The following is a 107,314-nucleotide window of genomic DNA, read 5'->3' on the forward strand; positions in this document are numbered from 1 at the left end:
TCCTCTGCCCAGCCACATATGCTGGAAAAAAGGAGCAGGAGATAGATCAGCCAGGAAGCCCCCTGGAACAGAGGTGGTGGGACTCTGAGTGAGACAGGGCGAGTGAGAGGGCAGAGGTGGTGGGACTCTGAGAGAGGGCAGAGGTGGTGCAACTCTGAGTGAGACAGGGCAAGTGAGCAGGCACAGGTGGTGGGACTCTGATGACACAGGTGACGTGAGCAGGCAGAGGTGGTGGGACTCTGAGTGAGACAGGGCTAGTGAGAAGGCACAGGTGGTGGGACTCTAAGTAAGACAGGGCGAGTGAGAGGGCAGAGGTGGTGCGACTCTGAGACAGGGCAAGTGAGCAGGCAGAGGTGGTGGGAATCTGAGTGAGACAGGGGGAGTGAGAAGGCAGAGGTGGTGGGACTCTGATGACACAGGTCACGTGAGCAGTCAGAGGTGGTGGACTCTGATGACACAGGTCACATGAGCAGGCAGAGGTGGTGAGACTCTGGGTGAGACAGGGCAAGTGAGAGGGCAGAGGTGGTGGGACTCTGACTGAGACAGGGCAAGTGAGAGGGCAGAGGTGGTGGGACTCTGACTGAGACAGGGCGATTGTGAAGGCACAGGTGGTGTGACTCTGAGTGAGACAGGGTGAGTGAGAGGGCAGAGGTGGTGGGACGCTGGGTGAGACAGGGAAAGTGAGAAGGCACAGGTGGTGTAACTCTGATGACACAGGGCATGTGAGCAGGCAGGGGGTGAATGAGTACACCACCACCTCCTTTTGTTTCCCCTCCTTCTGGATGGCCCCGCTAAGCCCAAATCTTCCTGCTGCATCACCCAGAGAGTTCAGATCCACAAGCACAGGATGAGGGCCAGGTGAGCAATCCTGGTATGTGCCCCCCCCCCATATGCTTCACTGGACCCAATTCTCGTCTGAAACTGCATTTGCCATTTGGATGCCCATTCTCCCCGTTTGGAGAGATCCATTTGGAGCACCTCACAATCCCTTTTTGTTTTAATCACCCTAAATAATTTGGTGTCATTGGCAAACCTGGCCACTTCACTGCTCACTCCTAATTCCAGCTCATTTATGAACACACTGAAAAGCACTGGTCCCCATACAGATCCCTGTGGGACCCCACTCTTCACTTCCCTCCACTGGGAGAATTTACTGTTTATTCCTACTCTCTGCTTTCTGTTCTTTAACCAATTACTGATCCACAAGAGGACCTCTCCTCTTATTCCATCACTGCTAGGTTTGCTCAGGAGTCTTTGGTGAGGGACTTGGTCAAAAGCCTTTTGTAAATCTTTAAGCTTAGTGGCCTGGGATTCCCCGAATCCACCCTCGATCCCTTTTTAAAAATTGTTGTTGTATTGGCCATTCTCCAGTCCTCTGGTACAGAGGCTGATCTTAGGGATCTGCACATATTTTGTTAGAAGATCAGCACTTTCACAGTTGAGTTCTTTAAGAACTCTAGGATAGTTTAGGTATGGTGCTGGGGCCCAATTCAGTCTGGGAATCTGGTGGCCCCGCTCCTGCCTGGATTCCTGAGCCCCGCTCACTGAACCCCTGCCCCTGCTTGCCCCCTGTCCATGCTCAGTGAATGGCATTCACTCACCCTGGTGGCTTCATCGAGCTTCACGGTCACCATTTTTTGAGAAATAAAATGGCGATCGCAAAAATATGCACACTTGCATACACGCGAAAATGTGCATCTTTGCAAATGCGCATTTTTTGCGTACATGTGAAAACATGCATTTTCAATAATGCACATTTTCACACACACTAATGTGCGCCTTTGCAAAAATGCACATTTTGCACATGAGAGTATGAGCATTTGCAAAAATGCACATTTACACATGTACAAAAACATGAAAATTTTTGCAATTGCCGTTTTATTTTATTTTTAAATGGCGACCGTGGAGCTCGATGAGGCCGCTGGGGTGAATGAGGGCTGCTTGCTCAGCGTGGGAGGGACTCAAGCACAGCCAGGGGACCAGTGAGTGGGGGCAGGAGCTAGGTGAGCATCCAGAGAACTCGGACGGGGTGAGTTCGCACATCCCTAGGATTGCTACCATCTGGTGATTTATTAACTTCCCATTTGTCAATAAGGTTGAGAACTTCATCTTTTGTCACCACTATTTGCCTCAGTTGTTCAGACACCTTCCTGAAAACACCAGTTCAGGCACAGCTATCTGTCCTATATCTTCTTCAGTAAAAACAGATGAAAAGAATTCATGCAGCTTCTCCGTATCCTCCATAAGTACTTCTTTAACTCCGTTGATATCCAACAGTCCAACTGCCTCTCTAGCTGGTTTCCTGCTTCTGATATTTTTAAAGAATTCTTTATTGTTGGTGTTGATTGTGTTAGTGATATGCTCCTCAAAATGCTTGTTTGCATCTCTTCTTGTCTGCTTCCGTCTGCTTTGTGTATGTTTGTGCTCCCTCTTGTTCGCCTTGGTTTTGATTCTCTGAAGGAAGCTTCCTTATCTCTAATTGTTGTAAAGTTGCACCTTGTGAACCTGCATGCTATACTGGAGGGGAAACAAATCCTAATGAAGGGTTTAGGAGGACCAGCTTTTTCAGTGCCAGTGGCTAAGGTGTCCGTCCAGTATAAGAATTGGGCAGGTCGCTGGGAAGTGGGAGTCTTTGATGATATACCAGCAGCCCTGCTAATTGGGAATGATTTGGCTATGCATGTTGCAAGGGCCTGTGTAACCACAGTCCACCAGGCTAGGAACCAGCTAACCATAAATCCTTCAACAGAAAAGGATGATTCCCAGTTAGTTGATGTTCCACAAATGCCTGTGGAACAGGAAGAGGGAGAGCTAAAAGAAATGGGGTGGTTGAAAGAGACCAAGGTAATTCCTTCAGGAAGGGAAGGTTCCCCTGAATTCATTTGGGAATTCAGCAAGCAGACGAAAGTCTGAAACCACTTTGGGAATTGGCAGAAGCAAACCCTCCTACTTTAACTGTTGAGAACCCCACTAGGTATGTGTATCAGCAAGGGAGATTATACCAAGAGTCCCTCCAGAGGAAGAATAAAGGTGTTTGGGAAACACATTGACAGCTTGTGGCCCCAAATAAATAGAGAATGGCATTACTTAAGCTGGCACACTCAGGCCCTTTTGCTGGTCATCTGGGGGTAACTAGGACAACTTACAGGCTAACCTAGAGCTTCTGCTGGCCAACAGTTGGGCAAAATGTGGCACAATATTGCAGAACATGATGTGACATTTGCCAACAAATTGGAAGAGCCAGAGACAAGAAGACCAGGGCATCATTACATTAATTGTCTGTTACTGATGAGCCATTCAGAAGGGTGAGAATTGATATTGTGGGACCAATGCCACAAGCCATCCAGAGGGGAAATAAATGCTTGCTGACTTTAGCAGGCAATGCCACTAGATATTCAGAGGCTGTGGCATTGATCAACATGGAAGCCAGGGCTGTTTCAGATGCCTTAGTCAATTTGTTATGCAAACTGGAGTTCCCCAATGAAATTGTGTCAGATTTGGGGGATCTCTTATATCTGCTACTATGAAGAGACTGTTGAAGGTTTGTGGCATTAAACATCAGACCTCAACTCCATATCATCCTGAAATGAATGGATTGGTGGAGAAATTCAGTGTTAAATCTTATGTAGCAGACCTTCCTAATGATTGGGATGTAATGCTTCATCACTTCTTCTTAGCTTACTGAGAGGTCCCTCATGAAAACACAGGGTACAGCCTGTTTGAGCTCCTGTATGGCAGAAGAGTATGCAGCCCTATGGACGTTTTGAAGCAGGAGTGGAAAGGAGAGACTGCTAGATCACCAGAGACTGTCATCACCTATATCGAGAATCTACAGAACATATTAAGGGATGCTATGCAGCTTGATGGTGAAAATCTTTACCAGGCCCAAGCAAGTCAGAAGAAGTGGTATGACCAACCAGCCTGTAACCGAGTCTTTGAGGAAGGAGATGAAGTCTTCTTGCTATGTACTGTGAGGGGGAATAAACTCCAGGTTGTTTGGGAGGGGCCCATCAAGAGTCAGGACAGATTGAATGATGTGACCTATCTTGTAAATATAGGGGGTGAGGGAGATCACCTCAAGATGGTGCATGTAAGCTGTTGAAGCCTTACTATCAGTGGGAAAAAAGGTAGCATATGCATGTATTGAAAGGGTGGAAGAAGAACCTCATTGGCCTATGTGGGAAGGGTTGAGCCCACCGGGTAATGATGTAATAGAGGTGAAATTGGCTGAAAAATTAACTAGGGTTTAAGTAGAGCAAATCACAAGCATGTTGAATTCCTATAAGGAATTATTTTGGAACAATCCAGGCCTCCCCCATGTGACCAACCAACATATGAACATGGGAGAGGCCGCTCCCGTATCTATTTCCCCTTACAGAGTAATGGGCAAATATACAGGAAGTGTAGAGAAAGAAATAAAGGAAAAGAAGTGTTTGGCCATTGTGGGCTCTAGGCAAGTTTAAACCCTGTGTATGGAGAAGAAAATTCATATTAAGGATTAATTGCTCTCCATTGTGTTGGCTACACCACACAAAAGGAAGTAATGGGAAGTTGTTAAAGGGGAATCTTTTACTCCAAGACTATCATTTTGACATAGTCCACATAACAGGGCATGAAAACGTAGTAGCTGATGTACTGTCCAAGCCAATGGAGGCTTAGCCATCCAAGGGAAGGTCATGAGGTAAACGTGCGTCAGAAAAATGTATAGGGTTGCATTAATTGTATATGTTTAAGTTTGTTATGTATTCTGCAGGTAGATCGTATTATATGTAAGCAATGCTTGGTTAATGTGAAAGGTGTATTTTTAATTGTTACAGTAGAAGTGTAGGAATGGTAGTGTGCAAATTGTGCATAAGGATTCTGTATTAAGCAAGTGCAGGAAGGTGCTCACTGCTCAGCATTGAGACCTGTTTGAGATCTCAGACTGAGCAAACGGGAGAACGTGTGATAGACAGAGCTGGAGTCCGCCCTCTCCTGGGTCAACCAATCACAGCCCCTGGGATGTTGGGAAGGAGTAGAAGAAAAGGAAACTGTTTGAGGATGGGTCGGTTCAGGGGAGGCTGGGCCAGGGAGGGGAACCGGGGGGAGGTGGGGAGCGAGAGGCAGAGAGAGCTGCAGGAGCTCAGGAAAAGGTTAAGGACTGACTCAAATGTGACAAAGTTGGCTGGGAATGTGCGGCAGGCTGTTCTTGCTGTGGTAAAGGGAAGCCTGCAAATGAAACGTTTTTTTCCTTGTTCATTTTAACCCTTTGCCTGAGCCTAATCTGCCAGGGGACTTCCTGGGTCCCAGCCACACACCATCAGAGATATAGAGACACACCCGCTTGTCCATTCAAGTCAGCACTTTATTCCCTTTAAGGAAAGCCCTGGGAGTGGGTGAAGCAAAAGGGTAAGGTGGGTGACAGGAGTCTTGGGGTACTGGGAAGTAACCCAGGAGAAGGCTCAGTCACACCCCTCCCTGCAGAAGTCCCTGGTCAGGAAGCAGCGGCCTCCATCAAGATCAAGTCCCTGGCTGTGGAAGAGAGGCCGGATCAGTGTCCTGAGTCTCACCCTCTCCTGGCTCGTAACTCGGTGGAAGGCCTGGGAGCACTGAATTCTCAGCTCCCCGTGGCTGGGCCTGGCTCCCTAGCATCCTCTGCTGACTCAGAAGCAGTGTCACAGGTTGTAACTCCCCTCGGACCGGGACAAGCTCTGACAATAAGACAGATCTTTGCTCCCGAACTCTCGTAACCACAAAAGGGCAGCCACACGTATTGATGTGTCAGGATGTTAATATGCCAAGGAAGCAAATCACTCGTACGAGAACGTGAAAACAAAATATGCACAGGGCAATCCTAGCCATGTTAAGTCAGAAGCACCCCCCAGTGTGTTCAAGGGGCTTACTCCCCCGACAGTATGCATGCTTACAGCCTGAACATTTAAAAGCATATTGCAACGGGTGGAATCCAATGGGGCACTTATGTCTCTGCTGATTCCCTTACACCCCACCAATTCTGTCCACAAACAGGACCCACCACTTGCGGAGGAAAGATCGAGTGCTTCTGGGGCAACCAGAAATGAGCAAAAACTCTCATTTCTGGAACGGCGAAGGTTGGTGGAGCCTGCTTAAGGGCGCTCTGCCGACCTGTCCCAGTGGAGAAACGAGCGTTTCCGCTCATTGCAAGGCTTCCTCTGGGAAGCGCTAGATCGCTGTTGCGCGAGTGGCGGGTCCCGCCTGCGCAACGGAATAGGCAGGACCCACCGCTTGCACACTTCTAATCAGCGGGGCACAAGAGGATCGGCGGAGGCATAAGTGCCCCCTTGGATTCTGCCCAGGGTTTCTGAAATTACATCTCAACAAAGAACTTCATTTCTGCAAATAAGTGTTTTTATTTTATTTTTTAAATGAAAACAAAATCTGTACAGGGCAAAAATACAAATAACCCAATACACTTATACACAGTCACTGTATCATTATGGCTGCATGTTCACATCCAAAGCTCACATCGAAAGCTAGACTCAGAAATGTATATTGAAAATCTTGCATGCCTGATCCCAGAGTATTATGTTTCTTTCTACAAGGTCAGATTTATAATGTTTTTAACCGAGTTTTATTATTTGTGGGCTAGACCTATATTTATAGCCACTTTATAACTTTACCCATGACAAACGTTGGAGATGTGGCTTCTGTGAAGTAGGTATTCCACTTTACATTCATGATCCATTGTGGACAGCTGCATATCATCTATGAAAAAATATGTTTGCAAAACCCAGCTTGATTTGATAATATTAAATGAAGTGATCAATGATTATTGAAGATCCTATGCTGGTTAAAAATGTCTGCTGCAGGCTTAATCCCATTCATCATATGCCTGTTAAATACAAAGTCAACAAGGAAGAGATAAGGTTACATGGTTAGATTTTGTGTAAGTATCTTTTGTCTTTCTTGTAGTTATGATAGTAAACTGGTTCCATACAGAAGCATACCAAAAATTGTGTTGTTTTTACCTTTTGGGTGATGAGAGGGCTTCATCAGGGGGCTGCATGCAGTCCATGGTCTGCAAGTTGCCCACCCTAGAGTAGACCTATTAAAATCTATGGGACAAGGAAAGTTAGTCATGACTAACTTAAGTCCCATGGATTTTAATGGGTCTACTTTAAGCATGGCCAAGTGTGCATTCAATCCCATAACATCTTTTAAAAGTAATGGGCTGTATCTGGACTAAGTCCGTTGTACTTAGCCCCCACTGAAATCAATAGGAAATTTCAGTCATGACTAACTGAAAAGTAGGGCTGTGCATTGCTTTGGTGCTGAATCCGAATGTGAATCAGGGTGACTCAGTGTGAACTGAAGCAAATCAGACTGAAACCAAGGTGATCCAAAGCAAAGCAGGTCACTGACAAAGCGCCTCAGTCTGCCTTGGAGATTCGGAGCTCTTCTGATTAGGGATGGTGGAGAATTTCTCCCCGAATCTTTGGGGGGCTGAGTGCCAACGCATTTGGCCTCCCGAAATTGGCGGTGAAATTCTTACCTTTGGCGGATGTCCCTCCCGGTGGTGGGTCCCGGTGGCAGTTCATCGGGTTTTTGGCGGGGGCGGGGGTGGCAGCGGGTCTTTCGACCGGCTGCTGCCGCCGCCGTTACAAGTAAAGTAAAAAAAAAAAAAAACTGTGATAGGCTACGTAACAATTAACGTAGCCTATCATGGCTAGATTTCCAAAGTCAGCCGTGATAGGCTACGTAAATCGTTAGGTAGCCTATCACGGGTAACTTTGGAAAAAAAAAAGCATGTACGCAAATGGCGGCGCCCATGGGGCACTGCCATTTGCGTTCCTTATTTGGTCCCGGTAGTCTACGTAAAGATTTACGTAGACTATGGCGAAAATAAGGGCAACACTATTACATAAATCGTTACGTAGCCTATCACGGGTGACTTTGAGAAAAAAAAAGCGTGGCTATTTGCGTTGCCCTTATTTTCGCCATAGTCTACGTAAATCTTTACGTAGACTACCAGGACCAAATAAGGAACGCAAATGGCGGCGCCCATAGGCACCGCCATTTGCGTACGCGCTTTTTTTTTCCCCAAAAAATCAGCCATGATAGGCTATGTAAACATTTATGTATCCTATCACGGCTGACTGCAGGGACGCAAACGGCGGCGGCTACGGCTGTCGCCATTTGCATCCCGGCAGGACAGCAGGATTCGCGGCCGGAGGGACGGGGCGCCTCCCCCCCGGCCAGAATTTCGGCCAGAGGGATGGGGCGCCTCCCCCCCAGCCAGAATGTCAGCGGGGAGGGATGGGGCACCTCCCCCCACCAATAATTTCGGGGGGAGGAACGGAGCATCTCCCCCCCACCGTGAAGCAAGCTGCGGGACCAGGTAAGGGACTTTCGTCCATCCCTACTAAAATCCATGATGGCAAATGGGCAGTCCAAAGCCTAGATGCCAACTTTATCTGGCCCCAGATTACCAAATTTAGTAGTACTAGGAAAGAAGGGTTATTTGCACTTCAAAGAAACCTACAGCAGAGATTAGGGATAGTGACCTGCCCCTAATCACTGCTTAAATACCTAGCTTCTCTGATTATCCCTTTATGACCTTTTGTTTGAGCTTCTGGAAACAGCACATTTTATCTGTGCCTAGCACAAAAACTACTAGGCCAAACTGACCGACATTTGGCAGGTGGAATTCCCTCCATGGGGCTGAGAGGGCCCCAAATTTCATGCACTTTTATGGATAGAGTGAAAAGTTATAAAAAAAACAGCAGTTTAACAAATGATTTGCTTTAATTACAGGCAGTTGTTCTAAACTCATTTGGTGTTAAAAATTCACTGGAGTTATTTAGGGGTGCACGAAAGTCCCTTACCTGTCCTCGAAGCTTGTTCGCGGTGGGGGGGAGGAGCTTCGCTGCTCCCGCCGCGAAGTTCAGGCCGGGGGGGGAGGCTTCCCGCCTCGCCCGGCCGAAATTCAGGCTGAGGGGGAGGCTTCCCGCCTCGCCCGGCCGAAATTCAGGCCGGGGAGGAGGCGCCTCGCCTCGCCCGGCCGCGAACTAAAAAGTTAAAAAAAAAATGCCCCCGTGATAGGCTACGTGACGATTAACGTAGCCTATCACGGCTAGATCTGCAAAGTCAGCCGTGATAGGCTACGTTAATCATCACGTAGCCTATCACGGCTGAGTTAAAAAAAAAAACCGCGCATACGCAAATGGCGGTGCCCATGGGCGCCGCCATTTGCATTCCTTATTTTGGCACGTCTAGTCTATGTAACTAGACTCTACGCTATTTCCGTTCCCCTTATTTTCGCCGTAGTCTACGTAAAAGTTTACGTAGACTAGACGTGCCAAAATAAGGAACGCAAATGGCGGCGCCCATGGGCACCGCCATTTGCGTACACGCGGTGTTTTGTTTTGTTTTCTAACTCAGCCGTGATAGGCTACGTAAAGATTTACGTAGCCTATCACGGCTGACTGCAGGGACGGAAATGACGGCGGCTATGGCTGCCGCCATTTGCGTTCCCACCTGGCCAGGATTTGCGGCGGGAGGGACGGGGCGCCTCCCCCCCAGCCAGAATTTGGGGGGGAGGGATGGAGCATATCCCCCCCACCGCGAATCAAATTTCGTCACAGGTAAGTGACTTTCGTACATCCCTAACACCGAACATATCTGGCAACATTGAAAAATGGCTCCCAGGTTTTAGGCTTCGGTTTAAGTAATGTGCCAGGCCTGAGACATTCATGACACTGACTGTCATGCCCCTGCTGGAGGAATCCTCCTCTGAGAAGAAGCTAGAGTTCCCAGAAACAGACAATGCCAAGCAGCCACCCATGTCTGGAGATCTGGGGGAGCCTGGGCCCTCAGGGCAGATCACTACTAGGCTGCCCCCTGCAGGAGGAGGGGAGTTCCACCTCTGAGGTGGAGGCTGGGTGACCAGTTAGCACCCGAGAGTGTTGACACCTGAACAGGCAGGCCAATAGGGTTCCTTTGAGAAGGAGGGCTCAATTTCAAAGAGGACTCTTCAGGAAGAAAGGACTCCTCAGGATCACGGCCCTCCTCCTGAGTACAAATTTTACCAGAGGGCCTCAATGCACTGTAGCTGAGCTCTGGGTGGGGCTCAGGAAGCTCTGGCTATATAAGCTTTCAGTCTGAACCTAGCCAGTGCTGATCAACATTGTTCTGTCAACTCCAGTGTCTACGCAAATGGCGTAATGTCTACGCAAGTGTCTACGCAAATGGCGCAAATGGCGTGCCTACGCAAATGGCGGCGCCCATGGCCGCTGCCATTTGCATTCCTTATTTTGGCACGTCTTAGTCTACGTAAACATTTGCGTAGTCTAAGACGGCGAAAATAAGGGAAACGCAAATAGCGTAGCGTCTACGCTATTTGCATTCCCCTTATTTTCGCCGTCTTAGTCTACGTAAATGTTTACGTAAACTAAGACGTGCCAAAATAAGGGGAATGCAAATAGCGTAGCATCTATGCTATTCGCATTCCCCTTATTTTCGCCCAAGGGCGCCGCCATTTGCGTACACGCTTTTTTTTTCCTTTTAAATCAGCCGTGATAGGCTATTTAAACATTTACGTAGCCTATCACAGCTGACTGCAGGGACGCAAACGGCGGCAGCTATGGCCGCCACCATTTCCATCCCTGCTAGCCAGTGGCCAGATGTCTGGGCGCTGCGGAGCCGGCCGGCAGCTCCGCAGAATCCCTGCGGAGCGGAGCCGGCCGGCCAGAATTTCAGGGGGGAGGGACGGAGTGCCTCCCCCCCCCGGCCAGAATTTCAGGGGGAGGGACGGAGCACTTCCCCCCCCCACGAATATCACCCTTTGAAAAGGTAAGTGACTTTCGTACATCCCTACCCAGCACCAGTGAAATTGCTGCTGCCACACCACCAAACTGGCTGTTGAGATGTGGTGGCATGAGGGCAGAAAAAAAGCCACTGTTTTCTTTTCAGATAAGGTGTTTGGAGAGAGTGCACCTTGCTTTAAAGGAAAAATGCAGCTCTGAGGCTGCCCTATGAATTTCAGCAGCACATTTGGTGGCATGGGGGGGTTCATGGGGCCTACAGGTTGTGTGTTGCCCACCCCTGCTTTAGTCAGTTCTCTCAATAGATAGATAGATAGATAGATAGATAGATAGATAGATAGATAGATAGATAGACAGACACACACTTATAAGTTTAGCTACAATCATAATTCAGTAAGTCCTGGGACCTCACAGGTATTTGTCAGGCCATTGCTTGTTTTTTCTTAATGCTTTAATTTACAAGGATATACTCCTGCTTACCTAAAGTGTTCCCCAAGCACGGAGAAAACTCTCCCTTGTTTCTGGGTATGCCTCAATAGCATCCAAACAGATAGGCACTCAACACTCGAGTTTGCTAGTAGAGGAAATGCTGATGATTGCGCCCCTTGACTTGTGGCTTAGGCCATTTAGCAGTAAGAAGGGGAATCTGGGCTCCAGGACAGGGTCACTGATCTCAATTAAATTTAGCAAGATTGCTTTTTATATACTAGGCTGGAATGTGAACACTGAGAACCTCGGAGCTCCCTCTCCCTGCACTCATGTCCCTGAGGGAACCACTGACTGATGCCACAGGATGTTCAGCAACACTACCGCTGCTTACAGGAAGAGGAAATCCATGGAATGATCATTTGGTTGCTGTGATGAAGTGGAAAGTTGATTTGACTGGGGAAAAGGATTTGTGCAGGACAAGAGCTCTTGCACAGCTCTCCTGGGATTTGCCACAGGGCATGACCTTCAGTGGCAGCTGCCTCACCTTGCCCTGTGGTAGGGCAGCTTCTGGCTCCCCCAAAACGCAGGAATGAACAGTTCATAATGATCCAACACCATGTAAAATCATCTCAGCTGACATCACAACCATGACATACACTTCAACTTCATGCATTTCTAGATTTACAACATTCTTCAATAGAATACAAAGTGTTACAGCTGCTTCTTATACCTATGCATCTTGGTATATCTGTCCAATGACCATATTCACAATGTACTATTGCAGATCCTTCCAATCTGTAGAAACTTTGGCATTGATATTGCACTGATTCGCCAGGCATATATTCTGGTTTGGGGGTGTTCAAGATATCCCCATTTTCCATAGGAGGTGGCCGACCACATTTTCCTGTAGGATCTATAGCGATGCATTGAATTAGAGAAAGAAACGATTTGATGACACCTGGTATGATTTCAGTTATTATAGTGCTCACACATATGTCTGTAAGATAATTCAACTTCATACAATAGGAAGATAAGTTTCCAAAGTTTGAAAAATCTTTCTTTTATCAAACAAAAACAATTTGTTTGTTTAATGAGCTATGAGTAACTGATGGACTTTTGCATGGATGGGATCTCATGGAGGGGGTGGGAGTGGGGCAAACTTTTGCTCATCTGTTTACTATCAGTATTTTTGCTATTTTATTAGGGATGGGGGAGAATTTCTCCCTGAAACTTCGGGGGGCCGAGCGCCAATGCACTTTTGTGGGGACGATGGAAAAGGGTGGGGAAGGCAGTAATCTCAGCAGGGTGGAAAAATGCTCCAGTTCTTAAGGGCACTTTTGAGGGAGGGGGGCTTACGGTTTTAGCAGTTCAGGAGTCACGGATAGTGGCCTTGCTTTGCTTTTAAGACTGCTTTCCTGTTTGAACAGTTGTTCCAGCTGTGCAAAAATGGTACCAGTGATCTCAACCTGGTGGCATCTTGCCTGGAATGCATCTAAGAAAGGGTGCTACAACACAACACAACATCCTTTAAAATATTAAAAAATATGAACCTCAAATACCTATGCATCTTGGTACTTCTGACCATTGTTTGTTCCAACACATGACTGTAGAAGATCCATAATGTCTGTATGGATGGTGACAGGAATACGTCACCATATCAAGATGCAAATACCTCTCCTTTGTAAGACCAGAAATCTGACCATTAGGAACTTGAGGCGGAGGAGGACATGTTGCAACTGAAATAGTAGATCAAACGGCATTGGAAAGACATCCTGAAAATGCACTTCCCCCCCAAAGCAATATCCATCAATTTGGGTTGTGTGCAGAAAATAGATTTGCCTCAGAACCTGCCTCGTTCGGTTTGCACAGGCAGCTCCTTCAGCCTGAAACCTTAGTGCCACCCCACAACTACACTGAATATGCAGCATGCAGCTGATCCTCACTTTACTTTTTACCCCCAAGTAATCCAGATCAAGACTGCTGCGTGCCAATAGGAAGGGTTTACTTTCCCATCCAGCTGCTCCCCCCTCAATATCCCCCCCCCTCCACACACACACACATTGGCCAAAGATCAATGATCCCACTCTGCTTGCAGTTCATCTTAGATCCTAGGTACAGCTTCGCGGCATCTCATTTACTGAAGCCTTCAAAATCCTCCCCGTTGACTAGAGTGGAATCTCTACAACACCTATCATCTCCTGTGGGATCTCCAGGCCAACAACAGGCCCTCCCCCCCATCCTGCTGCTGCTGCCTCCTGTGCTTGCCTCCTTTTCCGAAGGGGTGTGATGTCCACTGGAAGCAAGCAGGGGACGCCACAGTGGCTCCTACTGGCGCCAGCAGACACGGGGGAAGGTGGCCCTGCTCTTCTGTCACCCCCCAGCAGTAATGGCAGCACTAGTCCAGCCTGCGGTGAGGGATGTGTGTTGGGTTCTGAGGGCAGGCGAACCAACGTTGCCCTCTCTGCTGCCTCTCCCACTTCCAGAAACTGCCGCGGGGACAACACGAGCTTCGCCATGCTCCTCCTTCATCCTTCAAAGGCTGGATGGACGACACTTCATCGAACTACGTGCAAGTAGGTCCAAGATGACAGTGACTGGTCCACACTGCAACACTGTGTGTGTGTTATGCAACTATATCTATATCTATCTCTATATGCATGTGTGTCACACAACACACACAGCAAAGAACACAGACACAGGCAGACACAGACTATACTATATCCGCAGACCTGAAATAGCAGTGAAATGATCCCAAATGTTACTAGGGCAGGGATGGGGAGGCTTGGGAATGAAGGGCAGCAACTTTGACCAGAGTCAGGGCAGCCACAAACAAGAGCAATGGTAAACACACACACACACACACACACACACACACACACGTTACAAGGGATTGGATTTTAGGAGAGGTTCAGTCTGGGCTGGAACAAGGAAAGGTCACACAAGCAAAACACAACCACCAGCTCCACTGATCTTTCTGACCCGCCACCCACAAGGTGGGGCCGTAGCACCCTTCCATGGTGCCTTCACTGCCCCTTTCTGCCTTCACTAAAGCCGTCACCCCGAGTGGTGCTTCCGAGTAGGAGCTGCTCGGCTCCCACCCTTAGCAGGTGTTGGCTCAACGTTGGGCGAGGCGCTCTGGGGGATCTAGAGGGGCACCTGCCTGCTGTGAATGCAGGGCTGCTCCAAGACAGTGTGCCACTGAGGTGAAGGACAAGACGGGGGCCCTCCCTCCACGCAACGGAAAGAATCTGACTGGGCGGGCAGCTGAATCTTTCTTCACACTGCTGATGAAACAATACCCTCCATCGTACATTTAGGGTTTAATTTGATGGTTTTGAGTGGAGCCCATGTAAGAAACCATGCAGCTCCATGATGAGCCTTTTTTTTTTTTTACTAGTGGCATTTACCTCTTTCATGTTTCGTAACTTGCCATACCACCATGACAGCCACTTTGAGGTGGCACTTGCAACCTTGGCTTGTAGGAGGCAAACTAGAATGTACACCAGCCTTCCCCAAACTGGCGCCTTCTAGATATGTTGAACTACAACTACAATTCCCATCACCACCACCCAGGCAACACTGGTTGGGAATGACAGGTGTTGTAGTCCAACACATCTGGAGGACATTGTTTGGGAAAGGTGGATGGACATATTTAAGTATTTCATGTTATGTAATCAACAGATATCTAGGTAAACCTGCATAATCCATTGTCTGTAACTGGGATTCCCAAATGGTGTCCAGTGGCACACCAGTATCCTGCAGGAAAACAGTTTTCATATTGCAGGAAATAAGTCAATTTAAAGATCAAAGCCCAAAATAGTACACACACACACACACACAGAGAGAGAGAGAGAGAGAGAGGGAGGGGAGGCTGCCAACTGCATAACAAATTGCTCTGACCTTCACCCCATCTACATGGCACCGCTTTGACCCCCCCACCCCATCGCAACTGCACAGCAGTGCGGCTTCAAAGCAGCATGCCCCGTGATACACTTGTGATGTACTGTGTGCTTCCCCAACAGACTTGCTGTGCCCCCTTTTTGCCATTATACTGAAATGCACAATTGTGCAGTCCTGTGAGCGTGGGGGTGCGACACTTCAGTGGCTGTTTTGTATCTCAGGGGCTCTGCTGTGTCCTTCCACCCTTTTTAAGGTAAAAAGTGGGTGTTTTGTACTCCTTCATGTCCGCACCATCAGTTTGTCAGTTCCCCAGTCTGAGACCCTTGCAAAGTTTCGCACTCACAAGCGTGAGTGCTACGTGCCTAGCCATCGCTCCAAAATGGTGGCTGGAGCGATATTGGTCCTCCCGCAAGACCCCACCCCCGGCCCTTGGGTACTGAGTCCACAACCATTGCGAATATACGAAGCTGCAAAACTGTGCAGAAGTGTGATTAAATAGATGAAAATGCCCCTCTGTGCCTCTGTAACTGTGCAGCTGTGAAGGGATGGGGGAGTAAAGTGGTGTCACAGAGTGAGGCAGGCACTATGCATGCCTACAACACGCCCACTGCAAAACGCGAAGTTGGTTCGGGGAAGGGACAGCTGGCCCACAAAACCCTCAGCAAACACAAAAAATCGCAGCAAAATGACACCTTGGAAATCCACATTTTATGGGCGAAAACCAGAGATGGCAGCAAAGTCGCAACTGTGTCATCTATCATGAGGGACCTCGACTTGCACCTGCCCTGGAGTAAAAGCCAGATGTAGATGGGGTCCTTAGAATCATAGAATAGATTCTCCTTCAAGTTAGCCTGTGCTGGAGGTAGGTATCTGAGCTATAGGTAGGGATGTACGAAGGTCACTTACCTTTCCACGGATTATGTTGATGGGGGGGGAGGCATTCCATCCCTCCCCCCGGAATCCTTGATGGGGGGGAGGCAATCCTTTCCTCCCCCCGGAATCCTCCATGGCCGGCTGTGCTCCGCGGCAGCTCTGCGGAGCAGCCGGCCAGGCCCAGCCAGCCCAGAGCCGTCCGCGGCCGCGGAGGGCTCTGGGGGGGGGGAACCGCGTACGCAAATGGTGGCGGCTATGGCCACCGCCATTTGCGTTCCTTATAATTGGTCGTCTTAATCTACGTAAATATTTATGTAGACTATGACAGAGAAAATAAAGGGGAATGCAAATAGCGTAGCAGGAGCTATTTGCGTCCCTTTTTGATTCACCGTTTTAGCCTACGTAAATATTTACGTAGGCTAAAACAGTGAATAAAAAAGGGACGCAAATAGCGCCCGCTACACTATTTGCATTCCCCTTTATTTTCACTGTCATAGTCTACGTAAATATTTATGTAGACTAAGATGGCCAAAAATAAGGAATGCAAATGGCGGCGGCCGTAGCCGCCGCCATTTCCATATGCGTTTTTGGTTTTTTTAAAACCCAGCCATGATAGGCTATGTAAATCTTTACGTAGCCTATCATGTCATGTGTTGTTTTTTTTAAACCCAGCCATGATAGGCTACGTAAATCTTTATGTAGCCTATCACGTCGGTGTTTGTTTGTTTTTTTACAAGACTGTAAATGGCAGCAGCGGCAGCCTGTTGGAAGACCAGCTGCCGCCGCCGCTGCAGCCGCCACTGGAGCCGCCACCACCCGGAAGATCCACTCCAGGTAAGTCTCGTCCTGGGGGGGATCCGTGGGGGGGGTGGAGGGGGCAGGCCGTTCCACCATGGAGTTCGGGGGGCCGAATGCACTGGCATTCGGCCTCACTGAGATCCGTGGCGGAATTCTCTGACATCCCTAGCTATAGGTGCAATTCAGTTATTCAGTTGCTTGCAACGCAGAGGCTCAGTGACTCAAGCAGGAACCCTGGGAATGGACCCCTCTCAGGGTGGATAAAGGCAGTTCTCATGCTCACTATTTTAAAAATCAAACTTTTGGGATGCGATATTGAAACATGCCTCCGGTTTTAAATCAGAAATTAACAGTGTGCCCAGCAACGTGCTGGCCTAGTTGTCTCCAATGCCTCTGACTTCTCTCTCTTGGTATTCTCCTGGCTTACCTTTGGCAGTGAGCAAGGGATCTGGATGGAATTCATCTTTGAAAGTACAAATTCCTACCTTGGCACCTTGGTGGTTCTGACCACTTCTTATTGTCACACGTTATAGTGTCTGGTCCCGGAATTTCAAAACCTTCACGACACTGATAACGCACTTGGTGGCCATGCGGATAGAAGTTTACTCGACTATGACCCACAATTTCAGCATTGGAAACTCTAGGAGGTGATCCACAGGTTCTATCTAAATGGGGAGAAGATGCAAACAAATAAGGGTTTTATCTAAATTATGCTTTCATTGGGTCTGGCAAAATAAATAATCGCTCATGTTTCATTTATTACCAGAGAGGGACAAAGATAACTGCACTAGAGCTTTTCAGACATTCAACTGAGGATGACAGAATGTCAGTGCATACAGAAGGATGGCACAGAGCAGGACCGGAGCAAAGGGATCTCTGCCTCTGTTCTATGTGCACTTAACTAAAGTTCAGAAAAGGGCCTCTGTGTATACAACTGTTATCCGCATTATCAGGATCACTGCTTTTTCAGAGAGCCTCATGCGTACTCAGCTGTATGCGCATGGGTTCTGCTCTGCTCTTTAATTGAACTAGATAGGGGGTTCAGACCACATGAATGATTCTGTTCTACCAACGTTCAAGGATAGTCCGAAAAAGGGCTTCTGCTGCAAGGTCACTATGGGCGTTGTCAGATATAGCACAACAAGGCATGTGCCCCAAATCGTCTGAGCAGTGCCCCAAAGCCTATGAGCTGCTCCAATGACATCATCTGCCTTAATACAAGTTTGCCTTCTTCTCCCAAGTTCAATAGTCTTCCAGTGATTAGGAAACCATAGGAATCACTCCCTTAGCAGGGCAACAGGGTGTGTAGAAGGCAGCAGCCTTTTAAACTATAGGAAACATCTGGCTTTACTGCCCCAAACTGGAACTTTTCACTTTGGCACAAATAAAGACTTCAGCACAACAAATGGTTTAATTAGTCTCCACAAACTTCTCTTTCCCCCACCCACCTTTAACTTCTCCTACATAGCAGCAGGGAGTAGATTATACCAAAAGGAGGGTTAGAACTATGTGATATCATGTTCCAGAAAGTGCTGGGAAAGTTGCATGCAGAGTGCCTTTTAGCAGTTCCAGCAGGCATCGGGCATTTAAATACGTTTTACAGTTTGAAAAAGCAAGAAAAAGCCTTCAGCCACCTCATAAAGTTAATTAAGATATGTACAACCCTCCCAATACCCCCTCCCAAATGTTACGCCTCTGAAAAAAGCCACTTGGCTTGGGAAATTTGCCCTCCCTCTCTCCTGCCCCCATCCATTTCCAATCACCATTCTTATTATCTTCTTCAGCATAGAATGCAAATAATCCTGATGATGATGATGTGCCCACCTCTGTCTTTCACAGCCAACCCTCCTCGTTGATGCAATACAAGTTAGTTGAGCTCCATATTCATGTAACTTGGCAAAACCAGTGCTGACATGCAGCATATTGAAAAGACCTGCTTCAGGAGACACCATGAGAGGGGATAAATAAAGGCAGGAATTGGTGTCTGAACAGTGCAGCCAGACTTGGTGAACTATTGGTGCTAGCAGGGGTGTGACATTTGTGTTTTGTGCAGATACACCTGTATACATATGCCAGGGATTGGGACAGAAAACTGGCACTGTGCCTGAGAGAGGCTGGATTATGCCTTACAGAGAGAACAGAAAGTATAAAACCTGCAAGCAAACGATGTCTGGATATAAATCAGCACAGATCACAGAGTACTGGCAGCATTAGCAGTAGGCTTTTCTGTGCCTTGTGGAAAACTGAAACAGAATTATTTTAACTCAGCTTTATTTAGGGCCACCCTAGACAAGGCTCCAATCATACAGTTAACAGCTGTGTGAGTGGCTTTTAAAAGTACGTTGTAGCTGCAGAAGGACCAATCCTGACTGGGACCTTGGGATGGGGATTAGAGGGGCTTTGACAAATTGGAGCTTGAACCCCCCACATACAAACTGCAGAAATGGGGACCCCAGCCTAGATCAGAACCACAGCAAGAGGCAAAGGGTGAAAGCTCCCACAGCAGGGTCCCCATCTGGAATGGACCCCCCCCAAAAACTGCACTTTTTTTAAGCCATTCAGACAATAGCATGGTTGATGTCTCATCTAGTTTAGCCCTTAGTTGACTGAAAATCAGTCTCTCTCTCTCACTTACTTGTATCATTCAGCTATAATATTCAACCCATAGTTTTGCTGAACCTTGGCTGGATTGCGCTGCTACTCTACATTTGAATTTATCTGGCAAAATTCTTACTTTTCAGCTGCAGCATTTGACTTTGATATTGGGAAAGGGAGGATACCATCATGAGAAAAACTGAGCCAGGACTCCCACATTAAACTCCAAAATACAGCTCCAGAATCTCCAAATTTTCATGTACCAATTTTATTGATTTACAAAGTGCATCGCCCTACAACAGTTTACCTAGCTGCAACACTCTTCTCTCCCCACATTCCACAAATATTTGGAATTCTGTCTTGTTTTGTCAGACCCTAGAGCAGCGATGCTCTGGCATGATGCAGACCACATATAAAGAACCACCTTGGCAAGTTTTTCATTTTTCTACCAATGACTGATATGAAGCTACAGATATGAGATGTGTGAAATAAACACAGGTAAAGTGCCACCCATGCGGGTGGCGATGATAGGAGCTGTAGTTGTAGTCCTACACATCTGGAGGCGTCAGGTTGGGGAAGGCTGCCCTAGAGGATGTGGGTGCAGTTGGTTCTATTGCTGTACATTTCTTCAAAGGACCTTGCAATGGAATGAGTTTCATCTCCTGTCAGCAATTAAGGGTGCAATCTTATGGATACAGCCAGCCACCTCTGAACTTGGAGGTGGACAACTATCTATTGCAGAACAGGCAGACTGCAAACCGGATTATCTCCTCCGTGCTCTGGCCAACCTGCATTTGTGGCTAGACAGCTGATTCCGGCTGTCTAGACAGGGCATGTTGCAGCTGGGGGGGAGGTTGGATGGCACATAGGAACCGTCATTACGGCTCTTCCACAGTCCCCTCCCCACCCCCAGGAGTGCCCCCTTTTCGGCTGCTCTGTGCTGCTCTTATGACTGCAGAGGAGGGGGCAAAGTGCGCTGCCTAAAAGGCAGCAGGGGAGCGGGGGAGTCGGGTTTCTGGGAATTGAAAATCCTATGGTTGTCTAGACAATGTCTAGTGGCCATAGGATTGCGCCCTAACACATATCACAGATGATAACCGCATTTGGAAATGGGACCTGCCATGGAACCTCTTGTAGCCAATACAATACAAATGTAGTAAATACTTATGTAGCCTATCACGGACTAATGCAAGGACGCAAATGGTGGCCGCTACAACAGCCGCCATTTGCGGCCATAGCAGCCTGGCAGTGGCCGGAAGACCAGCTGTGGCCAGCCTCGGCTAGCAGCTCTGCAGCCTTGCCACAGAGCGGAGCTGGCTGGGGCAGATTCTGGGGGGAGGGACAGATAGCCTCCCCACCCCCAGCAGACCCAGGCAGCAGACCGGTAAGTGGGATTCGTACATCCCTACTTACAATGGCAGAAAGTTTTCTTTCTTTCTTTTTTGCTACTCAGCTCAACTAAAGGGACTTTCCTGACTGTGCACTTTTAAATTCTAGTATATCTAGGTGCACTGCTGTCATGGCTTTGGTAGTGTTTAATCAAATTACATAGCTTATGTTACTGGAGCACTAAAATGATCGAAGGTGGAAAGCCACAGATGCATTTTGTTGATGCACCTGACAGTTTTATATGCATATATCAAAGTTTATTTATTTCTTTATTTTTATGCGCCCTTCCTCACAGGGAGCCCAGGGTGGCTAATAACCTATATAGAAAACAATACAACACATAAACTGTAAGTCCAAAATCACAAATGCATAATAAAATACAATAAAACGTGATCACATTAGAGCACCAGCCATCTTCGAAAGCTCCAATGTCAAAAGTTTCCTCTAATTATAATTTTCTATATTTTTGGTATGTTCAATATATTGCTTGTATGAATTAAGTACGACAGGTTTGGTTTCTATTGCAATTAGTCTGACATTAGATTAAACCACAGTATGACTGAAATAATGTTTCTGTCATCTTATGTCCTGTTTTCCTGCCCCAAGGTTGGGTTCATAGACTAAAGCCTATTTCAGACGTGTTCCTACTTCATTTTACTTTTAGAGGTATGTTGCCATTGTAGCATACATGCAAAGACCATTTCTTAGACACAAAATATGTCTCCTATCATTTGTTGATGTATCGCCTAGGGATGGCGGAGAATTTCTCCCCGAATCTTCGGGGGGCCGAGTGCCAACGCATTCGGCCCCCAAAATCGGCAGTGAAATTCTCCGCCACCCCCCCACCCCCCCGGGATAGGACTTACCTTTGGCGAATGTCCTTCCCGGCGGCGGGTCCCGGTGGCGGTTCATCGGCTTTTCGGCGGGGGCGGGGGAGGCAGCTGGTCTTCCGACTGGCTGCCGCTGCCGCCATTACAAAGTAAAGTTAAAAAAAAAAAAAAAACATGATAGGCTACGTAACGATTAACGCAGCCTATCACAGCTAGATTTCCAAAGTCAGTTGTGATAGGCTACGTAAATCATTACGTAGCCTATCATGGGTGACTTTGGGGGGGAAAAAAGCATGTATGCAAATGACGGCGCCCCATGGGTGCCGCCATTTGCGTTCCTTATATGGTCCCGATAGTCTACGTAAAGATTTACGTAGACTACGGCGAAAATAAGGGCAACGCTATTTGTGTTGCCCTTATTTTCGCCATAGTCTACGTAAATCTTTATGTAGACTAGACGTGCCAAACTAAGGAATGCAAATGGCGGCACCCCATGGGCACCGCCATTTGCGTACGTGCTTTTTTTTTTCAAAGTCACCCGTGATAGGCTACGTAACGATTTATGTAGCCTATCACGGCTGACTTTGGAAATCTAGCCGTGATAGGCTGCGTAAATCGTTACGTAGCCTATCACGGGTTGTTTTTTGTTTTGTTTTTTACTTTTCTATTTCGCAGCCGGGCAGACGGGGCACTTCTCCCCGACCTGAATTTCGGCCAAGCGAGGTGGGGCGCCTCCCTCCCCAGCCTGAATTTCGGGGGGAGAAGCGAAGCGCCTCCCCCCCACCGCGAAGCAAGCTGCAGGACCGGGTAAGTGACTCTCGTACATCCCTAGTATCGCCATTTGCTGCTCCCCCACCGCCACAGCCTGAGGCGGGGGATTCACCCCACCTCATGAGAGGGCCGGCCCTGCTACTGAGGGTCCACATCCCATCAGGGGCCCACCGACAAGAGCCCCCGGACTGGCGCCTTCTTTTCGCCATGGCAACTTGCTTGTCCACCTGCCTCTTGCTCTGGCCCGGAAAACAGTGGTGCGGAGAAAAGGGAGCAATCCGTGCCATGGCCTGCCTGCTCACTGGCTCTCTGCCTGTCCAACAAAGAAGTGGCAGCAGTGAGGAGTAGAGGAGGGCACCACATGCCTGTTATTCTGACCTGTGTGCTTCTATCATTTTATGTAACGCAGGCAAGCGAGTGTTAATAGGGTGCTAGGGAGCGAGCAAAAGGAGGGAGGGGCCTGTGTGTGTGTGTGAGGATACTGAGGTTATAAAAGCAATGAACTGACAGGTTGGCACACAGGGATTCAGGGATTGTGGAAGCAACATCCAGTAAGGGGGGTTGTGTGTAGGATTTTTGAAGAGGCAGAGTTGGTAGGGAAGGGACAAAGTTGGTAGGGAAGACCATGCATTAATGAATAATAATAACATATCATTCTTCATGTAATTCAGACTCCATGTGTTGGTTTGAATTGATGCTACCATTATTCAATCTGTTTCCTTATTACTTCTCCTGTAGTGGGTTGAGAGGAACAATTGGGCAAACTGAGCTTCTCTGGAACCCAGAGAGCGTAAAAGGGCTGAAGTTTGGGTGTCAGTGGGAACAACGGATCCAGGTGAAAGCCGGTGTTTCCTGAGGGGTTTGTTTCTCAGTTTCAGAGATGGAGGGTGGGGAAAAGGTGGGACTCAGGGAGTCACAAGGACCAATAGCAACCAGTGACAATGGTGGGGAGAAGGTAAATTCACTGCAGGAGGAGCCCCATTCAGGGGATCTTATCTATGAGGTCTCAAAAATCTAAAGCTGCTACTGCTTGCACTACAAAAGTATTTAAATCAAAGAACACTCTCTGCACATGTGCAGAAACTTGTTTTTCATTTGGAGCTGTTGAAGAACTGCGAAGAAAATAGTGTTGGTATTGTATTTATCATTATAATTTCTGTATTTAATTAATTTGTGTTATATCACCAAAGAATGGCACTCAAGGCGGCTAGCAATAAAATCTGGATTAAAAGCAAGGTCTTAATTAAAACATGATATAAAAACATATACACGGAAAACAAAATTACAAGCATAACAATAAAGGAAATAAGCAACTACAATCAATTAAAACAACAACAACCTTCAGCAACAGACCAGCTTAGGCCAAAGACCTGCCTGAATGAAAATGCCTGTGCCTGAAGGTGGACAGACAGCACAGAGGGGGCCAAATCAGCCTTTCTTGGCAGGGAATTGCAGAGCCTGGGAGTGGCCACCGGGAAGGCGCTCTTGCGCATCCCTACCAAATGTCCCTCCAAGGGCAGTGGTACCAGGAGGAGGGCCTCTCCCATGATTTTAAAACCGGGGCAGGCTCATGCGGGAGAAGGTGGTCTTTCAGGCAGCCAGGTCCGAAGCCATGTAGGGCTCCAGAGTTCATAACCAGCACTTGGAATTATGCCTGGAAACAGACTAGAAGCCAGTGAAGCTGTTGGAAGGAGGGAGTCAAGTGCTCCCTGCAACCCACCACGGTCCACAGTCTGGCTGCAGCAATCTGGACCAGCTGAAGCTTCTTAACAGTTTTCACAGGCAGACACACGTAGAGTCCATTACAGTAGTCCAAACAGGATGTAAGTAATGCATGCGTAAGCGTGGCCATGTCAGATATCTCCAGGAACAGGCACAGTTGGCACACTGGCCTCGCCTGTGCAAGCCGATTCCTTGGCACCACCAAAACCTGAGCATCCAGGTTCAGGGCCGAATCCAGGAGTATGTCCAAACATCAAGCCTGAATCTTCAAGGGGAGTATAACCTCATTTGGTAAGGCTGAATCCCTATTCCCTTATCTGCCTTTCCAGTTTCCACTAACTAACAGAAGCTCTGTCTTGTCAAGATTATGTTTCAGATTTATTTTAGTTGCCTCTTTTTGGGAGGAGGTCATTATACAGATAAATTTGTATTGGAACACCCCTTAATATGTACTGATGTACATGCGCTTTTAAATTACCTATCTGCTTCCTAAGAGATGATGCATGGTCAGTGCAAAAGGATTCTCCATGCCCTTCTGACAGCTTAAACACTGATACTACAATATTGGAAGGCTAAAACACTCACCTTATATAAGGCAATGGACTGAAGACCTTACAACACTTTGAACATTTGAATGGGTGGTGCATAGATGCCACCTGTGAATGGATACTTATTTGGACATTTGGTCTGCTTTGATTGAAGTCTATATATAGTTTTCAGAAACCTGTATTTTCATATATATGTATATGTGTATATAACATTTCTATACTGCCCAATAGCTGAAGCTCTCTGAGCAGTTCATAAAAATTAAAACCACAAAGTACAGAATAAAAACAGTATAAAAGATAAAAGCTTAAAACTACAGTATAAAAATACAACCAGAATAAAACCTAGCAGCAATGCAGAGATTTCAAATACAGGAAGGGAGCAATCCTGTGTCCCCTAGACAGTGTCTGGGGGACATAGAATTTTTCATTTCCTGGCTCTGCACTTGAAGACAGGGCTCCAAGCTCCTCTCCCTGCCCCCACCCCCTCCCCCTTATGGCCAACACATCTCTGTGCTTGGTAAATGTAGGGATGTACGAATCCCTTACCTGGCTCCGTGGTGGGGGATCTGCGGTGGGGGGGAGGCACTCCATCCCTCCCCCGGAATGCTCCCTGGCCGGCCCCACTCCACAGCAGCTCTGCAGAGCTGCCAGCCAGGGCCGTCCGCAGCCAGAGTTCTGACCGCAACTGGACTGCTGCAGCTGCCGTGATAGGCTACGTAAGTACTTACATAGCCTATCACGGCAAAGAGCAGGGATGCAAACGGCGGCTGCTACGCCATTTGCACTGCTGCTCTTTTCGTGATAGGCTACGTAAGTATTTACATAGCCTATCACAGTAAAGGCAGCCACGCAAATGGTGTAGTGGCTGCTGTTTGCATGGCTGCCTTTACCGTAATAGGCTACATAAATACTTACGTAGCCTATCACGAAAAGAGCAGCGCCGTAAATGGCATAGTGGCCGCCGTTTGCGTCCCTGCTCTTTGCCGTGACAGGCTACGTAAATACTTACGTAGCCTATCATGGCAGCCTGGCAGGACGCAAATGGTGGCCGCTACAATGGCTGCCATTTGCAGCTGCAGCAGCCAGCCAAGAGACCAGTCGCCACCGCTGGAGCCACCAGTGCACCGCTGGAGCACCGCCGCCTCTGCCTCCGCCCCAGGTAAGCTTTGTTCTGGGGGGATTCCACAGGGTGGTGGGGGGTGGGAGGCCGTTCCACCAGGGTTTGGGGGGGCAGTGCATTTGGCCTCATTGAAATACATGTATTTCACATGTATTTCAGTGAGGCCAGTGCATCTGGCCTCACTGAAATACATGGCGGAATTCTCCGCCATCCCTAGGTAAATGGAGTGTGTGGACAGGGGAAAGGAGGCATTCTGAGGCAGGGTAGGGAGGAGGCTGGGGTGGCTGGCTTATGCCTTTTCCTATCACCAGCCCGGCTTCCTTCCCTCCCACTCCCCGAAGCCTCTGCTAGACAGATGAAATCGCCCATCTAGCTAAAATGCAGCGCAGGAGGAACAAGGCACCTCCCTCTCTGCATAGGATACTCGGAAACCTCCGGGTTCAGGGGCTTACAAGTACCCAGGGCGCAAGCCATAGGATTGCACCCTAACAGATTTAAAACACCAAAGTTATCATGCTAAAATGCTAGGCAAATAAAAGGGTCTTCACCTGGAGCCTGAAAGATGACAACGCAGGTGCCAAGCAGACCTCATTCCACAGCCAGGGTTCCACAGCGGAAAAGTCCCTGGTAGGTAGCCACCCATCTCGCTTCCTTTGGCAGGGGCAGGGATGTTAGAGAATTCTGCCACAGAACCCAGGGAGGCTGAATTCCAGTGAATTCACACACACACACCCCAGAATCCATGGTGGAACAGAGCAACCCGCCCCACCACCCCGCAAAAGCCCTGCGAAACGGAGCCTACCTCGCTGCGGCTCCGGTGGTGGCGGTTCCAGCGGTGGCTCCGGCGGCAGTTGAAGCGGCGGTGGCAGCGATGGCAGTGGCTCTGGCCACTGCTGGGCTGCTGCAGCCTCAAATGGCGGCTGTCGCAGCAGCCACCATTTGCGTCCCTACACCAGCCTGTGATAGGCTATGTATATATTTACATAGCCTATCACGGCTAAAGCGGGGATGCAAATGGCATCCCCTACGCCATTTGCATTCCTGCTTTAGCTGTGGTAGGCTATGTAAATATATACGTGGCCTATCATGGGCCGGCGTAGGGACGCAAATGGTGTCCCCTATGCAGGATGCCATTTGCATCTGCAGCAGCCCGGCAGAGGCTGGAGGCCCCACTGCGGGTTGGTCCGGCCGGCGGCTCCATGGACTGGCCACGGAAGGGAGCTGGCCAGGCAGGATTCCATGGGGGGAGGAACAGATCGCCTTCCCCCCGCCCATCAAGGATTCCGGGGGGAGGAACGGATCACCTTCCCCCACCTGTGGACCCCAGCGGAGCCAGGTAAGCAGGGTTTCGTACACCCCTAAGCAGGGGCTCCCAGAGAAAGACCTCTGAAGATGATCTTAGGATCCGGCTGTCAGGGGGCCCTAGCCGGCCTCTTTCAGTCTACTCCAGTAGCCAACTCCAGACACAAACAAAGGATTCTTTTCAAGGCTTTATTCCTTTTACAACTTAATAACTCTATCACCAGCAACTAAGCTATGAACAGCAGAGTAACCTATGCCCCGGGTTGGAAACAGTTGGTCCCCATTTGAACGAGAATCACTTGCAGACCCTGAACTTATGGGCTAGGGAGAGTCCCTCCCCTTTTCCTTTGGGTCCTCTGGACGCGACTGTTGCTTGCGTGCCAAACGAGCGCTACGCCTCCTTTCCATGCCCTCCATAGCTTGTCACTCTTTGCGTCTGTGTCGAGCATCCAGCAAGCCCTCCTCCTGCACTCTTTCACTCCCAGGATCACTATCTATCTCTGGAATGCCGGCAGGAGGAATCTCTGCCAGCTGCAGGGCCTGGGAGTGATGAGCGCGCTCCTTTCCCACTGATGGCTGTTCCTCCTCAGAATCAGAACTACTCTGAGGTTCTATGGGCTCAGTGTCCACCCTGACACTGGGCAGGTACAGATGGGAGGAGACAATCCTTCAGATAACCTGGCCCCAAGCCGTTTAGGGCTCTGAATGTTCATACCATCAGGCCTCGACATGGACTGGCAGCCAGCGGAGCTGGGAAAGTCCTACCATGATAGGATCACGTTGGCCAGTCCCTGTGGAGAATCTCGTTGCCCTGTTTTGGATCAGCTGAAGTTTCTGGACCATATTCAAAGACAGCCCCATGTATAACACATTGCAGTAATCCAGACAAGAGGATATCAGACCATGGATAACTGTAGCTAGGCTATCTCTTTTCAGATAGGGGTGTAGTATATTCGCCTAAGCTGATAAAAGGGGCTCCATGCCACTGAGTCCGCCTGCCTCAAGCGACAATTCCGGGTCCAAGAGCAACCCCAGACTATGTACCCTGATCCTTTAGGGGGAGTGCAACCCCTTCCAGAACAGGTTGTACATCAGACGAACCGGGCAGACGAGCCACCCACTAACAGTACCTCCATCCTGTCTGGATTGAGTCTCTGTTTTTTGGCCCTCATCCAGTTCATTACCATGCCAGGCACTGATTCAGAACAGCCACTGCCTCACCTGGGTTTGATGAAAAACAGAGGTAGACCTGGTATCATCCACATACTGATGACACCTCAGCCCACACTTCCAAACATCCCGTGCCAGGGGTTTCATGTAGATGTTGAACAGCATAGGGATAAAATAGAGCCCTGGGGAACTCCATAGCATAGCTGCCAGGGCACAGAGCAATAATCCTACAGCACCACCTTCTGGAATCGGCCAACTAGATAGGAGCAGAACCACTGCAGTGCAGGACCTCCAGCTCTGAGCCCAGACAACCTATCCAGAAGGACACCATGGCTGATGGTATTGAAGCCACAGAGAGGCCCAAGGCAATCAACAGAGTCACATTCCCCCCACCCCTCTCCCGGCAAAGGTAATCCCACAGGGCAACCAAGGCAGTTTCCATTCCAGAACCAGGCCTGAAGCCTGACTGATAATCCATTTCATTCAAGAGTGCCTGGAACTTAGGGATGTATGAAAGACCCACCTTCCGTTCCGGGGGGGGTCCACGGGGGGGAGGCGATCTGTCCCTCCCCCCGGAATCCTCACCAGCTGTCTCTGCTCCACGGCGATTCTGCGGAGCCATCAGCCGTCTCCATAGCACCAGCAATACAGCTGCCATTGCCGTATTGCTGGCTGAGGCTGAATGACTCTGGCTGCAAATGGCATCCCCTACGCCATTTGTGGCTGTAAAGGTAGGCTAGCCTATCATGTGAAAAACCACAGATGCAAATAATGTAGCAAACGCCATTTGCGGCCATAAAGCCCTTAGTTTAAGCTAAATGCAGCCATTTATGGCCACATTTAGCTTAATCTAAGACCTTTACGGCTGCAAATGGCGTAGTGGACACCATTTGCAGCTGGAGTCACTCAGTCTCAGCCAGCGATATGGCAATGGCGGCCGTATCACTGGTGCTATGGAGCTGGGGGCAAGGAGGATCTGGCTGGGGAGGATTCCTCGGGGAGGTGGAGGGAAGTGCTCCATTCCTCCATGGACTCCAGAGGCCAGATTCTTTTGAATCCAGCCTCACTGGGGTCCGTGGAGGAATTCTCCACCAACCCTGCTGGAGCTGTCCTGCAAACACCCACTCAAGCACTTTGCCCAGGAAGGGGATGTTAGCTACCGGCCTACAGTTGTTAACATCCTCTGGGTCCAAGTTAGGTTTTTTCAGGAATGGTCTAATTACCACCTCTTTCACAGGTATGCATTGAAGAAACTGGCATATTCAAATTTATGTAGCCACATTTTCTTTCTTTCTTTTCCCCCTTTTTATTGAAATTTTACAATAAAAACTAAATTTAAATAAATAAGTACACTGTTTCAATTTTATTCGCCTTCAGTCCATTACTGACATTAAACAGTGACTTAGAACTAGAACAGCTTCCTTTGATTTCGATGGAAAGGACAGAGTTGGGTGTCATCAGCACACTAGTGGCACAGAACCCCAAAACTCTGGACACCCTGTCCTAGTGGTTTCATGTATATGTTAAGTAGCATGGAGGACAAGATGGAACTCCGAGGGACACCATACGTCAACGGCCACAGCATCGAACAGGAATCCCCTAGCAGCACTTTCTGAAATTGCCCCTCCAAGAAGGACCAGAACCACCATATAACAGTGCTTCCCAGTCCCATCTCAGACAGATGACTCTGCAGAAGACCATGGTCAATGGTATCGAAAGCTACCGATAACCAATAGGGACACACTCCCTCTGTCCAGTTGCTGGTAAAGATCATCTACCAAAGCTACCAAAGCAGTCTTTGTCCCACACCCAGAGCTAAAACCAGATTGAAATGGATCTAGAGAATTTACCTCATCCAGATAACCCTGGAGCTGAGAAGCCAGCACACGTCCCAGCACATTGTTCAAGAATGGAATACTGGAGACTGGCTGGAAATTATCAAGTACAGTTGGATTCAGAAAGGGGCTATTTTTTATTTATTTTTTTAGCAGAGGTCTTACCATCACCTCTTTAAGGATGTTGGAGGAATCCAAGGGCGGTGGGGGGGGGAGGGAGTTGAAGCTCAGCAAGACCTCACTGGTTCAGTCCCAGGAGTCTGGTCTGACATTTGCCAGCTGGCCTGACTCGGTCCACAGAGGGTTGAGCCAGCTGACAGATTTTCCACCTTTGCACGGCAGCAGCAGGGAATGAGGGGAGAACCATGGCGCTCCCCTCCCACTCTACTGCTGCCGCTGTGCTGCTGCGCCCACCAGTTTCTCTCTCCCTGGTGGTGATGGCACCAGTAGGGAGAGAGGAAGAGTTGCACCATGGCAGCAATGCAGTGGTGGCAACAGGATGGCCACCCTATCCCACCCTATTGCCACTGCCTCACTGCCACTGCACAACCATCCCTCTCTCCCTGCTCATGTTGGCACTGACAGGGAGAGAGGGAGGGTTGTGTGTGCAGAGGTGGGAACTTGGGTTTTTTTCCCCCTAACCCGGAATGCGTGCAAATTATGGCTGTAATTTGTGCACATTCTGAACTGGGGGGGGGGACACCTACCCAGGTCCCTGGATTTCAGGAGTGGACTCCCAACTTGGATTGTAAAACCTTGCCGAGCTGGGGGCAGCGCAGGAATAAGATGGGCCCTAACAGTGTTGGATTCCCACACGACAAACATCCCTACTTTTAGGCAGCATATAATCACACTTGCCATAAAGACACCTTGTATTGCTTCTGAGCATTACGAGCCAGGCAAATTCACATTCTGGACCATACCATGACAGGTTTGGGCAACAAAAGCAAACAAAACAGGGCAGGTTTTGGATTCCCTAAGGAGGATTTCGCCTCCTCCTCAGCCCTTGACGTTGCGCTGCTCACTGGGAAAGCAGGGGCAGCTCCTCCTCCCCCATCCGCACAACCCCCAAACATAAGGAGGGCAGAGTGCTATGGCCACTCCTCCTGCTGCCAGTGATTCACCCTCCCACCAGAATGGTGGGCAAGCAGGGGGGGCACCTCATGGCATTCATAGCAACATGAACCTGACTTATGCTGTTGCAGATCATTCATAGCGATATGAAGCTGACTTATATGGATGCAGATCATTGGCCCTTCTAGCACAGAGTTGTCAAGTCTGACTGGCCGAAGCTCTCCACAGTCTCACCAGAGCTCGTTCCCAGCCCTGCTGCCCCAGATCCTTTGAACCGGAGGTGTCAAGGATTTAACTGCAACCATGCCTGCACTTTAGGATTGAGCTACGGCTTCCTCCAACATTTCTGATTGGGCCAGAAGAATGATTCAGGTTTCAGAATAGTGGAAAGTCTCCTGGAGCCTAAACCTCTACAGAGAGGAGCCTGGCCAGGATGCCCATTCCCGCCCCACTTGCTGTTCAGCACGGATACTGAACTCCTCTGTTTCCAGAAGTCATTAGCTTGAGAATGGTTACCCAGGCAAAGCATGCAACGCACCTTGACAGGTGGGAGGTTTTGACCACGTTCCTCTTTGGCAGGTTGCACTCAGCGGTCCTTCTGCAATGAGACGTGGTGAACGGCACTGGTAACTTACTGTCTCCCCAGGCAGATAGCGGTTTTTTACATTTTCAGCATATGAAAGACTGGTGTATGGGGGGGGCTTTCCACATGGTTTTTCTGAGAAGATATAAAAATGGAAACATAACTTTTGAAACAAGCCACTATATCTCTGCCGGGATTTCCCTATCCAAATACTGAACAAAGCTCCCTGTTAATGCAGAGTAGTTATTTCTTTTAAAGTCAGAGACATGAGGGCAGGCAGAAGGGGCATCGAGAGAGAGGTGCCAGCAACCAGAGTGCTTCTGAATACAGTGCGCATTGTGGACAGCTCTGCAAAACAAAACCAGTGGTTTAATTATCTAACATACTGGGCGTGGGCGATTCCTGGGGAAATGCCTGGATTTGGGCAGGTCCTAATTCAGTGGTTTCACACTTTCCACTTTCAGGGAGTTCTTCCACATCAAGTCGCCTAGTACGCACTCTAATATGTCATGGAGGACACAGGCTCGGTTTAGGCAGTGCATCAACTATAAACCGTTGGATTGGGCCATTGACTCACATAAACTGACAGGGCATCCCATAACGCATTCTGGCTCTCCTGCTATTGTTATGGTGGAAGATCAGTGAAGGTGGACATTGATCAAGCTCTTGTGCATGGAAGCTTGTCTGTCTTGACTGAGCTTTTCATGCAGGAACCCCAGAAACATTTCCAAGGACCCCAGTGCTGTCCAGGACCATATTTGAGAATCAGTGCCATGTCTGAATGTTCAAGACATGGAATATTGTGCCCCAATTTAAATGGCTGTCATTGCTAAAAGAGCAAGCATATTTGGAGACTCTGAAAGTTGGCAGACCTTCATTTGACATGACCTCCTAAGCAGTACGGAGAATGTGTGATGTTTCCACAGGTCTCTGGCTTGTCAACATTCATGTAAACTCACTGTGGTTCCTTCTTCCATGCTTTCCTGCAGAGTTTCAATGGCCTGAAGTTGAGCAAGCCACATGTAAAGCTCTCGGTTGGAACTACAGTCAGCCCCGACACCAGGGCTGGGCAACTTCTGCTGGCCTAGCGACCAATTTCCAGACCCAGAAACTAGGGGAGGGGGGGTCTGCACCCTCCCTGGAATTCCACTGCTACGCCACCACTTTTGCTGGAAGGATTCCACAGCATGGTGGCAGTGGGGGAAGAAATGCCAATGTTCCTTTCATAATAAGGCGCATGGGCAGCACACACCTCGTTTTAAAGGAAATTCAGACTCTTTTCCTGCCACCAAATTTCAGCCACAACTTCAGTGGTGCAGCAGCAGGGCAGCGGGGGCCACAAAACTGGTCGGGAGGAACCACGTGTGGCCCACGGGGTGTGCATTGCCCAGCCCTGCCGTGTCCTTCGAATGGAAGGGCATTTTCTTACCTCTGCATGATGGTGGCTGGGACCACTTCCTATCATTACATGTTGCAGAATTCAATCCACTGATGGCGAAACCTGCGTGACAGCGATACTGCACACTTTCACCAGGAAGGTACTTCCTCTGGGTTCTGTTTAGGACCTCACCATTTCCAACCGCAGGGGGGGTTCCACACCTTAAATCTGGAAAACGGGTGATACAGCACGTTTTCAATGAATAAAATCACTTTGATAGTGTTTCATGTCTATAAGAGTGCTCCTCCTTCAGTTGGTAGGAAGGTCCAAGAGCAGACAGTACAGAGCCAGTTTACTTGGGGGATGGGGTGGAGGGGTCGATGAGAACTAGAGGCTTGCAATGATTTTGCGATATCCATTTACAAATGTACGCACAGAGGATGGGAGCGCAGACAGGTACATAAACACACTATGCTTCCCCTGTGGAACAGAACATAGGGTGAGCCCACTGCAGAACAATCCTAAGAGGGATTACCCAGATGTATGTTCCAGGGAGTTCGGTGGGGCTTGTGCCCATTAAAGTGTGCTTAGGACTGCAGTGATGCTTTGTATTCCTTAGCTGCACTGCACTCCTAACACGCAGTCCAGTATTAGACAGAGTATCCCTTGTGACAAGCAGACGGTCTCCTCCTCATTCGCCCGCTATTATTTACTAAGCAGACATGCCTGATGCAGTGCCCTGGTGCTGTGGGTTTCCCTGCCCAGGGCAGCCCATGAAACAGAGTGCTGGAGGGGAACTCGCAACAGAATAGCCCCATTCAGAGACTCCAGTTATGCATCCAATGATGGTGTGTGTAGGGCGAGGGTGGCAGCCTCTATCCTCCTCTGCCCATGTTCACTGGATGCCTGAATGCAGGCCAAATGCATGCAGCTATGCTACACAGTTCTGGTGGAACCCATAGGGAGCCTGGTCAGGAGCCTGTTCTTGGCAGGGCTCTTGATTGCACACTCATAGCACCCTTGCATGTACAGCTGCATGTGCGGGGGCTCCGTTCAGGCATCCAGTGGATGCACTCAGGGGAAGGGGTGGAGCCTGCTACATTCCCCTGTGTGCACTCATCGACTGCATGGGCTGGATGGCCATGTACACCATGGCAAAGGAAGACCAACCTGGTCCCGTCCAGGCTTTCTCTCTGTCCCATCGGCCAGGACAGCTAGGCTGGTGAGAATGAGGGAGAGGGCCTTCTCTGTGGCAGCCTCTACTATGTGGAACTCCCTCCCTAGGGAACTCCGCCACGCCCCCTCTTTAATGAGCTTCCGCCACACGTTGAAAACTTGGTTGTTCTGGCTGGCATTTGGGGTGGGTTAGGGTATTTTTAGAAAATGATGTCTTGTGTTTAATTGTACTGTTTTAGACTGTACTGTTGTACATCGCGCAGAGTGGCCGGGTGACTGGCCAGATGGGCGATTAAGAAAATAAATAAATAAATGAATGAATAAATAAATGAATGAATGAATGAATAAAAACAAATCCATCACCCAGAAAAGGAGCAGCTGCAGGGAACTGGCTTTCCCTCTCCCTGCTAGAATGAGCACTCAGCTCTGCCTGTTGAGAAAGCTGGGATACGAATCTTCTAAAGGAATGAATGTCTCATGATTTCATATGTTTTGCCTTATTAAGCTTTATGGGGAAGAAGAGGTAGAGCGGAAGACAAAGGGCGGCTGCTCTAGGCATTAGCGATGTGTTGGCTGTGAAGTGTGATTCCTGACTTCCTACTGAATACTACCTCTACTTAGGTAGATGTCGGAGAATTTCTCCACGAATCTCCGGGAGGCCAAATGCCAACGCATTCGGTCCCCCGAAATTGGTGGCGAAATTCTCCGACACCCCCCCGCCCCCCCCCGGGATGGGACTTACCTCGTGCGAATGTCCCTCTCGGCGGCGGGTCCCGGCGGTGGGGCAGCGGCGGGGCGGCGGCGGGGTGGCGGCGGCAGCCCGGTCTTCCGACCAGCTGCCGCTACCGCCATTTCCAAGTAAAGTTAAAAAAAAAAACGTGATAGGCTACGTAAAGATTTACGTAGCCTATCATGGCTAGATTTTCAAAGTCAGCCATGATAGGCTACATAAATCGTTACGTAGCCTATCACGGCTTACTTTGAAAAAAGAAAAAAGCGCGTACGCAAATGGCGGCGCCCATGGGCACCGCCATTTGCATTCCTTATTTGTGCACGGGTAGTCTACGTAAAGATTTACGTAGACTATGGCGAAAATAAGGGCAACGCAAATAGCACACTGTTTGCTCCTCAGAAGCAGCTTTTGCGTACGCACTTTTTTTTTTTTTTCAAAGTCAGCCGTGATAGGCTACGTAACAATTTACATAGCCTATCACGGCTGACTGAAAATCCAGCCGTGATAGACTACGTAAATCGTTACGTAGCCTATCACGTGTTTTGTTTTTTTACATAACTTTTTTCTTTCGCGGCCGGAGAGGCGGGGCGCTCCCCCCCGGCCAGAATTTCGGCGGGGAGGGATGGGGCGCCTCCCCCCTGGCCAGAATTTCGGCGGGGAGGGACGGGGTGCCTCCCCACCTGCCAAGAATTTCGGGGGGAGAAACAGAGCGCCTCCCCCCCAAAAACAGCTGTGGGACCAGGTAAGGGACTTTCGTCCATCCCTACCTCTACTTATCGTTATTATTCTTAGGCACGATCTAGCCAATGCTGAATAATCGCGTTGGTTGTATCCAATGGTGCCTTTGTGCCAGTGGAGAGCGCTTCTGCTTGCGCACGGCAGGGCACCACATCTTCTCTAGTACCCCCACCCCACCGCAGCTCCCCAAAAAGCTGCTTCTGAGGAGCAAACAGTGTGAAACATGGCACAGAGGGCTGCAGCAGGCGGTGGGGGATGAGCTAAAGTCTGGGAACCTGCCTTGTGCACGCGGAAGTGCTTTCTGTTAGCACAAAGCCACCACGGGATACATACAGCTCATTATTTCAAAGGGTGAGTAGAGATGCATGAGAAATTCACTTCAGTTCATTTCTGTTCAGTTCATTTTTGGACAGAATATACCCAGGTTGCACCTTCCAGATCAAACATGGACTCAGACGCAACCTGTGGTCGAAGTCCGTACACTTCCAAGCTTCCAATGTGATTTGTAGACCAAAAAAATGCATTGACAGCATGCATTTGACAGTAACATATTAAAATAAGTTTTAAAAAATACACTTTAATCAATGGGAGAAGAATGTGTACATTTCAAAGATGCACACAGCTGATGTGTATATCTTGAAAATATATGAAAATATGCATGGATTTTCATGAGGAAAGAAAAACAAAAAAAAATCTGATACGGACTTGAGTCAAACGAGCTTTGAGATGGAATTTGGAGAACTTCTATGATCTTGCTGACTATCAGTTTTGCTGACTGGCATGTCCCTAAGGGTGATGAGACTTCACTCTCTTCCACTGAAATCAGTAGAAATTAAAAGTACGTAACTTTGGATGGACTGAGCCCATAAGTAATATTTATTGTTGTAATTAAAGTAGATTTTAGGTTTATAGATCCTGAAGGCTCTAGATTCCAATGTAAATTGACACACTCCTGAATTCTCCTCCTGATGTGAGGATGGGAACTTAGTTATTCACCCAGCTTTTGCACTTCCCAAATGTACTAACATAGTTCTCGGCTCAAAAAACATATAAAAATAAGTATCTTTTTGAGAGACAATATGTTCAAAGTATGTATTTTGAGATAAAATATATTTAAAGATAAGTACTTAAATGTGATTTTTTAATGCAAAATTTGTTTTAAAAACTATGCAGATTAATGCAGAAATAGGACTGGCTATGCGCAAATTGTGACCATACTTTACGGATGCAATTTCTGCAAATTACACTAATTATGGCTGAAATTTGTGCAAGTTACACCAATTGCAGCTGAATTTTGTGTAACTTGCCAATTTTAAAGAAAATAAAAGTAAAAGGTGATCCGCAAGCTGGCCCAACTCACACAGATTGAGTTGGGCCAGCTCACAGGTTGGCTAGTCAGTGTCCAGGGAGGCCAAATTGCAGAACGCTTGGTGGACTTCACCCCGCCCCTGCCCCCTACAGATTCTTCCAACGTCCACAGAAGAATCCTTATTGAATATCTTCTCTAGCACGGCACATGGTAGAGCATTCATACAGGCCACTGTAAATGCAACCTAAGGCTTATAAACATGAACAGTTTTTAGATAGTTAGCCCCTTTGCTCCCAATTGGGAATTAAATGCCACCAATAGAAGGAGAACAAAATTTAGTTGCCAGGGATATCAAATGTTGCGATTCAGTATTGTACTGTCTTAACAAAAGAACTTATTTTGCCTTTTCCTTGCCCAAAGAAAAAAGCTCAAATGGAGAAATATCTATTTGCATTATTTTACAGCCTTCAACCTCCTAAAGGAAATCAACCCTGACTGCTCATTGAAAGGACAGATACTGAAGCTGAAGCTCAAACATTTTGGCCACCTAATGCGAAGAGAAAACTCTCTGGAAAAGACCCTGATGCTGGGAAAGACTGAAGGCAAAAGGAGAAGGGGACGGCAGAGGATGAGATGGCTAGATAGCATCACCGATGCAATGAATATGAACTGCGCTCTGGGAGAGAGCGCAGGACAGAAAGGCCTGGCGCGCTATGGTCCATGGGGTCATGAAGAGTCGGACACGACTGAACAACTGAGCAACAACAACAACAACAGCCTTCAACCAGCTATTTCTCTAAGAGACTTGCCAGATCACAGAACAGTAACAAGAATCTTCTTGGTCAAGACAAAATGGAATCCATCTAGACAGAGTAGATGTCTAAACTGTACATGTTATGGAGTTTAATCCAGATTCCAAGCAGAACGCTGCATTAGTCACACACCTAGGGACCCCAAGAATTGCTCTGAGGAAAATGACGATAATCTGCTTCAACCCTCCCTCTTCCTCTGTTTCGCAGCCTCATAGATCTCTCTGCATCTATCTTCTAAACCTCCTTTTTGGTGTTTCTGCACTCCATAGCTGTCCTTACCTCTATCTGTCCTTTGTGTACCCCTCAGTGTTCTCTTTCTCTCCCTCTCTCTCTTTCTCTGGAACTCAATTTCTTCAGGGGGCCCCCAATACATGGAAAGAATTTATGAGAAAATGCTGCCCCATCCTTGCTGTCATGTGCACAAACTGTGCATTCAGCAGTCATGCAAGGCGGGGGGTGGGGGGCTACTTACATGCAGACTTATATGCAGATGTCTCCTCCATACAAAGGAAAATCAGGAACCCCCACCCCATATACAGGACTTCTGCACATATTATGTACATGTGCAGGGCCCCGTCGTCGCACAGCTGCTGAAAATGCAGCTGGCAGAGGGTGTGGCCAGCATGAGTTTGGCCAGGGGGTGGGGCTACACAGTGTGAAATCACAGCCCTCTTATGTGTCCTTTCAAAACCTGATGGGGGTTGAGTAAAAAAACCAGCCTTTTAATTAATGTCCTTTCTCCTGAAGATTTAACACCCTTTTCTCTGCCCTCAACTTTTTCACTATATCTTTTATTTTCTAAAGACAGCCCTTATATGTATTCAATGCTCAAAATGCCTGCTGGTTTAAGAGCGGAGCTTAGGCTATTCCATGTTGGCTCAAGGTCCACAAAACCAGGAAACTAAGGCTGATGCTTTAACAGACACACCCAGTGATCAGTAATGATATTGTGCAATGTCAGAAACTGTGTTTGCCCACAACTAGGGATTTACGAAAGTCACTTACTGTTTCGTGGATCTGCTTCGTGGTGGGGGGGGAAGCGCTCCGTCCCTCCCCCTGGAATCCTCAACGGGGGGGATGTGCTCTGTCCCTCCCCCCGGAGTACTGCCCGGCCGGCTCTCAAGGGATTCCGTGGAGCCGCCAGCCGGCTCCGCCCGCAGCCGGACATCCGGCCGCTGGGCAGCAGGGACGCAAATGGTGGCGGCCGTAGCCACCGCTGTTTGCGTCCCTGTACTTAACCATGATAGGCAACATAAATATTTATGTAGCCTATCACGGCAAAGTAAAAAAAAACCCATACGCAAATGGCAGCTATGGCGGCCACCATTTGCGTTCGCTATTTTTCTCCATTCTAGCCTACGTAAATATTTACATAGGCTAGAACAGCGAAAAATAGCGAACGCAAATGGCAGCCACTGTAGCCGCGGCCATTTGCATACGCTGTGCCCAGCTGCGGCCAGCCAGGAGACCAGCCACCGCCCATGCCGCCTACGCCACCCACACCGCCCACAGCGCCACCCACGCCGCTGCCCACACCGCCGCTGCACCTGCCCCCGCCGCTGTCGCACCTGCCCCCACCGCCGCTGCCCCCGCCGCTGCCACCTCCTCTGCCTCCACCGCCCCCGCAGCAGATCTTCAGGATATTGTTGTAACTGACATTAACACCTATGTTGTGAAGTTATGTCAACTGAACTTGCATTTATCATACACAAAATGGGTGTGTTCACACATCATGCTAAGCCACCCTACGAATAAGCTACACAGTGAAGGTTGTTCAGGGAACAACCCACAATGTGTCTGACAGACAATGAGGCTCACCACAGGTTGCTCTCCCCCCTCAGTCCTCCATCCCAGTGTCCTTCATAGCAGAACCCATCTTGGACAGCCATAAGAGCACATTTGTGCACTTGTGAATGATCAGCAACAGCAACCAAATTATGAACACATCTGCACGATTTTCTGGGACCAAAACTTTCTTTTAAAAGGGAGGCAAACCAGTGGCAATTGTTCCAAAGTGCAGTTGGGCATCGATGGAGGGGCTCTCACTGGCGGCGGCACTGGCAAGATCACAAAGTGCATCGGGGGTTGCCGTTCTTGCAGAGTGCCTCGCTGGCCGATTCTTGCAACCCACAATGAAATGGCTTTGCCAGGTTCAAACAACATGCCAACCCATCATGGATCGAACAACCCCTAGAACAAGCCATGGGTTGTCAGGGTGGCTTGTTGCCCAAATATAAGCCACCCTGCACAAAGCAGTCTTGATTCAGATGACACAACAACCCCTCATGGCTAGTTACCCACGATGGGTTGCTGTGTCATGTGACATGCATGACACAGCATAGTCAATGAGCTATGACATGCAAAGGTGCAAAAACCAGTATACACTACATGAATTCATATCTGATATTATTTAAAGGAAGACATATTTCATACAGCGTGCTAGTTTTTCTTCTTTCACACACTATATAAGACAGTCCTACACCAAGGTTCTGTTCACACTCTCATGGCTTAACCAATGTGACCAAGAAATGAGACCTGGAAGAGGCTATGCAGACTGGAGCAGGTTTGATTTTCAGTGGGTCCCTTTAAATTCTATAGGACAAAGTTAAAGGGCAGTCAGATGGGACAAAAATTGGAGGGGGGATATATTGTGTCTCAGTCCAGACACTGCAGTGACTGAGTGGTATCTCATTACCTTCTCCTACCCTGCCCCAAGTTAAGATTCAGAGCCTTGGGGCCAGGGGAGGGGAGGGGAAGACACCTTTGCAGCATGGCAGCAGCGGAGAAGGCAGCAGCGTGGCGAGGAGAAGACAGTAGTGGCAGAGCAGGTGGCTCAGGTAAGGACCTGGAGGTGCCGGAGGGGCTGACTAGGGGGGCTGGGCCAGGGGCCGAAGCTCCACAGCACACTGAGAGCTTTGGTGAGCCCCTGACCCACTCCGGGCCGCTTCATGCCCCTCCGCTTCACCTTGGAAGGGGCACAAAGTAGCCTGAAGCAACCCACTTCAACTTGGGGTTCGGGCCTTGGGCCAAAGCGGTGCACACAGCCCTAATTTCTCTGGTAAAATATAAACAAATGTTTCATGTGAACATCTGCTGAGATTATGTGAACTAAAAAGAAACGCATTATAATTTTTCCGGAGAGTTTATCTACTGAAGAAATTACTGTCTGTGTATTGCTAAGGGTCCATTTTTTAGTTCAGTCTTTGAACTCAGTAAGATTTACTCAACCATGTATGGGATCAGGGTAGACAAAGAATTGTTATCATTCTCACTGTGGTCCCTGAGGAAGGAAGCTGAAAAACCACTGATGCAGCCCATCTCAAAAACCAGGCAAGTATAAGGATGTCAGAGAATTCCGCCACAGATCTTGCTGAGGCCGAATGCCAGTGCATTTGGCCCCGCGAAATCTGTGGCAGAACGGCCTGCCACCCCACCCCCCCGCGGATCCCCCCAGGACAAGACTTACCTGGGGAGGATCTTCCGGGCGGCGGCGGCTCCAGAGGTGGCTTCGGCGGCGGCGGCTGCAGTAGGGATGGCGGAGAATTTCTCCACGAATCTTGGGGAGGCCGAATGCCAACGCATTCGGCCCCCTGAAATTGGCAGTGAAATTCTCCGCCACCCCCCCAGGATGGGACTTACCTCCCTCGAATGTCCCTTTCGGCAGCGGGTCCCGGCGGCGGGTCCCGGCAGCGGTTCGGCGGCGGTTCGGCGGGGGCGGGGGTGGCGGCCTGTCTTCCAACCGGCTGCTGCCGCCGCCATTACAAAGTGAATGTAAAAAAAACACACACACACGTGACAGGCTACATAACGATTTACGTAGCCTATCATGCTAGATTTCCAAAGTCATCCGTGATAGGCTACGTAAATCATTATGTAGCCTATCACAGGTGACTTTGAAAAAAAAAAAAAGCGCGTACGCAGTTCCTTATTTGGGCCTGGGTAGTCTACATAACGATTTATGTAGCCTATCATGGCTGACTTTGGAAATCTAGCCGTGATAGGCTACGTAAATCGTTACGTAGCCTATCACGTGTGTGTGTGTGTGTGTGTGTTTTACATTCACTTTTTTATTTCGCGGCCAGGGAGATGGGGCGCTTCTCCCCGGCCTGAATTTCGGCCGGGCGAGGCGGGGCGGGGCGCCTCCCCCCCGGCCTGAACTTCAGGGGGAGAACCAAAGCGCCTCCCCCCCCACCGCGAAGCAAGCTGCGGGACCAGGTAAGTGACTTTCGTACATCCCTAGGCTGCAGCGGCTGGTCTTCCGACCAGCTGCTGCCGCCGCCATTTGCAGTCTGGAAGGGGTTTTTTATTTTTTGTTTTTTACAGAAACATGATAGGCTACGTAAAGATTTACGTAGCCTATCACGGCTGGGTTAAAAAAAAAACGTGTACGCAAATGACGGCGGCTATGGCCGCCGCCATTTGCGTTCCTTCTTTTTGGCCATCTTAGTCTACGTAAATGTTTGCGTTCCTTCATTTTGGCCATCTTAGTCTACGGAACAAAACATTTACCTCCACCTCCCCGCAGAATCCTCTTCAGACGGATCCTGGCTGAACGAGACTGACTGCAGATGCAAATCCAGGACGCCATTTGTGGCTGTAAAGGCCTTAGTTTAAGGTAAATGCAGCCATAAATGGCTGCATTTAGCTTAAACTAAGACCTTTACAGCCGCAAATGGCATCCTGGACACCATTTGCATCCGCAGTCAGACAAGTCAAGTCCCCTTCAGCCAGCGATACAGCATGGCGGCCGTATCATGGGTGCTTCGGAGCTGGCCAGTGGCTCCGTGGAATCGCCGCGGAGCAGAGCCGGCCAAAGAGGATTCCAGGGGGAGGAACGGATCGCCTCCCCCCCAAGGACAGATTCCCCATGGACCAGAAGGCAGGGAATCTGCCCATCCCTATAATACTGGCAGGAAATGCAAATTCTACTTACCAATTCCACAAATGGGCAAAGGTGACCATCCATTCCTTGTGCATTCAGCTGTCTTTTGTCCACCTTCTCCTTGAATTCTACTATCACATTCAATTAAAATTATATCTCCATCTTGGTACAAATTTCTTTGAGGTCTGAAAGTACCATTAGCCACTTTGGGGAGGTTACATGTAATTTCTAGGACAAATGAGACAAATATGTGACACAGAAATGGAAAAGAACTCAGATTATGGGTGTTGCCTTCTCTTTCATAAGACGTAAATATATATACATATACATACACACACACACAGAGCACCAAAAGTATGCAGTGTACTTTAAAGAATAGCTTAAGCAAAAAAAAAAAAAAAAAGAGGTCAAGTCTTGCAATCTAAATTTCAATAGAGGCAGAAAAGAAGGGAAGAAGAAGTTCACAATGCCACAAGTAGGGGGAGAAATGGGAGAAGCAAAAGCATAATATGGGAAGAATGAGAGCAAGTGCACAAATGTGGTCATTGTTTTAGCAAGGGATGAAGACTAAGAAGTTAATCCATAAATGTGCATTGCTAACCGAAGCAATGCACATTTAACCATTCATAAAATAAATAACTTTCTATACTATCCTTTTAAAAGCTTCCCTGTTTAAGGCTGCATTCCCAAACTCTATGGAATAATCCGCATTCAACATAGTAGGACTTACTGCTGAGAAAACATACGTAGGATTACTGTGTAAGTCTTTGAACCCAGTATCTGCTTTCAAGTAGTCAAAGCAAACATATAAACAGCAAACTCCATGTCGGGTTTCCCATTCCTTGGAGGCAATTGCTCTCTTCCTGGGCCCAGCTGAATTGCTGGAATATCTTGAGTGCAACCAACCCCCTTTGATATGCTGCACACTGAGCATGCTCCTAGCGGCTCACTGCAGATGGAAGAGGAGTTGCCATATCCCAGGGGTCAGGAACCTCCATCCTGCAGGCCTAATCTGGCCCACAGAGGTTGCCCATTTGGTCCGTAGCGCCTCCAGGGGACAGGAGGAACCTAGTGCCAGCCAAGTCACTTTCTCCATCTTCTCAGTACAGATAAAGGCAAAATTACAGGGATGGGAGATGACATTGGTGGGTGAGGCCACACCCACTGATACTGGCATGGCCCCACCTACTGATGTCATCTTGCTTGTGGAGGGCCCAGTGGGGCAATTTGGCCCTGCACCTAAAATAGGTGTTTTTAGGGGTGGGTAGCCTGCCTGATAGGCGGGAGCAAGGGGGCATGTGTCCACCTGATGGAGGCAGTGGGGGGAGTGCTGGGGGCCAGAACATACCGAGGCTGGGAGGCAGGCGCTGGCGGAGCGCTAGGGGCAGGCCGTGCCAGGTGAGAGGAACAAGGGAGAGATGTGTAATATCTGTCCCCTGCTCGGGGCTTGTCCAGAGCCAAAGGATGGCCGGGGGAGGCGGGACTCCATCTTCTGGCCTTCGTTTGCTGCTCTGCAATGCCAGGTCTGTTACCCAGAAAATGGTAACAGAAAATGACATGATCCTGGATGGGGGTGCAGACTTGGCATGTATTACGGAGACCTGGCTGGGTGAGGCCGCTGCTCCAACTCTTGCAGCCATGTGTCCAGCTAGAATTTCATATGCGCAGCAGCCAAGGGCTGGGGATCGGGGAGAAGGGAGTGGCTGTTACCTACGGGGAGTCCTTGGTCTTCACCAGACCCCCTCTCCGGGAGACCAAGGTTGCTGAGCACATGTACTGGAGGTTGGGCCCGAAGGGCCTTCTGGGGATTCTGCTCATGTACTGTCCACCCCATTGCAAGACTGAATCCCTGGCCAAGGTGCTTGAGGTGGTCTCTGATGTGCATGTGCAGGCCCCTAAATTATTGGTGTTGGGGGACTTCAACGTACATTCAGAAGCTGTCCTCACAGGAGCACCCCAGGACTTCATGGAGACCATGGCTTCCTGAGAGCTGCACCATATTCCAACTGGGCCCACTCATGTAGCCAGTCATGTGCTAGACCTTGTGCTTGTTTCTGGAGAAGCAGGAAGTGATTTGGAAGTCGGGGGTATAACTATCTGGTGAAGTTAGACTTCTTGGTTCCACAACCCCTCTGCAGGAGTGGAGGACCCATTAAAATGGTCTGCCCCAGGCATCTTATGGATCTGAATGGATTCCTGAATGCGCTTGGGGATTCTCTGGAGCACGCCAATGGCCACTCGGTCAAGACCCTGGTGGGTGGGTGGAATGCCGCAATCACTGAGGCATTAGATCAGGTGGCTCCGAAACACCCTTTCCCCCTGAACAGGGCTCAGACTGCACCATGGTTCAATCTGCAGTTATGAGCTCTGAAACAGGAGGTGAGACGGCTAGAGTGCTGGTGGCGGACGTCTCGCTCCAAAGACGATCAGACACAGGCTAGAGCTGTATCTTCAGCCTATCACATGGCAGTGAAGGCAGCAAAAAAGGAATATTATGCTGCCTCTATCGTGTCTGAGTGCGGAGTGCTGTCAGGAGGCTGTTCCAAGTGGTCTGGAGCCTGGTCGGTCCAGTTGCTCCAGAACTGCTGGAACATTCTCAGGCCTCCTGTGAGGCCTTGGCAAGGCACTTTGCAGATAAAATTGATTGGATTAGGAGTGTTATTCCATGCACTGCGGATACAGTTAGTGAGCAAGAGGCGGTCTGTGGCAAACCAGTTTTGCAGGATCGGTTCCAGCTTCTTCCTTCTGATGAAGTGGACAAGGTGCTTTCATCTGTAAGGCTGACCACCTGCTTATTTGATCCTTGCCCATCTTGGCTCATTATAAGCTGCAGAGAGAGGCTGGATAAGGAGATCAGGGTGGTGGTAAATGCCTCCCTTGAGGAGGGAGTGATGCCATCAGCCCTCAAGGAGGCAGTGATAAGACCGCTTTTTAAAAAGCCCTCCTTGGATCCCCAAGTTCTGAACAACTTTCGCCCATTCTCGAATCTGCCATTTTGGGACAAGATTATTGGGCAGGTGGCAGCAATGCAGTTGAAGACAAACTTGGAAGAAGCTGATTATCTAGATCCATTTCAGTCAGGCTTCAGGCCTGGGCATGGGACAGAAACAGCCTTGGTCGCCTTGGTAGATAATATGAGGAGGGCTCTGGATAGGGGCGAATGCTCCTTCCTTGTTCTCCTTGATCTCTCAGCAGCTTTTGATACCATTGACTCCTGGACTGCCTGAAGGGGTTGGGCATTGGAGACACTGTATTATGGTGGTTCCGGTCCTTTCTCTCTGGCAGGTACCAGAGGGTAGCACTGGGAGAGGAGGTTTCTGACCTGTGGCCACTCGTGGGGTGCCACAGGGTTCCATCCTCTCCCCGATGCTATTTAACATCTATGTGAAGCCGCTGGGGGCTATCATCAGGAGGTTTGGGGTGCAGTGTCATCAGTGTGTGGATGACACGCAGCTCTACCTCTCGTTCAAATCTTCACCAAGGTTGGCTGTAGAATCCCTGTCCAAATGTCTGGAGACGGTGAGTGGCTGGATGGGGAGGAATAAGCTGAAGCTGAACTCTGACAAGACCAAGGTACTTTTGGTGGGAGACAAAAGGAGGTTGGGGGATGTTGACCTGGTGTTGAATGGGGTACGGCTACCTTTGAAAGACTAGGTCTGCAGCTTGGGGGTCATCTTAGACTCCCAGCTGTCCATGGAGGCTCAGGTATCAGCTGTGAGCCGGACAGCGCTGCACCAACTCCATCTGATACAGCAGCTGCGCCCCTACCTTCCCGACCATCTGCTCCCATCAGTAGTACATGCCCTGGTCTCCTCTTGTTTAGACTACTGTAATGTGCTGTACGTGGGGTTACCCTTGAAGATGGTTTGGAAGCTGCAGCTGGTACAGAATGCGGCGGCTCACTTGATTAAAGGCAGCCGCCAGTGAGATCACATCATTCCAGTGCTGAAGGAGCTGCACTGGTTACCAGTTGTTTTCTGGGCCAAATTCAAGGTGTTGGTTTTGACCTTTAAAACCCTATACAGGGGTTGAGACAGGCCCAGCCTATCTCAAGAAGTGCCTCCAGCAACACCAGATATGCTGCTCAACAAGATCAGCCTCGGATGGCCTTCTCTCTGTCCCATCAGCCAGGACAGCTAGGCTGGTGAGGATGAGGGAGAGGGCCTTCTCTGTGGTAGGCCCTGCTCTGTGGAACTCCCTCCCTAGGGAACTCCACCATGCCCCCTCTTTAATGAGCTTCTGCCATGCATTAAAAACATGGTTGTTCAGGCAGGAATTTGGGGTGGGTTAGGGTAATTTTAGAAATGTGAAGTTTTTAATGTTGAATTTTATTGTTTTGAACTGTTTTAATTGTTATACATCACCCAGAGTGGCTGGGTGACCAGCCAGATGGGCAATTAATAAATGTAATAAATAAATAAATAAATAAATAAATAAAAATTGTAATTGCTGAAAGTAACTACTCCTATTACTTGTAGGAGCAGGAGTATTTAAACTGCAATAATTAAGAACCAAAGTAGTTTCACAACATAGTAGTTGTAATTACCATTTCACAACATGAAAAAAGCACTCCGAGGCACATGGCAATTCCCAGGAAGATGCCAGCCAATGAGGACTGGCTTTTTCCTTGTCAGATTGGAAGCCAAGTTTTAAATGTAAATTTCACATCATCTTTAGTTACCTTTGCATTCAGGATACACAATTGGTTTTCCATCACACTGGACTACAGAAGCAGATTCGGAAGGATTTGTTGCAAGGATGTATCCTGATTTACAAGTAAGCTCAACAGAATTACCACGTTGTAGGTACATATTCTGAGACCAACTCTCATCCAACCCCCCTTTCACCTCTATCTTCTTGCTTTCCATTTCAGCTAGTGACATTGCACAGGGCTCTGAGGTGAAGTAAAAAAGAAAGAATTCTGTTAACAAAGGTAACAAATATCTAGATTCACCATATTTCTGTATTGGAGAACTGAAATAATATGGAAGGTTATACACATCAATCATGAGAACACAAGCCACATTGGGTTTAACTTCCAAAAAAAGAGAAGAATATCAGTTTCTTGTAAAACTGCAATTTCCAGGATTCTTTGGGGGAGGTCATAATCACTGACGTGTTAGATCTAGAAATTTAAGTCATGGAGAACCTATTAATATTAAGCATTTATATAGTTCTTGTCAAGTATTTAAAGTACTGCACACAAACAGGTTTCAAAAGTAATTCCAAATTGGGGGATTGGGGCCAAGAGAACAGCAGCTTGCTTAAGTCCAACTAAAGATCATGCATTAGAAGCAAATTATGATCTGGGAATTCCCAACCCCGTATCTCACATGCTTCACCATGATTCTATTGCAGGGAAGAACAGTGATGTGAACCAGCCCCAAAAAAGTCACATAAAAAAATACAACTTCTCCCCAAAATTAATGAATCCATCCTCTATGCAAGTCAGAAGTTACAATCAAAGGAAAGGAAAGCAATATACTTGTCCCAATTATATTTTAAAGCTTCAAACACCCTGTTTAACCACTACCTTTGCTCTTACCTAAGCAAATGGGACCTTTTGTCCAGGTCCCACTGTCACAAAAAGACCTGTTATGTCCTTCCATGGCATAATGTCTTTGGCATTTGAACTCTACTGAAGAACCAGATGTGTACTGCTTCTGCGATAAGGTAATAATGTCTCCATTCTGGATACTGGGTGGATGGCTACAGTTTTGTCCTCTTTCTAGTAAATAATAAAGTAATATGAATGATGGCTTTGGCTGTATCATCAGAGATTTGGTATTCTACATAAACAATTCCAGACTGATGTCACAGGAAAAATGAGATGCTCAAATGTGGTATAATGGCTATGGGTCAGAGTTGCACATGGACACCTTAATCTTTACATCAATTGAACTAGGCCATTTTGAACGAGCTGAGCTCATAAATTGTTTTATATGGCTAAAGGAAGCTCTACTTTGACTTTTTATCAGATCATATCCCCATTGGCTTCTGTTATTATTATAAGATACATTTGTCTGTGCGTGCATGTGTATATAACCATAAATTATGCAGATATGATTGCTGTTTATTAATGTCTTCTACCTTAGATCTACTGTTCTAGCCCATATCAGAATAAATGACTTCTATAACTCATGCTATCTTTATTTATTATTAACATTTATAACTGCCTTATCTGCTAAACTCATCAAGGTGTCCCTTCATCCATCATCAAATCACTGAGGGATAGGAACATGTAGGGGGGGGCTGAGAGGGTGGTGGGCAGGATGGAGGGAGACCTAGTGGGCTGAATCCAGCCAGTTCTCACATAACAACAACCCAGACTATGGGTTGTTGCCTTACCCAGAGTTTACCCATGATTTGTCTGCCAGACGATCATGAAAAGCACAGGTTGTATCTTCAGCTCCTGAGTTGTTGGATTCCCTCCTCCTTCACCCGCTTCCTCCTTGTATCCCAAATGCCCTTGCAACACTATAGTACTAGAATGTAGAGCAGCCAGGGTTTTTTTTACAACTCTTGCCTGTTGCCTCTGTAACCTGGTGAAATAACCCATGGTTCTAGTTTCAAGCATAATGACAGCCCATGGTTAAAACAAGCCAGAGGTCAGTATCCACTAGGGCTCTTCTGTGCACAGGCACTAGCACCTGTTCAGGTCCTTCCAGAAATGAGTGTTTCTGCTTGTTTGGGGGCTTGTTGCTCATGGACCGGACTGGCAGGACTGGCCAGGCATGGACCGGAGCCAGTGGTGCTGGCTGTGTCTGGAAGAGCCCAATTGGATACTACCTGGAGTTCACAACCCAACAACATGCCATGGGTTCCTTTTCTGGGTTGTTTGTGGCTAACAATCTATAGTTAATCCATAGTTCTGGGTTCACATGTAACAACAATCAGGATTCAACACCCATACTCAGTCTATACTGTGGGCTGTCATTATGTGCAAGCCAAGTCTCTGTGGGTAAATGAGGAAGAGACCACTGGAAGCATTGGCTTTCAAACGGGAACAGGCAGTGACTGCAGGCCCTTTGGGTGTTTACATAATCCTGGAAGAAGTTTTTTTAATCATTAATAGCATGTTTACCAGAGATACACAATGGGAAATCCATGTGCCCATCAATACACTTCCTGCTAGGAGGAGGAGTGAGCATATATCCGTCTCTGCACAGGAATTCCAATGTGTGGCCATCTTGAATAAACTGTGAACGTCTTCGGCCACCAGACAGAAGCAGGTGTTTTCCATCCAGCTGTTGTTTTGTGATACCACAAGGTGCTAAAAGGGGTGGGGGAAAGGCAGAAATCATCACTGGAGTGTCACATTTCCTTCTTCAGAAGAAAATGTCATACACCTTGTATTTAGATAACACTACATTACACAGCTAACTAGCAAACAAAATTTTCCATGGACAAAGTGCATCTGTCTTTTTGTTGTGGCTTCTGCAGGACTGCTCTGACAGAAAAATTTTACACCAAACACTTAAGAGATGGAAGTTCTTTATAAAATCTCATTTTACTTCTCAAAAATCAAACAATATACAAGGTATAGAATGTATAAGATATACAGACACAAACGTTCAATAGCAATAGCGGTAACAAGCAAAAACGTATTTGAAAAACTAAGGGCACAATCCTATGCATGTTTAGACAGAAAAAAAAGGCCTTTAACTCCCAGCATGCCCAGCCAGCACTGCTGGCTGGGGCATGCTGGGAGTTGTAGGCCTTTTTTCTGTCTAAACATGCATAGGATTGTGCCTTAAGTATCCTAAAGGGGCAAGTCTTTAACTCAGAGTTTCTTACATAAATGCTCTTGATTGTCCTATGAAGAAGAAAAGACAAAAGGAGTGCAGGTGTTTTTCTCCTGAAATTTTCCTTAAATAAGTGGACTTTCCCATATATTTATATGCCAAATCTTCATGACCTTATAATTAATAACTAACTTCTGAAGAGGTTTTGGAGAGCAGTTTCTTAATAATGAATTATTTGAGTTCTTCTAGCTCATAATGTTGACTCTTCTCTTTTCCTCAGCATTATAAACAATACTTTTCTTGTAAACAAGACTTTTGAACTTACCTGAAGTTTCCTGTCTTTGCTGACAAATATCTTTAGTTTAGATATACTATTCACTGCTTTGAACTCCAAACCATTTCCACTCATCTCCATTCATTTGAACATCATAAGAAAGCCCCTCCTTTTTTAAAAAAAAAAACAACAACCCCTAAAAAGAGTCTTTTAGCTATCCTTACTAGCTAACTTTGCATCCTTCACTAAACTCTGTCTTTATCAAAGCCATTGTCTATCTTTATCAAAAGCATTATTTTAACTTTGGAGAGATATGGAGATGGTGCAATGCGGACAATCAATGTGGTGCAATCAAGACATCTAATTTTGATTTGAACTGACTTCAAAATGAAAGGATTGAGTCCACTTACTACGAAAGTGAATATAACTCATATCCTTATATTTTCTCTGCAAGATACAAGAAAAATATTCTAACATCAACAGGTAAAATTATTAAGCAGCCTATTTAAACAGCAAAAAATTTACAAAATTCAGTAAGGCATATTTTAAACTAAGTGAAAATATTCATTAAGCAAGAGCAGAGAGGCTTTGGGGCTGTCAGTGAATCTATTTTTTTTTCTCTAATATCTATGGCAGAGGCACATTTCTCCATGTGTGTATTGTATTCTACCTGTTTGTACTTCAAGGACTATCTTTCATCTGTGTTCTGCAGATGAAAATCTCTGCCCATTTGACTGTTGGTCAATAAATGCTATATTGAAAGTCCATGTATCATTCATTTATTTATTATTAATACACACACACACACACACACACACACATATATATATATATATATATATATATATATATATATATAATTTGTTGCATTTATATCCCACTTTCCTCTTGCAAGGAACCCAAGGCAGCTTACATTATCCTCCTCCACTCCATTTTATCCTCACAACAACAACCCTGCGAGGTAGGTTGGGCTGAGAGTCTGTGACTGGCCCAAAGTCACCCAGTGAGCTTCCATAGCCGAGTGGGGCAAGAACCCGGATCTCCTGTCTCCCCGTCCAACACTCTCACCACTACACCACACTGGCTCTATATACCACTTAATAGAATCCCTAAGCAGTTTACATATAACAATATTAAAATCACAGCTTAATACGCTATTAAGAACAATTTTAGCTATGATACCAATGTAAGAAATACAAAAATAATAAAAGCATCATGATTAACTGTGATTAATTACAAGACCGAGAAAGGCTGCTTAAACAAATGCATTTGCAGGAGGCATTTAAAACATAACACAGTTTCTGCCTCCCAAAATTCACAGAGGAAGGTGTTCCAGAAGGTGGGTGCCACTAGTGAGAAGACCCCCACTTCTGAGATGTTGATGTGCTGACAATCTGCTGGTTGTGGAATGACCAGTAAGTCCTCCTCTGAAGATCATAAAGGTGGACTGAGTATACATTGGGTCTGCTAGGTATTCTGGTCCTGAGTTGTTTAGGGCTTTTCTATGCCATCATAACCTTAGGGGATTTCTATACCAGCCTAAAATCCTATGTTTAAAATGGGGCTTTCCGCTTTAGTTTTAAATTCAGGATCACAACTGATTCCCTTTACACACGCTTCCTTCTCTGTAGATGGCCATTCCCATAGCGTTATGTTTCCGTGAAGAGGCATTACACACACTCCAGGTTCAGCGATCCTTGCTCCTGGGTTCCTGCCCCTTTCCCTCCCCTTGCACATTACTGGTGGATGGGGACTGACATGCGGACAGCCCCCCCCCACCGATCTCCCTGGGTCCCGCCTCCCTCTTGCATGCTTTTGGCCAGTCCCTGCCACTCAGCCCCTCTGCTGGTCCTCCACTCTGCCGCCACTGCCCCTCACTGCCACTCTGCTGCTCTGCCATTCTGCCGCTCTGTTTTGAACAGGCAGGCTGAAAATGGCAAGGAGCCAAAACAATGCAGGAGCGGGAAGACTGAACACCCATCAGACCTTCGTCACCACCACCGACATCATGACCATGTGCCCAACAACCACACTCAGCGCTTCATTCACGCTAGGGGAGAAATACATGGGGAGGACAATACCCCTTTTTTTCCGTTTGAGGAAAACATGGAATAGGTGGGAGGAAATAGTGGAATAATGATTGGACAATGACGACGTCATGTAATGGACCCGCACAATTCAGTGAGTGAGCAACCATGAATGACCAATAAACTTGAAGTGTAGACATCCCCTTAAACATGGGTTGGTAGATAATACACAGCTAATGCAATTATTTTAGCACAGGTGTAATGTGAACAGGGCTCGGTGCCCCACTGCGCACCTGAGCTGCTGCATTTAGAGATGTCAGAGAAGTCCACCACGGACTCCTGGAATCCGTGGAGGAACAGCCTCCCCCACCCCTCCATCCCGCGGGATTCCCCCCAGACAGAACATACCTGGTGGCGGATGCAGCGGTGGCGGATGCAGAGGCAGTGGATGCAGCAGCAGCGGCTCAGCTGGTCTCCCGGCCACTGCCAGGCTGCTGCGGCTGCAAATGGCGGCCGTCGTAGCAGCCACCATTTGTGTCCTTGCAGTAAGCCATGATGTTGTTATTGTTGTTTATCTGATCAGTCGCTTATGACTCTTCGTGACTTCATGGACCAGCCCACGCCAGAGCTTCCTGTCAGCCATCGCCACCCCCAACTCCCCCAAGGTTGAGTCCGTCACCTCCAGAATATCATCCATCCATCTTGCCCTTAGTCGGCCCCTCTTCCTTTTGCCTTTCCCTAGCATCAGCATCTTCTCCAGGGTATCCTGTCTTCTCGTGATGTGGCCAAAGTACTTCAGTTTTGCCTTTAATATCATTCCCTCAAGTGAGCAGTCTGGCTTTATTTCCTGGAGGATGGACTGGTTTGATCTTCTGGCAGTCCAAGGCACTCTCAGAATTTTGCTCCAGCACCACAGTTCAAAAGCATCTATCTTCCTTCGCTCAGCCTTCCTTATGGTCCAGCTCTCGCAGCCATAGGTTACTACGGGGAATACCATTGCTTTAACTATGCGGACCTTTGTTGTCAGTGTGATGTCTCTGCTCTTAACTATTTTATCAAGATTTGTCATTGCTGTCCTCCCAAGAAGTAAACGTCTTCTGATTTCCTGGCTGCAGTCAGCGTCTGCAGTAATCTTTGCGCCTAGAAAGACAAAGTCTGTCACTGCCTCCACGTTTTCTCCCTCTGTTTGCCAGTTATCAATCAAGCTGGTTGCCATAATCTTGGTTTTTTTGAGGTTTAACTGCAACCCAGCTTTTGCACTTTCTTCTTTCACCTTCGTCAGAAGGTTCCTCAGCTCCCCCTCGCTTTCAGCCATCAAAGTGGTATCATCTGCATATCTGAGATTGTTAATGTTTCTTCCAGCGATTTTAACTCCAGCCTTGGCTTCATCAAGCCCAGCATGTCACATGATGTGTTCTGCATACAGGTTGAATAGGTAGGGTGAGAGTATACAACCCTGCCGTACTCCTTTCCCAATCTTAAACCAGTCCGTTGTTCTGTGGTCTGTTCTTACCATTGCTACTTGGTCGTTATACAGATTCCTCAGGAGGCAGACAAGATGACTTGGTATCCCCATACCACCAAGAACTTGCCACAATTTGTGATGATCCACACAGTCAAAGGCTTTAGAATAGTCAATAAAACAAAAATAGATGTTTTTCTGAAACTCCCTGGCTTTCTCCATTATCCAGCGGATATTGGCAATTTGGTCTCAAGTTCCTCTGCCTTTTCGAAACCCAGCTTGTACATCTGGCAATTCTCATTCCATGAATTGCTGGAGTCTACCTTGCAAGATCTTGAGCATTACCTTACTGGCATGTGAAATAAGTGCCACTGTTCGATAGTTTGAACATTCTTTGGCGCTTCCCTTTTTTGGTATGGGGATATAAATTGATCTTTTCCAATCTGTTGGCCATTCTTGTGTTTTCCAAATTTGCTGGCATATAGCATGTATCACCTTGACAGCATCATCTTGCAAGATTTTAAACAGTTCAGCTGGGATACCGTCATCTCCTGCTGCCTTGTTATTAGCAATGCTTCTTAAGGCCCATTCAACCTCATTCTTCAGGATGTCTGGCTCTAGCTCACTGACCACACCGTCAAATCTATCCCCGATATTATTATCCTTCCTATACAGATCTTCCGTATATTCTTGCCACCTTTTCTTGATCTCTTCTGCTTCTGTTAGGTCCTTGCCATTTTTGTATTTCATCATACCCATTTTTGCCTGGAATTTACCTCTGATGTTTCTAATTTTCTGGAAGAGGTCTCTTGTCCTTCCTATTCTATTATCTTCTTCCACTTCCGCGCATTGCTTGTTTAAAAATAATTCCATTCCCTCCTCTGGCTAACCTCTGGAATTTTGCATTTAATTGGGCATATCTCCCACCAATCACAGTCGCCTTTTGCTTTCCTTCTTTCTTGGGCTGCTTCCAGTGTCTCAGCAGACAGCCATCTTGCCTTCTTGGTTTTCTTTTTCTTTGAGATGTTTTTTGTTGCTGCCTCCTGAACAATGTTGCGAACTTCTGTCCATAGTTCTTCCGGGACCCAATCTACTAAATCTAGTCCCTTAAATCTATCCTTCACCTCCACTGCATATTCATTAGGAATATTAGTGAGCTCATATCTACCTGATCTGTGGGTCTTCCCTATTCTCTTTAGTCTGATTCTAAATTGTGCAATAAGAAGTTCGTGATCTGAACTACAATCAGCTCCAGGTCTTGTTTTTACCAACTGCATAGGTGTCCGCCACCTTTGGCTACAAAGGATGTAGTCAATCTGATTTCGGTTTCGACCGTCTGGTGAAGTCCATGTATAAAGTCGTCTTGTTGGAAGAGAGTGTTTGTTATGCACAGTGAGTTGTCTTGGCAAAATTCTATCAGCCTATGTCCTGCTTCATTTTGTTTTCCCAGACCATGCTTGCCTGTAATTCCAGGTGTTGTTTGACTACCCACCTTAGCATTCCAGTCTCCTGTAATGAAAATAACATCTTTGTTTGGCGTACTATCCAGTAGGTGCTGCAGATCCTCATAGAACTGATCTACTTCTGCTTCTTCAGCATCTGTGGTTGGGGCGTATATTTGGATCACTGTGATGTTAAATGAATTCGAATTGAGATCGTTCTGTCATTTTTTGGATTGTATCCAAGCACTCCTTTAGCCACTTTATCATTAATTATGAAGACTACTCCATTTCTTCTGTGGTCCTCTTGTCCACAGTAGTAGATCTGGTGGTCATTTGATGTGAAGTGGCCCATTCCAGTCCATTTCAGTTCACTGACACCCAAAATGTCTATATTGAATCTTGACATCTCCCTAATAACCACATCCAATTTGCCCTGGCTCATAGATCTTACATTCCAGGTTCCTATGGTGTGTTGATCTTTAGAACATTGGATTCGTCGTTCACCACCAGCACCATTGGCTGCTGGCTGTCCTTTCGGCTTTGAGCTAGCTGCATCATCACATCTGGGGCTAGTTGAACTTATCCTCTGTTCCTCCCCAGTAGCATTTTGACCATCTTCGACCTGGGAGTCCCATCTTCCGATGGTATACCGACATATCTCTGGTTGTATTGATCCATTTAGTTTTCACAGCAAGAATACTGGGGTGGGTTGCCGTTTCCTTCCCCAGGGATCATATTTAGTCTGACCTCTCTGCCATGACCTTCCCGTCTTGGGTGTCCCTTCATGGTTTAGCTCATGACGTCATTGAGGTACTCAAGCTCCAGCACCACGACAAGGTAACGATCTCCTACATGGCAAAGAGCCAGGTCACAAACGGCGGCTGCTACACCATTTGCATCCTTGAAGTAAGCTGTGATAGGCTATGTAAATACTTACATAGCCTATCACGGCTTACTGCAAGGACGCATATGGCAGCCGCTACAATGGCCGCCATTTGCCGCCGCAGCAGCATGGCAGCAGCCAGAACTCAAGCTGCGGCTGGCCCTGGCCAGCAGCTCTGCGGAGCCACCGTGGAGTGGAGCCAGCCAGGAGGATTCCGGGGGGAGGGACGGTGCGCCTCCCCACCACTGCAGATTGACCAGCACGGAGCCAGGTAGGGATTTCGTACATCCCTAGCTGCATTCTGCACTAGCTGCAATTTCTGAACCAGAGACAAGGGCAGCCCCACATAGAGTGCATTACAGTAATTCAGTTGTGAGGTTGCCAGTGCATGGAGCACAGTGGCTAGGCTATCCCTATCCAGGAACAGGACTAGTTCATGCACAAGACGAAGTTTGTAATGGGCACTCCAAGCCACTGAGGTCACTTGGTCTCCAGTGACAAGGATGGATCCAGAGCACCCCAAACTATGGACCTGTTCCTTCAGAGGGAGTACAGCCCCATCCCAAAAAGGCCAACAAACCTGTTCCCAGACATGGGAACCACTCACCTATGGGGTCTCTGTCTTATCAGGAGTCCATTTCAATTTGTCTCCTGGCTCAGACAATACAGAGAAATAGAGTTGGGTTTCATCGGCATGCTGATGACACCTTGCACCAGTTCTCCTAATGACCTCTTTATAGAGATATTAAATAACACTGGGGACAGAATGGGGCACCCCACAGTTCAGCTGCGTGGGGACTGAGGCACAGTCATCCAATGTTATTCTCTGGAACCAACCCCACTGGTAAGAGCCGAACCACCATAAAATGGTGCCCCCAACTCCCAACTCCTGGAAATGGTTCAGGAGGATACTGTGGTCGATGATTTCAAAAGCCACTGAGAGACTGAGAAGAAGTAACAGGGTCACACTCCCCCAGTCCCTCTCCCTAACGAAGTCATCCATCAGGGTGACCAAAGCCAGTTCCATTCCAAACCCAGACAGGAATGGATCAAGGCAATCAGTTTCATCCCAAAATGCCTGCAGTCTAAATGTATTAGACTGAATTCAAATTGTGCTTCTGCCAATATGACTAAGCATCTACCAGTGCCCTATGTTCATTAAGCATATTAAATCAATTCCATGAATATATGAAGTGAATAAAAAATATAGAGCATGATCCCCAAAATAATTAAGCTCTTTAGGACCCCATTGATTTCAATGGGAGAGTTAAAGTAATTGTTTCTCACAGAAATTAATGAGGAAATTAAAGGAATCCTATACGTATCTACTCAGAAAAAACTTCAGTGGGCCTTATTTTATCCCAGGTAGTGGGTATAGGATTGCAGCTTGAGTATGCCTGAATTGTGTCCATTCTCTTATTCGTTCACAGAATAACTGTAAACATTTATTTGTGGTTTACAAAGAAAGAACAGAAGCTCAAAGACGAGAACTGGTACTAGGAGACATCTTGACAGCATCCTGGAGGCAGGATATGAATGCAGATCCTGTCTAGCTCTCAAACAACATGGCAACAAGGTCTCTATAGATTCTTGATTAAAGAAGTCTAATCCAGACAAAGGGAGCATTCCTGTCAGGATAGGCGGCTGCCTCCACACTCGGAAGCGACCACCTATCCAATGCAGGGTGGGCAGAGTGCAGATGGGACCTTCTCCTCCAGGCTCTGGCCACCCTGCATTGGTGGCTAGATGGCCGATTTCAGCTGCGTAGCCACAGCACATCGGGGGAGCAGCTGGATGACACATAGGAAGAGTCATACCAGCCCTTCTGAGGTCCCCGCCCCTCCCTGCCCCCACGAACACCCCCTTTTGCCCCAGTCCATGCAGCTCTTCTGAGTGCAGAGCCCGGGGATGATCCACACCACCTACAAGGTGGCATGGGAGGGGATGGGGAGGTGGCTTTCCGGGAACTGACCTCACAGGGCAGGCTCCAAGGTCAGTTCCCAAAAATTGAATAAACCTACGGCTGTCTAGCCGCTGTCTAGCAACCGTAGGATTGCATCCTTAGTTATCAAAACTGTGAATTATCTAGGGATGTCAGAGAATTCCACCACGGATCTCGGTGAGGCTGAATGCCAGTGCATTCAGCCCCCCGAAATCCGTGGCGGAATGAAGCCCCCGCCCCCCCAACCCATGAAAGGCACGTGAAACGGAGCACTTCCCTGCTGCTGTCCACACTGACTTGCGAATGGCGGCTGCCCTGCGGCCGCCATTCGCTTCCTCATCATAGCTGTGATAGGCTACGTAAATACTTACGTAGCCTATCACGGCTAACACAGGGATGCCTTTTGCCTATCATGGCAAGCCAAAAAAAAAAAAAAACCAGCGTACGCAAATGGTGGCGGCTACAGCGGCCACCATTTGCGTTCCCTATTTTTCGCAATTTTATCCTACGTAAATATTTACGTAGGATAAAACAGCGGGGAAAAAAGAACGCAAATAGCGCCCACTATGCTATTTGCGTTCCCCTTTTTTTTCACCATAATAGCCTTCGTAAATGTTTATGTAGGATAAAATGGCGAAAAATAGGGAACGCAAATGGCAGCCGCTGTAGCCACCGCCATTTGCGTATGCTGTTGTGGTTTTTTGCCTGCTGTGATAGGCTACCTAAATACTTACATAGCCTATCATGGCAGCCTGGCTGGACGCAAATGGCGGCCACTACGGTGGCCGCTATTTGCGTCCGCAGCAGCCCATCCGCGGCCGGAACTCTGGCTGCAGACGGCCCTGGCCGGCTGCTCCACGGAGCTGGCCAGGCAGGATTCCGGGGGCGAGGACCAGATCGCCTCCCCCCCCCCGGTCAAGGATTCCGGGAGGAGGGACAGAGTGCCTCCCCCCCCACCGCGAATCACATCCACGAAAAGGTAAGTGACTTTCATACATCCCTAGATGTACGCAGTTTTTGTTTTTGTTTTTGGCTTGCCGTGATAGGCTACATAAATACTTATGTAGCCTATCACAGCAGCCTTGTAGGACGCAAATGGCGGCTGCTACGGACGCAAAATAGCTGGCCAGAACTCCAGCTGCGGATGGCCCTGGCCGGCGGCTCTGCGGAGCTGCTGCAGAGCGGAGCCGGCAAGGGAAAATTCCGGAGGGAGGGACAGAGCGCCTCTCCCCCCACCGCGAATCACATCTGCGAAAAGGTAAGTGACTTTCATACATCCCTAGAATTATTCAGTTTCACTGTGAGTTTCCCAGGTATCAAAATTGCCCAGTTATACAAAGTCATTAATGAAAGTTAGGGAAATGCATTAAAATACATGCGTTTAGTGAATCAAAATTGCACACCTGAAGAAAACCACTTTGCATGCAAACATGTCCTAAGAAGTCATATTGGGCACTCCACATTCTGATTTTCAGTTTATAGCATTCAAACTAAACAGAATATGATGTCTTACCTAAACACTTCGGGGGAGGTGTCCACTTCCGTCCTTTGCATATTATCCATTCAGAGCCTTCCATGGTGTATCCAGGGTTGCACCTGTACTGTACTCTGTCATGTTCCCGATATTCAGCCTTCTCATCACTTACAATTATTCCAGATTCAATATCAAGTGGTTCTTCGCACACTGCAATTATACTTAGCATCAGAATCAACTCTTCCCCTCCATTTCACAGGAGCACAATAAACAACTAAGGCAGCAATTCAAACCTCAAACATTCACCCCTGAGGGCTGTTAGGATGAGGCCAAAGGCTCCCAGCATCACCAGGTGTGCAAATCCACTGCCTCTGCTGGAAAAAAAAACTGCCCCCGAAGTGCCCCCCATGCAGTGCACAAAGTCTTCACCAGCAAAGTTCCACCTGTGGGTCCCTGAGATGCCACGAGAAGTGCAGATCCATCATTTCCAGTGGAAACATCCCTGTGGAAATGCCTCTCCATGCTGCAGAAAGGTGCTACTGGTCACGCTGCTCTGCTGGCTTAATTCCCACCAAAATGGAGCAGAGTCTCGGGCAGGGTGTGGGTGGTACCGAAGAGGAACACAGGAAGCCACCTTAGACTTAGTCAGACCACTGGAGCCTCTAGCACAGTGGCATGCCAGGGTTTCAGGCAGGAGTTTTCCCTGCCCTACCTGGAGATGCTGGATGGGACCTTCTGCATGCCAAGCAGGTGCTCTACCACTGAGCTCTGGTGCTTCACCTGAATGATGCTGAATCCTACGCCCCCCTCATTTCACAGACAGGACCACAAATATGGCAGAAATTGACACCACTACAGGAACAAGTCTTAGACCCCCATCCCAACCTGGAGAGCCGGTGCAGTGTAGTGGTTAGAGTGTTGGGCTGAGGTTCTCATCCTCACTCAGTAATGGGAGCTCACTGGGTGAGCTTGGGCCAGTCACTGACTCTCAGCCTAAGCTACCTCACAGGGTTGTTGTGAGGATGAAATGGAGAGGAGGAGGATCGTGTAGGCTGCCTTGGGTTCCTTGCAAGAGGAGGAGGAATAATAATAATAATACAACCACCTTCTCTCAACTCACCTTTTTCACTGACGCTACCAGTTTCACAGTGCTGTGCTTCATTTATTTATTTATTTATTTATTTAATGTCCCAATGACAATCGCCCATCTGGCCAGTCACCCGGCCACTCTGGGCGATGTACAATAATACAAACAGTTTAAAAACAATAAAATTATTACACATTAAAACTTCATTTTCTAAAATTTCCCTAACCCACCAAATGCCTTCTTCTGGCTATTGGCAGCTGCCACTTTTAAAACCCTAATATGCCCTAAGAATTATGCCGTGCCATCACATCATGTCATGCTGAGGGGTTTGTGGGATTACAAAACAGCGGCCAGCAAAAGAGTGGAGAGCGCTATCATTGCTGCCACTTAGTTCAGCCCGCTTTTGCGTCATTCTGGCTCCCCTCTGAAAATTGCCAAAATCGCTCCCTGGATTTCGCCACCTGTGACTGGGGGAGTAAAGGTGTGGGTGGAGGACACATTTTGTCTGAGTGCTATGTATTTCCTCATCCCCCAGCCCACTGGCAACCATCTCTTTCACACATAAACATACAGAATCCTCATCCAGGTATACTTCCTAACTGGTATGACGGCCACTGCTATCTATACCAAATGAGCTGTGTACTGTGGCACTAATCCAACACTGGTATTACAAGGAAAGAAAAGCAGGATGTATAAGATTCCCTCCTAGAACTGGTCTACAGGGGGCCAGGAGGGAAGGAGCTGCTCCCATTTCTTCTCCGATGTGGGAGGCTGCAACACTAAGGGCGCTATCCTATGCAGGTTTAGGCAGAGAAAAGGCCCACAACTCCCAGCATGCCCCAGCCAGCAATGCTTGTTGTAGGCCTTTTCCCTGTCTAAACCTGCATAGGATTGGCCCTAAATCTCTGTTCCTGGAAAGAAAGTGCCTTTGGGGGTAGTTTTCCCCACAGGGACACCTCTCTGCATCTGTTTTTCTGTGTTTCTTTCCCTGATGGAATTGTGTGTCACTAACACCAAAAGAGGCAGGCAGGCAGGCAGATGTGCGGGAAGGGAGAACACATAAGATGAGTATTACTTCCCCAATAGGCTGTGCTCTTTTCGATTTTGTATCTACAGATATACAACATTATACTTTAAATCAATAGTTTTAATGGTGGATTTTTTTATAAAGATAGATTCAGTTTTGACAGCTATTTGTATAACCACTGTGAGAATATTTTGTTTCAGAATGGGAGAAAAAAATACCAAAAAATAATAAACCCTGGAGCAAATTTCTGAACTTCTTCTCAAACAAAATTGCAGTTCTGGGTAGGGTACCTACTCAGATAATATTTTAAGGGTGCAATCCAATGCATGTTTAGACAGAAAAAAAGTCCTACATTTCCTAGCATTTGCCAGACAGCCACGCATAGGATTGCAATAAATTATTGTCATAACTGGAAGTATTCGTGTAGAAATATAGCCGGATAACTGGTTCTTCAGTTCCATCAAACAAAGACACTAATGTATCTGTGAATTTACAAAGGTGACATATGAAGTGTCCTACTGTTAACAAGTTAATATATTAATAATCTCACATCCCCTAAATGACCTGTGTTAATTCCAACTCTAAGATAATCTTCCAAGAATCTGCTACCTCAAATTGGCAGAAAACCACAACTTTATAGAGAAAAATACAACATTGAACGAATTCCTATCTCTACAATCCTGCTGAAAACAACCCTCTTTCTGTAATGAATACTGCAGCAACATTTTCCACAGGTAACATTTTCCCATTTCCCTCCATAATTTACCATTTTGGGAAGTACAGCACCACTGCAGAAAAAATAGGACAATACAGACCAGCCAGCTCCTCATAGCACTTCAGGCAACTTACAGCTGTTCTGTACCAAAGAATCTGCACTCTCAGTTCTGTATTCTCCAAACCCCTTTTTTCTTTGGTTTCTCCTCTAATCCAGTGTCACTGTTTATTTGCTGGGGAGTTTTTTATTGATATGGCAACCTGACAAGAGGGAAAAATTACTGGAATGAGACACATGAACTTTGAAACCCAAAAAGGAGTGTTTGCAAAAGGCTTCTGACTTTTCTGTTGCAATTCTAGCAGCAATGGTAAAATCGGTAGTTCAGTACTTGGTGTAGTGTTGCCAACTGGCCACATGCTTACCAGGGATGCTGACATTTGAACCAGTTCCTTTAGCTGTCCACTAACAGTTATTTGATTAGCAGGCAACAAAGCATACTTTGATGACTTCAAAAGCATTAGCTGCTGATTTGTACATATCAAGCTTCTGTTAAAGGGACGAGAGCAGGCTAAGCAGTGTTTTGTCTAACCAGTTAGCAAACTTACTAACCTGCTCTTGTGCCATTACAGCAACTTAGGGTGCAATCCTATGGAGTTTTAGACATCATAAAGTCCTACAATTCCCAGCATTCCCCAGCCAGCATTGCTGGCTGGGGAATGCTGGGATTTGTAGGACTTTTTTTTTGACTAAACATGCATAGTATTGTGCCTTTACTGTGCAAAGGACACACTGATGGGCTGGCTGAAAAGCTGATAACTCTGCTTTGATACAAAGCAGATTCCTTTTTAAAAAGTCATGGGTCACAATAGCATAGAGAGCCCACTTAATCTCATTGATTCCATTTGGTTTAAGACCTGTTGTGGAGACAAAAGCCCTATGCAGGCATTCAATTGCTTGTGCACAGGGCTAAAGTATGTAGGGGGGGTGTGGGTGTACACATAAGGCCCACCCCCAGTGTCCCCACACACATAGTTCACAGTTAGACCTTCACACTTTGAGCGCAAAGGGCTGAAGAGGGCTCTGTGAACGTGTTCAGTTGAACATGTTTACAGAGTTCCCACAATCACAACTCTTATCAGGTTTTCCAGTAGCAGGAAATCTGTAAGCCTGTTCACTGAATGTACTTACAGAGCCTGCCTCAGGCATTTGCATTCAGTGCACAATGGTCTAAGCAGAAGCCAAGCAAGCAGGGACACAAGGGGCAGGGCTTACGTGCACGCCTACACACCTCTACACACGTTAGCCCTGCTCATGAGCAGGCAAATGCCTGCATAGGGGCTTGAGTGGGGCTTGAGTTTCATATGAAACATAATTTCTCAAAAGAGGTCATAGAAAAAATGCTCATCACAGTCTGAGCAAGAGCCTATGGACCAAACTACATGTTGTGCAAGTCAGTGGTGACTGGATCTCACTCAGCCATTCCAGAGTGCCTGCGCAGAGAAAATGCCTTGTTGTCCAGGCTATTTCCCAAATCAACACTGAATAGAAAGTGTTCTGAATGTGCACTGCTAAGGGCCTATAATTCTGCCCTGTCTCTGCATCAACAGGGGAAGTTAACAATCTCCCTTCCCCACAATCACATTGGTTCGGAAATGAGCCGAGTGATTTCTTCCCAGAATCTGCAGCGACTCCTCTTATTTTCTGAGTCAATCTGACATTCAGAAAACAAGTGTACTGCCTCCTTCTCTACCTGCAAGGCCACACACACACACCCAACCCCCCAAACATCCTTTCCACTTCTCCTTCTGAGTTATATAGTGGCTGGTTGTGGTAAGAGTAAAAACAGTGCATGGGGAGAAGGAAAGAGGTAGGCAGGTCCCTTCCCCATTTCTTCTCTGGTGTCTTTACTAAACTTGAACCTGGTTATGAGCTTTACAAGTCCCTCAAAATCTTCTTTGCCTCAGATTAAAATACAGGCCAAAAAAGAACTCCTGGCTTCCCTACAACCCTGTCCGCAGGCCCTTGACACTCTCCAACAAAACACTTGGTCAGCCACCCTCCCAATACCCTGCTCATCCCCCTTAAAAGATATAATGGTGTTTGGGAGGATTAAAAAGGAGGTCAAACTTTCCCTCCTTTTCTCCTTCTCCAGTTAGCCCTTCCCCCCTTCCCTCCCCAGCAGCAACCCCCCCCCCCTGCAGCAATTAAGCTAAAAACAACCTCCATTGGCACCATGGTGGCTTTTAAAAAGCCTAATTGCTGCATATGGAGGGCAGAAGGGAGCCTATATAGACCACAGCTAGCATAGGGATCAGAGGTTCCCCACCCCACTGTAGTATATAAGGTCAGAGAAACTAATTTCTGGAAAGCAGCTGCAGAAATATGACTTTGTGAGTCCAATCAACAGTCGGCTAGAAAACCAAGGCCCAAAATTCTGTCAGTGGCTTCATCTGGAGAGAGTACATGACATGCAATTCATTCACGCTGTTAGATCTTAATTTATTTGTTCCTTTACCAGGGTGATTGCATCAGCCTCTGCAGTTGTCCCCATGCCAGCAAGAAAATGTGCCTATCTTGCTCAACTTCCCAGCATGTTTATGACATATGATGCAAGTTTTAACTTAGTTTTATGATGTTGCAATAGTTTTTGTTTTTAGTGTTTATTTTAATGTCCTTGAGGTGCATTTGCATGGACCAGTCCCATAGCACTGCTGCAATTTTTAAAGATGCAGGGCCGATCATGTGGGTCTTTCCCAGGGAATTGGCAACCACCACCCTTCCTGGTGAGCATTAAATAGCTCTCACAGCGCTCCTGTAATACATAAAAGGCACCTTCATAAAATTATGACGGAGGTCTTAGAGGAACCATGTGAGTCAAACCATATTTTGCATGGACTTGGAGGGAGCAATCATATGCAGATCAACGGTCACCTCTGACTGGGGCTGACTGCCTATCCACTGCAGGGCAGGAGGAGTGGTGAGGAGCAGATCTCTCCCGTGCTTCTGCTGCCCTGCTTTCGCAGCTAGACAGCTGATTTTGGCTGTCTAGCCGCAGGACCTTGAAGCGCGGAGGGGGGGCAGCCGGACAACACATAGGAAGTTTCATACCAGCACTTCCAACCTCCCTGCCTTGGCCTACCCCCAGGAACACCCCATTTTCCCCACTCCGCACCATTTCTTACGAGCACAGAGCCGATCCGCGCTACCTATGAGGTGGCACGGGAGGGGTGGAGGTCGGTTCTCAGGGGACTGACCAATCCTATGGCCATCTAGCTGCTGACTAGCGACCACAAGATTGCACCCTAAGAGGCTTGAGAGCAACCATACAAAGGCAGCAACCTCACTGCATATTGGTATATGTAAAGCGGGACCTTGGGAAGTAGCTGCTAATGCTTTGCTGCTTCATTGTAACAATGCATTACAACACACATGATTTTCAGGGGGTGGGGGATGGCTCTTAGCCTGTTCCCTATGCTTGTTTTCAAAAATATTTTTTGTCAATGGTTTACGTCTTAACTGCGACGAATATGGAGTTGAGTACTTGGTGGATTTTATTACAGACATTGAGGACTTGAATGTTTTATTCATTTATTTTAAATTGATACTGTATACAGATACAAAATAAGTTCTACAAAATAACAAAATATCGTTATTCACACATTTTGGAAATATTTGCGCGATACATAACAATGACAACTAAACCGTAGAATTAATCATGTGTTGTACTGTTGTTTTTCCTTGATTTACCTCAGAATGGTCTAATCAATAAAAACAGTAAGTGGAACTCAATGACAGAAAGATACGATACATATTTAGGATGGCATTTTGTACATACTTACCTGGGTGTAAGTCCTATTTAACTCAGTGGTGCTTACTTTTAAGACAGCTTTCTTAAGGTGCTGAATGTAAGATGTCAGGGGGTTAAGCAGGATCCCTCCCCCTGCCCCACATTTTCTTTTCCCAGGCCCCTCATTTGACCCCTTAACATCCCCACTCTGAGATGCTCTTAATGATAGACTTAATTGTAAGATTCACACAGAGGGCCAGTTCATAGGATTGCAAGGTGGTCAATAAGCCATGGTGGCTTGTTAACCACCCTCCACATGCCAGTCGTGTGCCAGGGGGAAATAGCATAATTATCCTTGCTGGTGCAGCTTCTTGTGTCATCCAAACCTGGTGAGGGTGGGTGTTTAACAAACCACCCAGAACCCACAATATGTTTTAGGGTTGCACTCCAACCTCAGAAGGGGGAGTCAGAGAGCTGCCCCCTGGCCCTGCTCCTTGCAGCTGGTGTGTCTGCCTCTCAGACATTAGAAAGTCAAGCTTGGAGAGGGGGGAAATGGGGAGTTCTGGTGGGCAGGGAGGGGAGGAGATTGGAGAGGCCAGGATATGATTGATCCTCAGCCCTCCTCCTCTGAAGACCCCTCATTAGATAGGCTGAGAAGCCGATCTAGTGAAAAACTCAAAGAGCAGAGGGCAAGGAGGCAAAGATTACCTGTGCTACTCCTCCTGTGTCCTGCCCTGCCAGCTTCAGCCTGGCAGGGCACAGGAATCTTGGAAGCCTCTGTGTTCTGGTGCTTCTGAGCAGTGAAGGCACAGTCCATAGGATTGGGCCCTTATGACATGAAACTGATTCCATGCACAAGCAATAGTGTGAGCCTATCATAAGATGGCTTCAGTGTCTTTCCATGGGTGTCCATGTCAAAGGCAATCCCTGTGACATAATCATTTTAGACGTGTACTGGTACCTCTTGAGAACCAAGTAAAAAAAATAAGTGACCAGCTTTCAAACTCCTGCTCATAGTTTATCAGTGAATTTACTAGCTTTGACAAAGTTTGGATTTATGAAGCAAGGTTTTGGTTTTCAGATTTTTTCCTTGTATAGCTCTGTTTAATCAAATGATTCTTTGAGAGCGGCACATGGGGGCAAGCTGCTAGCCCCACCATAAGGTCTGTCCATTCTAAACTATGCAAGAGTTGATACAGAGGAATATTTTAAAACCATTACCCTCACCGATCTGGAAGTTTTCGTTACACTTCCAGAGGAAGCCGGACATGGGTGAGTCCATCCATCACTAGTCCTTGCTCACCAGGCGCTTGCCAAGCCACCACCGCTGCCTGCCAACTATAGTACGTGAGCCCCTGAACAGCTCAGTGAGCACCCAGCAAGTGCTGTGGGGCCACCTGTCTCCTTAGCGAGCCACCATTTTGTTTAATGGCAGCTCAGGTTTCTCTGTAAAAGTAATGTTGCATAAATGGCATCTGTAAAGGGGCCTGTAATGTTGTGTAAATGGCCCTTTACATAAAATGGCAGCTCACTAAGGGGATGGGTGGCCTTTCAGCGCTCGCAGACTACATAAGTGGTGGCAGCTCAGTGAGCGGGGTCCAAGGGTCCAAGTGTAGGCGGGAAGTTTGCCAAACTCCACCACACTCTTGGACTTCTGTGACATCCCTACTGGGGAATTAATCCATAATCACTAATCAAAGCAATGTATATTTAACCTTTCATAAAAGAAATAATTGTATCTACTATCTTTTTAGAACAGTGGTCTCCAACCTTTTTGAACCCATGGGCATATTTGAGAGATTGCTGTGGGCACCATCACAAAATGGCTTCCACTGTAGATGTGACTAGTCACATAATGGCTGCCATGGGGCCTGGCTAGTCAAAACTGAGCTAAAGAGGTGGGAAGGGCAAGGCAAATGGGTAGACAAGGGAAAAAAAGAGCAATGCTAGAGGCTAGAAAGGGACAGAAACCACCTTAACGTTTTCCGATGTTTTTGTTAAAATATTTTTTTTAAGGGAGCAGGGAGGGGAGAGCTTCATAGGCACAGTTGGAGGTCCCTGCAGGCACTGCCTTTTTGGGACCCCTACTTTTAGAAGGAACTGTAATTAAGGCTGCAATCCTAAACACATTTACTATGGAGTAAGCTGCATTAAACACTGTGGGACTTACTCCTGAGTAAACAGGCACTGCAAGTTGTCAAAGCAGTTGTCAAAACATGTAAACAACTGAATCCATGCAGACCATGAATATTAAGCAGGAGCCAAAGTTATATCCACTAGGCCTATATCAACTATGGAATCCAAGTTAGAATGGATACAATCGATTTTATCCACAAAGCGTCGCCCAAATAGGTCACAGTGGGATATTGAGTGGTCCACCTCTTCTTGCAGGACAGAGCATAACAGGCCTCTGACCACCTGAAAAAGCTCTGCTGTATGACTCTGAGCAGACACAACGGTGGCAGAGAAGTACAATTTCTTTGCCGTCCTCATTGCCATGGAGTAGGCTTTCATATGAGCTCTTGCCCCATGTTCAGTCGGATTCATTCCATGTTTTCTGCCAACATTGCTCTAGTCATTGTCCCACTTGTTACATCTCCGGCAGCGCCCTGGAAAACCTTCAGTGGCAGCCCTGCTGGGGTGGGCCCACTCCCAGGCTGCCCACTCTTTATTCACCAACCCACAGGAGGTGCTGCAATCTCTTGAAGCTGGCAGAAGGTCTCTTGGAGAGAGTGCAAAGTCAGGGGTCTAGTCCTGCTGCAAAGAGAAAGTCTCTCTGGGGTAGCCAGAAGTAAAAGGTAGGAAGCACGGTGGTAAAGCTCACTTACAGTCTACCTGGGCGGGTGTCGTGATCAGTCCTAATCCTTCTGCCTGGTCAGTATTGAGCTTTTCCATTAGCAAGGAGTGGGTTAATCTCTCCCACCTTTTTGAGTGGGACTCAGATCAGGGGATCCAAATGCTAAATAGAAAAAGGTTGGTAACAATGTGAAATTAAAAATAAATCAAATTCTGAGAAACAAATGCAAATATAGTATCATGTTTGTTTGTTGTTTTTCATTACTGGTTTAAAAATTCTAAGAGATGTCACAACTTAAATGCTGATCACAAGGAGGAAATGTGATCGCTTGAAGGGTTTCAGCATCGTGATTTAGTGAATTTTGTGGTGGGGCTAGTTCCTCTTTTCCATTGTTACACCAAAATTGAATACATCCAAGTTTTATATACTGAGCCCAGCAATTGCAGATAGGACTTCTTGACAGATAGGGCTGCATGTTCTTCACAAACCCTTCTAGTAGGAGGTCATCCAGAGGTATCTTCGGCTAGATACAAGTGAGAAAAACATGAATTCTAGATCCTATACTCTGTAAGCTTTAAATGATGTGATGAAAGATAGAAGAATTGAGTACTCTGGAAAATGTTGTGATAAAAAGGCTGGCCTCATAATCATGACCAGTACACAGTTCTTCTCCCTACCAGTTGATGGGATTCTTGCAAACCATGATAGACTAGATCTTGGGCTCTTCTAGAAATGTATTTCTTATGTCCTTAAACTAGAGGGTTCACTCAGAATCACCTATCATAGATGAGTTATGCCTTAACTGTTCAGAGATTCTGACTATGCATTCTTGTTTTTTTAATTTAAAACTCAAATGCATCTCACAATTCAAGTGCGGGGTGGGGAGGAGAGTAGATAAATCAAGACTTAAATCAGTCTATGCCTGTTACTGGTGGCATGTCTTCTTTTGCCTGTTGTTGTTTTCTTTCCCCTACAAACATGCATTCAGAGTCAGACCTCCATGGGGGGAAAAGCAGTTGAAGGCAGAAATGTCCAGTGGGGAAGAATAAGAATCCCCCCACCACCACCGCTTCCCCACTGAAAACAACTTCCTCCAAGGACTGGCTTTCAGACAGTTTAAAATCATTGCTAGGGTTTCATTACACATACATTCAAATATCATGTGGTTTGCCCCTAATGAACAAATACATAATCACAAATCTAACAGATATAAACTGCAGGAATTCTACCTCCAGAACTAAGTCGAACCACATGGAAAGTGATACACCAAAATGGGTACTACCATCTAGAAGTGTATTTAATGTATCTTCCCAGTGGGTTCTTCTGTAATAATTAATAGAAAGAAGTCAAGTCAGTATGGAGGTTTTCCATCATCAAGGAGAAGGCTAATCTTTCCAGTCCTTCAGGGAATCCAAATGCCAAATAGAAAAAGAGAGGTGTTGGCAACAAAGTGAAATACAAATAAGTAATCCTAATTCCCATTAACAATGCAAACATAGGCTAGAACTACAGTACTGCTTTATAGCGGTATTGAAGTGCACTGATAACTGTTGGGGCACATTACACATTTAATATACCACTTTTGTAGTGTTATTTCCTGCTTTTTATTCCACATTATTCAAAATACTGTAACAAATGTCATTGCGTGTCCTATGGGGCATAAATGTGCAAGAGGGATATAGCGTTACCATGATGGGATCATAATGGTGTAGATCTGGCCATAGTATCTTATGGCATTTTTTTTTAATTTCTCTTTTAAAATACTAGGAAATGTCACATCCTAAATGCTGACCATAAGGGGAAAGACTAACTTGCTCAGAGTGTTTCATCATCCTGCCTTGATGAATTTTGAAAAGTTATATAGCTACTCACTTCTCCATTCCATGGCTGGTGGAGCTAGTTCTCATTTTCCATCCTTACAGTGAAAGCTAATTCACCCATGTTTTACACATCCAAGTTGACATTGGTCAAATACATTGGACTGGCTGGATCCTAAGGTGCTCTTCCATTCATGGAAAGAGTCTATCCATAAAAGAAAGCCCTCTGATCTAGCGGGAGCCGGGGACTCATGCTGATAAAAGGTAGGGAAACACATTTTGCCAATCCCCCCCTCCCCTTCCAGTCTCCCACACCACGTCCCATACTGTTTCAGAGGATCCCTCAACACTCTAGAGCAGATATGGGCAGGGGCATAAAGAGCTTCAAGGGGCATTTGCAAAAATCACCCACCTTTCAGTTAGTAGGCTCTGGGAATATTCTTTCTTGCCCTTATCTGGACAGAGATAGCCTAGCTACAGTTATCCATGCTCTGATAACTTCTCGTCTGGATTACTGCAATGCGTTATACGTGGGGCTGCCTTTGAAAACGGTCCGGAAACTTCAGCTGGTCCAAAATAGGGCAGCAAGATTGTTAACAGGGACTGGCCTGCGAGCTCATATTACGCCAGTACTTTTCCAGCTGCACTGGCTGCCAGTCCATTTCCGGGCCCGATTCAAAGTGCTGGTGTTAACATTCAAAGCCCTTAACGGCTTGGGGCCAGGTTACCTGAAGGATCGCCTCCTCCCATATGTGCCTGCCCGGACCTTAAGATCATCATCAGCGGCCCTTCTCCATGAGCCCCTGCCAAAGGAAGTGAGGCGGGTGGCTACTAGGAGGAGGGCTTTTTCTGCTGTGGCACCCCGGCTCTGGAATGAGCTCCCTAGTGAGGTTTGCCTGGCGCCATTGTATTCCTTTCGGCGCCAGGTAAAGACCTTTTTATTTTCCCAGGCATTTTAGCATTTTAGCTTTCTAAATTTTTATCTTTGCTGTTTTAAATCTGTATTTTAAACTCCTGCACTGCTGCTAGGTTTTATTGTGATTGTATTGTTATATTGTGGTTTTAATGTTCTATATATTTTAAATTGTTTTATTGTGTGTTGTTTGGTTTTAATTTTGTGAACCGCCCAGAGAGCTTCGGCTATTGGGCGGTATAGAAATGAAATAAATAAATAATAAAATTTCTATGAGCAGAAGTCTACTTATAGGATCTTAGGATTCAACCTGATACCACTGTGTGAATAGGACTTCTTGTCTGATAGGATGGCAACTTCTTTTCAGTGTTTTTTTTAGGGTGGCCAGGTGTCCTACTTTACGGAGGACAGTCCTCTATTTTGGAAAATTGGCAGAGGGAAGTCCTCTATTTGAAGGTGTCCTCTATAGTAAACTATGTGAAATTGATGTTAGCCCACTGCTTCCATAAGCGGCATTTCTGCATTCTAGTCCATGGGTGAGGGTTCTGAAAAAGGACTGATCGTTACCATCTGGAATGAATAAAGGAGACCAACTTTTTGTGACAGCCTACTACAGCCCTAGTAAAATTATTAGCCACAACAGCCCTCTTTAATGAGTAGCTTTTACTTAAAAAAAAAAAAAACCTTAATTGTGTAAAAGCATATAACTGCAAATACATAATATTTATTTGAGACTATACGTTTAAAACGCAAAGGGCTCAAATTGACCCAGAAAAAAAAAATCCAGAAGGTATTGAAATGTTTTTTGGAAGCATCACTGAAAAGTTGCAGAACACACAGTGCAAAATCTGTAAGTCAGACATGGAAAAATCTTGTTTTTTATATTTCACTGAGGGATAAAATGGTGCACAGAGGCAGAGGTCTGGTATGTCTTTGGCATATTATACACCAACATTTCCCCCATGTGGCCTGTTATCTGACACCGATCAATGGTTGGTCATAACTCTATTGAGGTAACATGCCCAGTGTACAATAATACTACTCCCCACCCCCTGAGCCTTTGTCAGCATAATTCCTTCCAAATACATTCCCACATAGTCTTCAATGTCTTACGCCCCGCTCAGTTCAGCTCCATTTGACTTCACACTGCTCACCTCCAGAACTAAAGTATGAATGGCAAGCTCAGTGGGTTTTTCTTTTTTGTGCCCCCTCCAGGTCCCTCTCCCCTTCCTGTCCCACTTGTCCTGCTTCCCTTATTTGTCCAGTTTTTGTTCCCGGATCTTCTCAAGGGCTTCTAGCTGGACAAATAATGTAGCAATAGTTGGGAGGTGTGTGCGTGCTAGACCATGAAGGGGGTGGGTGGGGTGTACAAAGACCTGCTTCCATGGCCATCAGTACATCCAATTCCTATTGTCATAGGATTTTTGTTGCTGCTGCTGCTATTCTGTTTGATACAGCAACATGACAGGAGGAGAAATTACTAGAATTAGTTACATGAACTTTTCAGTTCAGTGAGGACTGTTTGCAAAAGGTTTGTGACTTTTGTGTTGCAATTCTGGCAGTAATGGCTAAAGCAATAGTTTGGCATTTGTAAGGCCCCAGACCTGAACCAAGCTATTAGTAGTTTTAGAGGCATTTAGATGATCTCTGACTTTGGTCAGTTGGCAGGCTGTTTTCCCTAACAGGCCTCTTGATTTACCAGGATGAGTCAAAGGGCAGATAGTAGCAGTACCAGGCACATTCCATACTAATGAGCCTGAGAGAGTCTTATCAAGATGTGCCTGAGAAGCGAAGTTTATTTGTGTTAAAGCTGCAGGTGGCTGTGCTGCGAAAGTTTCCTTCTGACCAAGCACAGCTACTCTATGCTGGTAATGAATGCTAGGGGGTGCTTGCTGCTGCCATGCTGCCTCACTGCTAACATGTATGGTATAAAACCCATTGTACCCCATGGCTCTGGGTTCAGAGAAGCTGTCTGATCCAACCATTGGGTATGCCTGTGTGCTGATTGTACTCAATAAAGTATCTCCTTATAAGTAAACCTGGATCTGATTTATCACTATCTTGGCAACTCTAACCTAGGAGTTCAACGCCCACGGCCAGGGCAATACAGCATTTAGTGTAATGTTGCCAGTTAGCAAGAAAGGGAAAAAAAATACCCTGCTTACTTGGTGAATAACTTTTGAGCCAGCCCCTTTAGCTGTTTATTAACACCAGTTTGTTATAGTTGTTGACACAAGACTTGTTGACACAAGTCAACATGTGTAGTACTCAAGGCTAGCCAAGTTATGGCATCTGAGGAAAGAAATCCCACAAGCACCTTGCTTGCTCCCTAACAGTAAAAATTATGGTTGCGGGTTTTTCAGGTAGGTTATAAAGGTTTATAAATTTGTTTTACTACATTTTTGTATGTTTATTATTATTCTTTTCTGAGTTCTTGTAAACTGCCTTTGGTGGTTCCAGAAAAACAGTATAGAAATGCAATCAAATAAATAAAATGCTGTTCTTTACTTTGGGATTTTAAAAGTGCTTAATTACATTTTCTAAGGACTCAAGAGACACTGTTGCTGACACAAGCCTGCCAGTGGCTTTTTACCTTATGTCAAACTCCCTAAAACTCGCAGCAAAATTCACTCACAGCCAGATCCAGGTACTGAGTACAATCCTCCTCTGACCCTAAAACTCCTCCTGTTGTGCTTCAGACCGCTTGGAAAGTTTAGTTGGTTTAAGACTCATTTCTATAACTTTTTTCTGGGAAGAACTTTACACAGGGCAGCCTCCTGGCTAAACACAACCACTCACTCCCTTCCTCTGATCTTCACCAGCAAAGTCTAGTTATCACACAGTAGAGGAATAGCTTAATATTCAGGCCTCAGCAATCCATCTCCACCTCAGCTTTCTCTGGTCCTTGCCTCACACCCCTGTCTCCAGCCCACTCTTTTCTAACTGTTGGATAACTGCTCTTTTCCATACACCTGTTAGAACCGCCAGCCAATCTGAGTCTGATACTTCCCAGACAAGTTCAAATGGTTTTACATGATCCAGGACCCATCTATCATGACTCTGGGTTAAAGATTTCTGACATATGTCACTTGGGTACAGGTGCATAATTACACACATGAATTTTATGATGTGCATTAAGCAGAATCATATTGCAAAACAATTGCCTTTATTTTTTTAATGAACTGAAAATCCTTGCAGACAAAAATAATTCCAATGCAATTATACACACACATATATTACTTAGAGAAGGTGTGGGCAGAAGGTAGATCTCCAGATGTTTTGGATGTCAACTCCCGTAACCCCTTGCCAGTATGGCCAGTTCTCAGGAATGCTGGGAACTGAAGTCTAAAACCTCTGGAGAACTAACTTTTGCCCACCCCTGATTTTGGGTGCTAGTCCACATTGGTAGTTCCAATGTTTGGAGCCAGAAAGGTGTATGTAAAACACTTGCACTCTTCAACCCTCTTGCTTTTTTCTTTCTATAATGTTAGACTTACAATGTTTTGAACTGAATTTTGTTAGAAGTGGATTAGGCCTAGGTTTGTAGACACTAAATAACTTCACCCATGATAAAGGTTGCAGGTGTGGCTTCCCTAAAGGTTGTAAGTGTGGCTTCAGTTTAGGTTGATAATCCATTGTGCACAGGTTCAGTTTAGCTTGATGATCCATTCTGCATATGATATACCATGGGAAGTATGATTTAAAGAAGCAGTAGCAGCAGCAGCTTTTGGTAATATTCAAGATAAGCGAGCAATGATTTTTGAAGACCATATGTTGGTTGAAAATGTCCACTATACACATCTTATACTTCCTGTAAAATACAAAGGAAAGGATTAGAAGAGAAGATTGCACACATTGATTCTGAGTAACTATCTTCTTTGTAGATGATCTGCAGCAGAATGCTGTCTTTGATTGTATGATGTTAAACTGGCTTGATACACAAGCAATAGTTTGTGACCATTAGGAGTGTATGTCTGCTTTCGATGAAGCCCCAAAAATAGAGGAAAGAAAAACTTAAGGCACAAAAAATCAGCATATTCTACTCATCAACTATTTTCCTTAATCGTCTTTGGGGCTGCGCTTGTTTTTATTGATGTTGCATTGTTACTACAAGTATAGCAGTGGAGCTTTGAACTTCGTAAGGAAATGGAAATAAGTGGCTGGGACAGCAGCCCCCTTGGGGTATAACCATTCTTCTGCTTTCGTTTCCTTGGGGCTCTGGGAAAAATGATATAATCATTGCCCATTACCCAAAGCTTTGAAATGAAGATGTTAGGGAAACGATACCCAAATGGTGTTGTTAGAACTGCCTTTTCGTCTTCCTCTGTCACTTGTTTTATCATTCAACAATGAACTTGCTTTGTCCTGCCATAGTGGTGGAATACTCCTATTTTTCTTGGGAGTCTCATGAGCATTTGATGAGGACCGTTCAAAAGCACCTCTAATCAGGGCCAAACTAAACATTCCATCTTGTATGCATGGTGAAGCAATGCTCGCTAGTTTTCTATACCTCCATATAATCATGCACAGACCTGATTCAGATCAGGACCACAGAACTCTGGGTGGGGGATAGAAATTTTCAACAACAAAAAAAGTGGGAGAGGTGGAAAGTTTTAACCTCCCCCCCACCCCTGAAGCTCCATGGTCCTAATGCGAATTGGGGCCATGCATGCTTACACAGAGGTAAGCATGATGAAGATGATGACTGCTTCTCACAGTCTGCTGAGAGAAGAGCTATGCTCACCTCGGTCCTGCAACCAGCCCTTCCCGTTGTGTATGTGTGGAGGGGGGAGCCCAACCCTCTATCATTCCAATTACTGAAATCGCCCATCCTTCAGTCTGTGACCAACGATGGACCACCTGAGGTGCTGTTCTCACAGCAACTGAGTAGCTTCATCATACCTGGATCCAGCTCTATTGTTTCCAGAAGTCTTCATCACCTGACTCCCCACTCAGTTCGGCTCCGCTTGACTCTCCACTGTTCTCCTCCAGAGCTAAAGTATAAATGGCAAGCTCAGTGAGGTCTTTCTTTTTTGTCCCTCCCCCCCAGTGCCTCTCCCCTTCCTGTACCACTTGCCCTGCTTCCCTTCCCTTCACACACACACACACACACACACACACACTAGACCATGAAGGGGGTGGGGTGGGGCCTTCCTGCATTGCCATCAGCACCTCCACGCCAGGTTTAGGCCTGTTTTGCCAGGATGAGTCAACAGGAATGGGGCCCTTTATTTAGGTCACTCCCTGCTGCCAGCCTCCAAGACTCCCTTTTGTGTCCCAAAGTCCTCTCAGCTATGGCCTAAACCAGGGATGGCAAATGTGTGGCCCTCCAGAGATTGGAGGGATCAGCATCCTTCACCGTTGACTATGCTGGCTAAGGCTGATGGAAGTTGCAGTCCAACAACATCTGGAGGGCCACATGTTCCCCATTCCTGGTCTAACCCCTGACACACCAGGTTGGGAAATAGAGACAGGAACATTGGTTAGAGCCCTCCATCCTTTGACTGCCACTCACTGCTGTTTTGGCCAGATTAGTGAGGGGTGATGATGAGTTTTTGGTATTTTCAGTTTTGCAAGATCAAGTTGATCTGCCAGCTTCAGAGGAAAGGCAGTATTTGCAATTGAAACATTTGTTGGTATTTAGATTCAGTCCTGCTGCTTTTACTGCTTCGAAGTCTCCTTCGCTACTGGAAATACTTATTGAAGCTGATCAGATGTATCGAACTACAATTCATGTTTATAAACATTTATTATCAATGAATAAATATTGACACAAGTGGTTTACAGCAGGAATGGAACAGGGAATTGGAATGACCTATTTTGCTTAATCAATGGACTGCCATTTTGGCATCTGTATCAGACATTTCAATGGATCTTCGGTTATGCCTTATCAGCAAAAGCTCTTGTTTGGGGTCTATTGGACGCCACAATGGCTTTTTATTAAAGGCTTGTCAAATTCGGCTAATTGTCGGAGGTGTAATACAGTCAATGCTTCTTTTATTCATATGTTTTGGAAATGCCCAATGGCCGCCTCTTTGGGAAAGGAAGTTATTGTACGGATAAATTCTGTATTGGAAATCTCTTTAATATTTACTGATATAAATGTGCTTTTAAATTACTTACCTGCTTCTTGAAACTAACATATGGTCAGCATAAATGATAAATGGCTTCTAAAGAGCTTTCTCTTGTTGAAAAAAGTATGCAGAATATCAAGTAATCTTCAGTTACTGTTTTACATTGGGTTGCACAACAAATAAATGTCTTTTGCCCGCCAACCTCTGTCTCATAAAATGTACTGTCAGAAAGCTTATGACCCATTCTGACTACTGTCAGAGCAATTTCTGGAAAAGGTGAGGTAGCTAAAAAAAACAACCCTCTTCGACCCATCTTGAGTTACCTTTGCATTCAGGATACACAACTGGTTTTCCATCACACTGGATTACAAAAGCAGATTGGGAAGGATTTGTGGCAAGGGCATATCCCGATTTACAGGTAAGGTTAACAGAATCACCACGTTGTACATACATATCCTGAGATCCTTTCTCATCTGGCCTCCCTTTCACCTTTATCTTTTGGTTTTCTAGTTCAGCCAGTGAGATATGACAGGGCTCTGTGATAAAAAGAAAAGAAAAGAAAAGAAAAGAAGTTCTCTCTTAATGATGGTACCCTATAGCCTTCTCATATTCATTGCATTGCCATACTGGAAAACTGAAGATGAGTTCACATGACTGCTGTAAACAATTGTTAAGAGTTGCTCAAACCATATTTGTTTTAAATTCTGACATATTTTTAAACAAATTCTCAGCAACTCACCAAATTATACTTTTCAAGATTCCTTGACGTAGGCCATGACTGTTAAAGTGGTATAAAAGCAATATAAGTGGACAGAGTAAATAGGGCCTGAAAGTTACATCGCTGAGGGAATAATAATACTAAGCATTCATAAGTATCACCTCTAGCCCACAACACCTCTGGGGAAACTTACCAGAGATTGCATGTCAGTAATGCAATCCCTCCCCCCACTCTACTTATACACATACACACACACACACCCCATTCATGCACACAGCCACATATCATTCATACCATACATTAGATAGACAGATGACTGATAGATCAATGGATACACAGATAGATACACACACACACACACACACACACACACACACACAGGCAGCACAGGGAGAATATCACAGAAAGGGGAGGTTTAATCCCCACCCCCTGGTGTTATTTCATTTCATTTATAATCTTTCTATACCATCCCATAGCTGAAGCTCTCTGGGCTGTTCACACACACACACAAAAATTAAATTAAAATACATTACAGAACCATTATATGGTTTAAATGATATAAAACAATTTATATAATGATATAGAACAAATAGCACACACAACAACATATATCTAAAACAATTTAAAACACTCAGCCAGAGACAATCAAAGGGACATCTTATATGCTGCCAAATGTCTGAGAGAAGAGGGTAGTTTTAACCTGGCGCCAGATGGGCCTTATCCGGGAGATTATTCCATAAATGGGGGGCCACCACTGAGAAGGCCCTCTGAGAATATTTCCCTGCTGCCACTGCCACTTAGCTCTTTCCCAATCACAAAATGCAGTGAGCTGGTGCAATCTCTTCCTGGATCACCAGCACACTTGGAATACTTTCATTGCACGGAGAAAGGGCAACCCTTTTCTCAGTACACAGAGAGGAATCCAAGTGATCCAGGAAGAGATAGCTTTCTTCCTTGATTGCCAGGTTGCTGCTTTTCTTCTCCCCTTTTCCAAGGGACAAATTGGGGTATCCAGCTGGAAAAGAGGATGGGGCTCCTACAACTTTCACAGTTGTGTAGAAGAGGGAATTTCAGCAGGTGTAGCTTGTCATGTAAGCAACACTTGCTAAAATTTCCTTTTCCACCCAGCCATTAAAGGTGCAGGAGCCCTGTCCTCTTTTTTTTATCTGGCTACCCCAGGGGACCTGCCAGAGCAGCTCTCTCTTCACCAGAGCTGCAGCTGCAAAAAGAGAGACTCTCCTTCTGGAACCATCAATTCAAGGCATTCCAGGTGCCTTGAGACACTGGCTCAGGCTTCCCTCACTCCAGGCCCTTCCTTTTGGGAAAAAGGTGAGTGAAGGTGAGTGAAGGTGAGTGAAGGTGAGTGAAGGCAGCCTTCAGGAACCACTGCTTCAATCAAGGGCCTTCTGCTTTCTTGACACAGAATCTCCCAATAAATCAGGCTTCCAGTCTTATATCTATCACAAGCTTAGGCACACATGCGACACCATGACAGAACAGTGATATCATCCTGGCCCAAAAGAGCTGTAAAGAAAAGAGAAGAGAAGAGCTAATTATTGCAATTAATTATTGAATGAAAAGTCTTGACATCAATCCCTATATAAGCCAAAATCAACAACAAAAAAGTTATTTTGAAGTTAAAAGCACCAGAAAGCAATTCATTTGTTCCAGTGGTATTTTAGGTGAGTACCACTCATTTTGTTCTTACCTAGGCAAACAGGCACTTTTGTCCATTCTCCATTGTCGCAAAAAGCTCTGTTATATCCTTCCAGGGCATAATACTTTTGGCATGTGAACTCTACTGAAGATCCAGATGTGTACTGCTTCTGATTTAAAGTAATTATGTCCCCGTTGTCAACAGTGGGTGGACGGCTACAGTTTTTCCCTCTTTCTAATAAGTAATGAAGTAATAGGAAGCAATAACACTGATTACTTTAGATATGTCATGAAAATATTAGTATATACAACTTACTAGCCCAAAATATTTAGCTGTAACCTCAGACTGGGAATGCATTGGAACCTAGCTAGTTCAGTCTAGCTGAACCCAGATGCTTATTTGTATGGTTAAACAAGACTCTAATATCTTTTATTTTTAGATTATTTGCCCATTGGCAATGGTTACCACATCATTTAGTTACTGCAGGAACCATGAAGATATAGCTAATATTTAGTATGTTTACATCCAACTGAGCAGCAAAGGAGGCCTCCATTTGAGAGCAGGCTTTCACAAGGTCATCACTTGCTAAATTAAGAACCGCCGGTGAAAACTAAATGCAGATATAATGCAGATAATGGGTTACATGTGGTGGAACTCCACAAACTGGATCTCCTAGGATGGAAGGAGGGAGCTGATTTTTGCCAATCCCCCCTTTGAAGATCTCTATGGCCCCAAAATCTGTTCTAGAGGATTGGAGGAGTCTCCAGAACAGTCTAGGAGGTAGTTCTGGGGGCTGCTGGGGGAAGGAGGAATGGCAAAAAGATCACTACACCAACCCCTTCCTCCAGTGGGGAGTTTCCACAGGTTCCCCGTTTCCTCTGCAAACGGAAGGAGCCCTTCTGTTTGCAAGAGGACTGGTCTGGATCCTACCCTTTGTCATTTTTCACTCTGTTGGTTTTCACAGCATGTTCATGCAAATGTTCATTCCCATGTCAGGAATATTTGAACTCTCAAATAAAATATATATTTCCTATGGAACAGGAATTTCCTCACATGAGAAAAGTAATATGCTGGCAAACTAATCACCATCTTTGTACATTACTCCAGAAAACTTATGCCGATAAACACTGGAATGATGTTGGCCTAGTCCTGTTCTGAAATTGTCAAATGGTTCAGCAACTCATTTTAAAAAGATATTGGCACCCATGTTATTTCTGATGTACACCCCAATCCACATTCTAGTCATGTATAAATGCTTCTTTACAAACAAACAAAAAAGAAAACGGTTGCTGGATCAGGGTGCTACTAGTCTACCCAAATTGGCAATACGGTTGTTGCAATTTATCTGAACTAAACGTATACAATATTGAAATACAGGCCATTAATACTGGAGAAGTCCTCTGTGTTAACAACCTGTATTTAAATAATGTATAACATCAACACTCATGACTATATAGCATTAGTACTTCACTTACTATGTTCTAGAACAACAGAGCAGAGGGCCAAAAAAGACATTAATGTAGAAATGTTGCTGGCATTTTTATTCTAGAGTAGGTGCACGGGGCCCATTCTGGACTGGAACCTTAGTATGAGGGGGAGTAAGGGACCTTTAACCCTTCCCCAAACTCCACTGTAGGCCTGATCCAGATTGGGGGCATACCTGTAATTTCTATTGCAAAATAGTGATCCATTTGCTTTATGGATCTATTAGCTCTTTTCCCTGAAATGGAGAAGGAATAGCCACTTGGAGTTTAGCAGCAGTACTGCACCCACCACATTATTCAACTAGTGACTGCGGTCATATGAATCCCGCCATGCTGCTTCTCCATATCATGATATTTTTATCAAGCACAGGCAGGATTCATCAATGGGAGAAAAGCAAGCAAAGCATGGGGTAGGAAAGCTAATCCATCCCCCATGAGGAGATCAGGAATATTAGAGCAAGATAGGACTTGTTCTGTGGATTGATTGTTTAAGAGGGTTAGATACTTCAAAAACAGTTGAGGAAGGGATGCCGCAGGTTCAGTGAATATTAACCGAAGACTTTGTCAGAATGGAAAGCGCATTAACCTGAGATACATGATGGCAGATCCACGTGCCCATCAACACACTTCCTGACTGAAGGCATCAAGAGGACATATCCTTCCCTGCACAGGACTTTCAGTGCATTGTTATGCTGAATCACGTGTGAGCGTCTTATGCCAGGAGACAAAAGCAGGTGTTTGGCATCCAGCTGCTCCTTTGTGATAATGCAGGGTGCTAATAGGAGGAAAAGAAGTCAGGTATTTGTACTGAAGTTAGTCTAGCCTCTTTTTTACAGCTTACAGACACTCTGGAAGGTTACAGACAGTCCAGCCTTCACCACATTAGTGGGGAAAAATGACTACATCAAGGAACTTATTGGGCCAAATCCAACCGGGCGCTTCTGCCCCCACCAATTCTCTTACGCCCCGCCCATCGTGTTGCACAAGAGGCCCCCACTGCTTGTACAATGCCAATTTAGCACTTCTGGGGCAACTCTTATTTCTAGAGGGAAGCAGGTTGGTGGAGCTCACATAAGGGAGCTTTGCTGACCCATCTCCTTCCAGATTAAGCATTTCTGCTCATTTCAAGACTTCCTTTAGGAAGTGTTAAATCTCCCTTGCATAGGTGGTGGGTCCCACTTACACAACGGAATTAGTGGGACCCACCACTTGCAGAAAGGAATCAGCAGGGTGGAAAAGAATTGGTGGGGGTGTAAATGCCCCATTGGATTCTGCCCATTGGGGTGAAAGTATAATACTCAGACACGTCATTTAGTTATTTAAAATATTGAGTACAGGGCAACTGTTATTCCTCATTCATAAGAAATATGCTGAATTCCACTGATAATTCATTTTCATTTTCATTCATTTTCATTTCTTAGAAAAATAATTCCAGCCAACTATATCTATATTGGCAGAAGCTCCATTTCTCTCATACCTCGTTACCCATAAGCCAGCCTCGCCTGAACATAACCAATTTGCACATATTGTTTTTCCTGGATTTTGCAGACATGGACATTGGTGGTGCTTCTATAAATGTGCAAAGGGGAAACTTCCTGTCAAGGCCCAGTGACCAGAGAAAGAAAGGAAATACGCCTTTCTCTACCCGTCTTCCAAAGTCTTCAACAACTGCCTCTGCCCCAAACAGTTAGCTTATTTTGTAGCTCTAGATCTGTTAGACATGTGACTGCCAGATTATCAATTTCAGCTCCAAAGCATCAAAATTCTCCATTTTTGCTGAGATATCTTGTGCGATGTGTGGGTGGTGTGGGATACTCTAACCTCCTCCTCTTCCCCCTTCCTCTTTCACTCACAGTAGCACAATAAGTTGCCCTGATAACTTCTTTGAAGGCCAGGGTATAAATCTTAATAATGAAATAATGAAGATACATCAGTGCAAGAGTTTCTTGGAGGATCATGGCTGCCCTATCTCTTAGCAATTTCATATTCCAGGTATACCCATCTTCTGTCACACCTCATCTAGTTTAAAAAGTTGCAGATTTCCCCTTTCTCTGGTTTCTTGCAAATAAGCTCTTCAGTCTTGCTCACTTCCCTTCCTAACCAGTCTAGGACAGCCAGTGGCGAGCAGCCTGCAATTTGGCTAAATGAATGGAGAGAGAAGCTGTGCCAGGTATAGACATATGATTCAAACCCTCCATTGTATTGTCATCCACCCTTTCTTGGGGCAACATCAGGAGAACACAGAAAACCACTTCTCTCCAGCTGTTTTTCCCACTAGAGAAAAGATCTCATCCCTTGTATGGAGAGAGCCTTGATTGTCATTCATATCTGAACATTGCAGGTGCCTGGTAACCTGATGTCCAGATTGCCTGACTTTATAACATGTGTGAAGTAAAAGTACCAAATGCCCTCAAATTCTGCAGTGTGTGAAGCAACCTTCATAAGCTATCCTATCCTAAATATTGTCCATTAATCCTCCCATGAGTTGACCTGTTAGTTTCTTACACCAGAAGCTGGCAGGATGGGTTAAACCAGCCTTCCCCAGCCTGGTGCCCTCCAGATGTGTTGGACTCATAAGGCTCAGATGTTTCATAAGGCAATACAGGACCTGTGGGTTATCTGGCAACTGTAGACAGATGTGATCACCAGCCTGAGATATTTGATCCCTTGACCTTTCAAATGTTTTACATTGGGACAAAAAATCCCAACTTCAAGTATAACCTGATGGGATCTGAGCTAGTGATGACTGACCAAGAAAGAGATCTGGGGGTTGTGGTAGACAGCTTGATGAAAATGTCACCCCTGTGTGCAACCGCTGTAAAAAAAAAAAAAAAAGCATACTCCATGTTAGGCATAATTAGAAAAGGAATTGAGAATAAAATGGCCAATATCATACTGCCTTTATACAAACCTATGATGCAACCACACTTAGAATACTGTGTATGGTTCTGATCACCATATCTAAAAAAAAAGATATTGTGGAGCTGTAAAAAGTGCAGAGAAGGGCAACTAAAATGATCAAGGGCCTGGAGCATCTCCCCTGTGAGAGAAGGTTACAACAGCTGGGTTTGTTTAGCTTGGAAAAAAGGAAGGTAAGGGGAGACGTGATAGAGGTGTTCAGAATTATGCATGGTGTGAAGAATGTGGATAGGGAGACATTTTTCTCCCTCTCTCACAGTACTAGAACCCGGGGTCATCCCATTAAGCTGATTGGTGAGGGATTCAGGACAGAAAAAAAGAAGTACTTCTTCACACAGCACATAGCTAAACTGTGGAATTTACTACCACAGGTGATGTGGTGACAGCCACCAATTTGGATGGTTTTAAAAGGTGGTTAGAAAATTCCTGGAGGAAACAGCTATCAATGGCTACTAGTCCTGATGGCTATGTGCTACCTCCAGTACATAGCCATCATAGCCATGCAATGAGCCTATGTACACCAGTTGCTGGGGAACATTGGTGGGAAGGTGCTGTTGTGCTCATGTCCTGCTTGTGGGTTCCTGGTCGACAGCTGGTTGGCCACTGTGTGAACGGAATGCTCAACTAGATGGACCCTTGGTCTGATCCAGCATGGCTCTTCTTATGTTTTTATGTTACAAGGTGACCTCAAATTTTGCACTGTGAAGCAATCTTTATAAGCTATCTTAGACATTATCCATTATTATTTTAAACTTGCAGTCAGCAGGGAAAAGAAAATATGCCATCATACCCAAACACTTTGGTGGAGCTGTCCAATTTTGTCCTTTGCATGTAATCCATTCAGATCCCTCCAAGACGTATCCAGGGCTACATTTGTATATTACTCTGTCACCTTCTCGATATTTGGCTCTCTTACCATTAACATCCTCTACAAAATCAACTTCAGGTGGCCCTTCACACACTAGAATGATATTAAGCATCAACATTATGTATAATAAATATATAATAAATGACTAAAGCTATAATTTTCATAATATAATTGCATTTCCAGGATTACTTTTTTATTATTTGGTAAGATCATTACTTTTTACACAGATTTTATCAGTATGTTTTGTTGACATTAGTGGTTCCTTTTTAATGTACTTTATATTGCTCTTGTTGTATATAGGGATGGACCAATTAGTCTATTTTGGGTCCATGTATGTTCACCTCTGTTCAGTCATAAGACTGTCATGCCCATTTTCAGCAATTAAAAACAAACAAACATGAACATTCTCATTTAAATTGTTCGCATCTCCTCCTAAAATATGCATTTTTGTACACATTTTTGAGCCGCAAAACAAAATCACAATATTTGAAGAAATGCACAAACCAAAAGATAATTGTGTTCTTTTTGGTGTATTAGTCCAGGAAAATCAAATAAGGTCAGTTTTCTTAAAAATGTAGACCGAACTAAATTCTCCAAGAACCTTTGTCACACATCTGTTTTTATTTCCTTTGCTAATTGCATAAGAGGGCCCCTGAACCTCCTGACTAGAATTGCTTAGATAAATGGGAGCACAGAGTGATACTCTGGTGTCTTCTAGTTTCAGCAGCTATCTCTCTGAGCAGTATTTTGGCTGTGGCTGGAAACATTAGGATTTTGTTAAGAACTGAACATGGAACATGATTGTCTTCTCCATAACCGTGTGGAGCCAGTGTGATATAGCAGTTAGAGTGTTGGACTGGAACTTGGAAGATCTGGGTTCTAGTCCCCACTCAGCCATAATGAAACTCACTCAGTAACTTTTGGCCAGTCACTGCCTCTCAAGCTAACGTACCTCACAAAGTTGTTGTGAGGATAAAATGGAGAGGAGGAGGATCATGTAAGCCACCTTGGTTTCCTTGGAGGAAAAAAGGTGGGATATAAAATAACGATGAGTGTGTGTGTGTGTGTGTGTGTATATATATACACACACACATATGATGTGTATGTTCCTATTGGTATGTTTTGCACAGTTTTGTAGTATGTAAAAACCCTGCTAAACCTGTTTCACCAGAAGCAAAATGGGGATACATTAAATGAGCAGTTACAGCCTGGCAATATTTTTCCCCATTATGCTACTTTCAACTCTATTAAGAATCATTGTGTGTCTCCAAATATGGGACTTCTGTTGAATATGGAAAGCAGCCAGTGACAAAACAGTAACTGATTTTATCTGATTCTTCAAATTAAGTTTAAGGAGTCACTCTGATCTATGAAGGTATAGTCTCTTTAAACAGATATAACCTGCAATAAGCCATATGAGAAAGAGCAGGAGAGAAATCTGAAATAATTCTTTCTAATAGCAAACTCAGGTGTTGAGTGCTGAAAGGACTGGAACTAAAATAGGACCACAGAGAAATGAGATGGCAGTATAAGTATTCTCAGGTGAACTCCAAGATATGCAAAAACAAAAAGCAAGACAACCCAAAACATTTTATTTTAATGGAGGCAACCCTACCCAAAACACAACCAAATAAGGGCTGAGCATGCTCAGGAACTCCAGGAACTCCAAAATTGAATATTGTCAGTTATTTGGGAAATACTTTTTCTGATACAAATCTGAATAAATATAACATCTTATTATCTGAATGACTCACCTTTCTTAGAAGTACAACAGGTCCATAGAAGCAATGGAACAATACATGGCAGCCAGTTCATCTCAATATTTTGAAATTCAACGAATAATGGAAATCAAAACTGCCAAGACCTTCCTTCCTTTCTGGTGCCACCCTGCAACTTGATGCTGCAGTTAATTGTTTCCTGCAATGGTGGAAAAGCACAGTATTTGGTGGTTGCACAATCTGGGAGGCAGACAAAGGACTGCAATATTTTTTTTTCTGTAGAAATGTTCTGTGGTTCTGCAGCACATTTCTTCTAACAAAATGCTGTCAGATCAGCAACACTCCATTGTTGATGGGGGGAACAGCTCTATTTTTAGTCACTCTGAGCCGAGTTTGACATGATGTCACAGCCCTCTCAACCTCAGTGATCAGATACAATCAATATAAGTGAGGCAAGAAACTAGCTGATATAAGTAAGGGAAGAAAAACAAGGCTTGAAATGCAAGGAGTATTACTGGCTATATGGACCAAAAGAAATACTGAGTGAATATAAGAAACACCCAATGCTCCCACTTTATAGTGCTTAATATCCTTATTTATATTATCTTTAGATTTTGTGTTTCATTTTTGAAATTATATCAGCCAGAGATATATGTAAGGAACAGAAATGAGTTAGCATTATTTCAGGAACTAAATAAGGAGAGAGTTTAAGGCAGTGATATTCTTACTCTCTTATCCGCTGAAAGAAAGAATGGCCACTGTATGGAAACAGCTGACTTTCCTTCTGATATGTCTCACTGAAACTCTATAGATGTAAGTTCAGTGGGCAAGTCCAGTGGAAGCAGTTTGTGGACAACTTGGTAGGTGGACCTCATTTTATGAATCAATCATCAGTAGGCAGCAAAAAGAAGGTACAGTAGCCTGTCACTGAACTTTTAGTAAATCAGAGGCACATGACTTTACAGATTGTATTGTAATACTTATGGCTGACCTGGAAATCATCCTATCTGTCTTCAGATCCGCTTATGGGGTAAAGACTGCTTTGGCCACCTTGGTGAATGATCTGTGCTATGAAATGAACATGGGAGTGTTGGTTCTGTTGGACCTGTCAGTGGCTTTCGATACCATCAGCCATGGTATCCTTCTAGGGTGTCTCTCTGGGATGGGACTTGAAGACCTGTTCTACAGTGGCTTCAGACCTTATTGGAGGGGCAATACCATGTCCCCCATGGTATTTATCATATATATGAAACTGCTGGGAGAGGTTGTCTGGAGTTTGGGGGTTTGGCACCACCAATATGCTGATGACACCCCACTCTATCACTCCTTCCCATCTAAATCCAAGGAAGCTGTTCCAGTTCTAAATCAGTGGCTGATATCAGCAGTGCACTGTATGACTGTGAACAAATTGAAACTTAATCCAGACAAGACACAGGTGCTCCTGGTTAGTTGACAGGCAGATGAATCAGGGTTCAGCCCCTGTAGAATGGGGTTACACTCCCCTTGAAGACTCGGCTTCACAGTTTGGGTGTGCTCCTGGACTCAGCCCTGAACTTGGATGTCCAGGTTTTGGCAGTGGCCAGGAGTGTGTTTGTACAACTGAGGGCAGTGTGCCAACTGTGCCTGTTGCTAGATATATCTGAACTGGCCATGGGGACACATGCTTTAGTTACAGTCCATTTGGACTACTGTAATAGGCTGTATGTGGGGCTGCCTTTGAAAACTGTTTGGAAACTTCAGCTGGACTAAAATGCTGTGACCAGACTTTTGACTAGGGCTGATTACAGGGAGCACTTGACTAGAGACATCAGAGAAATCCATTTGGGGGGTGGAACTTGATGAGCTTCTGTTGGTTCCCCCCTCCCCCCAGACTTCAGTCCATTTTGTCTACATAGCCTGACTCAGGCTGCAGCAAGTCAGGCCAGTTAGCAGATTTTCCGTGTTTTCAAATCTACGCAAATTATGACTGGATTTTGCACACATTTGCATAAATCGCACAAATTACTGCAAATCTTGTCACCAAAAAAATTACGCAAATTGTCCCCAGAGTTCAGGGAAAATCCATGACTCAGTTCGCTAATGCAAGCTGAGTCAGGCAGACAGCATAACTCCATTGAGCCCAAAAAGGAGTGGATTTCACAGCAACAGGCATCTGTAGAAGTGATTCCCTCATTACAACAGCTTCAGTGGCTACCAGTCTGTCTCCAGGCACAATTCAAAGTGCTAGCTAAGACCTATACAGTGCTGTATGTAGGCTTTGCTTTTCCTTGTGTAGAACCAGGCTTAAGGCTTCATTTGTTTATGCAGATGTAATTATTTAATCAGCAGTGACAGATTTTACTTTCTTGGGCTCCAAGATCACCACAGACTGTGACTGTAGTGTAGCCATGAAATTAAAAGATGCTTGCTCCTTGGGAGGAAAGCTATGGCAAACCTAGACTACATAGTAAGAAGCAGAGACATCACCTTGCTGACAAAGATTCGTATAATCAAAGCTATGGTTTTCCCAGTAGTAACATATGGCTGTGAGAGCTGGACTATAAGGAAGGCTGAGCACCAAAGAATTGATGCCTTCGAACCGTGGTGCTGGAGAAGACTCTTACGAGTGCCCTGGACTGCAAGGAGGTCAAATCAGTCAATCCTAAAGGAAATCAACCCTGAGTGCTCATTGGAAGGACAGATACTGAAGCTGAAGCTCAAATACTTTGGCCACCTAATGCGAAGAGAAAACTCCCTGGAAAAGACCCTGATGCTGGAAAAGATTGAAGGCTAAAGGAGAAGGGGACGGCAGAGGATGAGATGGCTCGATAGCATCACCGATGCAATGCATATGGACTTGAGCACACTCCGGGAGAGAGCGGAGGACAGGAAGGCCTGGCATGCTATGGTCCATGGGGTCACAAAGAGTCGGACACGACTGAACAAGTGAACAACAACAACAATAATTATTTAATCATACTACTTCTAATTGCATCAACAGCTAGATCCTGAAGTCTGGAATAAGATCCATTTTAAGTCTTCATCTACTCATGGGATTGGCAGCCCATAGATTTATGCAAGAAATGTAATTTTATTACTGATTACATCTTTCCCCCCTACCCTTGACAGGAATTGAGGTAACCAAAATAGATTAACCCTGTTCTCTATCAATTTCCTCATATGCAAAACTCAGTTGTGGTTATGTGTTAAAATTAGCACTGTGCCAAATTTTTCTATCTGCTTATTTTTGACCATTCATAGGGTGGAGGGCAAAAAGAAATTGTACCCAAAAATTGTGGGAAGGGGTGAGAATTTTGGTGAAATTTCTCGAGGTGTAGGGCTTCAGTGCTAACCTTACTGTAAAGAGGTGGCTGAGCGGTGTGTGTGCTCTTTCTTGTACCATTTTCTGTCCTGGCAGCTCTCTGGCTGCTTGAGCTTTGTGGAAAGCCCAGTAGAGCTTCGGTGGACTTCTTCCCATGGGGCTTTCCAGTGTGGCTGCCTGCAGAGTGCTTGAAAGCTGAGAGAGGTGTTCTTGTTTTGCTTTGTTGGTATCAAAAGTCATTTTAACAACAAGAAGAAGAAAAATAAGAAGAATAACTTTAACACCTCTCTCAGCTTTCAGGTACTCAGGAGGCAGCAGCACTGGAAAGTGCCAAGGGAGGGAGTCGTGGCTAAGTCCTCCAGGGGTCTTTCCAAGATGCTGAAGCAGCTGGAGAGGTTGCAAGGACAGAACGGGGGGAAATGGTAAAAGAAAAAGCATACACACCCCTCAGCCATCTCCTTACAGTAAGGCAAGCACCGAAGCCCTGCACCCTTCAGAGACATTTTCTGAAATCCCCAACTTCCCAATGAAAGAGGCAGAAAAATGACTACCGCTGTCACAGGGAAATGAAGAGGTTGCAAAAGGGCAGGTAGGGTTTCAGCACAGCTCTTGTTAAACTCATTCTGTACCTTAGAACAAAAATGAAATAAAACCATAATAGAATGTAACCCAAATCCCCCATCCTACCTTCTTGGCTCCTGATTGCAGCCTCTCCACTGCATGATCAGCAGCTGTTTTTTGGTGCAATTTTTACTCTTTGGGGCTGACTATCATTCTCGCCAATTGTGGATTACAAAGCTATCGTTGTGATACCAAACAGACACATATTATTGTTCCATATTTTCTTATGTGCTTTCAGGGTAAAATTGAGCCTGAAATTCAGTCTGAAATGTCCCCTGAACAACCTTCTTACTTTTTTTTTTTGTCCCTGTACACAGCCTGCCCACTACCTGACTGGCACAACTAGCTTGACTGGATAAAATGTAGAGAAGGGGGATCATGCATGCCACCATGGGCTGCTTGGAGGAAAAGGCAGGATATAAATGTAACAAGTAATAATACCTGACTGGCATTGAATTTGATGCCCTTTTAAAACTATGTAAACATAGCCAATCAGGGAACACATAATTAGTGTGCTGATATCACATAGCCATGTTATGTATGTATGTATGTATTTATTTCAGCTGCCTTTAAAATATAACCTTGAGTATTGCCCTCACACCCAAATTGGTATGAGTACTACAAACACTTTGGTCCCCATTCATAACTGACCCTTAAAAATGGCCAGCATAAGAGGTGCTTTGCACACTGGATGAAATGCTCACAAGGATTGCCAAGCTTTATTTACTGTCAGCCCTAAAATGTTATTTCGCACAGAGAGACACACGCACGCGCGTGTGCACACGCACACAGAAGAGCTGGAAATACATTTATGGGAAGCACTGGACAGCTGTTTATGGGTTTTAGCTAGATGCACTGATTTTGCTTTGTGGGCAATTTCAGAATGAGAGAACATCAAGTGATACTCCAGGAACTGGGGATTGCATTAAATTATGTAAATATGCTGACACCAAGAAAATACAGAGATAGTCATATGAAATATGGCAGGATGGTATTTAGTCAAATTCAAGATATTCATATCAATTAAAAACTTAGCATTCTACTTGATGTGCAGATTTCAAAGGACAGTTTACCTATATTTTGATCTGAAGTGGCAGTATGATCTATGTGTTCCTTCCTAGAACAGCCCTCTTGATTGTGTCTGTGTATAAATATCTACAGTAACAAATTTCAGGGTGATGTACAGAGTTAAAAACAATTAAAATGATTACATTAAAATATAAATGTACAATGAAAACAAAAAAGACCCACTAAGCTAGGCCTTAAGATCAGCAAATGTTTGGTTAAACAAATATTTTGGTTAAACAACATTATTAACAGGTGCTAACACATCAGATTTGGCACCAATCATACTGCAGGGGGGAGGGAATTCCAAAGGCAGGGTGCCACAACCAGAAAGGCCCTTCTTTTGTTGTTCAGCAGATGGAACAACCAGGATGCCCAGCTCTGTAGATCCCAGTGAACAAGCAGGTTAATATGGGACCTGCCCATTCAAAATTCTGAAGAAGAAAACAAAGATTGACTATCAGCCAATTAAAACTGTACTGTAGTCTCCTCAGATACCACAAACCTAAGAACTATAAAACAAGCTATGTTATAGAAGAGGCAAATGTTATACAAATGATGTGACCTGAAGTTTCAACAAGCTTTCCTGGCATGAACAAATGAGATACTGAGAACCCCAAAGGATATTGGTACGAGTAATATACAAGAACTGAAACCTATCGTGAATTTGTCAAAGCCCCTCAGTTAGATTTCTCAATACTCAAGTACAGGGAAGCCAAGAGAAATCTAGGTAAGGTTTTCAAAGCATTTCAAACCTGTGGGACTGCTGAAAAATAACAGTCTGAAAAATGTCAAATTGCACTGTAGGATTATCTCAACATTAAGCAAGAGGTAAGCATGTGGCCACAAGACTGGAAAAGGTCAGTTTACATTCCAATTCCAAAGAAGGGCAACGCCAAAGAGTGTTCAAACTACCGCACAATTGCTCATTTCACATGCCAGCAAGGTTATGCTCAAAATCCTACAAGCTAGGCTTCAGCAGTATGCGAACCAAGAACTACCAGAAGTACAAGCTGGGTTTCGAAGAGGCAGAGGAATTAGAGATCAAATCGCCAACATTTGCTGGATCATAGAGAAAGCAAGAGAATTCCAGAAAAACATCTATTTCTGCTTCATTGACTATGCTAAAGCCTTTGATTGTGTGGATCACAACAAACTCTGGCAAATTCTGAAAGAGATGGGAGTACCAGACCACCTTACCTGTCTCCAGAGAAACCTGTATGAGGGTCAAGAAGCAACAGTAAGAACCAGACATGGAACAACCGATTGGTTCAAAATTAGGAAAGGAGTACGACAAGGCTGCATATTGTCGCCCTGCTTATTTAACTTATATGCAGAGTACATCATGAGAAACGCCAGGTTGGATGAATCACAGGTCGGAATTACGATTGCCAGGAGAAATATCAACAACCTCAGATACACAGACAATACCACCCTAATGGCAGAAAGCAAAGAGGATCTAAAGAGCCTCTTGTTGAGGGTGAAAGTGGAGAGTGCAAAAGCTGGTTTGAAACTCAACATTAAAAAAACGAAGATCATGGCATCTGGCCCCATCACTTCCTGGCATATGGAAGGGGAAGAAATGGAAGCAGTGACAGATTTTACTTTCTTGGGCTCCAAGATCACGGCAGACGGTGACTGTAGCCATGAAATTAAAAGACGCTTGCTCCTTGGGAGGAAAGCTATGGCAAACCTAGACAGCATAGTAAGAAGCAGAGACATCACCTTGCCAACAAAGGTCTGTCTAATCAAAGCTATGGTTTTCCCAGTAGTAACGTATGGCTGTGAGAGCTGGACTATAAGGAAGGCTGAGCGCCAAAGAATTGATGCTTTCGAACTGTGGTGCTGGAGAAGACTCTTATGAGTCCCCTGGACTGCAAGGAGGTCAAATCAGTCAATCCTAAAGGAAATCAACCCTGAGTGCTCATTGGAAGGACAGATCCTGAAGCTGAAGCTCAAATATTTTGGCCACCTAATGCAAAGAGAAAACTCCCTGGAAAAGACCCTGATGCTGGGAAAGACTGAAGGCAAAAGGAGAAGGGGACGGCAGAGGATGAGATGGCTAGATAGCATCACTGATGCAATGAATATGAACTTGAGCACGCTCCAGGAGAGAGCGCAAGACAGGAAGGCCTGGCGTGCTATGGTCCATGGGGTCACGAAGAGTCGGACACGACTGAATGACTGAACAACAACAAAGCATGACAAAGATCTAAGAAAACAATAACACAAATTAAAGGGTCCTTATGAAACAAACAATGGGAGGTTTTAGTTTTAAATAAAGGCACATTTTTTTACAAAAATGACATGGAATAATCAGGATTTGTGTAGCTGTGTCTTGTTACATGAGGGTGTTCTTCAGCTCCACATAGTGACTATTTCTCAAGTACTGTGGGTTTAAATTTGGGGTTCTTTCTCTAATCAGTATTCCACACATATTAAAACCCACATGGTTGAACAATTTTCTATTACAGTCTGGAACAGTCCTCCTCCTGAAGTTGATGGTCCATGATTTCTCTTTTCTGTTAGTTGCTTACATCAGGATCTATAATTCATGAAAAATATATTGGCAAACCCTGCACCCACCCCTTGATTTGATAATATTAAAGGTAACTGATCAATACTTTTGAAAACATACGCTTGTTAAAAATGTCTGCTGTATGCTTTTTCCCCATTCATCTTATTGTGCCAGTTGAATACAAAAGAAATAGGGAAAGATAAGGTTACGTGCATGCATTTTGTATCACTATATTTTACAGAGAGATATCTCTTGTAAGTACCACATGACCTGCAACAGAATAGTCTTTGCTGTATTTATGATATGAAACTTTGATATATATTTATGTTATATATACAAGCAATTTTGAACTGTGGTGCTGGAGGAAAATTCTGAGAGTGCCTTGGACTGCAAGAAGATCAAACCAGTCCATACTCCAGGAAATAAAGCCAGACTGCTCACTTGAGAGAATGATATTAAAGGCAAAACTGAAGTACTTTGGCCACATCATAAGGAGACAGGATACCCTGGAGAAGATGCTGATGCTAGGGAAAGTGGAAGGCAAAAGGAAGAGGGGCCGACCAAGGCCAAGATGGATGGATGATATTCTGGAGGTGACGGACTCGACCTTGGGGGAGCTGAGGGTGGCGATGGCCGACAGGAAGCTCTCACGTGGGCTGGTCCATGAAGTCACGAAGAATCGGAAGCGACTGACCGAATAAACAACAAAATACAAGCAATATTATGAGATTATCATAAAATGGCTTCAATATTTTTGCATGGGTGACCATGTCGAACACAGTCAATGTAACATAATAATTTTCAATATGTACCAGTACCTCTCGAGAACCAAGTAAACAATACATGCCCCAGTTTCAAACTCATTCCTATAATTTATCAGCGAATTTCCTAGCTTTGACAATATTTGGGTTTCTGAGGAAATGAATTGGCTTTCAAATGTTTTCTTGCACAGCTTTGTTCAGACAAAGGAGAGAGCAATCCTATGGTCCCTGGTCAAAGGTCACAGGGACTATAGGATGGCTTGGCAAACCTTTCTTAGGTCTGAAACAGTGCTCTGACCTCAGAAGGGGGAGATGGAGATCTGACCCTGGTCCCTTTTCCCCCGCAGCCAGAGCAGAGACAACTGAACTGGCTGAGGTCAGAAAAGTGACCTCAGATGAGGAGGAAAGGGGGCATTCCAGTGGGCGGGGAGGGGAGGAGACTGGAGAGGCCAGGACAGGAGTTCTCCTGAACCGACTCCAGCCTCCCTCCCTCCCCTGCTGAAAAGTCCATCTGGCAAAAAACAGGAAAGACGGGGGATGAGGAGGTGAAGATTGCCTCTGCTGCTGCTGCTGCTGCTGCTCTGCCGGCATTAGCCTGGCAGGGCATAGGAAACTCAGAAGTTCTGAGTTCAGGGGCTTTTGAACAGTGAGGGCTCAATTGATAGGATTGTGCCCTGATTCTCTAAGGTCTGTGAGAGTGGTGCATGGGGGCCAACTGCTAATCCCACCAGAAGGTCTGCCCATTCCAAGCTATACAAATTAGTCCAAGCTATGTATATAGAGGAATATTTTAAAATCATTGCCCTCACTCATCTAGAAGTTTGGTCATGGCTTGGAATAAGAGACAGGAGCTAGTACGAGCTGAGGGCGTCATACTAAACATAAACATCGTTTGGATCCAGACTAAAGCCCTATGCAGGTGACTGCCTGCTCACATGTATGGCTAAAGTCTGTGGGGCAAGGGAGATGATTTCCTGATGTTTAAATTCATGTTTTGATTTTTTCCAGTTGTAGACCCTGTGTTGTTGGCAATCTATGAGATCCCTCTGGAATGTTGGAATTTAGTCTTTCAGTTCCTGAAACTTTCTCTGTAATTCCTTATCCATTTCACCAATTGCCTGCTGAAATACCCCCCTCACTTAAGCTCTTTCTCATAGATTCCTTAAGATGATTTACCTCAGTGTTTACTTTCCTGATCTCCATTGCTGTCTATATGAGGAGCACCTTGAGGTCCAAAGAGCATTTGTCAAGGATGGCACACCAGGTATCTTCAACCTTTTCACTGTGAGGAAATGTTCTAAGGCCTCAAGTAATCCTTCGATTCCTACAGTTACCTCCAAGGCCCCTGTGTGGGTATCAAATTTCATACATGTCTCTTTCAGGTACTTGTATTTGTCTGAATTAATTTTATCATTTTGTGTATTTTCATCATTCAAAAAGAATGACGGAGAATCTAACAGTGAAGCTATCTATTCATCTATGTAGCTAAACATCTCAACACCATTAGCCATTGTTTTCTCACAATATGTGAATGATTGGGGTGGGGACATGGGCATGCATGTAAGCCCTGCCTCCAATGTCCCTGAGCCCCCAGCTGCTGGTTAGACCCACTTACAGAGCTCTTGTGATTGGAAATTGTATCTCAATTTTGCCAGTCAATATTGTACAGTCTTAACAAAAGAACTTCTTTTGCTTTTTCCTTGCTCCCCCAAAAAGTTCAAATGGAGAAATACCCATTTCCATTATTTTACAGCCTTCAACCAGCTATTTCTATAACAATGTACAGCCATCAACCACCTATTTCTATTAGAGTCTTGCCAGATCATGGAACAGTAACAAGACTCCTGTTGGTCAAAACAAATAATCTTTACATGAAATACCTGTAAAGCCATATGTATTAATCGACCACACTTTGAAAAATAGAATCTCTGGAGAGCTGCTAGGCTATTACATGCCAACAAGAGTGCAGAAGATCTTTGAAGGCTCAAATTTAAAGTATGGTGGAAAAAATACCCAGATGTTTATTAAAATATACTTGTTCAGCCAGATTTCCATTGAGAGCCCAAATATATTATTTTCTATGTTTTGAAAAGACTAAGGTCTTGATTTTCATATAATTTATAACCAAATGATTAATGTCACAAAAATGGGCAAAGGCCTTCAACAAATGATGGAGTTCCAGTGACAATAAAACAGAGTCATCATCATACAGCAACAGTGGTACCCATGTGGCAGCTAGTTTGAGGGAAATGGCTACTTGCTCTGATGGCTATATACTACCTCCAATATCAGAGGCACCATGCCTCTGTATACCAGTTGCTGGGGAACACAAGTGGAAGAGTGTATGTCCTGCTTGTGGGTTTCCAACAGGCATCTTGGTCTGATCCCGCATGGCTCTTGTTCTTTTGCTCTTATGATGACCTCTGTGCCTGCCTGCTCAATCTGCCATGCAGGTGCTAACTGTTGATGGGCAACTGTTCTTATGGTTCTTTATCTTTAAAGTGGAATTGGATGGGACAGCCCTTGAAACAGAGGATACCTCCAAAGACAAGATGGTCCTCTGGAAGCCCTTCAAATAGAGGACACCTGGCCACCCTAACTCAGATCTCAGTTTTTTCTAACAAAAGTTAAGGAATGTGCTCCCCTCTCCCCTTCCCATGTGACTGGAATGAGGAATAAATGAGAATTTAATTCCCTGTAACATAGGTTTGTTATGTGTGAACCAGAAATGGTGTTTTAAAAGAAACTTTAGTTAGCTAAACAACTGGAAAAACAATCCAGAGTTTGTTGTTGTCTTGTTTAACAATTGATGAGAGTTTATCTTAAACCACAATTTCTGGTTCACACCTACCTCAGGGATCGCCTTTCCCTTTATGTGCTTGCCCCATCTCTGCGATCATCAGAAGGAGTACTTCTGAGGGTGCCACAGCACTTGCAGTAGAGTGTTGCAGCATCCAGCCTCTGGAACCCTTTACCAACTGTCATTCTACATGCCCCCACAGTTCTGACATTTAGATGACTTCTGAAGACCCATCTCTTCACACAGCCAGGAATTTGCTAATGATATATGACGCATTCTGGTTTATTCCTCTTCCTGCCCACATGGGAGGAGGGGAGCGGGGAATGGTTGAGCCCAGTGCTTTGTGGGGCACGTTCCTGTCTGTATCTGCAATGCTAAATCATGGTTTAGCATTAGGGATGCTGGAGAAATTCGAGACGGATTAAAATGAGCTCGGATTTCTAAGAATCCGACCTGCGGAATCTGCTGCAGAGCACCCCCTTCAGGCTGTGCGGAGTCCGAAAATATTTCCATACTTACGTAAATATGTCCATATTTTTCCACAAGACGGAAAAAAATATATTCGCATCCATCTGTGGGCAGATGGTGGGAAAAAAGGTGCCTGACAATCTGCAAATCACAGATTTTATACAGTCTGTACATCCCTATTTAGCATTATATGCGAACCAGACCATTTTATCCATTGTAAGCGATTCCCATATTTTGTCAAACCACCCACAATAGGTGCTATTTCCATCAGGAAGCAGCTGCTGCTAACAGAAAGAGAATTAATTCACACTGTATACTTGGAATATTCTCAGCAAAAAGGTAAGTGTGTTCAAGGGGACAGTAATGGACTGCAATCATTGATACCATTACTTGTAACAAGAGCATACTCACACAATAAAAGTGCATGCTTACATTACGAACATTGCTGCAAGGGTTTTCACAACTCAAAATGTTAATTTCCTGCTCTAACAGAAAACAATAATTGGGACATCCCACAAATATCAACTTTCATCAAAGGCTAATGAGAAAAAGGCCAACTGTCCATACATCCTCCTCTCTTCCTCTGTTTCTCAGCCTCATAGACCTCTCTGCACCTCTCATGTCACCTCCTTGTTGTTGTTTCCCTACCCCATAGCTGTCCCTGCCTCCATCTTTCCTAATAGAGTTTCTTAAAGAAATAGAGAAAAGGAACACAGTGGGGTATAAATGTCCTTTCTCTTGCAGATTTAACACCTATTTCTAGCCCCTCACCTTTTCACTATATTTTTTATTTTCAAAAGACTGCCTTTTATATATATTCAACGATCAAAAAGCATGCTGGTGTTTAAGATCAAAGTTCTAGCATAACTATACTGATGAAAACACTGACATCAGGGGCTAAGTTTGGTCTAAAACAGGGATGGCGAACTGGTAGCCACTGGCTGTATTGAGCCCCTCAAATACCTTTAGTTGCCCCCTGGTGGAACTGCCAGAGTTTGCCTCGCAGTTTTTCTCTGAAGAAAACAATAGGGATGTACGAAAGTGACTTACCTTTCGTGGATTATGTTGATGGTGAGGGGGGAGGCGTTCCATCCCTCCCCCCGGAATCCTCGTTGCGGGGGAGGCGATCCATTCCTCCCCCCCGGAATCATCGATGGCTGGCTGTGCTCCGCGGCAGCTCGGCGGAGCAGCCAGCCAGGCCCAGCCCAGAGCTGTCCGCAGCCGGATTTCGGGCCGCAGAGGGCTCTTGGGGGGGGGGGGGGAACCGCATACACAAATGGCGGCGGCTACAGCCGCCACCATTTGCGTTCCTTATTTTTGGCCATCTTAGTCTACATAAATATTTACGTAGACTATGACGGCGAAAATCAAGGGGAACGCAAATAGCGTAGCGGGCACTATTTGCGTCCCTTTTTGATTCACCGTTTTAGCCTACGTAAATCTTTTACATATGCGTTGTTGTTTTTTTAAACCCACCCAACCATGATAGGCTATGTAAAGATTTACGTAGCCTATCACGTCATGTGTATTTTTTTAAAACCTAGCCATGATAGGCTATGTAAATCTTTACGTAGCCTATCACGGTGTGTGTTTTTTTTTTTAACAAGACAAGTCGGAAGACCAGCCGCCGTAGCCGCCACCACCCGGAAGATCCACCCCAGGTAAGTCTCGTCCCGGGGGGGATCCGCGGGGGGGGCGGGGGGCAGGCCGTTCCACCATGGAGTTCCGCCACGGAGCCGAGATCCGTGGCGGAATTCTCAGACATCCCTAGAAAACAAACACTGTTTCCAAAGGCTGAGAGGTGGTGAGAGCCTGCCCTTGAAGGCTACAGGTAATGCTCCCACCAGACCCGACACAGAACCCTCACTGCTAGATGGCACCAAACTGTTTTAGAAACAGACCACTCCAGTCCTGACAGAGTCAGGTTCTTCAATAATGTCTGGCCCCAGAACACTTTCAGGAATAATAAGGCCCCCAAGAATACAGAAGTTGGGCAATTCTAAGACTGATAAATTAAGAATAAAGAAAGGGAATGTGCATCTAGTTTGCAAATATTAAAAGGCTGTCAGGAACACAAAGAAGTAGTTACCAGATCTGTTCAAGACAATACAAGAAAGCACAGGATCCTGGCCATTTAACTGATCAAGAGTTACGAAAACATTGAAATTAGAATTATGGGATTCAAGGGACTTGTTAAAGAACCTTTCTTGATAATCGCAGGTGACTTAAATCAAACAGTTAAATATGTGTATGAATAAACCCACTGATTCAGATGAAGAAATATAATTTTTAGATCTTTAAGATTTTTAAGGGGATTATGCCCCTTAATATAACATGAGCACAGTGCTGTAGGAATTTCCTATCACTCTGGAACCAGGTTTTCAAGCAAAATGATTTATTCACATTTGCAGAGTTTTCATGGGAAGGCGGGCAGGAAATACTCTCACTCTGCTGCAACCATGGGTGTCTTTTCCAACAATATTGTAGAAGAAGCATTCCCACCTGTATGCAATAGAAAGGGATAATACCTCTTCTTAGATAGTGCTTGCTATTTGTGTTATTTGTATGCATTTGTATTAAAAACAACATAAACATAGAAAATTTAAAACTGTCTACCCCGGTTTATCAGAGACAAACTTGTCATCCCTTTTATCCATTTCAACTGACTAAACTTGCAATCCTATGCACACTCACTAAGGAGTAAGCCCCACTGAACACTGTGGGACTTTCTTCTGAGTAAACAAGCAGAGGATTACACTGTAGCCATGGCAGCACTACCAATCAGAAACATATGAACCGAAACATGAAAGCCTTGTATTCCATCCATTCAGAGTGCATATTGCATCAGTTCTCCCAGCATATTATTATTATTAGCATTAGCATTTCTATACCACCCCATAGCCAAAGCTCTCTGGGTTGTTTACAGAAGTTAAAACATTAAATACAATATAAAAAGTTTAAAAGCCATTCACATGAAAGCACAGAGACAATATACACGAATGACATACAGTCAGGGCCAGAAATATTGGAACAAGGATATCTGTTTTGGCAGTTAGCCTCTGTACACCACCACATTGACGTTGAAAGGAAACACACCCAGATGGGAGCGAAGTCAGGACTTTCAGATGTAATTCAAGGGGTGTGAAAAAAAGTGGGGCACTAACCATGAAGGACAGCCAGTGGCATGCACACACACCCATCGTTGGGGGCTCAGAAGTAATGGAACAAACCATCATCATTTCAAACTGAAGGATCACCTTTAATACCTGGATGAAAATCCTTTGCAGTCAATGACTGCCTGAAGTCTGGAACCCATGGACATGACCAAATGCTGAGTTTCCTCCCTCGAGATGCTTTGCCAGGCATTTTCTGCAGCTGCCTTCAGTCTTGTCTTTCTGCCTTCAGTCTTGTCTTCAGTAAGTGAAAAGCATGCTCTATTGGGTTGAGATCAGTGACTGACTTGGCCATTGAAGAACATCCCACATCTTTGCCTTGAGAAACTCTTGGGTAGCTTTTGCTGTATGTTTTGGGTCATTATCCATCTGCAATATGAAGCAGCATCCTATCACTTTGGCAGCATTCGGCTGAATCTGAGCAGAAAGTATAGCCCTATACACTGCAGAATTCATCCTGCTGCTTTGATCAGCAGTCAGGTCATCAATAAACACCAGTGACCCAGTTCCATTGGCAACCATACATGCCCATGCCATAACACTGCCTCCACCATGTTTGACAGATGATGTGGTATGCTTTGGATCATGAGCTGTTCCTTTCCTTCTCCATACTTTTCTCTTCCCATTGTTCTGGTACAAGTTAATCTTGGTTTCATCAGTCCAAAGAATCTTATTCCAGAACTGGGCAGGCTTTTTTAGGTGTTTGCTGGCAAAGGCTAATCTGTCCTTTCGGTTCTTGAGCGTTACCAGTGGTTTGCATCTTGTTGTGAAGCCTCTGTATTTACATTCATAAAGCCATCTCTTGACTGTAGATGTTGATAATGACATGCCTACCTCCTCAAGAGTGTTCTTGACCTGGCTAGATGTTGTGAAAGGGTTCCTCTTCAGCATGAGCAGAATTCTGCGGTCATCCACTTTAGTTGTCTTCCATGGTCTTCCAGGCCTTTTGCTGTTGCTGAGCTTGCCAGTTAATTCCTTCTTTTTCAGGATGTTCCAAACTGTTGTGTTGGCCACTCCCAATGTTTTTGCTATCTCTCTGATGGGTTTCATTTGTTTCCTCAGCCTAATGATGGCCTCCTTCACTAGCATGGACACCTCTTTGGACCTCCTGTTGAGAGTTCCAGTGAACAGCTAGCAAATGCAAATGTAACACTCAGAACCACCTCCAGGCCTTTTCTCTGCTTGATTGGTCATGGTGTACCCAGGAAACAGGCCACACCTGGCCATGCAGCTGCTTGTCAGCCATTCGTTCCATTAGTTATGAGCCACCAAGATGGGTGTGTGTGTATGCCACTGGCTGTCCTTCCTGAATGGTTAGTGCCCCACACCCCTTGAATTACAGCTGAAAGTCCTGACTTCGCTCCCATCTGGTTGTGTTTCCTTTCAACTTCAATGTGGTGGCGTACGGAGGCCAACTGCCAAAACAGTTATCCTTGTTCCAATATTTCTGGCCCTGACTGTATAACTAAAAACAACATTGAACTATCAGTCATGACTAAAGACACATCCAGGACTGATTAAAATGCATCATGTGCTGCCAAATGCCTGAGAAAAGAGAAAGGTCTTAACCTGGCACCAAAAAGATAATAATGTTGGTGCCAGGTGGACCTCATCAAGGAACTTGTTCCTCAAATGTGGGGGGGGACACTACTGAAAAGGCCTTCTCCCTCATTGCTGCCTTCCGAGCTTCCCTCAGACCTTAGATGCTGAACATAGCATATGGGTAGGTTCATTTTAGGAGAGACATTCCATGAGGTATTGTGGTCCCAAGCCACGTGGTGCTAGGGATGTACGAAACCCCCCTTACCTGGCTCCGCCAGGTTCCACTGGGGGGGAGGCGCTCCATCCCTCCCCCTGGAATCCTGGCTGGGGGGGGAGGCACACTGCGCCTCCCCCCAGAATCCTGGCCGGCCTGCTCCGCTCCTCGGGGATTCCGCGGAGCCACCGGCCGGCTCCGCCAGCAGCCGGACATCCGGGCACTGGCTAGCAGGGATGCAAATGGCGGCGGCCGTAGCCACCGCCGTTTGTGTCCCTGTATTCAGCCCTGATAGGCTACGTAAAGACTTATGTAGCCTATCACGTCTGGGTTAAAAAAAAAAAACCGCGTACGCAAATGGCGGCAGCTACGGCTGCTGCCATTTGCGTTCCCTATTTTTGGTTGTCTTAGTCTACGTAAATATTTACATAGACTAAGACAGCAAAACTAAGGGGGAACGCAAATAACGTAGCGGACGCTATTTGCGTTCCCCTTTATTTTCACCGTCTTAGTCTACGTAAATATTTACGTAGACTAAGACAACCAAAAATAGGGAACGCAAGTGGCGGTGGCCGTAGCCGCCACCATTTGTGTACGCATTTTTGTGTGTGTGTGTTTTTAACCCAGATGTGATAGGCTACATAAGCCTTTATGTAGTCTATCACAAATGGGGGGAAAAGAAAAAAAAGGCTGCAAATGGAGGCGGCAGCAGCCAGTCGGAAGACCAGCCGCCGCCAAAGCTGCTGCCGGAGCCACCGCCGTCCGGAACATCCGCCCCAGGTAAGTCTCATCCCGGGGGGGATCTGCACGGGGAGGAGGGGTGGCAGGCCATTCCGCCACGGAGTTCGGGGGGCTGAATGCACTGGCATTCGGCCTCACTGAGATCTGTGGCGGAATTCTCTGACATCCCTACGTGGGGCTTTATAGGTTAAAACCAGCACCTTGAATTGAGTTCGGAAGCATATAGGCAGCCAGTGCAAGCGGGCCAGAGTATGTCTTATATGTTTGGACCTTCTGGTCCCCATTATCAATCTGGCGGCTGTATTTTGCACGAGCTGCAGCTTCTGAACTGTTAGATGTATATCCACAGTTACAGGAAAACTGCATTTGATCACCACTCCTGTAAAGCATCTTTGGAGCTGTTATTAATCCATGATCAATAAGTTCTGGTTGGCAACTTGGCAGGCTATTTCTACTGTAAAATATAAGTTACAGCTTTATGTTTTCAGTCATTGCTTGCTACTTCAGTCATTGCTTCCTAGTTCCAGAACACTAGGTGTTATTGGACACCTGCAAGACCTTTCAGTGACTCATTCATTCAGTCTGAGTCTCAGCTGCAGATTCATGGCTACAATGTCTAGCCTAATCCTTCTCCTCCCCCCCCCAAACCCCATTCCCTGCTTTTTCTACCATCTAGCCTGTTGAAGAGTTCTGGAGATCCTGAAAGCTTGCATACTCTTTTGTGGCATTTTCATTGGCCTAATAAAGGTATCGTGTAACTGGATTTTGGATCTACAACATAATGAAATAATGAGGTGGAAAAGCAAATCTATCCCACATAAGTAGCCATGCAAATAGGGATGTTAAATAAAGATATGAGAAGTTCTGTGGATCAAGGAATCACTTCTGAGAAGGTTAGATACTTAAGGCTTTCAAATCTCAAAGTGGGATATTCACAGCTTCATTGACTATTTCAATAACCCGAGAGGAATTTGCCAGAAATAAAAGCAGATTACCTGAAGCACATGATGGCAAATCTATGTGTCCATCAACACATATTCCATAGATTGGAGGTACTGTAAAGTCATATCCTTCCCTGGATATAACCCTGGAATTCCAGTGTACTGTTGTGTTGAATCGCAGTGGAATGGCTTCGGCCAGGTCCCCAAAGGATGTGGTTGGCATCCAGCTGTTCCTTTGGGATGATATAGGGTGCTAAAGGGGGAGAGAAAGGGGGCAAGATATATATAGCTATAGCTATAGCTATAGATTAGATAGATAGATAGATAGATAGATAGATAGATAGATAGATAGATAGATAGATAATTAGTGTAGCCTCTTTTTACCCTGCAAGATCATAGACAATCTGGCCTTCACCACATCAGTGGGGGAAAATGAGTCTGCTTATTGTGGCTGAAGCATAGGCATGGTTACTCGGATGTGTCATTTTAATCATTTTAAATATTAAATATAGAGCTGCAAAACAGGTCATTAATATGACAGTGTTAATGATAGAGATCACCATAATCTATTCATTCCAAAGTGGCAAGTACATTTCTGATTCCTCAATGATGAGAAATGTGCTAATTTCAATTGGAGTTTCATTTCTTAGAAGAAATACTGAATGCTAGCTGAAAATATGTATGCTGAAGCTCCATCCATTTTATTTATTACTTATTGGTGTATAAATACACCAGTTTTTTAGGGCTTTATGGTGGAGAGAGCTCCCAAAATGTGAACAGTTCACCAAAATTATGAACCACTGGCAACCTTAGCTAACATTGGTTGCTCTAGATCTTTCACTCTAGGGTTTTAATTCAGACTGGCCTGTTGTACTCCTGGAAATAACTAGGATCTATCTGCAAATAATCAATTTTTCCACAAGCTAATGCTACATTACAAATCACGATCTTACCAGAGTTCATATGATGAAACTGCAAAGCCTCATTATCTATAGAGTAGATTCATCTGAAAATGACCAATCTGCACATTTCTTTATTCCTGGGTTTTGCAGATATGAAAATTGGTGGTGCTTCAACAAAGGGGCAACAACACACTGTCAACAGTCACCAAAAAAAGAAGACACCTTGGTCTGCCAATCTTCCAGAGGTGTCAACAACTGCCTCAAACAGTTAGCAAAACTCCCTTTTGCAGCTCCAGATCAGTTAGACATGATACTCCCAGATTATCAAGTTCAAGTCCTTATCCCAGAACCTCAAGGTTTTCCAGTTTTACTAGGACATTTGGCTGGGTGGGGAATACTGGGAGTTGTAGGACTTTTTTCTGTCAAAACATGCATAGGATTGCGCCCTTAATAAATCAAAAATGTGATAAATCTGTTTCTCCAGGGGCCAAATTCAGGCGATCAATGGAATAAACGTGTTCACCACAGCACCACTGCTCCCAACGTAGTACATTCAACTCTATTAAGGATCATTTTATGTCCCCAGATGTGAGAAGCCTGTTGAATGTGGGAAGCAGACAGAGACTAAATAATCATTGGTTTTCTCTGACTCTTCAAATTAGCTTTTTTGTTTTTAAGGGGCCTTTGGC

At 45.7% G+C, this 107,314-nt stretch overlaps 1 protein-coding gene across 1 annotated transcript; it reads right to left on the reverse strand.

The window, feature by feature from the left end:
• Positions 1-6,346: 6,346 nt before the first annotated feature.
• Positions 6,347-87,774, reverse strand: LOC146347838 (complement factor H-like). Its single transcript, XM_084851625.1, has 18 exons — positions 87,615-87,774; positions 85,783-85,953; positions 82,660-82,848; positions 80,641-80,823; positions 78,538-78,750; positions 65,999-66,032; positions 62,878-62,945; positions 60,037-60,207; positions 49,833-50,021; positions 48,294-48,476; positions 47,430-47,642; positions 42,800-42,976; positions 33,150-33,326; positions 31,676-31,855; positions 17,267-17,446; positions 12,770-12,946; positions 11,941-12,123; positions 6,347-6,850 (listed from the first exon to the last, which is right to left on the reverse strand). Exons 1-18 carry the CDS (start codon positions 87,673-87,675, stop codon positions 6,843-6,845), a joined length of 2,757 nt encoding a protein of 918 aa, XP_084707751.1. The 5' UTR covers positions 87,676-87,774; the 3' UTR covers positions 6,347-6,842.
• Positions 87,775-107,314: the final 19,540 nt, after the last annotated feature.

The sequence above is a fragment of the Heloderma suspectum genome, chromosome 4 (assembly GCF_057233095.1).
Source record: "Heloderma suspectum isolate Gila_16-S chromosome 4, 16-S_ref, whole genome shotgun sequence".
NCBI lineage: Eukaryota > Metazoa > Chordata > Lepidosauria > Squamata > Helodermatidae > Heloderma > Heloderma suspectum.

Excerpts from the sequence above, each read along its gene's own strand:
- LOC146347838 (XM_084851625.1), bottom strand. The coding sequence starts at position 87,675 with ATGAACTGGCTGCCATGTATTGTTCCATTGCTTCTATGGACCTGTTGT. Across the intron at positions 80,824-82,659 it reads TCTGCCATCATGTATCTCAG|AAAGAGGGAAAAACTGTAGC; the intron begins GTTAATGCGCTT and ends ATTACTTATTAG. Across the intron at positions 33,327-42,799 it reads TTTGCCCATTTGTGGAATTG|ATTTAAGGTGTGGAACCCCC; the intron begins GTAAGTAGAATT and ends CCCGTTTTCCAG.